Source organism: Choloepus didactylus, chromosome 17 (assembly GCF_015220235.1).
Source record: "Choloepus didactylus isolate mChoDid1 chromosome 17, mChoDid1.pri, whole genome shotgun sequence".
Classification (NCBI taxonomy): domain Eukaryota; kingdom Metazoa; phylum Chordata; class Mammalia; order Pilosa; family Megalonychidae; genus Choloepus; species Choloepus didactylus.
In genome coordinates, this window is record NC_051323.1 from 18,002,356 (window position 1) to 18,137,072 (window position 134,717).

General features: G+C 39.9%; 2 protein-coding genes and 4 pseudogenes across 5 annotated transcripts in view; 1 reads left to right on the top strand and 5 right to left on the bottom strand.

Annotated features, from left to right (window-relative positions):
* Window positions 1-593: 593 nt before the first annotated feature.
* Window positions 594-26,556, bottom strand: LOC119512588 (STAM binding protein). Of its 4 annotated transcripts, none has more exons than XM_037807352.1 (10): window positions 26,486-26,556; window positions 24,425-24,642; window positions 13,613-13,688; window positions 13,238-13,333; window positions 11,753-12,119; window positions 9,275-9,399; window positions 7,717-7,854; window positions 5,186-5,298; window positions 2,942-3,041; window positions 594-1,239 (listed from the first exon to the last, which is right to left on the bottom strand). In XM_037807352.1, exons 2-10 carry the CDS (start codon window positions 24,625-24,627, stop codon window positions 1,183-1,185), a joined length of 1,275 nt encoding a protein of 424 aa, XP_037663280.1. In that variant the 5' UTR covers window positions 24,628-24,642; window positions 26,486-26,556; the 3' UTR covers window positions 594-1,182. The 4 variants fall into 4 exon arrangements, with proteins under 4 accessions (XP_037663280.1, XP_037663278.1, XP_037663279.1 ...); XM_037807350.1 differs by lacking the exon at window positions 26,486-26,556 and adding an exon at window positions 25,611-26,479; XM_037807351.1 differs by lacking the exon at window positions 26,486-26,556 and adding an exon at window positions 26,412-26,476.
* Window positions 26,557-41,063: 14,507 nt separating this feature from the next.
* Window positions 41,064-66,586, bottom strand: LOC119512850 (annotated as a pseudogene).
* A 5,899-nt stretch (window positions 66,587-72,485) lies between these two features.
* Window positions 72,486-134,717, top strand: part of DUSP11 (dual specificity phosphatase 11) — a 227,357-nt gene continuing 165,125 nt past the window's right edge. Inside the window, exon 1 of the mRNA XM_037807412.1 lies at window positions 72,486-72,504. The gene's annotated coding sequence lies outside the window, so the exon portion shown is untranslated. The remainder of the gene's footprint in view (window positions 72,505-134,717) is intronic.
* LOC119512851 lies at window positions 83,502-87,283 on the bottom strand (annotated as a pseudogene).
* On the bottom strand, window positions 102,591-123,139 carry LOC119512852 (annotated as a pseudogene).
* LOC119512853 overlaps window positions 132,933-134,717 on the bottom strand; it is a 3,491-nt pseudogene continuing 1,706 nt past the window's right edge.

Consider the following 134,717-nt stretch of genomic DNA (forward strand, 5'->3'; position numbering starts at 1 on the left):
CAAAATAAGATGTTTATCCTTTATTCTGTTTCGGTATTATCCATTAATATACTCTTAAGAATATTTGCTTTATTGATACTCTTAAATTACAACCATTCTTTGACTCTTTCAGGCTGAAATCTGATGTTCAAAGCTTTTCGTTTTGGTCTTTAGAATGAAAAAATTAAATAAAGTAACCTGCAGATGTATATTAAACTGTTGTTCTTCATTAAAAAATTCATAATAAAGTAAAATAAAATGGAGTAGGGTGGCTCGGGAATGTAATCATGAGTTTGGAGTATAGCCTGGCACTCCAAATAATGGTTATGTTATCCTGAGCTGAAAGCTTTTAGGGCAAAAGGAAGAAGTGAATGGGATGACCCACTTGAGACAGCACCAAGGGAGGAGAGATGGCTTCACACAAGGGAAGATGGCAACGGGCAGAGAAAAAAACGATGAATAATTAAAAGGGAATTTGGACACACCTTCAATGTCAGTTCACCTCAAATTCCCCATTTTGCCCTCACCTTTCCCAAAGCAAGCAGCCCTCTTATTTAACTTAACTGTTAATGTGTTGCTTGATCTCACTGATTACTCTAGAGCACACAAAAACATAAGCTAATTGTTATTTTATTGAAGAGGAAAAATATTCTGAAATATTTGTTAAATAACAATAATTACTGACAAAATATTTTTTCAGGGTTTGCAAGCCTCACCATCTGGTGAGATGTAGTGAGCTGTCAGTACCCCTTACCATAAACCCCAGGAAAATCCAAAAGATTTTCTCTGTAGCTTCCAAATTTCTAAATATATGCCCTTATTTAGTCCAAAAGTAAACAATAAACAAGTTGACAGAGAAATTAGAAGGATAGCTGAGAGGAAAAAATGTTAACAATTGGTGACTCTAGAATGAAGGGTAGATGGGTGTTCATTATACCACTGAATTTTCTTAGTTTTTTTAGATTTGCATTACAGGCAGGCTGAAAAGCTGCTTTAGTGCAATCATTTCTTCCAGACTTGCCTAGAAAATATATTCAATTTTCTTTTCAAACCAGAAATAGAAAATCAGTTCTTTTCCAGGTCATACCCACTTTATCTTCTGTCTAAAAAAGCTTCCCAAGCTTTCTGGAAATTTTAAATTAAGGAGCTACAGTACACTGATATGGTTTTATGGTTCCTGGGAGGTGTTCTGAGTCAAAAATCTCATCGAAGGTCTGTGATGGTTACTGCTCGGTCCACAACAGTCACGTGGCTGCAGCTCTGCGATGGGAGAAAGGGAGAAAGGTAAAGCCCTTGGAATATTCCAAAAAGTCATTTTTAAAAATTCTTTATTTAAATCATCATTCTAGACCAGTGTTTCCCAGTCTGAGAGCTAGACTCCTGAGAAGCCACCAAGTGAATTTAGGGATCTGGGAATCAACACTCCCACCAATCCCTACTTATAGATGGAATAAATGTCTGCCATATATCTTTATTTTTAAAATATATATATATATTTTAGAGTCATTTGTAAAATATACATTTAAAAGAACTACTGAAATTTGCGGTAGTATTCTGATCATTCTATCAATCAACAGATAACAAAATACACTACCATCACATGGGCCATGCTAACTTTTGGCATGCAAAGCGGTCTCTATAGCTGATAACTTGGGCACTAGCATACCGGATTTTTTTTTCTGATTGTACAGCCTATTTCAACATATTGGGACTGAGACATTTATTAAATCCAAAGGCAGACCAATCTATTTTTGAACAGATATCAGAAACTTCTTCCTCATACTGAGCTGTAAACTCATTCCAAGAGGTCTTAGATTTAGTACCTGAAGTCATGGAAAATACATCCACTGCCTTTTTTAATATGATAACTCTTCTAACACTTAGTCAGCTCTCATTTCCCTCCTACGGTTTCTCCTCTAAACATCCCCAGTTCCTTCTGAGTCTCTTTTCCATATTGGCCCATCTTTCTCTGAACTCAAAAGGGATAATAAGGAGGAGGTCTGGCCAGCACATTAGATCTGAGAAGCAGACATAATACATCATTGAAACTACTGATGTTATCATCAACTAAAACTTTTCCGTCAAGGAACAATATATAGGGAAAAAATAAATTCCTAGAAAAGTCACTGAATCCTTCTTATCTAAGCAAAAATCTAGAATCAAATATGCTTAATCTATCGGTTTTCTTTTTAGGTAAAATTCATGTAACAAAAACATTAAACATTTTAAAGGGTACAATTCAGTGGCTTTTAGTACATTTACAATGTACAACCATCATCTCTACATAGTTCCAAAACCTTTTCATCATCTCCAAAAGAAACCCTGTACCAATTAAGCAATAACTCTCCATTCTCCATTCTTCCCAGCTCCTGGCAACCTCGAGCCTGCTTTCTGTCTCTCACCAATTTACCTAATCTGGATGTTTCATAGAAAGGGAATCACACAATAAGTGGTCTTTTGTGTCTGGCTTCTTTCACTTAGCATAATGTTTTCAAAGTTCATTCACACTGTAGTGTATATCAGTATGGCTTTTTTTTTCTCAACATTCAGATCTCCTACTGAAGTACAGGCTTAGCAACTGATGTTGATGAAGAAAGAAACCAAGATTTAACAAGCCACATACCATACTAGGTACTTTCTGCCCATTACTTCTTTAATACTCTCAATAACCCTATAAAATAGATATTATTTTTATTACGCTCATTTTACAGAGGAGAAAATTGAGGCTTGGGGAGGTGAAGTAGTCTGATCAAAGATACACAGACATTAACTACAGAGCTAAGACTGAAATCCATTCTTATCTCATGCTGCTTCCCGTGTATGTCCTTATTGTGGGGATCTGGAATGACAAGTGACAAGGGCTGATGTTCTATAAGGGTCAAAAAGGTTGATGCACTTCATCAGCTCTGACTGTCCTCCCAGCCTGAAGCAAAGCCCCAATTTCATCCACACAGATACATACACAAAACAGAGGTGGATCCTTGCTGTGTGGATGAAATCCTTTCTGGCGACAAGAAGAAATCTCCTCTAGTCCATGGTCTGTTAGTTTAAAGAATCCAGTTCTGAAAGAAGAAAATGCATGTCCAGAGTTAAGTAAAAATGTCCCCTCATCCCTAAAACACACACACACACACACCAAGAAACTGGTTCTGGTCTACAATGCAGAACTCATTTTGAGACAGCTTCAATAGGATGTTAGCTCATAGGTCTCCTTTCTGGTGAATGAATCAGAGTTAGGGAATGACTCATCACTGCCCCCACACTTATTTTGCTGGGAGAATTCATAGTAAATGGTAGGATTTGGAATGAAAAAGAAGTAACTCTGTGAGGTAATCTGTTAGATTTTAAAGTGCTCTTATCTGACATCAGTCTCTTAAAATCCCTATCAATTCAAGCAAAACACTTCAAATTTCTCATGGACTTTTCACAGAAAAGCATAAAGTCATTGCCTGGATGCTGTTTTAGTTTCCTGGGCTGCTCAAGCAAGTACCATGAAATAGGTCACATTAATCAATGGGAATTTATTTGCTTACAGTATTGAGGCTAAAAGAAAGTCCAAATCAAGGCATCATCAAGGCAGTGCTTTCTTCCCAAAGACTAGTATTCTGGGGCTGGCTGCTGGCGATCCTTGGTCTTTAGTTTGTCACAATGGCAAGGCGCAAGGCGGCACCTCCTGGTCTCTCCCTTCTCTTCTGGACTCCACTGATGTTCAGCTTCTTGCTCCTGTGGCTTACCCTCTGTCTGTATGAATTTCATTCTGCTTACAAAGGACTCCAGCATAGGATTAAGGTTCATCCTGATTGGGTTGGGCCACATCTTAAGTTACCTCATCAAAAGGTCCTACCTATAATAGGGGTTTAAGAATATGTTTTCTGGAGTAGACACAACTTTAAACTACCACACCCCACCTTCTGGACCCCAAAAAGACACGTTTTTTATACATGCAAAATACATTCGTTCTGTCATAACATTTCCCAAAGCCTTAAGTCATTTCAGTAACAATGCGAAGTACAAAGTCTCATCACAATGGTTATGGGTATGGTCTGTTCTGGGACACAATTCCCTTCTGAGGATCCATAAAATCTAGAAAAGAACTTATCTGCTTCCAATATAAAATGGAGGGACATATATAGCATAGACACTCCCATTCTAATAGGGAGAAATTGGAAAGAAAACAGGAGTTACGGGTCCCAAACAATTCTGAAACCCAGCAGGGCAAATTCCATTAGATTTCAAGGTCTGAGAGTCATGTACAGACTGATATTTTGTCCTTCAGGCCTGATGGAGTAACAGCCCCACTCCTTCCAAGCACTTGCGCAATGGCCATGCTCTCCCCAACACTGGGGTGAAGGCTCCGCCCTCTCTGAGCACTGGGATGGCAGCCAGGTTCTCTGGAAAGCCTGGGACAAATGCCTCACCATCTCTGAACATTGGGGTGGCAATATTCTCCCTGAATAACAGGTGGAAGGCCCACCCTCTCCACAGGGGCAGACCTGCCCGTTTAACACACATGGGTGGGTCTGCTCCCTTGGCCAGAGTAGATCTCTTTGGTCCAGACCTCAGCTTCCATCATTCTGCCCTTGAAGCCATTCTTCCTTCAGTTTGTCTCTTCTCTGTCCCTTTCAGTCTAGGCTGGCATCATCAAGGTGATGCTTTCTTCCCAAAGACTGTGGTGTTTTGGAGCTAGCTACCTGCAATGCCTTGCCTTAGCTTGTCACATGGTAAGGCACATGGTGGCATATTCTGGTCTCTCCCTTCTCTTCCAGATTCTGTTGATGTTCAGCTTCTTGCTTCCTGTATCTTTTTCTCTCTGTGTCTGAATTTCATTCTGTTAATAAAGGACTCCAGTAATAGGATCAAGATCCATCCTGACAGGGTTGGGCCATATCTTAATTGACGTAACCTCATCAAAAGGTCCTACTTACAACGGATTCACACCTACAGGAATGGACTAAGATCAAGAATGTATTTTCCTGGAGTACATACAGCTTCAAACACCACAGGTATCTTTTTAAACAATTGTAGTAGGCTTATCAATATTTGGGGCTTAATAGGGAACATTTTAAGAGCAAATAAATATAACAACTTATATATTTTATAGAGAACAAAGAGGCAAGGGCCCTTTAACTCCCAAGAAGAGAGACTTTTTTGTCTACCTTCCCTACTACCTCCTTGTAACACTCAGACCCAGGTCCCATGTACTTACTCCTGGAACTTGGGGGAGCAAACAATGGCTACTGACTCTGGCAACATCATCTGGTAGGAGCAGTGAGTATGCAGATCAACACTGGAGAGAAAGGCAGTCTGTGTGGGATGAGTCTGCAAAGACAGAAACAAAGTCAGAGAAGACACAGTGAAGAATGCCCAGTCAAGAAGGGTCCATGAAGGAAGATAGATTCAAACAGCTCTCAATGGCTGGCCATAATCTCCTTCTCAAGTACAAAGCCATATGTAGCCATGAGGAGAATGTCAGAAGTTCATAACTAGCAAAATTCCTTTCCAGTATTTTAAACAAGTGTAGTTTAACATGAAAATGTGAAGAGAGTCATAATTTCTAACTGACCATAAAGACAATTTATCTGGCTCCTCACAAGCTTGCTCTACAAAATGGAGAGTTACCCACTGTGGGGTCAAAGGAACATGCTGCTCAGTGCTTCAAACTGGTAGAAGTCAAGGACTTAACAAACCACAGAGGAATGATTCTTCTTCCTCTCAGAGGTGCTCAAAGGTGAAGGATGAGCCTTCATAGAACACTTCCTCCTCCTTTGGCTTCTGTGCCTTAATGCTACTCGCATCTTTTTACCTGTATCTCTCTGCTTCCTGACTCACTCTCTCTAAGCTCCCCTCTGTAGCTCGTACCCAAGTTGCTTGTGAATTTCTTCTTGCTTTGTACTCTCACTCCCTTCCAAGACTCCCAAGATCAGCTCTATGCAGAGGACTAGATTTCTCTTTCCTACCTTGATCTTGCTCCCAAGTTCCAACCTCACATTTCCAGCTGCCTAAGAACCATCCCCACCAATGTGATACCTCAACCAGTACCTTTGATTTACATGCTCAGAACCGAACACACCATTTGCACTACTTCCAAAGTAAGTCCTCCTCCTCGATTCCCTATTTCTGGATATGTGATGATCACTGCCACCCCCATGAGCCAGGCAAGAACTCTCTGAGTCATCACTGATTCCTCTCTTACTCATTCCCCATATTACCTTCTGAAACCTCTCTCACATTCATCGCCTCCTTCCTGAATGCACTATCACCACCCTAGCTCTTATTGTTACTGGATTTTATCACTATACTAATTTCTTAAATGATCTCCCTGCCTCAACCTACCTTAAAACTGTCATTCTTTAGATTTTCTAATGTATGGCTTTAATCGTATCATTGCTCCATTCAAAAACCTTCAAGAGTTCCCAACTTACCAAAAATGACAACTATTTTGCCTGTCTACCCAAGACCCTCCAGAGCATGGTTTCAGTATATTACAATGTATTGTAAAACTTATCTACCACTGTTTACAAACAGGAACCATAATCTGCAGCAAACTGGACCACTCAATACTTCAGGAACACAGCCTGCGTGTTCCCAATGTTGTGTCTTCAATAGAGAATTCTCCCTTGGTCTACCTCTTCATCTCAAAATCTTGCCGTCCTTTTAAGATCTATCTATATGATTACCCCTTTCATGGACATTTTTAGCACTCCCTTCACACCAGGCAGGACCCCCTCCTCCTCTGAATTCTACAGCACTTTGCACCTTTTGAGGCACTTAGCACATTCTGCCTCATGTTAAGAGTTTTATTACTTGTCTATCTGTCTAACATTCCTTATGAGACTAAAATTACATCTTTCTCAAGTATGTATTCCCTGGAAGATAAGGAACACATTTTCTATCTCGCCATCTACTACAATGGAGGATATACAGCATTAGGCAAATAGGTAACTATTTATGGAATTAAATGGAAGAAAGGACTGAAAGCATACGGAACTGCCTCACAGGCCACTATTTTTCAAAATTCTGAACTACAAGTATTTACGATCTTCCCCAACCCAGAAACAAGCCTGACTTATTTGTCGGTAACTGTTACACAAAATGAAAAGCAGCTTGATCTGTGAGAGTTAGGGATTGAAAAGGAATGGCAAGAAAAACGAATTAATAATTAATCCATATGAAAGGAATTATATTTCACCTGAACATTGCCCAAATGCTACCATATTGTTACCAGAAAGTTACACAAGATATGTAGGCATTTAAAAATCACATGCATTGTGGCCCTTCTGGTGTATATAAAGGTATACGCTACTTTAAGAAAGAAGAAATGCAGGCATCTGAATTAAGTTCCTTGATTCATTTAAAATATTGTAATTTATTTACCTTTTAGGAACTTCATTTGTATAAGGTAGACATAGCCTATACAGTCACAATACCCTCATTCCAGGGCAGCATGCTATCACCATTCTCACAGGGAAACTGGGACTTTAGGGAAACTAGTTTATTTTTATTTTTAAAAATACATTTACAAAATGAAAAAAATTTAAAATCCCTAACTAGTCCACAAAAGTCAACACTGGATTGCAGAAAGACAAGTATGCTAGGGGCTACATCCAAAGGAGAGGAAAATAATAATCTAAGCAACTTGGAAGCAATTTACTTTGCTCAATGAAAGAAACAAGTGGTGTGTTTATAACATCGTGAGGAAAGAGGAGACTAACCCTCAGAGAGCTTGGAATTGCTTACATGAATCCAGCCCAGTGTGATGAGACCCTGCTGATCCTGTATGAGGAAAAGTTCTTCTTCGTTCTCTGTGTTACAATAATCGGAACCAGCACTTTGCTTGGGGATGAGAACGTGGGTAATGGTAAATTCATTCCTCATCTGCCAAAGGAGAAAACAGCTCATCACAATTCCATGTTACTTATGCAACCCTACTACGTCATAACAATGGAAAGTTAAACCTTTATACAAGTGAAGGCCCTTCCCAGCCCAACACAAGGCTCCTTCTTAGAGCTCCCTGAATTCTGACCACAACCTTAGCTTTTTTTTTTAGAGAAGTTGTAGGTTTACAGAAAAATCATACATTGAATTCGGGGTTCACACATAGCACCCTATTATCAATACCTTGCACTGGTGTGGTTACATTTGTTACAACTGATGAAAGCACATTTTTATATTGTATTTTAACTATAGTCTGTGGTTTAACTTACGATTCACTGTTTGTGTTGTGCAGTTCCATGGATTTTTTAAATTTTTATTCTAGTAACATATATATATAACCTAAAATTTCCCCTTTTAATCACATTCAAATATAAAATTCAGTGCTGTTACTTTCACAATGTTGTGCTGCCATCACCACCAACCATTACCAAAACTTTTCCATTGTCTCAAATAGAAACGATGTACAATTTAAGCCTTACTGCCTATTTTCTACCCCGACCCCACCTCCTATATTCTAGATTCTGCCTCTATGAGTTTGTTTATTCCAATTATTTCATATCAGTGAGATCATACAGTATTTGTCCTTCTGTGTCTGTCTTACTTCACTGAGCATGATGCTGAGACATACCCCAGTACTGTCTGATGCCCAGCCTGGGTTAAACACCACAGTCCTGGGGGAGTTTTCTGCTACAGCCAAATGGATGTACTCATGGTTCTTGAGAAGTTTCAAGCCGAGTACCATTTCTCTTCCTTTATTCATGTCTAAAGTCATTTCCCTTTCTATTTCTCTAAGTCCTTCTCATCCTTAAGACTCAGTTTAAATGTATTCCACCTCATTCATTTATTCATACCTCATTCATTTACCAGTTTGTAATGGGTCATATGCCTCAATTTAGTGCTCTTTCCTTCTTCTCAATTCCTTGTGCTCACATTGTACACAGTATTCACTGTGCTCCTTATCTTCTGATGTATATTTCCTATCTCTCCAAAGGGATTGGGTGCTTTTTATGGACACAGACTACATGCCTTACATATTTTAGATTCTGAGTCCCCACATAAAGTAGGTGCTCAAAAAATGATACATAGGTAATAACTTGTATCTGCTCACCAGGTTTAGAATTAGGTATTTCTTACTACCAGCTTTAAAATAATCAATTTGATTCAAGGGAAATTGAAAACTAATCAAATACAGGGTCACCAAATTCAAAGCAACACTGCATTCCCATTATGCAGTGCATAGTTCATACAGCAGAGAGATCAGCACAAAAGATAACTGACCCTGAATATCTTCTCTAAAGGTCAGAGGAAGCCAAGGGGGGGGGAAGAAACAGTCTCAGCTCAGGAGAGAGTTTGTTTTTACCAGTTTTCCACAGAGAATCCCACATGTCTCTACTCCCCGGGCAGTGTTGGCACTGGCTAACTGGAGAAACTGTGGGCAGAGCCTCCTGGGCACCACCACATGGCGCAGTCCATCAATTATAGGAACTGTAATGGAGAGAGAGGGAAAATCTGAGTCCACGGGCTGAGCCTCCCCAAGCAGACCTCAGAATTGATGGCCCTGGGAGAGCAAGGCTAAGTCACTGAGGTCCTCCCAACTTCAGGCAGCAAATGGGGAATCTCTTCCCAATGGCAGAAAAAGAACATTGTAAAATCTTTTCCCCAACTTCTGGCCAGAGCCTTTGGGTGTATTTTACTTCAAGGAAAAGAGCAGGCTTATCTTATCTTATCATTCAAGTTAAGATAAGGGTAAGCTACTACTTTAAAAAAAGTTCTTGAGATATTGAGGAATTCTCTTTCAGAATCTAAAACAAAGGATTTAAAAAATAATCTCCCCATTCAACTGAATTTTCATTTTCATTTTCATTTTAAATCACTTTTTATCTCAGATAAGAATATCAGAGGGCATGATTTTCAAAGAAATACCAAAGACATATCCTTGACAATGGAAAATAATTTGGGTAATTATTTACTTCTGAACTTAGTCATTTAGAAGAAAGTTAAAATGCCAAGAAAACAAACCAAAACAATACAACAAAAACACAGATTACACCCCCACCCTCCAAAAAGCTATAGATGGACAAAGCAGCTCATAAAACCTACTTCTGAACAGACCCCAGTCCCTGAACACCACAAACTGTAAAAGAGCCAGCAGGCCAAAGTTAGGGGGCATTTTTCCAAGTTACATTTCCATACAAAAAACAATAAAAAAAAAACGACAAGGGGTGTTCTGCTCCTGCACATTCAACTGTAAGATCTGAATTCCTGCAGAGGTAACAAAGTCAGACCAAGAGACACGTGGTCACACAGTCCTAGAATTCTGAATGACAGTTTTGTACAGTCCCTTCCTTTCAATTTGATAATCATTTACTGAATGCATACCAGTAGATACTCTGCTCAGCCTGCAGGGAACACAGCTATGAATTTAAGACTCAAGCCCTAACCCACAAGAAGCTAAAGTCTAGTTAGAGACAACTGACTACACTGTCGAGTGAATGATCTGAATTGCGTCAGAGCTAAAAATAGCTCTGGGGGTTAGGAAGAAGGATCAATCTGAGTGAAGGGCAGGGCAACAGGGAAAACTTCAAAAAGCAAGGAAGGCAGAAACAGAGAAGAGATTCTAGGTAGATGGCAAAATGTTAACAAACCTCCTTGGATAAGCTATTTTGGGGAATATTCTGGGAACATGAAACTCCAATTTGACCAGAGCATAAAATATGTGTGAAGGAACAGCAGTGGGAGATAAGTACCTGGGGAAGTGTGGGGGCGCAGAACCTGGGCCCCTCCCCTCTACAGTGATTTCACATAGCTGCCTACTTGACTGGGACAGAGGGACACACGTTAAAAGTCACCAGACCTCCCCAGGAGAGGAAAAAATGTATTGTTAACAAAGCATTGAAACCCCGTTCCCCTGATCACTGTTGATAACAATCTCAACACCCTTGCATCACAAGACCCTGCCAAAACTCTGTTCTCATACCCTCCTTGTCCTAACCCTTATAAACCACCCCCTGGCACTCCCTGCTTTTGCGGAGCACTAACTTCCATCTTTCCAGCCCTCTGCCACCATGGAACCATAACTCCTGTAAGTAAGTCCTATTAAACTCATGTCTAACTCTGTGCCTGGCATGTTCTTGGTCCTAGGGCTAAGCTGGGTTGTGACAGGAAGTGGGGAAAAGTCCTAGGGGCCAGGCTTCATCGTACAGCCCTTCTTCCCATTCTTACGGTGTATTTTAAATGGATCTTCTACAAAACTGACTCCCTTAAACGACTACTTGAAAGTTGATTCCTACATCAAAAAATCTACTCAAATGATCAGGATATACTCATCACTTTGCCCTATTGTTAGTTTCTCAGCTAATCAATCAATGGTGAGAGGAGGAAAGACTGTCAAAAGTTTTTATGGCTAGACTCCTTAAAGATTAGGAATTCTTACAGAACAAGCACAATTCAACAGCCCTGTTTTGCTTTTTAAAAGCCAGTTGTTGAGTCACAAAGTGGTACCATAAATTTTAAAGTTTCCTTCACAAAAGGCTAAGAGGGGTCTCTAATTCACTGAACATATTAAATCTCTGTATAATCCTGAAAAGTAAAGGGTCTGACTCAAGGTTGTAATTAGCTCTTCAGAAAACTGATCTGGCTCCAGGTAAATGATATGGCTCAAGCAAAGGCCACTTTTCCTACTGGCTCTAGATTATAATACAGCCAATGTGGCAGGACACAGTATGGCAACACAGAGCCTAATAAATAGGACCATGGAGGTAATTTTAGGCTGAATCCCCTAGAAGGATACTGTTTGGCTAGAAGTGAGACAGAAGAGGACATCAGCAAATGGACTCACTATTTTCTGAGTTGCTCAGTGCTCCAGGTTTCAAGGATCTGTCCACCATAGGGGGCTTAGCTGGCCTTACACTTGTATTACAGTCTGAGGGCTTTGTGGAAGAGACAGGTGCTGTGGGAAACACATCTAAGGAAGGCTTTTCCAAGTCAGGCACCAGAGGGCCACCTAGGCCAGGATCCACCTTCCCAAACTCCTGTACAATTTTCAGTCGCTCTTTTTCTAGCTCCTGGTTACGGATCATCTCCTCAAAGGCATGGAACTGTTCCTGTTCCAATTGCTGCTGCTTCTGTTGTGCTACCCTTTGTCTTTCCTTTTCCAGCTCTTGCTGGATGGCCATGTTCCGGGCAAACTCCTCTGCTTCCTTCTTCTACAAAGAAAGAAAAGGATTTAGGCTAACACTGGAGTGACTACACACCGCAAGAGAACAGGCTTTCCAACAGGGAAATTTCCTCCAAAACACTTCTACTCTGGACTGATTTCCCAACACAGAATTCACACTTCTCTCAGTGTTTCTGCATCTACATGCTATATAGCCACCACTCCTTTCTACCTTGCCACAAGAATACCTATTCTTCAAGGCCAGTTAAGTCCCAATCCTAATCAGTACCTTTCCCCAATGACTCTAACTAATATATTTTCATCATTACTGAAATCTCAAAGCATCTTACTATTTGTACCCCATAAATTGCATTAATTAGTTTTATTCACTAACAATGCCATGTATACATTCTGTATCTCAAGTAAGATTGTAAGCTGAAACTAAATCCAAATCGACCCCTGCTATTTTGGGGGTCTCAACTGATTTTTATCCCAAAATAAAGCCTCTAATTTTTTTCTGGTTATTAGTTCAATACAGAGTGATATATTAAAAGTAACAAGAAATATCAAGTAATAACCTCTTTGTTAAGGTTCATTCACTCAGTGCATCGAAATATTTGTCTCATAGCTTCTCAATCCTCTGCTGATTTTCAACAAAGTAAGCACACAACTACAAAATAATGTGTAAGTACTTGCAGTGCGTATTCAAATCCAACACAAGCGCACTGATAATGCCCTTGGATTTTGGCCACATGCCTTAACTCTGACTCTTCCCAACAGGCACCATTTGAAAATAGCTTGAAAAAAATCAATTATTATAAACAACTTCAGGTATAACCAAATGTGACTCAAACCCCAAAATTCTCTGACCTAAAAACCTGTTTTGGTGAGAATTTTCATTGTTCTTAGGGTCTCATTTTAGATATAGCAAAAAGGCAAAAAATTTTCTACTCCTCAAGGCATAATCTTGGGCTAGTAGATTCACCTATGTTACAATTCTCAACCTAAACACTTGTGTCTTCTTCTTCTTATTATTTTTTTAATTTCTTGCCCCAAAAAAGTGGAGGTAGTAGGATGATCTTCTGAAATATCACCTTAAAATCACAGGGCAGAGCCTAAATGACCAAATGCTTTCCTTTTCTTTTTTCTTTACTGTTACATACTGACCTTTTCTTCATTATATTCTGTATATTCTTTGGTATATCGTTTTAACAGCTCTGCCTTCAGCTCTTCTGCTCTGGGAAACGCAATCTCCTTTAACTTCTGAAATACAAAACAAAAAATTGGTAATGAGAACAACTGCAGTTAGTTAAATAGAGAAGATAACAAGTCAAGTTGGCAATGCCAACAATGTATCTAAAAATTATTTAAAATACTCTCCACTGTACCATAATTGCTATTTCAGAACTGCTCTGGTGAAGTAACCAGAGATACATCACATAATGCAGGGTTTGGTACTCAAATGCAGGGACTACTATTTTTATACTGAAGTTAGTCTGTGCTGCTTTAAAACTTTTAGATAGACAACAATGACAGACCTACCTTTAATGTGTCTTTCTTTTCAGGAATGACAGCTGTTTTGTAATCTCGATGCTTTGGTAATTTCTCAATAAACAGCCTAAGGGAACATATCAGAATGATTATGATGCAAAGAAAATGCCACAAAAATCCTACAGCAATGCAATTCCCTTTTCCTGCAGCTACCACACAAAGGGTCTCCAAAAGTACAGGGAGGGAGAACAGGCACACCCAGTCAGGCCACACTCCCTACCCATCTCCAACCCTGTAAAGAGCAACAGTATTTCCCTCCCTTCTCCCAAATTAGATGTGTAACAGCAAGCACCAGACTTCTAGACAAAAGATAGTGTACTGGGTTGAAATTCATGTACACATAGAACTTCAGAATGTGACCTTATTTGGAAACAGAGTCTTTGGAGATGTAATTGAGGCTATAACAGATAGTTAACCTGAGGATGTAACAGATTAGGATGGGCCCCAATCTAATGACTGGTGTCTTTATAAGAAGAGAAAGCAGAGACCAGAGATATAGACACACAGGGGTGAAGACCATGTGAAGATGGAGGCAGAGACTGGAGTGATACAGCAAATAAGCCAAAGAATGCCAAGGACTGCAGGCAACCACAAGAAGCTGAAAAAGGCAAAAAACATGTTCTTAATCTTAATTCATTCCTGTGGATGTGAACCCACTGTAAATAGGATCTTTTGATTGATGAGGTGACTTTAGTTAAAGTGTGGCCCAACCCAATCAGAATGGGTCTTAATCCTATTTCTGGAGGCCTTACAGAGAAGGCCCCAGAGGAAGCCACAGGGAAGAAACGGGAAGTCATTGAATCCGGAGGTGAAAGGAGAAGATGCCGCCTTGTGCCCTGACATGTGACAGAAAAGTTAAGGCATGTGACAGAAAAGCCAAGGACCAAGGATCTCCACACAAGCCCCAGAAAGGCACAGCTTTCAGGGAGAAAGCACTGCCTTGCTGATGCTTTGACTTTGGACCTGTCCTAGCCTCAAAACCATGAGAGTAAATTCCCGTTGTTTAAGCCAACCCACTGTATGAAACGAATAGAGAAGGATTCTTTCCTAGAGCCTTCATAAGAAGCATAAACCTACTGACATCTTGATTTCAAACCTCCAGCCTCCAAAACTGTGAGAGAATAAATTTTGGTTGTTTTAAGCCACATAGCTCGTAGCACTTTGTTATGGAAGTAACGGAGAAAAAAATTTTTTAAAGTCTATCCTGTGTCCAAAAGTTTACCTCCAAAGAAAGAGACTCTAGAGCTGTGATTATAAGAGACTTTCATAGCAAAGGGCCTCTGTCACAAACATTTTTCAGAAAACAGTTTGGCAGCGAAGGGTAAGAGGCTAAGAGAAAGCCCATAAAACTCCATTGCTACTCCTAGCCATGTGTGATCTTTAGCCTGGCCTTTCGTTCCCTTTAGTATTCATGTTCCTTTGAAAAAAAGATAATTTTTGCAACATATTAAGCACTGATATGCTTAAACAGCATGAGTTATATGCATGTTACATGTGTTCATTAGAGAAATTTGTTATAATCTTTGATGAAAGAGAGAAATATAAGATGCTAGATTTTCTCTCTCAGTTCTTGCCCTCATCTGTAAAATTCAGTGGGGAAACATAAACTCAATAAATTCATAGACCCTTAATATTAAGAATATTTACTTATGGATAATGAAAACAAATAGGCTAGTCTTTGTAAGATCTCAATCAGGGATATAATTTTATTCCATAATAATAATGGCTAACACTTATTGAGTGCTTACAATGTACCAGGCATGGTTCCAGGCACTTTCTTTAATGTATTAGCTTGTTGATTCCTTACAACAGCAGTGTGAGATAAGTCACTGTAACTATCCCAATTTTACAGACAAGAAAACCGAGGCACAAAGAAGGTGATAACTTGTCATAGCTAGAAAGTGGCAGATTCAGAATTTCAACCCTGGCAGGCCAGACCAGGCTCCAGATTCTCCTCTTTTAACCATTACACCATATTGTCTGGAGTTCCTAGGATCCCCAGAACTGTTGGAGGGGTCTGAACAAAGGTGACTTTGAATAGAATTAAGTTGTAATGAATAGAAACCAAGACCCGAAACAAACAGATTGAGGTTACCTTGCCTACAGCCCTAAATTTCTGAACTGGAGTTAGTTAAACTGACTCTTTTTGTCCATGGGATAGGAGTAAATGCAGAAGGAAGCCTCTCAGTAAGGGGAAAAGAAGACCCCCACCAAAACAAGCCCTCTATAATGGGCCCTCCTCCTTCAGTTCTGTATTAAGCACATGAAAATTTCATTTAAATCCAATTTTTAAGTTCTGTCAGACAGGTATAAATTCTAAAATCAAGATGATTCAAAAAATCTTCCCTTTGTTGTGTTCATAAATAAGATATAAACTTAGTTTCCTCAAGGTCTATATTTAAAACAATTACAGGTTTATATATTCAAACCATAAGGTCCTGAGGATATTAGGATAAATAAGACAAAGCTCTTGTGTTCGGAGACTTACAATTCAGTAGACTTTGGCCCCAAAGACCCAAGTGTTTACTTCCTTTGGCAGACTAAATGTGCTTTGCATAGAAGCTGAACCAGCAAAGCAAGCACCATGTCATTTAAATACCATGTTTATGTTCACTTATGTTCTCATCCTGAAGAACTAGACTATAAACTCCCTGTGGCCAGAGATTTCTGTGTCACATACTCCTAAAGCCATCACAATGCCTTGTATAAAGAAGCACTCAGTAAATGTATGATGAATAAAATGGTCTCAAAGCCTTTGGATGAGTTAAATGAAAAAACAAAAAAAAAAACAAAAAAAACACAACTTCTATACAAGGTGTAAAAAGTATACCCAGTATGCTACCTTTGGGTAAGAAAGGGGAAAAATAATATATATTCATTTTGCTTGTAAGCACATAAAGATACATAGGATGGATATACAGAAACCAACAAAAATAGTGGGCAGGCCACTCAGCAGGTAAACTCACTGCCGCCGCCCTCCCCTCGCCACGGGACATGATTCCTAGGGGTATAAATCCCCATGGCAACATGGGACATGACTTCCAGGGATGAGCTTGGACCTGGCATCATGGGATTGAGAAAATCTTCTTCAACAAAAGGAGGAAGACAGATGACACAAAATAAAGTTTCAGTAGCTGAGAGATTTCAAATGGAGTCAAGAGGTCACTCTGGAGGGTATTCTTATCCCTTTTTAGTTTTTAGTGTGTTGGAATGGCTAGAGAGAAACACCCGAAACTAATGAACTGCAACCCAGTGGCCTTGATTCTTGAAGACAATTGTATAACTGTGTAGCTTACATGGTGTTACTGTGTGATTGTGAAAACCCTGTGGCTCACACTCCCTTTATCCACGGTATGGACAGATGAGTAGAAAAATGGGGACAAAATTAAATGAAAAATAGGGTGGGATGGGGGGGATGAAATGTTCTTTTTTACTTTTATTTTAATTTTTTTTGGAGTAAGGGAAATGTTCAAAAATTGATTCTGGTGATGAATGCACAACTAAATGATGGTACTGTGAAAAACTACACTGTGGATGATTGTAGGATATGTGAATATATTTCAATAAAACTGTATTTTTTAAAATAGTGGGCAGGGGAAACAAAGTGGATCAGACAAGAGTGGGAATGAAACTTTTCACCACGTACCTCTGTATATTATTTAAATTTTGAACTATGTAATGAAATCCACTTTATAAAACTCTCAGATCTGTACAGGGATACCTTCAAGGGTTTCAGTAACTATGATCAATGCGGGACATTTGAATAGAAGAGTCCCTTGAAAAGAGAGATTGGGCAACCCAGTGTCCATATTGGAGGCAGCAGAGCTTAGTGGTTGGGAGGACAGGCTCCAGAGCCACTCTACCTTGGCTCAAATCCTGGCTCTGGCACTTGTGAACTGTGTGATCTCGGATAAGTCACTTCATCTCACCATCATTAAATTTCCTTACATGAACACAAACTACTCCTACCTGATAAGGCTACATCAAGGCTTAAAAAGATAATGTAAATAAAGGGCAAATTACAGTGCCTAGATATAGCTAACATCTGTTATGTACTCATGCGATTGTTTTTACCAACAAACAAACAAAAAAATGTCGGCAAGAACAAGAGATGAAGATGTTAACACCAGAGCTAGTAACTTTCTAGTTCTAGAATAACTGTGACCCAGATGTATACTGTTCTCTGTGGTTATATCTGGTTGCAGCCTAGAGAAAGGAAATGTACCAGAGCAAACAAACATGTACTGGCAAAAACACAACCAAAACAACCCAACAGAACAATGGAAAAAAGAAGAGATAAGCAAAAGAGTAAATACAAAAGGTAAATAAATATATGAAATGGTGCTCAACTTCACTCATAACGAAGGAAATTCAAATTAAGATGAAACGTTATTTTCATCTAATAGATTGGCAAAGGTTTAAAGATTGATTATGCCCAGTATAGAGAAGGGTGTAGGGAAATGGGTGTCCTCATACACTGCTAGCAAGATTATAAATTGATATAACCATTCTCCCTAGAGGAGAGTGGTGAGAGACAATTATTCAAAATTTAAAATATGTATATCTTTTAAATTCACAATTCCACCTCTAGGAATTTATCCTAGAGAACATCACACAATAGTAGAAAGAAATGTATAAGACTATTTGATATAGCCTTGTTCATAATAGTGGGGAAAACTGAAAACCATGTAGATGTCCATTAATAGGGGATTATTTAATAAATTATGGTTCACTAAAATGTGAAAAACAATGTATTCATTCATTCAAAAAATATTTAATGAACATCTACTATGGGTCAGGCTTATTCTAAAATCTGGGGATATAGCAGAGAATGACCAACATACTCTGAACCTCCCTCCCTCCCTCCCCCAAAGAACATACATCACAGTGGAAGGGAAGACAATAAACAAAACAAAAAGAATGTTATAATTAGTGCCAAGGAAAAAAGTCAATAATAGAGAAGGGGGATAGGAAGTGAGGAAGAGGGGTTGAAATTTTAAATAGGGCAGCTAAGGAAGGCATCGCTGAGAAAGTGAGCCATGGAGGTATCTGAATAAGATAGCTCCAAGCAGAAGGAATAGTCCTGAGGCTGAATGAAATGGATTAGTAAGTCCTAATATGGAAAGATAATACTGTTAAGAAAGCAAATTGCAGAACAGAATATAATCCCATGGTCCCATTCATCCTTTAAGAAAAAAAGGACACATCTGTGTGCTTGCATGTGCACAACATAAACATTTTCTTTCTCTTTTTTAAACATTTTCTTGTACACAGTGGTAGATGCGGCTTTTCTTCTCGTTTATATCTCCCTTGTTATACTGTTTGAAAAATTTTAAAACCATGAACAAATATTAATTTTATATGAAAGTAAGTAATTCAAAAAGTCAAGCAGAAATTCAGCAGCATACACACATTTGGGACTCTCATTTTACTCCTTCAAATCTTAAAAATTAATCAGCAAAGTATGCATAATCACAGATGCAAACTCTCTTCAGTTTTTAAGCCCCAATGCCAGTAGCGAACATTATCCACACAGGAGACAGCTCATTTTCAGACAGAGGGTCTGTGTGAAGGCAGGTCCACAAGGCAGACAGGAATTGCCTGAACACTCTGCAACTCCCTTCTATGTAGCCTAGTCTATGACCATAAAAAGCTGTGAAAGAATCCACCGCCTGGTTTATTGTCTGTGCTCATCATGAAACTATGTACTGATTTAATATGCTGAAGATCCTTCTTCTATACTGGGGTCTGCAAAAGGCAAAGCATTCCTACAGTAAAGAAAACCACCGAAGGGGGAAATATGCCTGAGATCATTAAGAAGCCTAAATTGCTCCAGGAAAAAGAACAAACATGCCTTTTTAAACCTGAATTAAAGTATCCACAAAAGGTCTAGAACAACGATTCTCAACAGTGAGGGAGGGAGAGGCATGGTGAAGGAGATGCCTACCATCCCTCAACTTTAAAAACTGCCAAAATGAGTCGCTGTTACTAATAGGAATATATCAAGTAAAATGTGGTAGAAAAGCAAATTGAGAATCACTGTGCTAGTACGTTCTTTTGTAATTCCTGGAGCTTTATCAGTTCACAGAATCAGAATCAGGACCTTGAAGAGATATCGGCAAGAAAAATGAAGATAGCTACATTTATTGGCCCAAGTTAAGCCAACCCAACAAAGCCCCAAATTAAGCCCCAAATCCAACAAATTAAGTAAATGAACTGCTAAATTTCCCTGAACTCAACTCTCTTCCAGCCTAGTTCATCATATCAAACAAGTCCTGTAAGTGGAACATCCTACACAGGGACAGATTCCCTATATCAGTCCTCTCTATTTACACTGCTATTTATGTCACTCAAAGTAACACCAAATCACATTAAAAAAAATTCATTAAGTATATGTGTACTCAATCCTATTCTCTCTTGCCAACTTAAGAAGTTTACTGCTACAGTTAAACTCACTCTCTTCTGTACCACCAGCCTATCCTCCTCTACCCGAACCTTCTCATCAGCCAAAAAATATACTCTAGAATCTTTGAATTTAAAATACATACACACAATCCTTGACCCCCTTCAACCATTTCCCTTTTTATCTACTATTCTTCCTATCTAACCTTCTGCAAAGAGTTGTCTTGGCAAACTACCTTTGGTGGATCAAACCCAGTTGGCCACCTGTTTTCGTAAATAAAGTTTCATTGGAAATAAACAATCAAAACAAAACAACAAAAAAGTTTCCTTGGAGCACAGCCACACCATTCATTTAAGTATCGTCTACGGCTGCTTTCATGCTACAAAGTTAGGTGAGTAGTTGGTACACAGACCAAATGGCCCACAAAGCTGAAAATACTGTCTGGCCCTTTACAGAAAAATCTTGTTGACCTGTGGTCTATACTCATTGTCTCCACTTTCCTACTGTCCATTTCCTTTTCAACCCACTCCAATCTAGTGTCTCCCTAATCCTTCTAGTGATACTGCACACCAAAATCATCAGTGACATCATGTTACCCAACCCTGAGGCTGCTCTTCTATCTGCACCCATTTGACACAGCTGCCACTCTCCTTCCTCAAACTCTGACCTCTTTTGGCTCCCATGACCTTTCTCTTTTCTGGTTTTCCTCCTGTCTCTCAAATCTTCCTTCTAAGTCTCCTTTGCTGGCTCACCCTCCACTAATCCAACCTCAGGGCTCAGTCCTAGGTTCCTGCTCTCTTCACTAGTATCAAGGATTCTTGACCCTTTTGTGTGCCATGAACCCTCCTAGTATTTACTGAAGCCTAAGGACTCCATCTAAGAATAATTTTTTAAGAGATAATATAAAATATAAAGGATTACACAAGAAACCAACTCTACTGAAATGCAGTGTTCAAATCATTGTTTTGAAAAAATTGTGATACTGTTAATATATGTGCTTCATTAACACATTAAATAACAGGATCTAGTCATGGGTTTAATAACTATGTTCTGCAAATCTAAAGTAGAGATAAGTGTACATGATATTTTGCTATATCAGCAACAATTGTAATGTGACATGAAAATCTCTTGATTTCTACTGGTGACAAAGTCACAGATATTACTGTGTGGTTTGAGGCCTACATTTGAAATTGATGGAAAGGCTTAAATTTCAGTTAGACATTATAAAAATAAGAAAAAAATTTTCCCATCCAAGTTCATGGACCCTTGAATTCTATCAAGATATCCTTGTGGGTTCCCCAGAGCCCAGATTAAGAACCTCTGTACTAGAAGGTCTCAGCCTTCCTCAAGGCTTTAGAATCATGCATATGGTTTTTTTTGCTAAGGACTACTGCATTTACATTTCCAACTCAGACCTCTTCAACGAACTCAAAATGGTACATCCAACCTCCTACTTGACATCTTTACTTGGGTATCTCACAGGCAAATCAAACTTATATGACAAAAATCAAAACAACAACAAAACCCTTGAACTCTTGAATCCCCCTACTACCCAACCCCTCTTCAACATCACTCTGCCCATCTCAGTAAATGGAACCTCACTTCCCAAGCAGCTAAAGGCAGAAACTTGGGGTCAACCTCAATACTGTCTTCTTTCCCAACGACCAGCAAGTCCTGTGCTCTCTACTGCAAAGATACCGACTGCATCTGCTGCTTTCCCTGCTACCACACTACCTCAAGCCACTGGCATCTCTCCTGAACTGTTGCACAAGTTACCTAACTAGTCACTGCCTTCTCTCACTCTCAACATCCCCTCCACCATTCACCACACAGCAGCCAGTATTAATATTTTTTTAATGTAGGTCAGATAGGTCACAACCTCACTTTAAACTTTTTAATGGCTTTCTATTGCTCTCAAGATAAAAGGCAAACTCCTTATCGTGGCCTATAAAGTCCCGCATGTTCCAGCCCTGTCTGCCTGTCCAACCACATCTGGAGTCACTCTCCCTCCTCACTTGCTACACTACAAACACCATGATCTTTCAATCCCAGAACACACTATGGTGTTTTCTACCTAAGAGTTTCTGAACATGTGTTTACCTATTTTAAATACCCTGCCCCATGCTCTAGGAAAGACCAACTCTATTGTATCCTTCGACTCTCAGCTTAAATCTTATATTCTCAGACAGACCTTTCCCCAACTACCCTGTTTAATTAGATCCCCTGGTTATTCTGTCACAGCATCCTCTTTGTTTCCTTCACAGTATTTTCCTTATTTTGTAACTCTGTATTCATTTGCTTCTGTGTTTACTGTCTTTTCCTACAACTAGAAAGGAACATCAATAAGGACAAGGGTCACATCCACTTTACTCACTACATGTATCCAGCTAAATAGCGCAGTGCCAAGTATACAGTAGATATACTCAATATATATTTGTTGAAGGAATATGGTGCTAGCCGCCAAGCACTTTTTACATGAAACATAAGGACCCAAAAGGTCCTTCTGAAAACACCCACCTGAGTGAGTTCATGACTCTACTCAATTTTCTCAATTAGTGATTCCCCAAAGGAATCCCCATGGTCTCATTCTGGGGAGAATTATCAACCAAATTACTGGGAATATATAAGAAACTATTTCTACTAGCAGTAGTGTATAAGAAGGGAAGCACAGTAGCCAAAGAAACTTCTCAGGAAAATACATTTTGTGTCGTTCTGAAACTAGGAATGAAAAACTCAGACCAGTGAGAGGCAGAAATATAATTACAATTCTGTGAAACTTTACCAACACTGAGGTCACCTGACAGGGCATGATGGCAATGATTAACTACAAGGTCTCTGAGGAAACAGGAGTTACTTGTAAACTCAAACTACAACAGCAAAAGACTCTTAAATGACAATATGATCCTAGACAGTCCACTCTTCCACTTACTTTTCTATAGAGTAAGGGTTCTCAACCAGAGGTGCAACTTTGATCCACAGAGAACATTAGATAACGTCTGGCACCTAGTAAGTAGAGAGAGACCAGAGATGCTGCTAAATACTCTCCAATGCTCAGGATAGCACACCCCACCCCCCACCCCCCAAGAAAGAATTATCCAGTCAAAATGTCACTGGTGCTGAGGTTGCGAAATCCTGCTTTAGAGTACTACGTAATCAAAAACAATGTGATAATTGATATGCATATATTATCTCTGGAAGGACATAAAAGAAATTAGTAAGAGTGATTATCTCTGGAAAGGGGAACTGAGGGCTTACAGGAAGAGAGGAGTAGTAGAGAAAACTTACTTTTTAACCATGTAGATTCTTTTATACTTTCTGAATTTTGTACCATATGTATATATTACCTACTCTAAAAAATAACAAAAAGTCAGCATGGCTCATGATTGTGATCTCAAAAGACTACCTTAGACTCACAGAACACTACCAAAAGAAAAACAAAAAGAACAGGACCTATGTTGTAGAATGAATTCTGAATTAGGAATCTGAAAACCTGGGTTTTGTCACTCTGAACCATGGAAACTGAGCACATCACTAAACTTCTCTGAGCTTTTTTTCCTGCTGTACAGAATGGCACAATAATGTACTCCAATCGATGCACAGGGAACTGTGAAGAGCAAATGAAATCACGCAGGTGAAATGTCCTATCAACAATTAAGAACAATACAAATAAGTTGTAATTATTTTTTTTTTAAAAGGCCCCTGCCTGTATTATGAAAGAACAAGACCAGAAATTATAACAAAGACTCTTTAACATTATGACCTTCCTAAATTACAAATCATTTCATTGCCACTGGGGTTTTAGGAGTTATGCCCTGTTAATAGTACTGAAATCTTCCATTTATGCTGCCTGCCCTAAGATACTAAGCAACTTAAGGGAAAGGTCTGAATATGACAAGCCACACAAACTGTAGGCAGTTAATAATTAATTTGATGACTTGGGTGATCATGAGAAAGGTTAAGAAGAAAAATTTTCTTCTAAATCACACAATTTACTGCAAAATAAGTAGAGGAAAGGAATTCGAGCTCTGCTAAACCTCAACAATAATCCTCTGCCTGGCTGCCTTCATCGAGAGATGCCAATAAAAACATCCATCAATACTTAACACGCCCAATTAAATCACCAACACTTCTGCCTAAGGCTGGGCCACGTGGGCATAGTCCAAAGAGCTACATCTCTTACTCATGAAATTACTGAGTCATGAAAATAACATCTTCAGTACTCATGTCTTTGAATGGCAAGGACAATCAATACGGAGGAGTTGCCAGCAAAAATGATTAATGCCTGTGATTTCATAAAGTTCTCTAGTTTTAGCAATTCTGAGCAAAATATGTAAGCAGAAGAGCAGAATAAGTAAGGCATCAGTCACTGGGAAAGGAAAAGGAAACTGCAGGTATCTTACGTGATGTACTTGTTATAGAGGATGAAAGCATGTTCAATGTTGCCTTCCTCTGAGTAAACAGATGCCATTCGGATAATCTCAACTCCAGAGCGGAAGTACCGACGGGGTGGAGTATCTTCATTTATCTCCACAGCACTACCCAGCTGGGAGAGAGCCCTCACCCTGTCTTCGGGCGGGAGGCTCACATCTCCATGGTCAGGCATCAGGACCAAGAAGTTCTGAGATACGAAAGAGAAAAGAGATGGCATCAACAACATGGTCCCCATCATCCCAGCACAGCCTAGCACACAGCATGTTTAATGTTTACCTCATAAATCTCTACCTTACAGGTGTACTGTGGGTCATATCAAATAAGATCTTCCCACAAGAAAGCTGAGACCCTAGAGGAAGCTAAAATGACAATGAAAGGAATGGAAGACTCAAAAACCCACAATCTCTGTGACATAATTAGGTGGTACAAGGAATATAACCATAATGGGACACAGGGAGTTCAGTTCTACCTCTTCCTGTTAATCATTCCCTGTCACCAAGTTTCCCTGCTCTTAACACTATAAAAGTGGGGACAGTATCTTATATTTCTCCTTCGGCTGCCCACTTCCCTCCATCCCAGTACCTGGCAGAGTACTCAATGAACTTTCATGAGGATTGTTAACTGACTCCAAATTTGATCATTTTTATTTGAGAGTAACTGACACTTTTTTTGAGGTGTACTTTCTCAAATTAGAGCATAAAGTTAGTTAGGGGAGCTGGTCTAGAAATGAAAGGTCACAATCCCAACTCTGCTTGCTAAACCACTATTTGTCAATAATAACATCACATCATTGCAAGAAATTTAGGTCTTAAAAACAGCCATTTACACAAATCTATCTTCAAAGACTAAGCACTCTTTGAATAACTAAAGAGCACAAGGTAACTTTCAATGAAAAAAAAAAAGCTGGGAGTTTCTCCTACCCGTGTCCCCAAATCTACAATTGAACTTCTAGAATCTTTCTAGATACAGTTGCTATTAGAATCAGACTCCAACATCTAATCAGTTATCATCATTTCCTGTCATCTCAAAAAGGAATCCGGGTATTTGATACACACTGAATTACAGTACACCCTACCCAGTATGCTCTAGAATATAAAAACTACAGCAGAATTGATTATGGAATTCAAGCCCCATCTTGTTTTTCCAATCTTATACCTTACGCCTTCTCAACAGAGATCTTTTGCTTCAGTCAGGATTCTGACCTGCCCAGGAATCCTCACTTCAGTTTCAGCTGCTTTCACTATTTTCTGACCTAACACCTCCCACAGAGATATTCTTCTCTCAGCCAATTCTATCTCCAGCTCTCTGGGATATCTGGGTCCTCCAGGAAGGTTCCCCTCTAAAACACAGTCATTACTAATAGTACAAAAGCTGTGGGGACTATCAGGGACGTAGAGACATTCCATCTCTCACAGAGCCTGACAGGGACTGAAAAAGACGCTAGCGAATCTCAAACCTCCCCAAATTGTCCGATTATAAACCCAGTCCATAAAAGCTAATCGAAGCAGAGAATGCTCGCCGCATCTCAGCGCCTCTCTAGAGGGAATCTTGTGGGTCATGAAAGGAACTCCATCCCGAAGCCAGCAAGCAGTCCTGGGTACCACAGGGTTGAGCAACACCCCGAAGCGATGTGGCATCCGCAAATAAGGGAAGAGGATGGCGTAGGGGACTAAGGAGAAAGAACGAGGAGGCGAAAGGAAGGAGCAGGAATTAGCAGAGGGAGCGTATACAGGTGACGGGGATCCATCCACAACTGCTTGGGGCTCCCTTCCTGAAGGCTCTCAACCCCGGGCATAATCGGCCAAGGTTTTCGCGTCTTTACAGGGCGAAGGGCTGGGAAGCGCAAGGCCCCGCGGGTCAAGCGCCAGCCCACGGGGACCGGAACCGACAGGGGACTCGCCCGCGGCAGGCCGGGCGGGAACGAGGGGCAGGAGAAGGCTGTGGCCCTACACTCACGGCGGCCGCTCCCCAGCAGAATCCCGCCACGCTCAGCGCCCCGGCCTCACCACACACCCAGAACCCTTCCCCACCTTTCCCCGCGGACGACACTCCGAGTTTCCGGAAACGTCACATCCGGGGCCCGCCCCACGCACTCCGGCTCGTCCGTCAATTACCTTCCCCAGACCTAAGGACAAGGGGAGAGGAGCCGGTGGGTGGGGCTGAAGCAGCCCCCTGCAGAAAATCCGACCAGCGAGGAAACAGCACATAAAGGGGCAGCCATCTTGGTAAAGGAAAATGAAGCTGGAGGAAGAAGGAACTCAGGTGTTAAAGGAACCGGTGATTTAAACTTTAAAAACAACATTTATTTTATGAATATTTTCAAGCATACAGAACAATTGGAAGAATTTACAGTGTAAACCTATATGCCTACCACATATTTTCCACCCTTGCCATTTTACTATACTGGCTTTATCACATGTTTATCCTACCACGGATCTACCTTTTCTTTAAAAATGGATTGCAGAGTAAATTGCAGACATCAGTATACCTCCACCTGAGTACTTCAGCACGAATATCATTAACTAGAGTTCACTAATTGCTTGCAGTTTTTTCCTACGAGGTAAAATTTACAATGAAATGGAGGAATCTTGAGTGTACATTCATTGAATGTTTACAGATGCATACCAGGTATTATTACTTTTTGAAATACATTCCTCTTTCTCACCCCCATCCCCAATTAATTGTTTTCAAATTATTTTTACATTGGGTAGGGGTTTCCTGCCAGATAGCCCCTCCATCACACTGGAACAAATCCTGCATTCAAGGAGGACAGTTGCAAACCTGGCTAAACTATCCAGGCTTTGTAAATGGGGAAGAGAAAACCCCTCCTGAGTTTATTCTTTAGCTTGTTGTGTTACTCTCTACTCAAAATTGGTAGTCGGAGGAAATAACTTTTGTTGCCTAGTAACATTAGACAAGCTTTTTTGTATATTTATATTTGTACTAAATATACAAATATAAAAATGTTTTTGCATTGGGAGAGCAAATGAATGTCAACCATGTAGAGTTGAAAAAGGGATGGTATTTGGGAAAAAAACATTAAGCAAACTGGAGTCTATGGTCAACAGTAACATTCTAATATACCTCCATAAATGTAACAAAGGCATGCCAATGCTAAGTGTATATGAGAGGGGGATATAGGGTTGGAACATGGGATTCTGGTAGTGGTGTTATTTTCTGTCCTTGCTATTATGTTGTATTGTATGACATGTTATTTTTCTTTTTATCATATTTTTTATTGTTGCTAAAACAAACAATTTTTCTTGTAGTAATCAATATGTTCAAGTGCTGATTGTGGTGATAAATGTACAACTTTATGTTGATACCATGAATAACTGACTGTGCAGTGTGGATAAATGTATGGTATATGAACATAACTCTATAAAATTGTAGGAAAAATATATATATAGGAGTAAAAGTGTTGGAGAAAACATGGTGAGAGGGATGTACCTATCTACTGTTGATGAGCAGGTAGAATGGTGTAGCCTTTCTGAAGGTCAGTGTGGTGGTTCCACAAAAAGTTAAGTATGTGGGGACCGTAAGGTCCTGCACCCCATTATGGGGTATGTCATTTGCAGATCTGAGAGCAGAGACATGAATGGACATTTGCAAACTGGTGTTCATGGAGGCAGTAATCATATTTGCAGTGGGTGGAGGCGACCTAAGGGTCCATAGACTGAGGAACAGAATGGTGAACTGTGGCATATGCATACAGTGGAACATTGAGCAACTACAAAAAGGAATCTGTGAGACACACAATGAGGTGAATGGATCCTGTACACAGTATTTGAGTGAAGTACGCCAGAAATAAAGGCAAACACTATAATGCCTCACCAATATGGACTAACTACAATGTATGGACTAACTATGATGTATCTTAGAACATAGCCTAACATGGAAATGATTATTGTAATGGTCCCCAGATTGTGAGCTCTTACAGCAGTCAACTCTATTCCTGAATTGTAATGCCTATCTCTGAACTTTGAGATGCTGATCCCTTAGTGTATAACCCGATTGTTCTCTGGAACAATGCGTATCTCTGAGACACCTTAAACTCCGAGCTAGAGCTCAACAGATATGAATGTCAGTATTAACACATACAGCAACTGTTAAAAAAAAAACAGCTGAAAAAGACTCTAGACTTCAGTTAGTGATATGAATGAAGCAGATCTGGTTAAGACTAGGGCAAACCAGGCCAAAGGGCAAAGGTCAAAACTGACTGTGTTTTTTGTTTTTTCTTGTTTGTTTTATTTTATTTTTTTTTGTTAAGTCTTCATTTTATTGAGATATATTCACATACCACACAGTCATACAAAACAAATCGTACATTCGATTGTTCACAGTACCATTACATAGTTGTACATTCATCACCTAAATCAGTCCCTGACACCTTCATTAGCACACACACAAAAATAACAAGAATAATAATTAAAGTGAAAAAGAGCAATTAAAGTAAAAAAGAACACTGGGTACCTTTGTCTGTTTGTTTGTTTGTTTCCTTCCCCTATTTTTCTCCTCATCCATCCATAAACTAGACAAAGGGGAGTGTGGTCCTTTTGGCTTCCCCAATCCCATTGTCACCCCTCATAAGCTACATTTTTATACAATTGTCTTCGAGATTCATGGGTTCTGGGTTGTAGTTTGATAGTTTCAGGTATCCACCACCAGCTACCCCAATTCTTTAGAACCTAAAAAGGGTTGTCTAAATTGTGCATAAGAGTGCCCACCAGACTGACCTCTCGGCTCCTTTTGGAATCTCTCTGCCACTGAAGCTTATTTCATTTCCTTTCACATCCCCCTTTTGGTCAAGAAGATGTGTTCCATCCCACGAGGCCAGGTCTATATTCCTCCCTGGGAGTCATATTCCATGTTGCCAGGGAGATTCATTCCCTTGGGTGTCTGATCCCATGTAGGGGGGAGGGCAGTGATTTCACCTTTCAAGTTGGCTTAGCTAGAGAGAGAGGGCCACTTCTGAGCAACAAAGAGGCATTCGGGAGGAGGCTCTTACGCACGATTATAGGGAGGCCTAGCCTCTCCTTTGCAGCAACAGTCTTCCCAAGGGTAAATCCTGTGGTAGAGGGCTCAACCCATCAAACCACCAGTCCCCTATGTCTGTGGTCATGTTAGCAACCATCGAGGTGGGATAGGCCAATACCCCTGCATTCTCCACAGGCTCCTCAAGGGGGCTCTACATATTTTTTTCCTTGTTTTTTTTTAACTTTTTTTTTTTGAAAATCAACTATATGAAAAATAAAAAAATAAAAAAATAATTAAAAAAAATACAATAAAAGAACATTTCAAAGAGACCATAACAAGGGAGTAAGAAAAAGACAACTAACCTAAGATAACAACTTTACTTCCAACATGTTCCTACTCTACCCCAAGAAAGTTACCTAATAAAGCAACATTTCTGTGAACTTGTTCCTACTATACCCATCAGAAATTAACAGACCATAGTCATTCCTGGGCATTCCCAGAATGTTAAATTTACCCATGATAGCTTATCTGTCCTTCTTCGATTATTGCTCCCCCTTCCTTAATTGCTCTCTATCGCTAGATCCCCTACATTCTACATTATAAACAATTTGTTTTACATTTTTCAAAGTTCACATTAGTGGTAGCATATAATATTTCTCTTTTTGTGCCTGGCATATTTTGCTCAGCATTATGTCTTCAAGGTTCATTCATGTTGTCATATGTTTCATGAGATTGTTCGTCTTACTGCGGTGTAGTATTCCACATTTTAATGTGTATACCACATTTTATTTATCCATTCATCTGCTGAAGGACATTTGGGTTGTTTCCATCTCTTGGCAATTGTGAATAATGCTGCTATGAACATTGGCGTGCAGATATCTGTTCGTGTCACTGCTTTCCGACTTTCCGGGTATATACCGAGAAGTGCAATTGCTGGATCGAACGGTAACTCTTTATCTAGTTTTCTAAGGAACTGCCAGACTGACTTCCAGAGTGGCTGAACCATTATACAGTCCCACCAACAATGAATAAGAGTTCCAATTTTTCCACATCCCCTCCAGCATTTGTAGTTTCCTGTTTGTTTAATGGCAGCCATTCTAATCGGTGTGAGATGGTATCTCATTGTGGTCTTAATTTGCATCTCTCTAATAGCTAGTGAAGCTGAACATTTTTTCATGTGTTTCTTGGCCATTTGTATTTCCTCTTCAGAAAACTGTCTTTTCACATCTTTTGCCCATTTTATAATTGGGCTGTCTGTATTATTGTCATTGAGTTGTAGGATTTCTTTATATATGCAAGATATCAGTCTTTTGTCAGATACATGGTTTCCAAAATTTTTTTCCCATTGAGTTGGCTGCCTCTTTACTTTTTTGAGAAATTCCTTTGAGGTGCAGAAACTTCTAAGCTTGAGGAGTTCCCATTTATCTATTTTTTCTTTTGTTGCTTGTGCTTTGGGTGTAAAGTCTAGGAAGTGGCCGCCTAATACAGGGTCTTGAAGATGTTTTCCTACATTATCTTCTAGGAGTTTTATGGTACTTTCTTTTATATTGAGATCTTTGGTCCATTTTGAGTTAATTTTTGTGTAGGGGGTGAGGTAGGGGTCCTCTTTCATTCTTTTGGATATGGATATCCAACTCTCCCAGACCCATTTGTTGAAAAGACCTATGACCCAGTTCAGTGACTTTGGGGGCCTTATCAAAGATCAGTTGGCCATAGATCTGGGGGTCTATCTCCGAATTCTCAATTTGATTCCATTGATCTATATGTTTAGCTTTGTGCCAGTACCATGATGTTTTGACAACTGTGGCTTTATAATAACCTTCAAAGTCAGGGAGTGTAAGTCCTCCCACTTCGTTTTTCCTTTTTAGAGTGTCTTTAGCAATTCGAGGCATCTTCCCTTTCCAAATAAATTTGATAACTAGCTTTTCCAAGTCTGCAAAGTAGGTTGTTGGAATTTTGATTGGGATTGCATTGAATCTGTAGATGAGTTTGGGTAGAATTGACATCTTAATGACATTTAGTCTTCCTATCCATGAACATGGAATATTTTTCCATCTTTTAAGGTCCCCTTCTATTTCTTTTAGTAGAGTTATGTAGTTTTCTTTGTATAGGTCTTTTACATCTTTGGTTAAGTTTATTCCTAGGTACTTGATTTTTTTAGTTGCTATTGAAAATGGTGTCTTTTTCTTGAGTGGCTCTTCAGTTTGCTCATTTCTGGCATATAGAAACATTACTGACTTACATGCATTAATCTTGTATCCCGCTGCTTTGCTAAATTTGTTTATTAGCTCTAGTAGCTGTATTGTCGATTTCTCAGGGTTTTCCATATATAAGATCATATCATCTGCAAACGATGACAGTTTTACTTCTTCTTTTCCTATTTGGATGCCTTTTATTTCTTTGTCTTGCTGGATTGCCCTGGCTAGCACTTCCAGCACAATGTTGAATAACAGTGGTGATAGCGGGCATCCTTGTCTTGTTCCTGATCTTAGAGGGAAGGCTTTCAGTCTCTCACGATTGAGTACTATGCTGGCTGTGAGTTTTTCATATATGCTCTTTATCATATTGAGGAAGTTTCCTTCAATTCCTACCTTTTGAAGTGTTTTTATCAAAAACGGATGTTGGATTTTGTCAAATGCTTTTTCAGCATCTATTGAGATGATCATTTGATTTTTCCCTTTCAAATTGTTAATGTGTTGTAATACATTGATTGATTTTCTTATGTTGAACCATCCTTGCATGCCTGGAATGAACCCCACTTGGTCATGGGGTATGATTTTTTTAATGTGTCTTTGGATTCGATTTGCAAGTATTTTGTTGAGGATTTTTGCATCTATATTCATTAGGGAGATTGGCCAGTAGTTTTCCTTTTTTGTAGCATCTTTGCCTGGTTTTGGTATTAGATTAATGTTAGCTTCATAAAATGAGTTAGGTAGTGTTCCATTTTCTTCAATGTTTTGGAACAGTTTGAGTAAGATTGGTGTCAGTTCTTTCTGGAAAGTTTGGTGGAATTCCCCTGTGAAGCGATCTGGCCCTGGGCATTTATTTGTGGGAAGATTTTTGATGACTGATTGGATCTCTTTGCTTGTGAACTGTTGGTTGAGGTCTTCTGTTTCTTCTCTGGACAGTGTTGTCCATGTGTTTCCAGAAAATTGTCCATTTCCTCTACATTATCCAGTTTGTTGGCATACAGTTGTTCATAGTATCCTCTTATAATTTTTTTAATTTCTTTGGGATCTGCAGTTATGTCACCTTTTTCATTCATTATTTTGTTTATATGAGTCTTCTCTCTTTTTGATTTTGTCAGTCTAGCTAGGGGCTTGTCAATCTTGTTGATCTTCTCAAAGAACCAACTTTTGGTGATATTTATCCTCTCCATTGTTTTTTTATTCTCTATGTCATTTATTTCTGCTTTAATCCTTGTTATTTCTTTTCTTCTACTTGGTTTAGGATTGCTTTGCTGTTCATTTTCTAGCTTCTTCAGTTGATCCATTAGTTCTTTGATTTTGGCCCTTTCTTCCTTTTCAATATATGCATTTAGTGGTATAAATTTCCCCCTCACTACTGCTTTTGCTGCATCCCATAGGTTTTGGTATGTTGTGTTCTCATTTTCATTTGTCTCTATATATTTAGCAATTTCTCTTGCTATTTCTGCTTTAACCCACTGATTGTTTAGGAGTGTGTTGTTTAACCTCCAGGTATTTGTGAATTTTCAAAGGCTCTGATAGTTATTGACTTCTAATTGTATTCCATTGTGGTCAGAGAATGTGCTTTGAATAAGTTCAATCTTTTTAAATTTATTGAGGCTTGTTTTATGTCCCAGCATATCATCTATTCTGGAGAAAGTTCTGTGAGCACTAGAGAAGTATGTGTATCCTGGTGATTTGGGATGTAATGTTCTATATATGTCTGTTAAATCTAATTCATTTATCAGATTGTTTAGGTTTTCAATTTCCTTATTGGTCTTCTGTCTGGTTGATCTATCTATAGGACAGAGTGATGTGTTGAAGTCTCCCACAATTATTGTGGAAACATCAGTTGCTTCCTTTAGTTTTGCCAGTGTTTCTCTCATGTATTTTGTGGCACCTTGATTGGGTGCATAGACATTTATGATTGTTATTTCTTCTTGTTGGATAGCCCCTTTTATTAGTATGTAGTGGCCTTCTTTGTCTCTCAAAACATCCTTGCATTTAAAGTCTATTTTATCTGAGATTAAAATTGCTACATCTGCTTTCTTTTGGCTGTAGCTGGCATGAAATATTTTTTTCCATCCTTTCACTTTCAGTTTCTTTGTGTCCCTGTGTCTGAGATGAGTCTCTTGTATGCAACATATTGATGGTTCATTTTTTTTAATCCATTCTGGCAAGCTACATCTTTTAATTGGGGAGTTTAATCTATTTACATTCAATGTTATAACTGTGAAGGCATTTCTTGAATCAGCCATCTTATCCTTTGGTTTATGTTTGTCATATATATTTTCCCCTCCCTCCATTAATATCCTTTAAAGTACCCATACCGAATCTCTTTAGTACCTAACCTTTCTCCAAGTCTCTCTCTCCTTTTTTGTTTCTCTGTCTGTAGGGCTCCCTTTAGTATCTCCAGTAGGGCAGGTCTCTTGTTAGCAAATTCTCTCAGCATTTGTTTGTCTGTGAAAAATTTAAGCTCTCCCTGAAATTTGAAGGAGAGCTTTGCTGGATAAAGTATTCTTGGTTGGAAATTTTTCTCACTCAGAATTTTAAATATATCGTGCCACTGCCTTCTTGCCTCCATGGTGGCTACTGAGTAGTCACTACTTAGGCTTATGCTGTTTCCTTTGTATGTGGTGAATTGCTTTTCTCTTGCTGCTCTCAGAACTTGCTCCTTCTCCTCCGTGTTTGACAATGTGATCAGAATATGTCTCAGAGTGGGTTTATTTGGATTTATTCTATTTGGAGTTCGCTGGGCATTTATGATTTGTGTATTTATGGTGTTTAGAAGATTTGGGAAGTTTTCCCCAACAATTTCTTTGAATATTCTTCCTAGATCTTTACCCTTTTCTCCCGCTTCTGGAACACCAATGAGTCTTATATTTGGACATTTTATATTATCTATCATATCCCTGAGGTCAATTTCAATTTTTTCAATTCTTTCCCCATTCTTTCTTTTGTGCTTTCATTTTCCATTCTGTCGTCTTCCAGGTTACTGATTCATTGTTCAGCTTCCTCTAGTCTTGTACTATGAGTATCCAGAATCTTTTTAATTTGGTCAACAGTTTCTTTAATTTCCATAAGATCATCCATTTTTTTATTTAGTCTTGCAATGTCTTCTTTCTGCTCTTCTAGGGCCTTCTTGATATCCTTTGTATCCCGTACTATGGTCTCATTGTTCATCTTTAGTTCTTTGAGTAGCTGCTCTAGGTGCTGTGTCTCTTCTGATCTTTGATTTGGGTGTTTGGGCTTTGGTTATTCATATCGTCTGGTTTTTTCATATGCTTTATAATTTTCTGTTGTTTTTGGCCTCTTGGCATTTGCTGAACTTGATAGGGTTCATTTAGGATTTGCAGACCAATTGAAGTCCTTATTTCTAATTTATCAGATCTGCAGCTTCATGGAGTACACTTTCTCTAACTAACCAGCAGATGGCGTCCACGAGCCACCTGTTCTCCACAAGCCAGTTCTCCCCTGCTTTGCCTTTTTGGTGAGTGGGGGAGTGAGTCTTCTGTCCAATTGGTGTACCAAGCTTGCGTGTGTAGTTGGTGTTGCCTGCCCTGTATATGGGGCGTGTTTCTGGGCAGTCAGGGAGGGGGGTGGCTCTAACAATCAAATCTCCCTGGTGATCCTGGAGTTTTAAAGCTGCTGCAATAGTCTAATCCTTCAGTTCAGTCCTGCCACAGTTTGTCTCTGCCACTGACCCGCAAGTCCTTGGTATTGGCTTATGGCTCCTGAGACTTGCGAGTGGGTCCCTCTTCCAGGCTGTGCACCCCCTGGTCCTCTGTTGAGGGATGACTGTCCTGTGTCACAGGTGAGTGCCGTCCCCCCAGGGCAGTTCTGGGCTGCTGGGCTGTGTAGGGAGGCTCCCAGTCTGCTGAAATGATGGCTGAATGGGGCTTTGTTAATTCACACTGCTCCACCTTCCCAACTCTGGGACAACCAGCTGAGGGTGCAGGGAAGGCTAATGTCCACACCCAGTTTTGTGGTGTGTGTGTTTTATTTGAAGCACTTCCGTCACACTGGGTTGTCTGGGGCAGCTCTGGGCTATGGGGCTGGCGATGGCCAGGAGTGTTTCCTGTCCACCAGGATGATGGCTGTGAGCGGACACCCCCCTTTTCTTGGGAAGTTGTGGTGTTTAGTGAATTTTCTCAGCCACTGGATTATTGCCTTTTGTCTCAGAGCTCTCTTAGTTCTGCTCTTGTCTTGACCTGCCCAAATTGCAAGTCTTTGAGGCTTTCTGTATTGGGCTTCTTAGAGTAATTGTTTTAGAAACAGAAAAAAAAAAAAGATACAAAAAAAAAATGCCCTCCTTGCAGATCTAATAGGTTATTGAAATGCTAAGAGACAAAGCAATTAGGGCCACTAAGGAAAGATCCAGGGGGCAGAGAGATCGGTTTTTCTTTGGGATTTGCATATGAGCCTGAAGGCCTGAGCTCTGCCCTTCCCCTTTCTATGTTCACCAGAACTCCAAAAATCCTCTGCTTTTATTTTGGAGTGTTTCTTGCTGTTTTTTGCTATGCCTGTCTCCTCTCTGCTGGGCTGACTGCTCTCAGATTCTCTGGTGTCTGGTCTCAGTCTATCTATGGTTGGAGTTTGGATCAGTAGAATGAATTTCCGATAAGGGCTGCCACTGCAGTTCTCCCTTCTCCTATCCAGCGCTGACGGCCCCTCCTCCCATGGGACTGAGCCTGGCGGGGAGGGGCGCGGGTCCCCTGGCCATAAGAACTTACAGATTTCGCTGATCTCAGCAGTTTGACGTGTTCATTAGTGTTGTATGAAGTATGCCCAAAGTCAAATTGTTCTGTGGTGTCCAGTCCACGCAGTTCCTGGCTTTCTACCTACTTTCCTGGAGGAGTAACTAAAACATACAGCTCACCAATCCACCGTCTTGCCCCACCTCCTGACTGTGTTTTAAAACTTCAACTTCTATGTGAGACCAAAGGAAGAGATGTCTATTTGTGCAGGATCTATATTTTCTAAATAGTATAACTCTACAGTTTGTTCAAACACCACAATTACATGGAACTTTGAATAGGAAGTGAGATACGGTAGGTTAGTATAGGTTAGAGTGAAAGAGTGGTACATCCCAAAGTAATTTGGGCAGAGAATAAAAAATATATTTACAGCCTCTCCCCCAACCCCCACCTGAGGAGCTGGGGGAAGGTCCAGAAGTGTTGGATTTCCTCATCTGGACTGGTGTTGATGTTGTCACAAACACTGGGACTGGCAGTTTGATGTGCTGAGTCCTCTATCATGGGACTTGCCCTTATGAAGCTCGTTACCGCAAAGGAGAGGCTAAACTTGCATATAATTGTGCCCAAGAGTCTCCCCCTGAGTACCTCTTTGTTGTTCAGATGTGGCCCTCTCTCTCTCTCTCTAACTGAGCCACCTCTGCAGGTGAACTCACTGCCCTCCTCCCTACATGGGACCCGACTCCCAGGGATGTAAATCTCCCTGGCAACGCAGCATATGACTCCCGGGGATGAATCTGGACCTGGCATCATGGGATTGAGAATATCTTTTTGACCAAAAGGGGGATGCAAAATGAGATGAAATACTTTCAGTGGCTGAGAGATTTCAAATGGAGTCGAGAGGTCACTCTGATGGACATTCTTATGCACTATATAGATAACATCTCTTAGGTTTTAATGTATTGGAATAGCTAGAAGTAAACACCTGAAACTACCAAATTCCAACCAGTAGTCCGGACTCCTGAAGATGATTATATAATAATGTAGATTACAAGGGTTGACAGTGTTATTGTGAAAAGCTTGTGGATGACACACCCTTTATATAGTGTATGGATGGATGAGTAGAAAAATGGGGACAAAAACTAAATGACAAACAGGGTGGGATGGGGGGAATTGTTTGGGTGTTCTTTTTTTACTTTTATTTTTTATTCTTATTCTGATTCTTTCTGATGTAAGGAAAATGTTCAGAAATAGATTGTGGTGATGAATGCGTAACTATATGATTGTACTGTGAACAGTTGATTGTATACCATGGATGATTGTATGGTATGTGAATATATTTCAATAAAACTGAATTTAAAAAAATGCCAGGAAACCAACAAAATTTATTGAAAATGAGTGTTTAGTCTGGATGGGTCACTGTGCAAAGCAATAGGGATATAAAGACCTGTGTGACACAATTTCTGCCCCTGAGGCCAGCACAAGGTGCTTATACACAGCAAATACACAGTGGCATCTTCTGTATGCAGATGTGTGTATGTACAAATATGTATACAGCATCTTTCCAAAATGGTCCTCTAACCTGCTAGTCATTCTCTTAGGAAACTATAAATCACCATTCTGAGACTTCATGCTTTGGTTCCAACATTTAACTCTCAGAGGACAACTGTTTCCAAGTTTTTTGCAGGAAGCCTACCTGTAGATTTGTTAGTGTGATGACCTATCCTTCAAAGTCTAGTTTAAGGCCCCACCCAGCTCGTGTTACCTCCTCAGTCAAACCAGTGTCCATATCTCTCATTTCTCCCAACTCCTTTTGCTTATATTTCCCGAGGATTTCCCTGAAGTGAAATCAGGATTCTTGGTGGTCACCAGATTTGCAGACTTATGGCTGAAAGCAATCATTGGATCCTTTCTCCCCAAAAGCACAAATAAGCATGCCAGGGCTAAGGCCCACATGGACATTCTTGGATCCTCTGTAGAGCACTCTAGGAAGACAGGTGTACAAGGCACTCAACCATGTTTTCAGAACTGTATGTCTCCACTGACTGTTTCCTTTCAGAATGTGAGCATGGGTTGGGGGGCTGGACATATGGAAAGTGATGCACTGGAGAGAGGCTATACAGCATGGGGGGTCTGGGCAGGAGACAACATGGAACAAAATCTAATCGATTCAATTACTATCATGGTATATTTTTATTAAGAATCGACTATATTCTAAGTTCTGTTCTAAGTGTTAGAGAGACAGCTGTGAACAAATCCAGCAGTTGGATGCAGTTATTGGGAAAGCAAAGGCAGAAACAAGAACTTTTGGGGTGGGGAGCAGGAGCATATGTTCCCATAGAACATGGTCGCCAAAATAGCTCTCTTTTGCAATGTTTAACTTAACAGAGTTTACTGACAAATATGTCATATGTTAAGACTGAGAAGCACGTAAAAGAGGAGACTGCATAATCACAAACAACGACCACCGGGCATGCAGTCTCAGCCTGTTAGAAAGTAAACAAGCCCAGGGGCTGACAGGTCTCAAGATAATTGTTACGATTTTATAGAAAGCAGCAGCCTGTCCCATTAGAGAGGAGATACCTAAGAGATAAGCTGAGTTTTTGGCCTCTGCTGCACGTGCATTAGCATTCTTGCTTGACTTTATGTGGAAAACAAACAAGCAGGAAAACCCCTGCCAAAAGTGAACATCTGATATTCCTCCTATCCAATGTAACTGGAAAAGTTGAAAAGTGGACGACTTTGTCCATGCAATCAGTCAGTTAATGCTACAAATTTTCTGCCACATTCATGGCATAACTGAGTAGAATATTTTCCCAACCCCTGGTCCAAAGATTGGAGACTGGGCATGGGAGGTGTTCTGTTAGCAAGCAGGTATCAGCAGCAATCCTGATGAAGTAAGGCCAGGCCAGAAGTTAGGTCCTCTGTCCTTCTGATGCCCACACTGGGCATGGACATTTTCCCCATGTATAGTAGCCTCCATCTGGCCCCTACATTACTGTCAAGTCTCTCACACTCCCACATTCACATTCCTATCTGTTCTTTCCTGGGCAGCAGCAAGATACGTCTAGAAGACTAAATTCTTTTTTTTTTTTTAATCTTCATTTTATTGAGATATATTCACATACCACGCAGTCATACAAAACAAATTGTACATTCGATTGTTCACAGTACCATTACATAGTTGTACATTCATCACCTAAATCAATCCCTGACACCTTCATTAGCACACAAAAAAATAACAAGAATAATAATTAAAGTGAAAAAGAGCAATTGAAGTAAAAAAGAACACTGGGTACCTTTGTCTGTTTGTTTGTTTCCTTCCCCTATTTTTCTACTCATCCATCCATAGACTAGACAAAGTGGAGTGTGGTCCTTATGGCTTTCCCAATCCCATTGTCACCCCACATAAGCTACATTTTTATACAATTGTCTTCGAGATTCATGGGTTCTGGGTTGTAGTTTGATAGTTTCAGGTATCTACCACCAGCTACCCCAATTCTTTAGAACCTAAAAAGGGTTGTCTAAAGTGTGCATAAGAGTGCCCACCAGAGTGACCTCTCGGCTCCTTTTGGAATCTCTCTGCCACTGAAGCTTATTTCATTTCCTTTCACATGCCCCTTTTGGTCAAGAATAGAAGACTAAATTCTTAACTTGATATGTAGCATCATAGTACAGAGAACACAGACCCAGAGAAGCATTGAAGGGGAGCTAAAAATCAAGGAAGTCTCCAGGCACATGTCACTTGTCTATTTAGTTTGTTTGAAGACTGCTGTCTCCTGTTGCCAAGAAAAATGATTTGTTGGGAAAATGAGTTCTTACACATATTTGGAAAGATCCTTAATGAGTGTGGTTAGAATTAGTCCTTAGATGTGTGAATGAGGGGTCAATTTTTAGATATATTTTTTTCCTTTGTTACCTGCTAGTTAATAGTGAGACACATAATTTATTTCCTAAATGAAGTAGTGGATCCTAAGGGCCAGTGTATAGGTATTGAAAAAAAATGGTGATTTTTATTCCAGATCCTGTTCTTATAAGTGGGCCTCATGCTGCTGAAGTTCACTTGACTAGAACCCGAAACCTATCTGCTGCCCTCAGTATTTCTCGGAACCTTTGTCACTCTTATGGTGGCTTCCCTTATATTCTATGGATTCATTTTCCCCAGCTATAATAACGCAGGTCTGAGGCAACCCAAACTGCTGGAGGTGTGTCCTGAATCCTCTCATTTCTAAAATACTCATCTGGTAGACAATGAGATGATAAGACCAGCCTCCATGAGAGATTTTTTATATTTACCCTGGTCAATCCTCACTCATCTTCTGCAATCTTCAACTTTATCCAAATTTTCTTCTTTTAACCTATCCTCAGATCCTGCTTCTTACCTCTGCCATTTCACCCACCCCCACTTCTTTTTATAAGACCATACAATTTCTTCCCTTTTTCCAGACCAGGTCCCCTACTATTTCCTCAATTCTTATCCCATTTCCCCCAATCTCCCATCTAGCTTTTCCTCCCTTCTTTCTAATGCACCCACAATCCCAACCCAACCAAAGGAAAACACCAGTTAAGAGCATCTCAAAACTCGAAAGGCCTCTTTATTACTCATCTATTAATACTATTATATTCTTTGTTCAATTTTATTAAGTTTTAAAAATATATCAATAAATAGGGAAATCTGTGTCTCTCTATCTATCTACAGGGAAAAACAGCTGATACACAAGCTGGTACACCAAAAATCCTAGTAGCTCCTATTATATTGTATAGTCGTAGTATTGAGCAATTTCCATATCTTTCTCTCTCTCAATGAAAAACTGTGCTTTCTCCAAAGAAGTGTATTTGGCAGCATTCTCGCACTCGTTTTGAGCCTTCCTCTTCATGGCCTCACACTCCGGACTCTGCTCTTTTGCGATGGGCTTTGACATCACCGGCTCAGGAACATTGGGCTTCCTCCACGGAATTGGTTGAGAGGAGAAGTCTTAGAGTAGAAACTGGTTTTGAGACTTGGGTGGTGACTGGAGTTTGGTCCCAGCAGTGGGAACAGGGTCCTGTTGGAAAGAAGTGCAAGAAGATGTTTTGTAGGGTGCAGGCCTCGAAGCAGCAGACCAAGGAACACTAGGCTGGTTAGGGTTGTTCAAACCTGGCCGGGTTGGGTTGGTTGAAATTGGCTGAGCTGGTGAGGCAGAGCCTGCCCGGGATGCACTGACAGGAGTTGGCTGTGATGGATTGATGGCAGTAGGTTGTGCTGAACTGGTAGAAACAGGCTGGGCATGGTGAGCTACAGAAAGCCGACGTGAGGCCAGAGACTGTGGCCTCCGAGGAACAGGTCGAGTTGGAGGCTTGTCTATGGTCAGAAAAGGCAAAGGTACCAACTTGACCTTCCCAGGAGGTGGCCGCTCGTATTGGGATGGAGAGGAACACTCTTTCTCAGCACTGCCTTCTGCTTTCTGGGCTTTGACTTGAGTTTTCTCAGGAACTTTTCCCTCATGTGGTTTGATAGCTGGGGGTGGCCGGTGGTCTTTGGTGTTGAGTGTCCCAGGGTCTGGGAAGAAGGAAATCTAGTTTTCTTATGACTCTTCTTCCCCAGTGCATGAAACAGTTGCAGAGATTCCAGCATGTGCATGCCCAGGCAGCTTCAAGACTTTTTAAAGTTCTCTTGGCTAAGCTCAGGTTGATTTTTCTTCCGCTTCATCTTGGAAACGGTTGGTTTTTTTTCTCCCTTAACTTTATTGACTGAATGCTTACTCTCTTCAGCCTTCTTGGAGTTAGTTTCTCTGGACATTTTGGTCTTTTGCTGCCAATGGCCCTTAGTTTTGCTGATTCTGCCGGATGTCATTTTGTGAGGTTTGCTGTTAGAAGTCTTGGCAGTAAGAGCCTTGTCACTGGCTGCAGCATTGCAAAGAAACACTTCTTCCTCTAACAGGCATTCTGGGTTCTTTGGCTGGATTTTGGCCTTGGGAGCACCACTGATAGGGACAGACCCTTTGTGTTTGTTCTTCTTGGGTTGCTCAGAGGGACCATTTATCATGCTTGACTTTTCCTGCACTTGATTTGCTTTGATGGCTTTTGTATCTTTGGCTTTGGTTGCCTTGGGACCTTTAGATTGATCAAGGTCTTTCAAAGAATTCAAGATCTGGGGGAGGTGAACAGTCTCCACCAGTGTAGCAGTATCTGCAAGACCAGTGCTAGACTCCATCCCATTATCAAATGTCTCTTGGTCCTCAAGATGCATGCTGTGCTTTCTCAGACTAGCATTTTCAGAACAAGACTGCACCTCTGGGCTGAGGGGATCAATGCAGGCTAGAAGCTGATGAATATCGGGGCTTTCTAAAGGGAGGAGTGGAGGATCTTGGTTTTCTATTGTGATCTGCTAGGCATCCAGAGGCTTTGAAAGCTTGGTTTTAATCTCACCCAAATTCTTATTCTCTGTTTGTTCCTGGCTTGGAGCTGGAGGCAACACAAGGAGATTACCAGAATTCTGGACTGGAGCTGTCACTGAAATGTCTCCAAGCTCAGATGGTGGGTTACTTTCAAGTATCTGGATATTTCTGCTACTGCAGGACTTGGAGATTCTGGAGTTTGTGGCAGGCAAAATGTCTGACTTGGAAGTTGTAATCCCAGGGAAGTCTCCATCCTCAAGTAAGTTTCCATTACTACAAAGGAATCAAAGAAGTCAGGTCCTGGTAATTGCGACGCTCCCCCTAGACACCAACAACCGGCAAGGCATTTCTACAAGCTTATTTTAAGCACCATGGACAGGACCATGCATTAGTAAGTAGGCTGTTCTGGTTTTGATGAGTGATCATTTGATGTCATTGCTTCATGGCTTTCTGTGTATATCATAGGATCATTATAAGTCAAATAAATAGTGGGAATGTGATTGAAAAATTATGAAATATTTTATAAAGCCTAGCGTCCTCTTATAGGGACCTTTCAATTGTCTCCACTCTTCTAAGAATAACAACACTTCACCCCATGGACTAGGAGACGGAGTGGAGCTCTTTCTCCTAGAATGTATAGCAAGGACAGATTTTGAGCCTGCTTGCTTTGGACAGTATCTCCGAACACAAGATCTTAAATCCTGGTGTACATTAAGGAAGTGACGGAAAGTTAAAATGACACAATGGCTGTAAGTTTTCTGAAATGCCTTCTCAAAGAGACTAAAGTGATGGATCATGAAAGGGAGTTAATTATAGTGTGGTGATGCAAGGGGCATGATCATCTAGAGAAGTGAAAAATGTAGTATCCCTCAGCATGGTCTTGAGTTTCTGTAACACGTAGCATAAGAGGCCATTACAGTGTGCCACCTATGTTAGGTGTTCTTTAGGTACACAGAGTCTGAAAACATTGGAGAGCACTTAGCCAGGGTAGCAGTTAAAGTCTCAGGCTTTAAATTCTACATGGATGTGGGCTCCATTTTCCTGCTGCAGATCTGACCTCCCTGCTGAATGCTGAGCTTATTCCTCTCCCTCCTTGCTCATTGTACTCACCTTAGAAATTTGCTTCTGTGATGGGTTGAGCAGACATAGAGAAATAAATTCCGGAGGTTGAGGCAGGTGGTAGGTCATTTGTGGGTTGAACCTCCTTTAGCACTATCACCTTTTTTTGTTGAGAGGCAGAAGCTCTGCCTCCTGTGTATGACACAGAGCCATAGGTCTGCAGGCAGGAGCCAAGCTCTCCAGAGAGTAGGGTCCCCAGTGTGCCTTGATTATGGTAGTATATCTGGCTCCCTTCCTGGTAGGGAAGTGACAGGGCATTTGCTTGATTTAGAATCTGAGATGGTATTCCCTGAAGAAGGCTGGCAGACAGTGATGGATGTAGAGGGATCATGGTATTGGTGTCTGAAATGTTATCATATTTGGCTGATATAGGCATGGAAGAAACAGCCGTGAGAGTGACAGTGAAGTCACTGAGGGAAGATGACTTCTTTTCAGTGCTTCCTGTGTTCTTCCATTCAAAGATACCTGGATAGGAAGCAGCTAAAGTGGAGATCTGGCTCTGTCCAGAAACTCCAGACAGCATGGTTGTGCTAGAATGTTGGTTAAAGTAGGCACTAGCCACGAGTGGTTGGGAAGAGGTGCCAGAGGCTGATGGCAGTAGCCATGCCGAGCTGACGGCTGGTGCAGAGACCCTGGAGAAGTTGCAGACACTTCCTGTTGGGGGAGCTGCGTTGCTCACCACAGGAAGAGAGAGCTGCAGAGAATTTGGAGTTCCAAGCAAAGATGGTTTTTGGAAATCTTCTGTAAGAAAAAAGAAGGAGATGAAAAATCACTGAGATTGATAAACTTTCATTGTATTTGAGGAACAATAATCTTAAGGTTGAAATCAGAAAGCCTCTTAAACCAGTACTCATTGAGATACCAAATATCAAACTGTTTATGATGGTAGTAAGTACTGGAGCAGTTGGGTACTTTTCTGTATTACCTGCCTGTGCCCCCAACTTGGGCCCAGCCTTGCAGAAGATCCAAGTAGTCTGGTTCATACATTGTTCTCTGGCTAGAAGTAATCTCCCTGCCTTTTCTTCCCCTTGAGCCTGCATCAATGTTGACCCATACACTGTTTCCTGGATTTGAAGTTCTCTAGAACTAGAAAGTCATCAGAGAACTTCTGTCTTAACATTTATTTTATGAGTGAGGAAACTGAGAGACACTGAGGTGGGATGACTTGTTCAAGTTCTCCTGTATGTTTGCAGCATTACGAGATTATAGGACCTAGCCATCATGACTGCCTTAACGGACTCTTTCTCTGAGCAGTACACTGTCAGAAACTGGGAGAGACAGAGCTTCTAACAAAGGCATGCTTTGGGTTCATTTGCAAAGAGTACAACTCTTGCCATTGTAATCTTCCATGTCTCGTTTTGCTTGTGCAATTTACATGACATTTCCTAGAATTCATAAATAACCCAGTCTAGTTGGTAAACTCTTTTCAGGTTTCCCTTCTGCTTCTGAGTCAAAATGACTACCTGAAAGGGAGTGTCTCAAAAATGTTTTTTGAAAGAAAAAAGTTATTTAATCTCTTTGAGCTTCTGGTTCCTCATCTATTAAGTGGTTATAATAGTAATAATAACAATTCATGAATGATTAAAGGTGATATATTATGTATGATTTACATGGAGGAAGATAAAATAAGTTCTGGAAAGATAGACATGACATATTAATAATGAAAACCATGTCACAGAACTAAAAAGAAATACATAGATATTAATGAAAACTGAGGTATGTAGCAAGGATCAAAACATAATAAATTTACCAATAATGAATTTCTTTACCATATATGCAATATTATGAAAATGAACATTACTACTGTACTCTGTTTTAGTGATTACTGTCAAGCCAGAGCAGCCTACCACAGAAGACGATTCTGAATGAATTTCTAATTAGTACATACAAAGAAAAATACAAATTGCAAAATGAAGTAAATTTGAATGTATAGGTAGCCACAGTCTATGTAGACAAATATTTTAGTAAAAACAGGTACAAAATAGAGAGCAAAATGACAAATGTCAAGGAATTCCATTATCATGCTCATACATGTTTCTCTGACAATCACTTGCCAAGCTAGTAAAAAGGATATTCATCCTAAAAGAAATTGATATTTCAATTTAATATAGGCACATAACAAGCAGAAGAGGGCACTTAATAATTATCTTGTAGGTTTTTCTGTTCACCCATGAAACCTAGATTATAATCATCTTCAACATCCAGGAAAATGTTATACCCAAATCCTAAAAAACAATCATTACTGCTAGACCTATTTTTTTTTTTTTTTTGAATTTCAATGTAAGGAAAGCCCAAAAACCTCCATGAAATTGCTTTAGATAAATGTGGAATTAAAAACCTGGGGGCTTGACTTTTTCTTCTTAGGTAGTTAAGGTCTAAAAACCTGATGACTGTTGGCAAGTACGCTCTCCATTTAATTACTGTAAAAATGAAAAGTAATCTTTAACTGGGAATTTGTCCTGATGTGAATGAGTAGGCATCACTTTTTTCAACTTAATTTTATTTTTAAAAGGTAAAACATCATTATTGTTTGAAAATCAAAATCAAATTAGAAACATGCACTGTAAACTGTTCTCTGCACCTCTCCTTAGATAACCATTTTGTCAGTTTCTTTTTTATACCCAGCATCATTTCTAAAACATACTTCCAAAGTGTTTATATTGAAATCTGTCAAGTGCCATCTGTGTTCAAAGAGGCCATTAAAAATAACTGATTTTTTAAAAAGTCAAGAAAAAACTGAGTGTGGTTATTCTGATAAGCTACTTTTTCTGGTGATAATTAAGCATTTGTTGAAAACAACTTCACTTTTCTCAGCTCTGAGTAGATTTCACTTATGCTTTCTGCTTCAGTGTTAAATCTTTGGTCCTCCTTCAACATTCCACCCTAACTACCTTTTTTCCTTGAGAACTGGCAAAACATTCTCTATCTCCTTCATTCTTGCATTTTCATCTCCCTCTTGATTTCTGTTGTCTTGTGCTTGATGAAAACAGTCTTGAACCAACAGGGACTGGCATATCTGCCTCCTTAGAGCCCAGTTCTGTCTATTCTCTCTCCCTGTTTTCACTTTTCACCTGGTTCAGATGGGAAACTCCACAACATGTGAATGTTACTTTTGGAAATAGCACAAATTTGAAATTCTACACTTGGAATATTAGTAGAGACCATGCGAGATGAAACAGCTTTCCTCAGTATAAATTGCCAATTTTCAACATCGCTTAGGTCTTCTGTTTCTGTTGAAACACTCTTTCATTTCGTTTTCTATTTGTGTGCCCTTTAAATCTCAATATTAGAAAATGAAGGGACCAAAGAGATCAACCAATCTAATATCTTAAAATAACACACAAGGACATGGATTCCGAGATTCAATTACTTGTACAAAACTACATGGCTAGTAAATGTCAAATCCAAACTGAAATTACATCTCCAGATTTCCAGTTCAATATTTCCTCCCAGTATTCCACACTATTTTCTCTCTACTATTAAATTTAGGGGAAAGTAAATCTGATGGAAAAACATTTTAAACAGTTTCTTTCCTTACCTGACATGGTCAGAGAAGAGGAAACACCACTGTGGTGACAAGGGTTGAAGAGACGATGCTAGACGGGGAATGACTGGCTGAAGCCAAAGAGAGCACGTGTCCAGTAGGAAGGGCACTGGCCACTGGTCACGTGCGATGATCTGAATTTATTTACAGACATCTCCATGGAAACCCCAAGATTCTACCAGATGGTGGGGGGTTTGGTGGGAGAATGAGGTCACAAGCAGGCAATTTAAAGGTATATGATAGCCAATAGGGAGTTCAAATCCCCTGCAAGAAGATGGGATTGGGTGGAGGGTAGGAGAGCTTTAACAGCACCTCCATGGCTGAGCCGGGTGCAGGTGAAATCCAACAAGACAAAATGGCTTTCCCAGTTTTCCCCAGGTTCTTAGGCTAGGAAAATCAGCTCAATATTTCTTGTAAATGTTCATTAATATAGTTAGCCAGTGGTTAATTACATTTTATATATAGTTCAATAGTTATTCTTAGGGAGGAAAAAGGGGGGCAGCTTAGGTAGAGCAATAATAATAATTCTGAAACCATATCAGTCTGTCTGACAAATGAACTTACTGCAGATTTTAAAGACCAAAGGAGGGGATTACAAGGCTTTTTTTGAAATGGGTTGATGAGTGCAGTGAAGTTTGGTGAGTGTATCCTGCCGGGAATAATGTGGTCCCAGGTTCTTCTCTGCCGGTATCTTCTTGGATCCCCCCATCCTTTAGCTGGGTTGGGCTGGGCCGGCTTGGACTTCCATCTCTCTTCTGCCTTCCTTTTATTTCCCTTCATCTTTAGGCATTGTTTCTGAGGCAAGCCTTGATCTTGCATTCTTATGTTCAAGGACGTTATTACTTCATATTAATTTCCAGCAGCAGGGGTCTTCATCGAAAGCTTGGTGCTTTACTAAATGGATTCTCCCCATGAGAAGCAGACACCAGAGAGCTAGGAGAAAGATGACTGCAAATCCTCCCTCTTCTGGCCTTTGGTCGCCATTCTTTTATCTGTGATTTTCTAACTCTGGCTCCTGGGATCAGCCAGGCATCCTTCCGTCCCATCTTTTATACAACAGAGGCATTTGGGGTACTTTTCCCATCCTTTCTTATAAATGTTCCCGGTGTGGCAGTTACTGTAGCCTCCTCCCTCTTACAAAGAGCTACCATGGAATGTTAGGCCTCTAGGATTCTCTGTCTGCTGTACTTGGGTGTAAGGCCAGGCAACATGAAGAGGAGAAGAGAAAGAAGAGAACATTAGTGGGAAATAGGGACCCAGCAAGGTGAAGAGGCACAGGAGAAAAGTATTCACAGGGGTTTGCTTGTTTCTGTAAAAAACAAATCTACATACTTCACCCTCGTGGTGTAAATGTTCCACTATTTTTCTGTTAACAGAACTTAGACAAACCAGTATTTTTTTAAATAAATTTCTTCATTGTGAACTTTGCCATATATACATAACAGTGATAACTTTCAAAATACGATTTAACAGTAGTTAGAAAACAAACTTCAAAGAATGTCATGGGTCACCATTCCACAAGTTCAGCTGTTTCCAGTATTGTAAAATATAGCATACGTACAGAAAGGTGTTAACTTTCAATGTATAACTCAACAAGCAGTTATATAGGTAATTTCAAAAACTGGTATGGGTTACAGTTCCACAGTTTCAGTTCTTTCCTTATTATGCAACACAGGTTATATACAGAAAGGTTGAAGACTTTGAAAGCACGAGTAGCTAGAGTGCAAATTTCAAAGGATGTTATAGGCTGCAGTTCCACCATGTCATTTCCCTTCTTCCAGCTATTCCAACACCCCAGCATCTAAATATATGTGTATATAATTTTATAAAGTTTCAGTATTCATAGACCTTTGTTAAATCTTATCTTGTTTGTTGCTACCCCTTCCTCTCACTTAATCTCTTTCTCCGTCTTCAGAGGTGTCTAGGCAGTGAGCCCAGTAATTTGTTCATATTGAAAAGGGCTGTTGACAATATGGGGAAGGAGGCTGTGCCAGTTTGAATATATTGTGTCCCCCAAACGCCATTATCTTTGATGTAATCTTGTGTGGGCAGATGTTATCAGTGTTGATTAGATTATAATTCTTTGAGCATTTCTTTGGAATGTGCCCCACGCAGCTGTGGGTGATGACTCTGATTGGATAATTTCCATGGAAGTGTTGTCCCGCCCATTCGGGGTGGGTCTAAGTTGATCAGTGGAGCCATATAAATGAGCTGACATAACAGAAGGAACTCAGTGCAGCTGTGAGTGATGTTTTGAAGAGGAGCTACAGCCAAGAGAGACACTTTGAAGAATGCACAGAAGCTACAGATGAGAGACAGTTTGAAGACGGCAGTCGAAAGCAGACTCTTGCTCCAGAGAAGCTAAGAGAGGACAAATGCCCCAAGAGCAATCGAGAGTGACATTCTGAAGAGGAGCTGCAGCCTAGAGAGGAATGTTCTGGGAGAAAGCTATTTTGAAACCAGAACTTGTAGCAGACACCAGCCACGTGCCTTCCCAGTTAACAGAGTTTTTCTGGATGCCATTGGCCATCCTCCAGTGAAGGTACCCAATTGCTGATGTGTTACCTTGGACACTTTATGTCCTTAAGACTGTTAACTGTGTAACCAAATAAACCCCCTTGTATAAAAGCCAATCCATCTCTGGTGTTTTGCATTCTGGCAGCATTAGTAAACTAGAACAGGGGCTGCATCTGGTTGCTGTTCCTTTTTTTTTTATGATTTTTTTTATTGTAGAACATAACATATATACATAAAGGTGATAACTTTCCAAGTGCAACTTAACAAGTAGTTAGAGAGCAAATTTCAAAGAATATTATAGGTTACAATTCCACAGTTTCATTTATTTCCTTAATATGAACTATAACATACATACAGAAAAAGGTAATATCTTTCAAAGTATGATTTAACTAGTAGATATATAGGATATTTCTAAAGTGTTTATGAGTTATAGTACCATACTTTCAGTCATTTCCTTATGGTGAAATCTAACATATATACACAAAGGTATAGGTTTCAAATTACAATTTAACAAGTAGCTATAGAACAATTTTCAAGTGATGCTATGGGTTACAGTTCCACCATTTCAGTTCTTTCCTTCTAGCTATTCTAATACCCTGGCAACCAAGGAAAAGATAATTATATAAAAATTCAATATTCATAATCCTTTGTTAAATTCCATCTTGTGTGTTGCTACTCCTTCCTGTAGTTTAATCACTTTTCTGATCTTCAGGGATGTGTAGGCAGTGACCACCATAAGCTGTTTATGTTGAAAAGGGGTGTCAACTTTATGAGCAAAGGGGACATATCTAGTTGATGTTCTTTAAGAGGCTACTGCCTCTGGCAAACCAATATTTTTAAATTTAGCTAGTTTGGCAACTGCCATGGATTCTGTGAACTAAAAAGAATACTCAAATGTATTTTTCTCATTTTGTTTTATGTCACATTATCTCCTTTATGTCATTCCTTGGTATGTTTGTAGGATATATAAAATGATTTTAAATGCTCTTGTCAACTCTGTGTTCATCTATATGTTTTTCCTTTGTCAATGTATTTTTTGTTAATTTTTACTGTGATAACATATATAACAAAAAGTTTCCCATTTTAACCACTTTCAAGTATACAATTCAGTGATATTAATTGTATTCATGATGTGTGCTCCCAACATCATATGCCTATAACAAAATTTTCCCAGAAATTCTATACCCATTAAACATAACTCCACGTTTCACAGTCCCCGGCCCCTGGTCATCAGTAATCTATTTTCTATCTCTATAAATTTGCATATTCTAATTATTTCATAGAAGTGATCTAATACAATATCTGTCCTTGTGTGTGGCAGATTTCACTTAGTATCATGGCTTCAAGGTTCATGCATTTTGTAGTATGTATCACAACTTCATCCCTTTTCACAGCTGAAGAATATGCCATTGTATGTATATACCACATTTTGTTCATACACTCTTCTGTGGATAGGGACTTGGGTTGCTTCCACTTTTGGCTAATGTGAATAATGCCACTCTGAACATTAGTTTACAAATATCTGTTTGAGTATCTACTTTTTTTTCCCTTTTTTTAAATTTTGAAATAAATTCAAAGTTATAGGAACAGTTGCAAAAACAATACTAACCCCATACACAGAATTCCATCATACCCTGACCCATCTCCCCCTTTAGCCCAATCCGCCAACTTTAACATGCTGTCACATCACTATTTCTTTCCCTCCTTATCTATCATCCATCATCTATTGCTCTGTCTTCTGAACATATGAGAGCTAGCTGCACACACCCTTGAACAAACACTATAATTCACGTATACACTTCCCATGAATAAGAGCATTCTTTTATGCGATCCCATTAAGTGCAGCTAAGAAGTACAAGAGATTCAACAATGATACAAAACTTACATTCTATACTTCCTTTTCCTTATGTCTCAACTGTGTCCCTTTGAGCCCCCTGTCCTCCATCCCCCAATCCCATCCAGGCTCATCCTTGGCAATCAATTGTCATCTATTTAGACTGTCTTTTTTTTTTTTTTTTTTCCCAATTGTGGAAACATATATACAACCTAAATCTTCCCATTCCACCCCCTCCCCAGCCTTCCATTAGTGGGATTAATGACATTTAGAATGTTGTAATGCTCTTTACCACCATCCATTACTAGAAATTTCCCTTCTCCTCAAACCCGTGACCCTACACTCATTTCTTAACTCCCCATTGCCCCTTCCCCCATTTCTCTTAACCCATACTCTACTTTTCATCTCTATGGTTATATTCTCTGATAATTTCTTTGTGTTTACTGTGGGGCTTAAAATTAACCTCTTAAATCCATAACAATCTTGTTTTTCTTTGATACCACCTTCATTTCAATAGGACACATAAACTATGTTCCTATACTCCTCCAGTCCCCCACCTTTATATAGTTGTCTAAAATTACATATTTTATGTTGAGTTCCAAACCACTGATTTGTCATTAGAATTTGTGTATTTAATATCATGTAGTAAGTAAATAGTGGAGTTACAGTTCAAAAATTATTGACTTCTATTTGTATTCCATTGTGGTTGGAGAACGTGTTTGAGTATATTCAATTTTTTTTTTTTTTTTTAATTTACTGTGGCTTCTTTTATGTCCCAGCTTATGGACCCTTCTGGAGAAAGATCCATGATCACTAGGGAAAAATGAGTGTCCTGGTGATTTGGGATGTAAGGTATATATATGTCTGTTAAAATTCTCTATATCTCTTTCTCCTTTTTTTGTTTCTCTGTCGGTAGGGCTCTCTTTAGTATCTGAAGTAGGGCAGGTCTTTTATTGGCAAACTCTCTCAGCATTTTTTTGTCTGTGAAAAATTTAAGCTCTCCCTCAAATTTGAAGGAGAGTTTTGCTGGATAAAGTATTCTTGGATGGAAATTTTACTCTCTCAGAATTTTAAATATGTCATGCCACTGACTTCTCGCCTCCATGGTTGCCACTGAGTAGTCACAACTTAGTCTTATGTTGTTTCCTTTGTATGTGGTGAATTGCATTCCTCTTGCTGCTTTCAGAACTTGCTCCTTCTCTTCAGTTTTTGAGAGTCTGATCAGAATATGTCTTAGAGTGGGTTTATTTGGATTTATTCTATTTGGAGTTCACTGGGCATTCATGCTTTGTGTATTTATATTGTGTATAAGGTTGGGGAAGTTTTCCCCAACCATTTCTTTGAATACTCTTTCTAGACCTTTACCCTTCTCTTCTCCTTCTGGGACACCAATGAGTCTTAAGTTTGGACGTTTTATTTTATCTCTCATATCCCTGAGATCCATTTCAATTTTTTTTTGATTTTTTTCTCCATTCCGTAACAGTGCACATGCACCAAAGTGTGCGACACAGAGAGTTCTAAACTTTCTAAAACCTTTACATCTGAACTACCCAAACTACAAATTCAAGCATAGAGCAAGCAACGATATCAATTTCTGAATCAGAATATACTGAATGTCATGCATTGCCTGGAAATGTACAAAATAGTAGGTCATTTGAAAATGCCTGAGTATAAATTTTACCTCATAATTACCTCTCTATCTGGGCAGCATTTATTTGGCCACCACTGCTTAATAAAACCCAGAAGTGCTACCTTTTTTGGCAACAATATAGGTTTTCCTCAATAATTGAAATCACTAAGAGTTTGGGGATATAATTGGAAATGAAACAGGCATGTCTCTGAAGAAGGTATGTATGTGGGGGCCAAGACAAAAAGGAAATAGGGCATAATTATGAATTTTATGCCCTCCTGTTGGGATTCCCAGAAACTTTGGAATAAGTGTACAATGCATCAACCAAATATGAGGCTTATTTCTGAACCCTCATTTCTATTCCATTAGTCTATTTATGTGTCCATGTGGCAGCACCATACTGTTTTAGTTACTCTAACTTTGTAATAAGTTTTGAAATTGGGACATGTTAGTCCTCCAACTTTGTTCTTCTTTTTCAAGATGGCTTTGGCTATTTAGGGCCCCTCTTCCTTCCATATGAATTTGGTGATTGTCCTTTCCATTTTTGCAATAATTTGTATTTTATGTGTGCAAGTCCTTTACATCTTTGGTTAAATTGATTCCCAGATATTTTATTTGTTTTGTTGCTATTGTGAAAAGAGTTGTTCTCTGGATTTTCTTTTTGGATTGTTCATTGCTGGTGTGTAGAAATACCACTCTTTTTGTGTGTTGATCTTGTATCCCACCACTTTGCTGAGTTTATTTGTTAGATCCATTAGCTCTCTTGTAGATTATTTGTGAGTTTATATATGTAGGATCATGTCATCTGATAACTTTACTTCTTCCCTTCCAGTTTGGCTGACTTCTATTTCTTTTTTTTTTTTCCTCCTCATTGCTCTGGCTAGAACTTCCAGTAAAATGTTGAAGATCAGTGGTAAAACTGAGAACCCTTGACTTCTTCCTGTTCTTAGGCAGATAGCTTTCAGTCTTTCACCATTAAGTATGCTAGTTAGCTGTGGTTTATCAATGTATTTTTTTAAGGAATCCAACATTGTAAAACATGTTGCATGTTTTTTTCCTGATGATTGTTTATTATGAAGCATCTTGAACTAACTTGACATGAAAGATTTTTTGGAAAGGCTTTTAAAGGTATCTGTGAAAAAGGAATTTTGGTGAGTTACACAGTGTACCCAGGTATAAGGAACAGGTGTGCAGTCAGCCCTACTTGGCCTGCCTTGCCTTTGTCTTTATTCCCTTCATTACTGCTTTTCTGACTCATTTCTCTTATGACTGTCATAAGTAAGCTAGGGCTGGGTTGCTAATGATTTCTACATGGAACTGGCTATTTTTGGGGGAAGAAATCTATGGATCTAATCATTTTTCTTCATGGTAAGGTTATAGAAATACCTAGATTTCTCTGGGAACTTTTCTAGTGCTGTTGAGTAGCTGATGTTCATACAAGATGCCAGAGCCCACAAGACGATAAGTTCATGGATCGGACCTGTAAAGACAATTATTTTATGTGTAGGCCTATTTTTCCTCTCTTCTGATGATGCTTCTATGATCATGAGACATGATTTGTTTTAGGAATGGGGAGTTACGTTAATCTGGGAAGAAATTCTGAAAAGTATTGCCTTGACCTCCGCTTTATACCTTGGGTGGCTTACTTCCATGATACCAGTAAGTACTGTGAGATTAACAACATATACTAAATTTCTACAAGGCGTACCTGTATCTGTCTCTGTTTTTTTTTCCATTTTTCCACAGAAATCAAGGGAAACCAGAGCTAACACAGGTTAGGACAGGTGGTGTAACATTGTGGCGAAGGGTAGAACTAATTCTGGCAGCAGTAAAATCTTTACCTACTAACATTTTTTTTAATCTTCATTTTATTGAGATATATTCACATACCACGCAGTCATACAAAACAAATCGCACTTTCGATTGTTCACAGTACCATTACATAGTTGTACATTCATCACCTAAATCAATCCCTGACACCTTCATTAGCACACACACAAAAATAACAAGAATAATAATTAAAGTGAAAAAGAGCAACTGAAGTAAAAAAGAACACTGGGTACCTTTGTCTGTTTGTTTGTTTCCTTCCCCTATTTTTCTACTCATCCATCCATAAACTAGACAAAGTGGAGTGTGGTCCTTATGGCTTTCCCAATCCCATTGTCAACCCTCATAAGCTACATTTTTATACAATTGTCTTTGAGATTCATGGGTTCTGGGTTGTAGTTTGATAGTTTAAGGTATCCACCACCAGCTACCCCAATTCTTTAGAACCTAAAAAGGGTTGGCTAAAGTGTGCGTAAGAGTGCCCACCAGAGTGACCTCTTGGCTCCTTTTGGAATCTCTCTGCTACTGAAGCTTATTTCATTTCCTTTCACATCCCCCTTTTGGTCAAGAAGATGTTCTCCGTCCCACGATGCCGGGTCTACATTCCTCCCCGGGAGTCATATTTCACGTTGCCAGGGAGATTCACTCCCGTGGGTGTCTGATCCCACGTAGGGGGGAGGGCAGTGATTTCACCTTTCAAGTTGGCTTAGCTAGAGAGAGAGGGCCACATCTGAGCAACAAAGAGGCATTCGGGAGGAGGCTCTTAGGCACAACCATAGGGAGACCTAGCCTATCCTTTGCAGCAACTGTCTTCCCAAGGGTAAAACCTATGGTAGAGGGCTCAACCCATCAAACCACCAGTCCCCTATATCTGTGGTCAGGTTAGCAACCATCGAGGTGGGGTAGGCCAATACCCCTGCATTCTCCACAGGCTCCTCAAGGGGGCACTACATCTTTTTTTCCTTGTTTTTCTTTTTTTTTTTTTAACTTTCCCTTCTTTTTTTTTTTTTTTTTTTTTTAAGTATAAAGTTTAAGATTTATTAGAGGAAGAAAGCAGGTGGGAGCCAGCAGAAAAGAAGAAAATGATAATGGCTCCTGCTCTCTATCTGAGAGCAGCATTTTTTTTTTGTTTTTTTTTTAATCATCATTTTATTGAGATCTATTCACATACCACGCAGTCATACAAAACAAATTGTACTTTCGATTGTTTACAGTACCATTACATAGTTGTACATTCATCACCTAAATCAATCCCTGACACCTTCATTAGCACACACACAAAAATAATAAGAATAATAATTAGAGTGAAAAAGAGCAATTGAAGTAAAAAAGAACACTGGGTACCTTTGTCTGTTTGTTTCCTTCCCCTACTTTTCTACACATCCATCCATAAACTAGACAAAGTGGAGTTTGGTCCTTATGGCTTTCCCAATCCCATTGTCACCTCTCATAAGCTACATTTTTATACAACTGTCTTCGAGATTCATGGGTTCTGGGTTGTAGTTTGATAGTTTAAGGTATCCACCACCAGCTACCCCAATTCTTTAGAACCTAAAAAGGGTTGTCTAAAGTGTGCGTAAGAGTGCCCACCAGAGTGGTCTCTCGGCTCGTTTTGGAATCTCTCTGCCACTGAAGCTTATTTCATTTCCTTTCATATCCCCCTTTTGGTCAAGAAGATGTTCTCCGTCCCACGATGCCGGGTCTACATTCCTCCCCGGGAGTCATATTCCACGTTGCCAGGGAGATTCACTCCCCTGGGTGTCTGATCCCACGTAGGGGGGAGGGCAGTGATTTCACCTTTCAAGTTGGCTTAGCTAGAGAGAGAGGGCCACATCTGAGCAACAAAGAGGCATTCGGGAGGAGGCTCTTAGGCACAACCATAGGGAGACCTAGCCTATCCTTTGCAGCAACCGTCTTCCCAAGGGTAAAACCTATGGTAGAGGGCTCAACCCATCAAACCACCAGTCCCCTATATCTGTGGTCAGGTTAGCAACCATCGAGGTGGGGTAGGCCAATACCCCTGCATTCTCCACAGGCTCCTCAAGGGGGCTCTACATCTTTTTTTCCTTGTTTTTCTTTTTTTTTTAACTTTCCCTTCTTTTTTAAATCAACTGTATGAAAAAAAAGTTAAAAAGAAAACAAACATACAATAAAAGAACATTTCAAAGAGACCATAACAAGGGAGTAAAAGACAACTAACCTAAGATAACTGCTTAACTTCCAACATGTTCCTACTTTACCCCAAGAAAGTTACCTAATATAGCAACATTTCTGTGAACTTGTTCCTACTATATCCATCAGAAATTAACACACCATAGTCATTCCTGGGCATCCCCAGAACGTTAAATAGCTTATCTGTTCTTGGATTATTGTTCCCCCTTCCTTAATTGCTCTCTATTGCTAGTTCCCCTACATTCTACATTATAAACCATTTGTTTTACATTTTTCAAAGTTCACATTAGTGGTAGCATATAATATTTCTCCTTTTGTGCCTGGCTTATTTTGCTCAGCATTATGTCTTCAAGGTTCATCCATGTTGTCATATGTTTCACGAGATTGTTCCTTCTTACAGCCGTGTAGTATTCCATCGTGTGTATATACCACATTTTATTTATCCACTCATCTGTTGAAGGACATTTGGGTTGTTTCCATCTCTTGGCAATTGTGAATAATGCTGCTATGAACATTGGCGTGCAGATATCTGTTCGTGTCACTGCTTTCCGACCTTCCGGGTATATACCGAGAAGTGCAATCGCTGGATCGAATGGTAACTCTATCTAGTTTTCTAAGGAACTGCCAGACTGACTTCCAGAGTGGCTGAACCATTATGCAGTCCCACCAACAATGAATGAGAGTTCCAATTTCTCCACATCCCCTCCAGCATTTGTAGTTTCCTGTTTGTTTAATGGCAGCCATTCTAATCGGTGTTAGATGGTATCTCATTGTGGTCTTAATTTGCATCTCTCTAATAGCTAGTGAAGCTGAACATTTTTTCATGTGTTTCTTGGCCATTTGTATTTCCTCTTCAGAGAACTGTCTTTTCATATCTTTTGCCCATTTTATAATTGGGGTGTCTGTACTATTGTCATTGAGTTGTAGGATTTCTTTATATATGCAAGATATCAGTCTTTTGTCAGATACATGATTTCCAAAACTTTTTTTCCCATTGAGTTGGCTGCCTCTTTACCTTTTTGAGAAATTCCTTTGAGGTGCAGAAACTTCTAAGCTTGAGGAGTTCCCATTTATCTATTTTGTCTTTTGTTGCCTGTGCTTTGGGTGTAAAGTCTAGGAAGTGGCCGCCTAATACAAGGTCTTGAAGATGTTTTCCTACATTATCTTCTAGGAGTTTTATGGTACTTTCTTTTATATTGAGATCTTTGGTCCATTTTGAGTTAATTTTTGTGTAGAGGGTGAGGTAGGGGTCCTCTTTCATTCTTTTGGATATGGATATCCAACTCTCCCAGCCCCATTTTTGAAAAGACCATTATGACTCAGTTCAGTGACTCTGGGGGCCTTATCAAAGATCAGTCGGTCATAGATCTGAGGGTCTATCTCCGAATTCTCAATTTGATTCCATTGATCTATATGTCTATCTTTGTGCCAGTACCATGCTGTTTTGACAACTGTGGCTTTATAATAACCTTCAAAGTCAGGGACTGTAAGTCCTCCCACTTCGTTTTTCTTTTTTAGAGTGTCTTTAGCAATTCGAGGCATCTTCCCTTTCCAAATAAATTTGATAACTAGCTTTTCCAAGTCTGCAAAGTAGGTTGTTGGAATTTTGATTGGGATTGCATTGAATCTGTAGATGAGTTTGGGTAGAATTGACATCTTAATGACATTTAGCCTTCCTATCCATGAACATGGAATATTTTTCCATCTTTTAAGGTCTCCTTCTATTTCTTTTAGTAGAGTTATGTAGTTTTCTTTGTATAGGTCTTTTACATCTTTGGTTAAGTTGATTCCTAGGTACTTGATTTTTTTAGTTGCTATTGAAAATGGTATCTTTTTCTTGAGTGTCTCGTCACTTTGTTCATTTCTAGCATATAGAAACATTACTGACTTATGTGCATTAACCTTGTATCCCGCTACTTTGCTAAATTTGTTTATTAGCTCTAGTAGCTGAATCGTCGATTTCTCAGGGTTTTCTAGATATAAGATCATATCATCTGCAAACAATGACAGTTTTACTTCTTCTTTTCCAATTTGGATGCCTTTTATTTCTTTGTCTTGCCGGATTGTCCTGGCTAGCACTTCCAGCACAATGTTGAATAACAGTGGTGACAGCGGGCATCCTTGTCTTGTTCCTGATCTTAGAGGGAAGGCTTTCAGTCTCTCACCATTGAGTACTATGCTGGCTGTGGGTTTTTCATATATGCTCTTTATCATGTTGAGGAAATTTCCTTCAATTCCTACCTTTTGAAGTGTTTTTATCAAAAACGGATGTTGGATTTTGTCAAATGCTTTTTCAGCATCTATTGAAATGATCAATTGATTTTTCCCTTTTGACTTGTTAATGTGTTGTAATACATTGATTGATTTTCTTATGTTAAACCATCGTTGCATGCCTGGAATGAACCCCACTTGGTCATGGTATATGATTTTTTTAATGTGTCTTTGGATTTGATTTGCAAGTATTTTGTTGAGGATTTTTGCATCTATATTCATTAGGGAGATTGGCCGGTAGTTTTCCTTTTTTGTAGCATCTTTGCCTGGTTTTGGTATTAGATTGATGTTAGCTTCATAAAATGAGTTAGGTAGTGTTCCATTTTCTTCAATGCTTTGAAAGAGTTTGAGTAAAATTGGTGTCAGTTCTTTCTGGAAAGTTTGGTAGAATTCCCCTGTGAAGCCATCTGGCCCTGGGCATTTATTTGTGGGAAGATTTTTGATGACTGATTGGATCTCTTTGCTTGTGATGGGTTGGTTGAGGTCTTCTATTTCTTCTCTGGTCAGTCTAGGTTGTTCATATGTTTCCAGGAAATTGTCCATTTCCTCTACATTATCCAGTTTGTTGCCATACAGTTGTTCATAGTATCCTCTTATAATTTTTTTAATTTCTTCAGGATCTGCAGTTATGTCACCTTTCTCATTCATTATTTTGTTTATATGGGTCTTCTCTCTTTTTTATTTTGTCAGTCTAGCTAGGGGCTTGTCAATCTTGTTGATCTTCTCAAAGAACCAACTTTTGATGATATTTATCCTCTCCATTGTTTTTTTGTTCTCTATGTCATTTATTTCTGCTTTAATCCTTGTTATTTCTTTTCTTGTACTTGGTTTAGGATTGGTTTGCTGTTCATTTTCTAGCTTCTTCAGTTGATCCATTAGTTCTTTGATTTTGGCTCTTTCTTCCTTTTTAATATATGCGTTTAGTGCTATAAATTTCCCCCTTAGCACTGCTTTTGCTGAATCCCATAGGTTTTGGTATGTTGTGTTCTCATTTTCATTCGTCTCTATATATTTAGCAATTTCTCTTGCTATTTCTTCGTTAACCCACTGATTGTTTAGGAGTGTGTTGTTTAACCTCCAGGTATTTGTGAATTTTCAAAGTCTCTGATGGTTATTGACTTCTAATTGTATTCCATTGTGGTCAGAGAATGTGCTGTGAATAAGTTCAATCTTTTTAAATTTATTGAGGCTTGTTTTATGTCCCAGCATATGATCTATTCTGGAGAAAGTTCCATGAGCACTAGAAAAGTATGTGTATCCTGGTGATTTGGGATGTAATGTCCTGTATATGTCTGTTAAATCTAATTCATTTATCAGATTGTTTAGGTTTTCAATTTCCTTATTGGTCTTCTGTCTGGTTGATCTATCTATAGGAGAGAGTGATGTGTTGAAGTCTCCCACAATTATTGTGGAAACATCAATTGCTTCCTTTAGTTTTGCCAGTGTTTCTCTCATGTATTTTGTGGCACCTTGATTGGGTGCATAGACATTTACGATTGTTATTTCTTCTTGTTGAATTTCCCCTTTTATTAGTATGTAGTGGCCTTCTTTGTCTCTCAAAACATCCCTGCCTTTAAAGTCTATTTTATCTGAGATTAATATTGCTATACCTGCTTTCTTTTGGCTGTAGGTTGCATGAAATATTTTTTTCCATCCTTTCACTTTCAGTTTCTTTGTGTCCCTGTGTCTAAGATGAGTCTCTTGTATGCAACATATTGATGGTTCATTTTTTTTGATCCATTCTGCAAATCTATATCTTTTAATTGGGGAGTTTAAACCATTTACATTCAACGTTATAACCGTGAAGGTTTTTCTTGAATCAGCCATCTTATCCTTTGGTTTATGTTTGTCATACTTTTCCCCTCTCTCTATTAATATCCTTTATTGTACCCATACCGAATCTCTTTAGTACTGAACCTTTCTGCAAGTCTCTCTGTCCTTTCTTTGTTTCTCTGTCTGTAGGGCTCCCTTTGGTATCTCCAGTAGGGCAGGTCTCTTGTTAGCAAATTCTCTCAGCATTTGTTTGGCTGTGAAAAATTTAAGCTCAGCCTTAAATTTGAAGGAGAGCTTTGCTGGATAAAGTATTCTTGGCTGGAAATTTTTTTCACTCAGAATTTTAAATATATCGTGCCACTGCCTTCTCGCCTCTATGGTGGCTGCTGAGTAGTCACTACTTAGTCTTATGCTGTTTCCTTTGTTTGTGGTGAATTGCTTTTCTCTTGCTGCTTTCAGAACTTGCTCCTTCTCTTCCGTGTTTGACAGTGTGATCAGAATATGTCTCGGAGTGGGTTTATTTGGATTTATTCTATTTGGAGTTCACTGAGCATTTATGATTTGTGTATTTATGTTGTTTAGAAGATTTGGGAAGTTTTCCCCAACAATTTCTTTGAATACTGTTCCTAGACCTTTACCCTTTTCTTCCCCTTCTGGAACACCAATGAGTCTTATATTCGGATGTTTCATATTATCTATCATATCCCTGAGGTCCATTTCGATTTTTTCAATTTTTTTCCCCATTCTTTCTTTTATGCTTTCATTTTCCATTCTGTCATCTTCCAGGTCACTGATTCGTTGTTCAACTTCCTCTAGTCTTGTACTATGAGTGTCCAGAATCTTTTTAATTTGGTCAACAGTTTCTTTAATTTCCATAAGATCATCCATTTTTTTATTTAGTCTTGCAATGTCTTCTTTCTGCTCTTCTAGGATCTTCTTGATATCCTTTGTATCCCGTACTATGGTCTCATTGTTCATCTTTAGTTCTTTGAGTAGCTGCTCTAGGTGCTGTGTCTCTACTGATCTTTTGATTTGGGTTCTTGGGCTTGGGTTATCCATATCGTCTGTTTTTTTCATATGCTTTATAATTTTCTGTTGTTTTTGGCCTCTTGGCATTTGCTGAACTTGATAGGGTTCTTTTAGGATCTGTAGACCAATTGAAGTCCTTATCTCTAATTTATCAGATCTACAGCTTTGTGGAGTACACTTTCTCTAACTAACCAGCAGGTGGCGTCCATGAGCCACCTGTTCTCCACAAGCCAGTTCTCCCCTGCTTAGCCTTTTTGGTGAGTGGGGGAGTGAGTCTTGTGTGGTCCAATTGGTGTACCAAGCTTGTGTGTGTAATTGGTGTTGCCTGCCCTGTATATGGGGCGTGTTTCTGGGCAGTCAGGGAGGGGGAGGTGGCTCTAATAATCAAATCTCCCTGGTGATCCTAGAGTTTTAAAGCTGCTGCAATAGTCTAATCCTTCAGTTCAGTCCTGCCACAGTTTGTCTCTGCCACTGACCCACAAATCCTTGGTATTGGCTTATAGCTCCTGAGACTTGCAAGTGGGCCCCTCTTCCAGGCCGTGCACCCCTTGGTCCTCTGTTGAGGGATGACTGTGCTATGTCACAGGTGAGTGCCATCCCCCCAGGGCAGTTCTGGGCTGCTGGGCTGTGTAGGGAGGCTCCCAGTCTGCTGAAATGATGGCTGAATGGGGCTTTGTTAATTCACACTGCTCCACCTTCCCAACTCTGGGACAATCAGCTGAGTTTGCAGGGAGGCTAATGTCCACACCCAGTTTTGTGGTGTGTGCTTGTTACTTGAAGCGCTTTCGTCACACTGGGTTGTCTGGGGCAGCTCTGGGCTATGGGGCTGGCGACGAGCAGGAGTGTTTCCTGTCCACCAGGATGATGGCTGTGAGCAGACACCCCCCTTTTCTTGGGAAGTTGTGGTGTTTAGTGAATTTTCTCAGCCACTGGATTATTGCCTTTTGTCTCAGAGCTCTCTTAGTTCTGCTCTTGTCTTGACCTGCCCAAATTGCAAGTCTTTGAAGCTTTCTGTATTGGGCTTCTTAGAGTAATTGTTTTAGAAAAAGAAAAAAGGATTAAAAAAAAAGGGCCCTCCTCAGAGATCTAATGGGTTATTGAAATGCTAAGAGACAAAGCAATTAGGGCCATTAAGGAAAGGTCCACAGGGCAGAGAGATCAGCTTTTCTTTGGGGTTTGCATATGAGCCTCAGGGCCTGAGCTCTGCCCTTCCCCTTTGTATGTTCACCAGAACTCCAAAAATCCTCCGCTTTTATTTTGGAGTTTTTCGTGTTGTTTTTTTCTATGCCTGTCTCCTCTCTGCTGGGCTGGCTGCTCTCAGATTCTCTGGTGTCTGGTCTCAGTCTATCTATGGTTGGAGTTTGGATTAGTAGAATGAGTTTCCGATAAGGGCTGCCACTGCCGTTCTCCCTTCTCCTTCCGGGAGCTGACAGCCCCTCCTCCCACGGGACTGAGCCTGGCAGGGGTTTGCGGGTCTCCTGGCCACAAAAAACTTACAGATTTCGCTGATCTCAGCAGTTCCACGTTTTCATGAGTGTTGTATGAAGTATGCCCAAAGTCAGATTGCTGTGTGGTGTCTAGTCCACGCAGTTCCTGGCTTTCTACCTACTTTCCTGGAGGAGTAACTAAAACATACAGCTCACCAGTCCGCCATCTTGCCCCCCCCTCTTCCCTATTAACATTTTAAGTTCCAACACACAATTCTTTTTAAGCAAGCCCTTAATATCATTGTTTGTCTTCATGTTCCCAGCCCCTATTATGATTTTTCTCTCCATAGATCCAGTCATTTCACTCTAGCTTACAGGCGCAGCATCATCCTAACCTCTAAAATAAATCTTAAATGTAGGAGGAAGAACCTAAAGAACATTAGTCCAACGCTCTGAAACAGCATCAAGTCCTACCCTGACCTAAAGTCTTAGTTCTTTTAGTTAGGGGGCTTTCTTGTCCCTGAGACCCAGGGCCTGCATTTTGTACCCCTTAGGATACTTAGACTTGTCTTGGTTTAACATAACCAGTCCTTCTACCCCAAGGCTCTTCATTGTTCTCCCATTGTCATTTTTTGCTTTTATTAGAGTGGAGTCCCTCAGACCTCCTACGTGGTACCTGGGGCCCTGGGGCAAGACACAAGTAGATTTTGTTGGTTTCAGGGATTTAGTTTTTGGTGCTCCAAATAGCCCTTGCTCCTATATTTTCCATTTCACCATATTATATCCTTATGAAGGAGTTCTTCTACCTCCAGTTGGACTCACTCCCATTCAAAGACCTACTTTGCCAGTTCCCAAAGTTTCTGGAAATCCTGTGTTGTCTAGGTCTGTTCTTTCTTGTGCCAACTATAACTAAGTTTGTTCCCATGCACAGCCTGTGTCTTTCAGCAATTTGGAAGGTCAACACAGCTTTTCTAATTTCTGATAGATTTATATCATATTTTGTATATTGTCATATCTACAGATGTACGATTTGCACTTTTTCTGGTCACTATACACCTATCGGAGATTTCTTCTGTAAATTCTGAAGGAGTACTTTATGATTTTGCACCAAATTTGAATATGCCTAATTTTAAGTTTGCAAACTAAGCTGTGCTAACATCTGTCTTTTTTTATTTACAACTAGCAATTTACTAACATTTACCCATTCTTAATTATGTGCTGATTTTCATAATTGTAAATGCTTGTTGATTTAAAGTTGGTTGTAATACATCTGTCCTAGGAATATTATAGCTGGTGACCATTCATTCATTCATTCATTCAATAACTGTGATCTTTATGAGCTTCAGTTTACCCACCTCTAAAATGGTAATGAAAATTACTAACTGTATTACATAAGGTATTTTCAGAAATTAGGAACTGAAAATTGAAAAGAATTAGAAACAGGTTAAGTGTCATAATAATCTACAATTTAAACTGGAATTTAGTTTCAGAACTGTTATGAACAGGAAATGCTGACTTTTCCTGTTCCACTTGTCACAGGATTTTGAGTTTTTCTAACGAGTACAAATCCCTGTGTCTGAAAAGGTGTGGAAATCTTGGGTTTGAGCGCCACTTATGTCTGTCATTTTTTTGATATTTGTTAAAATGTGAATTCATGCACTAGACTGCTAGTGTGATACCTGGCATATGCAGGAACCTGATAAAAATTTGACTGTCGTTGGGAATGTAGAGGGATACAATCTTTTTTTGTATGGTAATTAAGCAGTATCTTTCAAATTTTTAAGTATACATATCTTTCATTTCAGCAAATCTACATCTATGAATTCATATATAACCGGGTGCATGAATAAGGATGTTCACCTTGCAGTATTTTCTGCCACAGAGGTAAAAAACCTGAAAACAAATCTCCATCGATACTGGGGTGATTAAGTAGATTATGATATTTTGAACTATAGTAGTTATAATAAATGGAATGCTTATGTGTCCATTAAGAAAAGTAGAATGGATGCACGTATGAGTTGACTGGGAAAATTTATGTCCAAATTACACTGTAGAACATGTACTGTAAGCTATCTGGCTAAAAATAGAGTTGACATACACTTTATAATAAATATTTATATACACTAAATACACAATTTTGTGTATGTAAGCAGGTGGAAAATATCTGGAAGAACGCACAAGTGACTAGGGTAAATGGGACTTAACTTTTCATTCCATGCCCTGGACTATTTGAATTCTAAAGGACACATGCACCAACCCGTCACCCTGTACAAACAGCCGCCAGCTCAGGCCGGAACTGCAGCCACCCAGGTCCCCTTTACTAATCAAGCACCTCAGGAAGCCGACGTTGCGACGCCATCGCGCGCCGCACAAGAGCGCAAGCGCAGGAGCCGGGATCCTGGGCGCTGCGTGGGTTGGTGCCCAGACGCTTCCGGTGCAGGAGCTGGTTCTCTCGGCGGGCGAGGGCCTGGCCGCTTTAGCAGTGTTGGCGTTGGGTGGGAGGCAGCTCCGGGACCACGTGAGCCACTGGCATCGTGCCCGCCGTGGCTGTCCCCAGGGAGGCGACTTTTCTAGAGGTTTCTCAGCCAGAGGGAGGGCAGAAACCATATTTCCGAAAGGTAATCTACCGCGGCCGCTGCGCTCGGCGCTCCGCTCCCGCAGCTCCTGATCCTGTGGTCGCCGCCTCCCTCGCCGCCGCGCGTGCTTGCGGGGTCTGCGCCTTCCTCGGAGGCATTGGCCCCCTCCTTCCCCCATGGTGTCTGTGGTGTTCCTTGGTTTCTCCCCATCTTTTTAAAAGCGAGGCTCTGGCCATGGCTCCTTGGATGAAATTCGGAGGAACTGCTTTAAGATGGGAATGGCAGTGCTGCAGACGGCCCTTAAGTAGATGGAGCTTCCACATTTCCTCAGGTTATTTTGGCACAGGAAATGTGAGTAATGAAAACTTAAGTTTGTGTGAAATAACCCAACAGTGCCGCCTCCAGATCTGACAGCGAAAGTAGGTTTCGCTTATTTCCGGGAATCGCAAAGGGCGCTCAGCTATTTCCTGAGAATTCTCTTCTAAGAGCTTTGAGAGTTTGCTCAGATGTGCGGTGAATTTCTTTTACTCCTGAGACCTTCCTCTCCATCTCATACCTCATTAAGTGCCCTTCATTTTCTCTCCTGAATGTCTTTTGAGTCTGTCAGCTTTTCTCCATGTACTCATCACCACCCTGGTACAGGTCTCATCTAACCCATTGCTGTTGGGTCCTAATAGTGTCCATATGTCCATTCCTGTTTCCTTCCAATCCATTCTTCACCCAAGAGCCCAAGACATCTTTTTAAAAGGCAAACTGGAACATTGCTCATAAACAGCCTACCATTGTTTTGAGAATGAAAACGAACTCGTTACAGTGCCCTGTAATAGAAGGCTCTTGTACTACTTTTGCCCTCTTTTTCTTTGCTTCTGATCTACTCACTCAGGGTTTTGCACAGGCTGTTCCTTCTTCCTGAAGTGGTCTTCATACTTCACATCTTCCTTTTGCCTGGTTAACTAACTCATCCTGCAGAAGCTTGCTTAAATTTAACATTTCATTATTATTTGCATTATTAGGATAAGTTCACAATCCCTTTTCTCTTGAAGGTCCTTTCTGATTGAATGTGATGACATCAGTTGGTTGGAGGAAAAGTATAAAGTATTAAGTGAAAGAATTGAACCAACTAATGCAGTCATTATGTTTAAATGGCATCTTAGTGTTCAGCGCTGGGCTGGGTCTTATCAGGGATAAATAAGTTGGCCATCTGGTTTTATGTATTCTTATTTGTGGATCGCTTTGCAGTGTTTTGTTGCCTTGTATCTTTTTAAGATAGGAAAAAGGCGGAAGGGAAGGGTTGGTTGTTTTTTGTTTTGTTTTGTTCTTTGTTTTGTTTTGTTTTAGCTTTGTATTCTGAAATAACTCCAAACTTAGAGGAAAGTTGCAAAAATAATTCAAGAACAATACATAGAACCCTCACAGAGATACCCTGATTTATCAACACTTAGCATTATTACGTTTATTATATCTCTATCTGTCTGTCTGTCTGTCTCCCTGCCTCCCTGCCTATCTGTCTATTATCTAAACATTTGAATAGGTTGCATACATCATGCTTCTCTAACACTTAACACTTCCATATATATTTAAGCGGTGTTAATTACATTAACAGTTTTGTGCTACCATCACCATCATTCATTACCAAAATGTAAGTCACCCCAAATATAACTTATAAAAAGAAGGTACCAATTAACCTTTTGTTGAAGATAGAATATGTTTAAATGTTATAATGCTATACATATAGTCTTTTATACATCCCCCAAATGATCTTTAATGCCCTTTTGCAGTCAGCCCCCATTCCTACTCCCAGCTCCAGGCAGCCACTTACCTACTTTCTGTCTCTATAGATTTGCTTTTCTGTCAACTACTGACTCTCACTGGCAGAGTGATTGTGACCTCTAGGCTCTTTTTTACCTTCTTGTAAAACGACATGGTAATCATTGTCTATGAGCTTATTACTCCAACTGGAGTTTCAGTGCCAAGAGACCTGGGGCAGTGTGTGACCGTTTTGTTAGCTTGGGGGCTTAGCAGAACCCCTGCATGTGGTGGGGGTTCTGTGAATGACTGAACACAGACAAGATTTAAGTTTATCACTTTATCAGGGGCATACTTCTCTTTTAGAATAACACAAGCCAACATTTACTAAGGATTTGCTTTGTACCAGATGCTCTGCTAAGTGTTTCTATTAGTATTGAAACCACAGTCCTTAATTAACCTTCAATCCAAGGGCAGAAGTAGTTCCTTTTATTATTGGCATTTACAGATGAGGAGAACATGACTAAGAGAGGCTAAGAACTCATGATCAAAAAAAAAAAAAAAAAGGAAAAAAAGAACTCATGATGGGGCAGGACCTAAAACATGATTCTTTTAAACCTAGAAATGCATCCCCTTTACTGTGAAACTGCAGTGCCCCCCAGTTGTTGATATTGTGTCCAAAAGAAGCTTTCCTAATGGTTGGAATATCAGTAGGTTTGTGCCCCTTAGGTTTTTTTTTATTTTTTTAATTCAGTTTTATTGAGATATATTCACATACGATGCAACCATCCATGGTATACAATCAGCTGTTCATAGTACCGTCATATAGTTTAACTGTACATTCATCACCCCAATCTATTTTTGAACATTTTCCTTACACCAGAAAGAATCAGAATAAGAATAAAAAAGTAAGAAAGAACACCCAAATCATCCCCCTCATCCCACCCTATTTTTCATTTTAGTTTTTGTCCTCATTTTTCTACTCATCCATCCATACACTGGATAAGGGGAGTGCGATCCACAAGGTTTTCACAATCACACTGTCACCCCTTGTAATCTACATTCTTACACAATCGTCTTCAAGAGTCAAGGCTCCTGGGTTGGAGTTTGGTATTTTCAAGTATTTACTTCTAACTATTCCAATACATTAAAACCTGAGAAGTGTTATCTATATAGTGTGTAAGAGTGTCCACCAGAGTGACCTTTCAACTCTATTTGAAGTCTCTCAGCCACTGAGGCTTTATTTCGTTTCATTTTGCATCCCCCTTTTGGTCAAGAAGATGTTCTCATTCGGGGTGGGTTGTTTTGCAGCAATATGCAAAGCAGAGAGAAAAGAGGCCGTCCTGTGTGGGTTATGATTCCCATTTTCAAGAAACTTCTATTCTGTGCAGGGAAACATACAATTTGGCTAACATAAAATATACCTAGTAGGTAGAGAATCTATCTCCCAGTTGTACAATGGATGCCTGGGACTCATTTCATTGCTTTCAAAGTTCCTTTGAAAAAGGTAAGCAAAAGTTAATTCAGTATTTTTTCAGAAATCTGAGTTCACCATATCAAACAGTGGTTCTCAACCCTGTCACACTCCATTTACCCTTTTTAGAACAAATACTTTGTATTGTTCCTTTTACTCTCCTGAAATGAAATTTCTAGTTATATATAACCTGTTACACAAAAATTTAAAAATTCAATGTACAACTCTATAATATAAAGAATAAATAAGTAATTTATAATAAGGTTATATGTATTTTGTTCACGATCGATTATACCAGAAGGCATAAGGCTATAGTCAGTTTTTTGTAGCGTGAATACAAGAACTGCAATATAGAAGCATTACGTTGCTTTAGTGACAGGGTTTCCCATAACAGTGAACAACTTTCAGTAGACTTCCAAACAAAACAGAGTACACTCTTCACTTGGTTGATGTGGTGATTACTGTTCTGGAAAATCCAATGTATATTAAAACTATAAAAAAAACTTTATGCTTATTTATGAAGCAGAGTTAGATTCTAAGGCTTTGGTAATTATAAGTATGTAGTTTTTGACCTATAAGAGTGTTGGACAAGAAATTTAAAGGTCATTCAGAATGTGGGACACATTTCATTTTGCAGGACTGTTCTGGATTTGCCAGAACATCTAGCATCTATGATCCCTCTCAACTAAATGCTGTTAACACCCTTTTCTTCCCATTGTCACAACCAAACAACAACAACAAAAAAGCCCTGAAATTGTGCTTTTGTTTGAACTCAGGAAGGAATAGATGGGGAAAGCATCTAACAGATGTAAAAAAGGTGAAAAGGTAAAGTGAAGACATGTAATGTCTTTTGGATTCCATGCCTTGTTAAATTCGCCTACTATAGCTTGGATTAATGTCAGGAAAAGCCTTCTTTGAATATATTGAGAACTTATTTCATTTGTGACTCATAAATCAGGGTTCTTTTTGATCGGATGTGCCAGCTCTTCTGCATCTCTGGACTTAAAAATTAGTCATTTCACTGAGATAAACACGTGGTTCTTATTTCCATCCATGCACCCCAACACCAGCATAGTGTTTGACATTTAAAAGATAGTACTCTTATTCCACTTTTTTCCTGAAAATCAATTTCTTAGTATCATCTAACATCCATCAGTGTTGGATCTTCAGTTGTCCCCTAAATGTTATAAAAAATTGTTTTAAGCATTTGAATGAGATTCAAATAATGCTCACATTTTGCATTGGTTGTTAGGTTTACTAAGTCTTATTTGTTTTTCAGTTTTTATTTTTACTGTGGTAATGTACATATAAAATTTCTCATTTTAACAACTTTCAAATATACAGTCAATGGGTTAATAGTAAATGTTATGTAATGTATAGGCACCCCTCTATGTTTCTTTAACTTTCTTTTTTCCCATGAATTTTAATCTTTAAAAATCCTGGTAGTTTGTCCTATCTAAAGTTTGATGTTTGCATCCCCATGTGTTTAACATAATCTTAGTTCTTTTATTTTCCATAAATTGGTAGTTGGATTTAGAGACTTAATTTTTTTTTCTTTTAGCAAGATAGTTTCATAAATGAGGATGTGGCCTTCCATCAGGAAGCATAGAATGTCTGGTTTTCTTTTTGTGATGTTAGCAGTCATTGATGATTCTGCCTAAATTATTCATTCATTAGAAGCCACCAAAAATGATGAATTCTGAAATTCTTTTTGTTATTAGCTGGGAATACTTCTAAAAAGAGAAGCTTCCCCTCATCAATCATTTGGTTACCCAGTTATGCAGTTTGTATAAGAAGAGCATAATTCTTTCCTATTATAACAGTTTTCAAAACATTGGCTTGGTTACTAATATCCTCCCTTTTTTAAAGATAAAATTTTTTTGTGTATTTTTAGTATCAATATGAACATGGATTTAAAATTACTTGATGTTTCATCCATTGCAGTTATTATTCTTATTCTTTTGGGTGCAAATAGCCCTTTTTTGGCAGTGGGAATGTCTCAGTTTTGTTCCCAAGTCCTTTTGACATGACTAATAATCTTTGATCACTTTTTTTTTTGCTATTTCTATGAAAATAATTCCAGGCTCATCTTGTCCATTTCCTGCCTCAGACTGAAATCAACCATATCTCCAAGGAGCTCTGATTCCTTTTAGTAGGAAGGATTTTAGAGGTTACTGTCTGAGTGATAGAAGAGTGCATTGCTACTTGGCTGACATTGTTTGTAGGCCTTTTCAGTGGACAGAACTAGGAGTGTTTATTTTTTAAATATCAAATACATTGTGGGTTCATTCTGATACTTTCCATTTAAATTCACAACTACAAGATTTCGCTTAACCTTTTCTGTCTTATAGTCATATCTGTTTTCTCACCTAAGAATACTAGTTCTTAACAGTGCCTGGTATCTCTCTCTCACATTCAAATCCAGTTCTTCTTCTCTTCTATTATTCTACTAAACAGCTGCTTTGAAGGCACTGGCCCTTGACATTTAAGCTATTAGACTGAACTGTTTATATGGTTTTTCATTATATATGCATTATTCACATGGGCTTTACTTTCAGAGTTGTAGGCCTTTTGACTATTCTGCAGGTTTAATCAAAATCAAGTGATACTTTGTGGTTGAAAATGGCTCTTTGAACAGAATTGCTAGCATACCAATTTATTATAGTCTTTTGGTTTATACTCTGGCTCTAATTCATCTTTATTTTTCCCCTACAAATGAAATAATAGACTTTTTTTTAATGGTTTTGCTTTATGGATTTACCAGAAGAATTCCTTATTTCAAAATTTTACAGTTGGGCATAGGGTGCCTGATGATGACACTGTTTTACAATTCAAATGTGCTGTTAATGGGTTTTTGAGAGAAAATAAAGATAATGGTGAGTTTTTTCTTCTTCTTGAACTTTGGTATGCTTTTGAATGGGTTGAGTTCTGATGGCTGTGACATTAAGCCTGTTGTGTTTGACAATGTTCAGGTGAAATTGTGATGGTACTAGGAGAGAAGGAGTTTTCCTATTGACGGTCACATGTAAACAGTTCAATTTATTTTGAAAAGTAGTTTTAGTGAGAAATGTGAACTGAACTAGCTTACAAACTTTTTAATGATTTTGAATGGGAAATACATAATAAAATATTATTTTGTTTTATTTATTCAGATGTCAGAGATGGGAGAAAGGATTTAAAAATCTCAAGGTCTTAGTGTTGCATAAAGAGGCAAAAGCAAGGAGTGAGACAGGCCCCCAGAAGGAAAACAAAAAGAGCGGACAGTGGAGTGGCAGCCTCATCCTATGTATTTAAGACATTTCCTTCAAGTTTCCACTTTGAGAACAAGTGAGGAAGGACGTGTCCCCTTTTATTTTTATTCTTCATGCAGAAAGAATTTAAGTCAAAGAGTGGTGATTTCTTGTTCCTTTAAGATCTGCCTTACTCTCTTGGAAATAGATCTTAATAGCTTCTGGATTTTAAGGATCCATTTGCCTTTTTCTGGCATCTAACTACCAGAAAGAAGATGATATTTCCCCTTGAAGACTGGAAACTTTATCTTTGGAAAGCCACTGAGCCATAGGACAAAGCATTCATTTTGCTGTTTCTGAATTTAGCTTGAGGAGTATACACTTTATTAAAAGATATAAGAGGTAGTAAATACCCCCCCATATGACAGGGAGGTGGAAAGAAAATAGAGATGGGGGTGGGAAGGTATGGGGTGGGAGGTGAGAGAGAGAGAGACTGGATCGCTGGGTTTTAGGATAAATTTTCAAACTGTAAACTGATTGCTTAACATAGGCATTAGTTTTTAAATATCTTAAACCTGTTCCAGATCATCTCCTGTACTATAACTTTAAAACTTGAGAGGCTGAGTATGATGCTTAGGTTCGTGTGCCCCCTTGGCCAGGTGATGGTGTCCAGGTGTCTGGTCAACAAGCACTGGCCTACCCCTTACTGCAAGTACATTTGTGGCTGGTTAGTAAATCAGAAGGCTGGTTTATTAAATCATCAGGCAGTTGGCTGCAGCTATACCTGATTACAACAACGAAGGGCATGTCTTCTACAGTGCGAGAATTCAATCAGCTGGATTTAATCCAATCTGTTGAAGATTTTTAAGCGAGACAGATAGATGACCTTCACTTCTTCCTCTTCAGTTAGCCAGTGAGGTGTTTCCTGAGGAGTTCATCGAACATCTGCTTGGAGTTGCCAGTTCACTTCCTGAGGAGTTCATCGAACACCTTCATTGGACTTGCCAGTTTGCTGCCTGCCCTATGGAATTTGCACTCGTGCATAGCCACAGTTGGGTAAGACGCTTTTATAAAATCTTATATTCGTAGATATCTCTTGTTGATTTTCCCTAGAGAACCCTAAGTAATACACTAGGGCTTTGCCTGTGATAACCACCTCCTCTGTAGAGGAGGTAAATTATCTTATTTGTTAGCTATACTCACAGAAATGCCACCTCTTATGATGTTAGGGAGTGGCTGCCAGCCTACTTAACTGCTTCCAGGTTCCTTTGTATGAAGTTCTTAGACAGTGTCCCATGTATTCTGGGAGACTAGAAGTTTATTACGAGTACATGAGAACAGATTTCTGAGTCTTATTTGTTCACATATTATACCAAGTGTAGTCATTTAGGTAGTCTGAACCCTTTCTTGGTCTTCTGCCTGAGTTGTGCAGTCTTAGTTGTGTCTTTAGTGCTCCCTACTACAGCAGTCTTAGGACTTTGCTTATGGCCAGTTTGGGTTATCCCTGCTATCAGCCCTTCGCACAGGTACGGCTCACTGATGAAGAGAAGGATAGTACTCTGTCCACTCCCTGGAGCTGGTAGAGACTCAGAAAATAGATTGATTCAGTTAAACACTTACTGTGCCAGTTTGAATGTATTACATCCCCCCAAACGCCATTATCTTTGATGGAATCTTGTGTGGGCAGATGTATCAGTGTTGATTAGACTGTAATTCTTTGAGTGTTTCCATGGAGATGCGACCCACCCAACTGTGGGTGATGACTGTGACTGGATAATTTATGGAGGTGTGGCCCTGCCCATGCAGCATGGGCCTTGATTAGTTTACTAGAGCACTGTAAGCTCAGACAGAAGGAGCACGCTTGCTACAGCCAAGAGGGACACTTTGAAGAATCTACAGGAGCTGAGAGAGGAACTGCAGTTTACAGAGACATTTTGGAGATGCCTTTGAAAGCAGACTTTTGCTCTGGAGAAGCTAAGAGAGGACAAATGCCCCAAGAGAAACTGAGAGTGACATTCTGGAGAGAAGCTGAGCCTAGAGAGGAACATCCTGGGAGGAAGCCATTTTGAAACAGAACTTTGGAGCAGACGACAGCCACATGCCTTCCCCGCTGACAGATGTTTTCCAGATGCCATTGGCCATCCTCCAGTGAAGGTACCCGATTTTTGATGATTTACCTTGAACACTTTATGGCCTTACGACTGTAACTTTGTAACCAATAAACCCCCTTTATACAAACTGATCCATTTCTGGTGTTTTGCATTCTGGCAGCATTAGCAAACTGGAACACTTACTGATAACCTTTTAGGTTTATTGTTAGGGCAGGCAGATCCAGAAGTGACTAGTAGTCTTTGTTCCTTAGAAACTCACAGTTAAGACAGTGGGTTAATTATAATAAAAGAATAAATTCATTGCAGTGGGAATGTAGAAGAGAGACTGGGGAAGCCCTCAGTGAGAGGACAGCATTTGATTGGGGCTGAAGGGGAAGAAGACTTTGCCAGAATGAGGCAGGGGCAGCCCGGGTATTGGGAGTGGGTTCTACAAAAGGCACAGGAGTTGAGTGGATGCCGCGGAGAGGGTGGTCTCAGGTCTGATGAGAGGGTAGTGAGAAGGGGTTTGGAATTCTCATGTTTATTTTCAGCAGATACTTATTTAACACCTTCTATGTGGAAGGCACTATTCTAGGAACTGGAAATGGAAACAAGTCCTGGCCCTTTTAGCGGTTGAGGGGAAGGAGAATAAATAAACAGTGACTATATGGAACGTTTGATGGTGATAAGTGCTCTAGAGAAGAAAAGCAGGATAATGGGGCTAGGGAATGCGATGGGTGGTCAGAGAAAGCCTCTCTATTCAGATGTCATTTGAGCAGAGCCTTAAAGGAAGTGAGGAAGCAAGCCATTGGGTATCTGGGGGAAGAGTGTTCTAAGGCCGAGCAACGGTAGTTGCAAAGTCCCTGGAGGTTGACTGCTCAGCTTGTTTGAGGAATAGCAAGGAGGCCATGTGGCTGGAGTGGAGTGAGTGAGTGAGGGTCAGAGCAGTAGGAGAAGGGATCAGGGAATATGGGGGTGGGGGGAAGGGTGTGGATCCTATAGGACTTTGTAAATCATAGTTAGGGTCATGATGGATTTACAGTTCAGTTGGAAAGAAAGATTGATAGCAGGTTATAAAGTGTTCTAAAACTGCCATGTTGAGAAGTTTGGGCTTTATTCTATGCCAAATGAAGATTTTTAAGATAGGTGTACAGGGCGCTCTACCATGTTTTTAAAACTCTGTCTCTACTGACTCTTTCCCTTCAGAATGTGAACATTGGTTGAGGGTTGGACATACAGAAACTGATGTCTATACAGCAGAGGGAGTCTATACAGCAGAGGTGGGGCCCCGATAGGAGGCAGCATGGGACAAAATCCAATGCATTCAATTACTAACATGGTTTGTAATTACTGAGCATCTTTCGTATACTATGTTCTGTTCTAAGTGTTAGGGATACAGCAGTGAACAAATCCAGCAGGTGAATGCTGTTTTTGTGGAAGCAGAGGCAGAAACATAATTCTAGGGGTGGAGAGCAGGAGTATCTCTTCCTGTTGAACACAATCCCCAAAATAGCTCTCTTTTGTGATGTGTAACTTAAGAGTTTACTGACAAACATGTCATATGTTAAGACTGAGAAGCGTATCAAGGAGGGGATTGCATGATTGCAAACAAGACCACCGGGAATGCAGACTGGGCCTGTTAGAAAGTAAACAAGCCCAGGAGCTGGAGGGTCTCAAGATAATGGTTAAGAGGGTGTAGAAACCAGGAGCAAGTCCTGTTTAGAGAGGAATCTCCTAAGAGAATAGCTTAGTTTTTGGCCTCTGCTGCAAGTGGGTTAGCGTTCTTGCTTGACATTATGTGGAACAGAAACAACAAGCTGGAAAACCCCAACCCAAAGTGAACATATGATATTCCTCATATCCTGCGTAACTGGAGAACTTGATAGGTGGACAAGTTATGTTCTGTGGATTCATCTTCTGCAGCTAAAGTAATGCAGGTCTGGGATAACCCAAATTTTTGGAGATGTGTCTTGAATGTTGTCTTTCCTAAAACAATCATATGGTAGACAACGAGACAATAAGACCAGCCTCCATGAGAGACTTTTTGTATTTGTATGGTCAGCTCTGAGTCATCTTCTGCCATCTTCAACTTTATCCAAATTTTCTTCTTTTACCCCTAACCTAAGACCCTGCTTCTTAATATCTGCCATTTCCCACACCCCTGCTTCTTTTCTTAAGTCCATACAATTTCTTTCCCTTTGGCCTTCATATTTCTGGACAAAGTCTCTTACTATTGCCTGTGTTCTTATCTTCTTTTCCCTAATCTACCTTCCAACTTTCCCTCCCTTCTTTTTTTTTTTTGCCACATACCATGCATACCATGCAGTCATACAAAGCGTACAATCAGTTGTTCACAATACCATTAGGTAGTTGTGCATTCATCACCAAAATTAATATGTGAACATTTTCATTGCCACACACACAAAAATAATAAGAATAAAAATTAAAGTGAAAAAAAAAAAAAACAGTTAAAGTGAAAAAGAACACTGGATGCCCTTTTTTTTGGCCCACTTTTTTCTGCTCTTCCATCCATACACTGGACAAAGGGAAGTCTGTTCCGTATGGCTTTCCCAATCACATTGTCACCTCCCCATAAGCTGCATTTTTATACAGTCATCTTCAAGATTCAAGGGTTCTGGGTTGTAGTTTGATAGTTTCAGGTATTTACTGCTACCTATTCCAATTCATCAGAACCTAATGAGGTTTATCTATATTGTGGGTAAAAATGCCCACCAGAGTGAGCTCTTGGCTCCTTTTGGAATCTCTCTGCCACTGAAGCTTATTTCGTTTCCTTTCAGAGCCCCCTTTTGGTCAAGAAGATGTTCTCCATCCCATGATGCTGGGTCTTGATTCCTTCCTGGGAGTCACATTCCACATTGCCTGAGAGATTTACACCCCTGGGCGTCAGATGCCAGGTAGGGGGGAGGGCATTGATTTCACCTGCTAAGTTGTCTTAGCTAGAGAGAGAGGGCCACATCTGAGCAACAAAGAGGTATTCAGGAGGAGACACTTAGGTACAATTAAAAGCAGGCCTAGCCTCTCTTTTGCAGTAACAGTCTTCCCAATGGCAAGTCCCGTGATAGAGGACTCAGCCCATTAAACCGCCAGTCCCCAATATCTGTGAGCACGTCAGCAACCACTGAAGTGGGGAAGCCCAACACCTGGTGCCTCCTCCCATAGAGAGAAAATCAGTTATAAACACTATAATGTTTATAAGCTTGAATCTGCCTTTATTACAAAGCTTCAGTTCTTACCTCATGCTCGTACCTGACATTCCTCTTCCTCTGCATCTCTGAGTATTTGTTTAGCTCACTCTGGTGTATAGGTCTTTTACATCTTCAGTTAAGTTTATTCCTAGGTACTTGATTTTTTTAGCGGCTGTTGAAAATGCTATCTTTTTCTTGAGTGTCTCGTCACTTTGTTCATTTCTAGCATATAGAAACATTACTGACTTATGTGTATTAATCTTGTATCCTGCTACTTTGCTAAATGTGTTTATTAGCTCTAGTAGCTGTATCGTCGATGTCTCAGGGTTTTCTCAGATATTAGATCATATCATCTGCAAACAATGACAGTTTTACTTCTTCCTTTACCATTTGGATACCTTTTATTTCTTTGTCTTGCAGGATTGTCCTGGCTAGCACTTCCAGCACAATGTTAAATAACAGTGGTGACAGTGGGCATCCTTGTCTTGTTCCTGATCTTAGAGGGAAGGCTTTCAGTCTCTCACCATTGAGTACTATGCTGGCTGTGGGTTTTTCATATATGCTCTTTATCATATTGAGGAAGTTTCCTTCAATTCCTACCTTTTGAAGTGTTTTTATCAAAAAGGGGTGTTGGATTTTGTCGAATGCTTTTTCAGCATCTATTGAGATGATCATTTGATTTCTCTGCTCTGATTTGTTAATCTGTTGTAATACACTGATTGATTTTCTTCTGTTGAACGATCCTCACATGCCTGGAATGAACCCCACTTGGCCATGGTGTATGATTTTTTTAATGTGTCTTTGGGTTTGATTTTCAAGTATTTTGTTGAGAATTTTTGCTTCTATATTCATTAGGGAGATTGCCCTATAGTTTTCCTTTTTTGTGGCATCTTTGCCTGGTTTTGGTATTAGATTGATGTTAGTTTTTTAAATTTTTTAGGTAGTGTTCCATTTCCTTCGATGTTTTGAAAGAGTTTAAGTAAGATTGGTGTCGGTTCTTTTTGGAAAGTTTGGTAGAATTCCCCTGTGAAGTCATCTGGCCCTGGGCATTAATTTGTGGGAAATTTTTTGATGACTGATTGGCTCACTTTTCTTGTGATTGATTGATTGAGGTCTTCTATTTCTTCTCTGGTCAGTCTAGGTTGTTCATATTTTCTAGTAAATTGTCCATTTTCTCTGTATTATCCAGTTTGTTGGCATACAGTTGTTCACAGTATCCTCTTATAACTTTTAAATTACTTTGGGATCCAGAATAATGTCACCTTTCTCATTCATTATTTTGTTTATCTGGGTCTTCTCTCTTTTTGATTTTGTCAGACTAGCTAGGGAGTTGTCAATCTTGTTGATCTCCTTAAAGAACCAACTTTTGGTGTTATTTATTCTCTCTGTTGGGTTTTTCTTCTCTATGTCAGTTATTTGTGCTTTAATCCTTGTTCTTTCTTTTCTGCTAGTTGGTTTAGGATTGGTTTGCTGTTCATTTTCTAGCTTCTTCAGTTGCTCCATTAGTTCTTTCAGTTTATCTCTTTCTTCCTTTTTGATGTATGTGTTTAGTGCTGTGAATTCCCCCGTCAGTACCGCTTTTGCTGCATCCCATAGGTTTTGATATGTTGTATTCTATTTTTCAGTTGTTTCTATATATTTAGCTGTTTCTCTTGCTGTTTCTTCTTTAACCCACTGATTGTTTAGGAGTGTTTTGTTTAACCTCCAGGTATTTGTGAATTTTCTAAGTCTCTGATGGTCATTGACTTCTAATTGTATTCCATTGTGGTCAGAGAATGTGCTTTGAATAATTTAAATCTTTTTAAATTTATTGAGGCTTGTTTTATGTCCAGTGTATGATCTATTCTGGAGAAAGTTCCACGAGCACTAGAGAAGAATGTGTATCCTGGCGATTTGGGATGTATTGTTCTATATATGTCTGTTAAATCCAATTCATTTATCAGATTGTTTAGGTTTTCACTTTCCTTATTGGTCCTCTGTCTGGTTGATCTATCTGTAGGAGAGGGTGATGTGTTGAAATCTCCCACAATTATTGTGGAAACATCAGTTGCTTCCTTTAGTTTTGCCAGTGTTTGTCTCATGTATTTTGTGGCACCTTGATTGGGTGCATAAACATTTATGATTGTTTTTCTTCTTGTTGAATTGCCCGTTTTATCTGTATTTAGTGGCCTTTGTCACTCATAACATCCTTGCATTTACAGTCTTTTTTTCTGAGATTATTATTGCTATTCCTGCTTTCTTTTGGCTGTAGCTTGCATGAAATATTTTTTTCCATTTGTTCACTTTCAGTTTCTTTGCGTTTGAAAAGATGTGTCCCTTGTATGCAACATATTGATGGTTCATATTTTTTGATGCGTTCTGTCAATCTGCATCTTTTCATTGGGAAGTATAATCCATTTACATTCAACGTTATTACTGTGAAGGCATTTGTTGAATCACCCATCCTGTCCTTTTGTCTGTGTTTCTCAGATATATTTTTCCCTCTCTCTCAATGTCCTTTATCATACCCATACTGAATCTCTTTAGTACTGAACCTTTGTCCATCCCTCTCTCCTTTCTTTGTTTCCATGTCGGTATGGCTCCCTTTAGTATCTCAAGTGGGGCAGGTCTTTTGTTTGCAAATTCTCTCAGCATTTGTTTGTCTGTGAAAAATTTAAGCTCTCCCACGAATTTTAAGGAGAGCTTTGCTGGATAAAGAACTCTTGGTCAGCAATTTTTCTCTATCAGAATTTTAAATATGTCATGCCACTGCCTTCTCACCTCCATGGTGGCCACTGAGTAGTCACTACTTAGTCTTGCGCTGTTTCCTTTGTAAGTGGTGAATTGCTTTTTTCTTGCTGCTTTCAGAACTTGCTCCTTCTCTTCAGTATTTGAGAATCTGATGAGAATGTCTCGGAGTGGGTTTATTCAGATTTATTGTATTTGGACTTTGCTGGGCATTTATGCTTTGTGTATTTATGTTGTGTAGAAGGTTTGGGAAGTTTTCCACAACAATTCCTTTGAATACTCTTCCTAGACTTTTACCCATCTCTTCTGCTTCTGGAATACCAGTGACTCTTGTATTTGGAGGCTTTGTATTATCTGTCATATCCCTGAGGTCCATTTCAGTTTTTTCAAATTTTTTCCCTATTCTTTCTTTTGTTTTTTCATTTTCCATTTTGTCATCATCGAGGTCACTGATTCGCCATTCAACTTCCTCTAGTTGTACTATGAGTATCCAGAATCTTTTTTGTTTGGTCACCAGTTTCTTTTATTTCCATATGATCGGCTATTTTTTTTATTTAGTCTTGCAATTTCTTCTTTATGCTCTTCTGGGGTCTTCTTCATGTCCTTTATATCCCGTGCCATGCTCTCGTTGTTTATCTTCAGTTCTTTGAGTAATTGCTGCAAGTACTGTGTCTCCTCTGACCTGGTGATTTGGGTGTTTGGGTTTGGGTTATCCATATCGCCTCATTTTTTTCATATGCTCTAAAATTTTTTTGTTGTTTTTGACCTCTTGGCATTTGCTTAACTTGATAGGGTTCTTTTAGGATATGTAGGCTGATTCAAACACTTCTCTCTTTTAGCAGATCTCCGGCTCGGTGGAATACACTTTCTCTGACCATCTGGCAGCATCCGCGAGCCACCTATTCCCCCCTAGCCATTTCTCCCCAACTTTGTCTTTTTGCTGACTGGTTGTCTGAGTCTTGTGGGTTCCAATTGGTGCACCAAGTTTGCATGTGTAGTTGGTGCTGCCCGCCCTGAATATAGGGCATGTGTCAGAACGGTTAAGGAGGGAGGGCGGCTTAATAACCAGATCTCCCAGGTATTCCCAGAGATTTAAAGCTGTTGCAATAGCCTAATCCTTCAGTTCACTCTCACCACAGTTTGTCTCTGCCCTGACCCACAATTCCTTAGTATTGGTGTAGGGTCCCTGGGACTTGGAAGTGAGTTCCTCTTCCAAGCCGTGCCCTCCTAGGGTCTCTGCTGAGGGAAGACTGTCCTACATCATAGGTCAGCGCCATACCCCAAGGGCCTCTGGGCTGTGTACGGGCATTTGCAGCCTGCTGCAAGGATGTCTGAGTGGTGTGTGTTAATTTCCCCCTTTTCACACTGCTCTGCCTTCCCAGCTCCGGGACAGTTAGGTGTGGGTGCCAGAAGACTATTGTCTATGCCACATATTGTTGCCTGTGTGTGTGTTCCTGGAAACGCTTCCCATCCACTGAGTTGTTTGGCTCAGCTCTGGGCTTTGGTGTTGGTGCCAGGCAGGAGCGTTCCCAGCCCACTGGGAAGATGGCTGTAAGGGGACACCACCCTTTTCTTGGGAAGTTATGATGTTTAGCGCATTTTCTCAGCCACTAGATTTATTTCTTTGTCGGTCAGAGCTATCTTAGCTCTGCTCTTGCCTTGGCCTAAATTGCAAGTGTTTTTGGCTTTCTGTAGTGGGCTTCTTTGATTGTTTTAAAGAAACAGAAAAAAAAAAAAAAAACCGAAAAAGAAAAAGAAGGGCCCTTCTTGCAGATGTAATGGGCTATTGAAATGCTAAGAGACAAGGAGTTTAGGGCCCTTAAGGAACAGTCAAGAAAGCAGAGAAACCAGGTTTTGAGACAAGGGGCCTCACCCTCTGGATTTGCATATGCACCTGATACTGTTTGAGCCCTACCCTTCTCCATATTTTATTCACCTGAACTCCAAAAAGTCTGTGTTTTTATTTTTGGTTTTTTTTTTTTTTTTGCTGTTTATCGTAGCTCTGTCTCCTCTCCCCCGGTCTGACTGCTCCCAGATTCTCCGGTGTCTGGTCGTAGTCTATCTGTGTTTGGAGTTTTTTATCACCGGTCCGAGTTTTCATTGAGAGCTGCAACTGTACTCCTCCCTTCTGGTTCCGAGCAGTGATGGCCCCTCCTTTTACGGGACTGTGCCTGGTAGGGAGGGGCATGCGTCCCCTGACCACGAGAACTTACAGATTTCCCTGATCTCAGCTGTTCCATGCATTCGTGAGTGTTGTATGAAGTATGCCCAAAGTCAAATTGCTCTGTGGTGTCCAGTCAGCGCAGTTCCTTGCTTTCTACCTACTGCCTTGGAGGAAAAACTAAAACCCAGACTTCACCAGTTGGCCATCTTGTCCAGCCGACCCTTTTCTTCTTTCTAATGCACCTGAGTCCCACCCCTACCAAAGGAAAATACGTTAACAGAATTGTAAAGCTCAGAAGATCTCTTTATTACACATCTATTAGAGCTATTACATTTCTTTATTAAATTTTATTAAATTTTAAAAATATATCAATAAATATGGAAATCGGTATCTATCTATCTATAGGGAAAAATAGCTGGTATACAGCTGGTACACCAAAAATCCTAGTAGCTTCTATTATATTGTGTAGCTATAATATTGAGCAATTTCCGTATCTTTCTCTCTCTCAATGAAAAACTGCACTTTCCCCAAAGATGTGTATTTGGCAGCATTCTCACGCTCCTGCTGAGCCTTCCTCTTCACGGCCTCATGCTCTGGTCTCTGCTCTTTTGTGATGGGCTTTGACATCACCGGTTCAGGAACATTGGGCTTCCTCCATGGATTTGGTTGAGAGGAGAAGTCTTGAAGTAGAAACTGGTTTTGAGGCTTGGGTTGGGACTGGAGCTTGGTTTCAGCAGTGGGAACGGGGTCCCATTGGAAAGAAGTGCAAGAGGATGTTTTGTAGGGTGCAGGCCTCAAAGCAGCAGACAGAAGAGCACTAGGCTGTAAGGGTTGTTTAAACCTGGCTGGTTTGGGTTGGTCGAAATTGGCTGAGCTGGTGGGGCAGAGCCTGCCCAGGATGCTTTGGCAGGAGTTGGCTGCGATGTATTGACGGCAGTAGGTTGCACTGAACTAGTGGAACCAGGGCAGGCAGGGTGAGCCGCAGAAGGCTGACGTGAGTCCAGAGACTGTGGCTTCCGAGGAACAGGTCAAGTTGGAGGCTTGTCTATGGTCAGAAAAGCAAAGGTACCAACTTGACCTTCCCAGGAGGTGGCCGCTCGTATTGGGATGAGAGGAACACTCTTTCTCAGCACTGCCTTCTGCTTTCTGGGCTTTGAGTTTTCTCAGGACCTTTTCCTGCACGTGGAATATACAGCCATGGTTTGATAGCTGGGGGTGGCTTGTGGTCTTTGGTGTTATTTGAGTGTCCCAGGGTCTGGGAAGAAGGAAATCTAGTTTTCTTATGACTCTTCTTCCCCAGTGCATGAAACAGTTGCAGAGATTCCAGCATCTGCATGCCCAGGCAGCTTTGAGGCTTTTTAAAGTTCTCTTGGCTAAGCTCAGATTCATTTTTCTTCCGCTTCATTTTCGGAATGGTTGGCTTTTCTTCTCCCTTAACTTTACTCATTGACTGCTTACTCTCTTCAGCCTTCTTGGAGTTGTTTTCTTTGGACCTTTGGTCTTTTCCTGCCCATGGCCCTTAGTTTTGCTGACTCTGCTGGATGCCATTTTTTGAGGTTTGCTGTTATAAGTCTTGGCAGTAAGAGCCTTGTCACTGGCTGTAGCATTGCAAATAACCACTTCTTGCTCTAACAGGCACTCTTGGTTCTTTGGCTGGATTTTGGTCTTGGGACCACCTCTGATAGGCTCGGAGGCTTTGTGCTTGTTCTTCCTGGTTTGCTCAGAGTGACCCTTTATCACGCTTGACTTTTCCTCCTGGTGATTTCTTTTGATGACTTTTGTATCTTTGGCTTTGGTTACCTTGGGACCTTTAGATTTATCAAGGTCCTTCAAAGAATTGAAGACCTGGGGGAGGTGAACGTACTCCACCAGTGTAGCAATATCTGCGAGACCACTGCTAGACTCCATCCCATTTTCAAATGTCCCTTGGTCCTCAAGACCCATGCTGTGCTTTCCCAGATCGGCATTTTCAGAATGAGACGACTCCTCTTAGCCGAGGGATTCAGTGCAGGCTAGAAAGTGGTGAGTATTGGGGCTTTCTAAAGGGAGGAGTGAAGAGCCTTGGTTTTCTATTGTGATCTGGTAGGCTTCCAGAGGCTTTGAAAGCCTAGTTTTAGTCTCATAGAAATTCTTATTCTATGTTTGTTCCTGGCTTAGAGCTGGAGGAAGTGCAAGGAGATTACCAGAATTCTGGACTGGAACTCTCATTGAAGTGTTTCCAAGCTCAGATGGTGGGTTACTGTCAAGTATCTGGATATTTCTGCCACTGCAGGTCTTGGAGAATTCTGGACTTTGTGGCAGACATAATGTCTGACTTGGAAGTTGCAATCTCAGGGAAGTCTCCATCCCCAGTGAAGTTTCCATCACTACAAAGGAATCAAGGAAGAAGTTAAGTCCTGGTAAGTGTGATGCTCTCCCTAGACAGCAACAACCATCAAGGCATTTCTACAAGCTTATCTTAAGGACCATGGACAGGACCAGGCGTTAGTAAATAGGAGGCTGCTGTTGTTTTCCCGAGTTATCATTTGAGGTCATTGCTTCTTGGCTTTCTTTGTATATCATAGGATCATTATAAGTGACGTAAATAGTGTGACCGTGGTTTAAAATTTTTTAAATGTTTTATAAAGTCTAGCATCGTCATGTGGGATCCTTTCAATTCTCTGTATGCTGATAAGGATAAGAACACTTCACCCCATGGAATAGAGAGGGAGTAGAGCTCTTTCTCAAAGAATGAGTAAGCAAGGACAGGATCTCCGAACCCAAGATCTTAAATCCTGGTATACATTAAAGAAGTGAGGGAAAGTTAAAATGACGCAACTGCAGGCAGTGTTCTGAAATGCCTTCCCAAAGAGACTAAAGTGATGGATCACGAAAGGGAGTTAATTGTAGCATGGCAATGCAGGGGGTGTAATCATCTAGAGTAGTGAAAAATGTATTATCACTCAGCATGCTCTTGGGTTTCTCTTACACGTAGTATAAGAGGCCATAACAGTGTGCCAACTATATTATGTGTTCTTTATGGACACAGTGTATGAAAACATTGGAGAGCTCTTAGCGCGGGTGGTGGTTAATGTCTTGGGGCTTAAATTTTAGCTGGCTGTGAGCTCACCACTTTTCCTGCTGCAGATTTGACCTCCCTGCTGAATGGTGAGCTTATTCCTTTCCCTTCTTGCTTATTGTAATCACCTTGAAAATTTTCTTACGCATTGGGTTGAGCAGACACTGAGTAGTAAATTCTGGAGGTCGTGGCTAGTGGTAGGCCGTTTGTGGGTTAAACCTCCTTGAGCACCATCATCATTTCTTTTTGAGAGACAGAAGCCCTGCCTCCTATGTACGACACAGAGCCATAGGACTGCAGGCAGCTTCCAACTCTCCAGAGAGTAGAGATCCCAGTGTGCCTTGATTATTGTAGTATATCTAGCTCCCTTCCTGGAAGGGAAGTGACAGGCTGTTTCCTTGATTTGGAATCTGAGATGGTGTTTCCTGAACAAGGCTGGTAGACTGTGATGGACACAGAGAGATCACGGTATTGGTGTCTGAAATTTTATCATATTGGGCTGACATAGGCATGGAAGGAACAGCCATGTCCTGGTCAATGACAGTGACATTGAAGTCAACAAGGAAAGATGATTTCTTTTCATTGCTTCCTGTGATCTCTCATTCTAAAATGCCTGGATAGGAAGCAGCTGAAGTGGAGATCTGGCTCTGTCCAGAAACTCCAAACAACATAATCATGCTAGAATGTTGGTAAAGGTACGCACTACTGACAAGTGGTTGGAAACAGGTGCCAGAGCTGATGGCAGTAGCCATGCCTAGCTAATGGCTGGTGCAGAGATCCTGGAGAAGTTGCAGGCACTTCCTATTAAGGGATCTGCATTGCTCACCACAGAAAGAGCGGCAGAGAATTTGGAGTTCCAAGCAAAGACGGTTTTTGGAAATTTTCTGTAGAAAACAAGAAGGTGGTAAAAAATCACTGAGATAAACTTTCACTATATTTGAGGTACAATAATGTTAAGGTTGCAGTCAGGAAACCTCTGATACCAGTACTCATTGAGATACCAAATATCAAACTGTTGATGATGGTTGAAAGTGCTGGAGCAGTTGGGTACTATTCTGTATTACCTACCTGTGCTCCCAACTTGGGCCCAGATGTGCAGAAGATCCAAGTAGTCTGGTTTGTACGTTGTTTTCTGGCTAGAAGTAATCTCCCTGTCTTTATCTTCTCCTTGAGCCTGCATCAGTGTTGAGCCATACACTCTTTTCTGGATTTGAAGCTTTCTAGAACTAGCAAGTTCTCAGAGAACTTCTGTCTTAACACTTACTTTATGAGTGAGGAAACAGAGAAAGCGAGGCGGGATGACTTGTTAAGTTCTCCTGTATGTTTACATCTTTACCAGGTTATAGGACCTAGGTATCCTGAGTCCCTTGATAGAGTCATTCTCTGAGCAGTACACTGTCAGAAAGTGGGAGACAGAGCTTTTAACAATGGCATGCTTTGGGTTCATTTGAAAACAGTATAGCTCTTGCCATTGTAATCTTTTGCATATCATTTGCTTCTCTAATGTAAGATTTCCTAAATTTCATAAATATTGAAGTGCAGTTGCTAAACCATTTTCAGGGTTGCTTTCTGCTTCTAAGTCAGAATGAGTATCTGAAAGGGACTTTCTTAAAAAATATTTTTTTGAAGGCAAAAACTTACTTAACACACAGTCATTTTCAAGCTTTACCCTTTGGACCGATTTGCCCTAGTCCTAACCAGATCTGTTTCATTCATATCTCTAATTGAAGTCTGGAATCTTTTTCCGCTTTTTTTTTGTTTTGTTTTGTTTTGTTTTGTAAACAGTTGCTGTATGTGTTAATACTGACTGTTAAAACTTCAGCATTCATGTGAGACCAAGGGGAAGAAATGTTTATTTGGTGTAGGATTTATATTTCCTAAACAGTATAACTTCTACAGTCAGTTTGTTCAAACACCACAATTACATGGAACCTTGTATAGTAAGTGAGATATGGTAGGTCTGTGTAGGTTAGAGTGAAATAGCAACACATCCCGAAGTAATTTGGGCAGAGAATAAAAATACATATTTGGGGCCCCACTGAGGAGCTGGGGGAGGATGCAGAGGTGTTGGACTTCCTCATCTGGATCGTTGCTGATGTTCTCACAAACATTGTGGACTGATGCCTTGACATGCTGAGCCCTCTGTCTTGGGGCTTGCCCCTATGAAGCTTGTTACTCCAAAGGAGATGCTATACCTGCTTACAACTGTGCCTAAGAGTCATCCCCTGAGTGCCTCTTTGTTGCTCAGATGTGGCCCTCTCTAACTAAGCCACCTTGGCAGGTGATCTCACTGCCTTCCCCCCTACGTGGGACCTGACTTCCAGGGGAGTAAATCTCCCTGGCAATTCAGGATATGACTCCTGGGAATGAATCTGGACCCAGCATCGTGCGATTGAGAACATCTTGACCAAAAGGGGATGTGAAATTTAACGAAATAAAGCTTCAGTGGCTGAGAGATTTCAAATGGAGTCAAGAGGTCACTCCGGTGGACATTCTTACGCATTGTATAGATGACTCTTAGGTTTTAATGTATTGGTGTAGCTAGAAGTAAATACTTGAAACCTACCAAACTCCAACCCAGTAGTCTTGACTCTTGAAGATGATTGTATAACAATGCTGATTACAAGGGGTGATAGTGTGATTGTGAAAGCCTTGTGGATCGCAGTCCCTTTATCCAGTATATGGATGGATGAGTAGAAAAATGGGAACAAAAAGTAAATGAAAATTAGGGTGGGATGAGGGGGATGATTTGGGTGTTCTTTTTTATTTTTATTTTTTAGTCTCATTTTGATTCTTTCTGGTGTAAGGAAAATGTTCAAAAGTAGATTGGGGTGATGAATGTACAACTATAAGATGGTACTGTGAACAGTTGATTGTACACCATGGATGATTGTATGGTATGTGAATATATCTCAATAAAACTGATCTGAAAAAAAAACATACTTCTAAAATGTTTATATTGAAAACTGTCAAGTGCCATCAGTGTTCAAAGACGCAATAAAACAGCTGATTTTTTAAAAGTAAAAAAAAAAATGGTTATTTTGATAAGCTACTTTTTCTAGAAATTATCTAAGTATTTGCTGAAAACAACTTCATTATTCTCTGCTCTGAGTAGTTTTCATTTGCGCTTTCTGCTTCAATTTTAAATATTTGGTCCTCCTTCAACATTCCACTCTAATTACCTTTTTTTTTAATTATTATTCATTTTATTGAGATATATTCACATACCACGCAGTCATACAAAACAAATCGTACATTTGATTGTTCACAGTACCGTTACATAGTTGTACATTCATTACCAAAATCAATCCCCGACACCCTCATTACCACACACACAAAAATAGCCAGAATAATAATTAAAGTGAAAAGGAGCAACTAAAGTAAAAAAGAACAGTGGGTGCCCTTGTCTGTTTGTTTGTTTCCTTCCCCCACCTTTCCACTCATCCATCCACAAACTAGACAAATGGGACTGTCGTCCCTATGGCCCCCCCCAATCCCACTGTCCCCCCTCCTAAGCCACATTTTTATACAATTGTCTTCAAGATTCATGTGTTCTGGATTGTAGTTTGATAGTTTCAGGTATCCACCACCAGCTACCCCAATTCATTAGAACCTAAAAAGGGTTGTCTATATTGTGCGTAAGAGTGCCCACCAGAGTGACCTCTCGGCTCTTCTGGAATCTCTCTGCAACTGAAGCTTATTTCATTTCCTTTCACATCCCCCTTTTGGTCAAGAAGATGTTCTCCATCCCATGATGCCAGGTCTACATTCCTCCCCAGGAGTCGTATTCCACGTTGCCAGGGAGATCCACTACCCTGGGTGTCTGGTCCCATGTAGGGGGGAGGGCAGTGATTTCACCTGTGAAGTTGGCTTAGGTAGAGAGAGAAGGCCACATCTGAGCAACAAAGAGGCATTCAGCAGGAGGCTCTTAGGCACAATTATAGGGAGGCCTAGCCTCTCCTTTGCATCAACAGTCTTCCCAAGGGCAAATTCCGTGGTAGAGGGCTCAATCTATCAAACCACCAGTCCCCTATGTCTGTGGGCCTGTTAGCAACCATCGAGGTAGGGCAGGCCAATACCCCTGCATTCTCCACCAGCTCCTCAAGGGGGTTCTGCATATTTTTCCCCCCCCTTTTTTTTTAAACTTTTTTTTTTCCTAAATCAACTGTATGGAAAATAAAAAAAACATACAATAAAAGAACATTTCAAGGAGACCATAACAAGGGAATAAGACACCTAACCTAAGATAACTAGTTTACTTCCAACTCCCTCAAATTTGAAGGAGAGCTTTGCTGAATAAAGTATTCGTGGTTGGAAATTTTTCTCTCTCAGAATTTTAAATATGTCATGCCAGTGCCTTCTCGCCTCCGTGGTGGCTGCTGAGTAGTCACAACTTAGTCTTATGTTGTTTCCTTTGTATGTCGTGAATTGCTTTTCTCTTGCTGGTTTCAGAACTTGCTCCTTCTCTTCAGTATTTGAGAGTCTGATCAGAATATGTCTCGGAGTAGGTTTATTTAGATTTATTCTATTTGGAGTTCACTGGGCATTTATGCTTTGTGTATTTATATTTTGGAGAAGGCTTGGGAAGTTTTTCGCAACAATTTCTCTGAATACTCTTTCTAGACCTTTGCCCTTCTCTTCCCCTTCTGAGACACCAATGAGTCTTAAGTTTGGACATTTCATTTTATCTATCATATCCCTGAGATCCATTTCGATTTTTTCAATTTTTTTCTCCATTCTTTCTTTTGTTCTTTCATTTTCTGTTCTGTGGACTTGTAGGACACTGAGACGTTGTTCAGCTTTCTCTAATCTTTTATTGTGAATATCCAGAGTCTTTTTAATTTGGCGAACAGTTTCTTTTATTTCCATAAGGTCTTCTATTTTTTTATTTACTCTTGCAATGTCTTCTTTATGCTCTTCTAGGGTCTTCTTTATGTCACTTATATCCTGGGCCATGGTCTTCTTGATGTCCTTTAAATCCTTTGCCATGTTTTCGTTCCTCGATTGTAGTTCTTTGATTAATCGTGTAAGGTACTGTGTCTCTTCCAATATCTTGATTTGGGCCCTCCTCAGAGATCTAATGGGTTATTGAAATGCTAAGAGACAAAGCAACCAGGGCCATTAAGGAAAGGTCCACAGGGCAGAGAGATCAGCTTTTCTTCGGGATTTGCATATGCACCTCAAGGCCTGAGCTCCGCCCTTCCCCTTTCTGTGTTCACCAGAACTCCAAAAATCCTTCGCTTTTATTTTGGAGTTTTTTGTGATATTTTTTTTTTTTCTATGCCTGTCTCCTCTCTGCTGGGCTGGCAGCTCTCAGATTCTCTGGTGTCTGGTCTCAGTCTATCTATGGTTGGAATTTGGATCAGTAGAATGAGTTTCCGAGAAGGGCTACCACTGCAGTTCTCCCTTCTCCTTCCCGGAGCTGGCAGCCCCTCCTCCCACGGGACTGAGCCTGGCAGGGAGGGGCGCGGGTCCCCTGGCCGCAAAAACTTACAGATTTCGCTGATCTCAGCAGTTCGAAATTTTCATGAGTGGTGTATGAAGTATGCCCAAAGACAGATTGCTCTGTGGTGTCCAGTCCACGCAGTTCCTGGCTTTTTACCTACTTTCCTGGAGGAGTAACTAAAACTTACAGCTCACCAGTCTGCCATCTTGCCCCGCCTCTTAAAATGCATTTTTACAATTTGTTTTCCACTCTGATTAGATTCAAAGGCACTAATGACTCCATTTTCAATGATCAAGATGGCACTGACAGTCCATGGTATGAGTTGGAAGTGGAGATATGCAAAATATCACTGTTTGATTCTCCTAATCATACTCTTGTAGGAAGCAAGGCTCTGAGTGACAGTGTTTTTGACACCTTATCAGACTCTTGTAGAGTTAAGAGGTGTAATGATGTTGGCTGGTTACTCTTGGGTATGCTGGATAAAGTTAGAAAGGGATGAGCTAAAGGCTTCAGATTTGAAACTTAAGTGGCATATGACAGATGTAAAAGTTTCTGTGCCAAAAGAAAATCTTATTTCCTGTGGCCGCAGACTGAGATTACTGAAAACCAGACCCAGAGTCTCATTGTGCAAGTCGCAGATTTAGAACATAAAGTAAAATCTCAACGTCTCGGGGTGTCTGCTGTTAAAATAAAGGCATTGATTGTAAAAGAATGGGATCCTGAAACTTGGAATGGGGACGCAGGAATTGATAATAATGGCAGTGAGTATATTGGAACCCTGGACTCTGCTGAGTCACTGTTAGATACATCCGTAGTGGGCTATCCAGAGGAAAAAGTGCCCCCACCTCCAGTCGGCCCTGAGAAGACAGCTACCCAACCTCTTGGGGCATCTCGGGGAGTTCCTTACAATCAGTTGACTGAGGAAGAAAAAACTTGGGCCTGGTTTACAGATGGTTCTGCACAATGTGCAGGCACCACCTGAAAGTGGACAGCTGCAGCACTGCAGCCCCTTTCTGGGATGTCCTTGAAGGACAGTGGTGAGGGGAAATCCTTCCAGTGGGCGGAACTTCAAGCAGTGCACCTGGTTGTTCACGTTGGAAGGAGGACTGGCCAGAGGTGCATTTGTATACTGATTCGTGGGCTGTTGCTAACGGTTTGGCTGGATGGTCAGGGACTTGGAAGGAACATGATTGAAAAATTGTTGACAGGGAAGTCTGGGAAAGAGGTATGTGGATAGACCTTTCTGAGTGGGCAAAAAAGATGAAGATATTTGTGTCCCATGTGAATGCTCACCAGAGGGTGACTTCAGCAGAGGAAGATTTTAATAATCAAGTGGATAAGATGACCCGTTTGGTGGATGCCAATCAGCCTCTTTCCCCAGCCACTCCTGTCATTGCCCAATGGGCTGATGAACAAAGTGGTCATGGTGGTAGGGATGGAGGTTATGCATGGGCTCAGCAACATGGACTTCCAGTCACCAAGGCTGACCTTGCCACAGCCCCTGCTGAGTCCCCAATCTGCCAGCAGCAGAAACCGACACTCAGTCCCCAATATGGCATCATTCCCCGAGGTGGTCACCCTGCTACCTGGTGGCAGGTTGATTACATTGGACCACTTCCATTATGGAAAGGGCAATGATTTGTTCTCACTGGAATAGACACATACTCTGGATATGGGTTTGCCTTCCCTGCACGCGATGCTTCTGCCAAAACTACCATCTGTGGACTTACAGAATGCCTTATCCAGTGCCATGGTATTCCACACGTCATTGCTTCTGACCAAGGAACCCACTTCGCAGCAAACGAACGGAGGGAATGTGCACATGCTCATGGAATTCTCTGGTCTTACCATGTTCCCTGTCATCCAGAGGCAGCTGGGTTGATACAACAGTGGAATAGCCTGTTGAAGACTCAACTACGGTGCCAACTAGGTGGCAGTACCTTGCAGGGCTGGGGCAGTGTTCTCCAGGAGGCTGTGTATGCTTTGAATCCATGTCCACTCTATGGTGCTGTTTCTCCCATACCCAGGATTCATGGGTCCAGAAATTAAAGGGTAGAAACAGGAGTTGCACCACTCACCATCACTCCTAGTGATCCACTAGGAACATTTTTGCTTCCTGTCCCTGCAAGCTGAAGCTTTGCTGGTCTACAAGTCATACGTCTGAAAGGAGGAGTGCTTCCACCAAGAAACACAATAATAATTTTGTTTAACTGGAAGTTAAAATTGCCTCGTGGTCACTTTGGGCTTCTCATGACTCTGAATCAACAGGCAAGGAAGGGGATTACTGTACTGGCTGGGGTGATTGATCCTGACTATCAAGGGGAAAGCACTGCAAGTAAACTGTGGAGGTAAAGAAGAGTTTTCCTGGAACAGAGGAGATCCCCGAGGGCATCTCTTAGTACTACCATGCCCTGTGATTAAAGTTAAAGGAAAACTGAAACAGCCCAATCCAGGCAGGACTACCAATGGCCAAGAAACTTCAGGAATGAAGGTTTGGGTCACCCCACCAGGCAAAGAACCATGGCCAGCTGAAGTGCTTGCTGAGGGTAAAGGGAACATGGAATGTTTAGTGGAAGAAAGTAGTGATAAATATGAACTATGACCATGTGACCAGTTACAGAAATGAGGACTACGATGGCATGAACATTTCCTCTTTGTTTTGTTATGAGTGTGTTTGTATTTGTCTGTAAAGCAAATATCTTTGCTTTCTTCTCTATCTTATCCCCTTGTCATATGACATAATCTTTATTGTTCATTTTGCAGTATTTAAGTTAAAGGAAATCAATTTGAAGACAATGTCACCCAAGGACTTGGACCCTATTCTGGAGAAATTTAGTGTGTTTCCAGTTGTACGTAGGACAGCAGAGTATTATTAGGCAAAATATATGTCTGTTACTGTACTCTACTTAGAGATAAAGTATGGTTTAATGTGGTGTTTATAACTGCCAAGTTGAGAAGGGGTTGACTGTGATGGTTAGGTTTATTTGTCCAGTTGGCCAGGTGATGGTGTCCAGGTATCTGGTCAACAAGCACTGGCCTAACCGTTACTGCAAGGATATTTATAGCTGGTTAATAAACCAGAAGGCTGGTTTATTAAATCATCAGTCAATTGGCTGCAGCTGTGACTAATTATGTCAATGATGGACATGTCTTCTGCAATGATTTAATCCAATCAGTTGAAGACTTTTAAGCAAGAGAGATGGAGGACATTCACTTCTTCTTCGGCTAACCAGGAAATCGTTTCCTGAGGAGTTCACTGAAGTTGCCAGTTCGTTTCTTGAGGAATTCATCCAACGTCTTCATTGGAGTTGCCAGTTTGCTGCCAGTCCTATGGAATTTGGACTCATGCATATCCACAGTTGCATGAGACACTTTTATAAAATCTTACATTTGTAGATATCTCTTAGTGATCCTGTTTCCCTGGAGAACCCTGACTAGTACACCGAGATTCTGGAAAGATCCGTCGTCTTCCCTATGCACTCCTGCTAGTCCAACAATTACTTTCCCTAGACCTAAGGACTGTGGGAGAAGAGCAGGTGGATGGGGCCAAAACTGCACCTGTGGAAAATCCAGCCAATGAGGAGAAAGCACATAAAGGGGCAGCAATGTTAGTAAAGGAAAGTGAACCCAGAGGAAAGAGGAACTCATTTGTAAACAGCATCGTGATTTTAACTTAAAAAAAATTATTTTATGAATATTTTCAAATATAGAGAAAAATTGGAAGAATTTGACAGTGAAAACCCATATACCTACCACATAGTTTCCACCCTTGCCATTTCACTATACTTCCTTTATCATGTATCTATCCATCCATGGATCCATCTTTTCTTTAAAAATGCATTTCAAAGTAAACTGTAGGCATCGGTTTTCTTGTTCTTTTTTGCTTTTATTTTTTATTCTTATTTTCACTTTTTCTGGTACAAGGAAAATCTTAATGGGTTTTGAGAGAAAATATAGATGATGGTGAGTTTTTTCTTTTTCTTGAACTTTGGTATGCATTTTGAATGGGGTTCGGAGTTCTGATAGCTCTAACATTAAGCCTGTTGTGTTTGACAATGTTAGGGCGAAATTTTCCAGTGGTACTAGAAAGGTAAGAAGTTTTTCTATGACGTTCACAAGTAAATTCAGTTTAGTTTGAAACATGGTTTTACAGAGAAATATGAACTGAACCAGCTTACTAGCTTCTTTTTAAAAAATTTGAATGGGAGTTTTGTAATAAAAACAAAAATGTTCTTTTATTGATTAAGACGTCTTGTTCCTTTAAGATCTGCCTTATTCTTTTGAAATAAATCTTAATACCTTCTGGATTTTAAGGCTCTATTTGCTTTTTTTGGCATCTAGCTACCAGAAAGAATATGATATTTGCCATGTATGAAGACAGGAAACCTTTTCTCTTTGGAAAGCTCGTGAGCCATAGGAAAAAGCATTCATTTTGCCCTCCTTCTAAATTTAGCTTGAGGAATATACACTTTATTAAAAAATCTAACAGTTAGTAAATACTCCTTTTTCCCCCTATATAACAGGGAGGTGGAGAGAAAATAGACATGGGGTGGGAAGGTATGGGGTGGAAGGTGAGCAAGACTGGATCACTGGGTTCTAAGATAAATTTTCAAACTGTAACCTGATTGCTTAATGTACGCATTAGTTTTTTTATTATTATTCATTTTATTGAGGTATGTTCTCATGACATGCAGTCATATAAAACAAAGCTTTTGCCCATTTTATAATTGGGCTGTCTGTACTATTGTCATTGAGTTGTAGGATTTCTTTATATATGCAAGATATCGCTCTTTTGTCAGATACATGGTTTCCAAAAATTTTTTCCCATTGAGTTGGCTGCCTCTTTACCTTTTTGAGAAATTCCTTTGAGGTACAGAAACTTCTAAGCTTGAGGAGTTCTCATTTATCTATTTTTTCTTTTGTTGCTTGTGCTTTTGGTGTAAAGTCTAGGAAGTGTCTGCCTAATACAAGGTCTTGAAGATGTTTTCCTACATTATCTTCTAGGAGTTTTATGGTACTTTCTTTTATATTGAGATCTTTGGTCCATTTTGAGTTAATTTTTGTGTAGAGTGTGAGGTAGGGGTCCTCTTTCATTCTTTTGGATATGGATATCCAACTCTCCCAGCCCCGTTTGTTGAAAAGACCATTATGACTCAGTTCAGTGACTTTGGGGGCCTTATCAAAGATCAGTCGGCCATAGATCTGGGGGTCTATCTCCGAATTCTTAATTTGATTCCATTGATCTATATGTGTAGCTTTGTGCCAGTACGATGCTGTTTTGACAACTGTGGCTTTATTAGTAACCTTCAAAGTCAGGGAGTGTAAGTCCTCCCACGTCATTTTTCATTTTTAGAGTGTCTTTAGCAATTTGAGGCATCTTCCCTTTCCAAATAAATTTGATAACTAGCTTTTCCAAGTCTGCAAAGTAGGTTGTTGGAATTTTGATTGGGATTGCATTAAATCTGTAGATGAGTTTGGGTAGAATTGACATCTTAATGACATTTAGCCTTCCTATCTATGAACATGGGATATTTTTCCATCTTTTAAGGTCTCCTTTTATTTCTTTTAGTAGAGTTATGTAGTTTTCTTTGTATAGGTCTTTTACATCTTTGGTTAAGTTTATTCCTATGTACTTGATTTTTTAGTTGCTATTGAAAATGGTATCTTTTTCTTGAGTGTCTCTTCAGTTTGTTCATTTCTCGCATATGGAAACATTACTGACTTATGTGCATTAATCATGTATCCTGCTACTTTGCTAAATTTATTAGCTGTAGTAGCTGTGTCGTCAATTTCTCAGGGTTTTCCAGATATAAGATCATATCATCTGCAAACAATGACAGTTTCACTTCTTCTTTTACAATTTGGATGCCTTTTATTTCTTTGTCTTGCCTGATTGCCATGGCTAGCACTTCCAGCACAATGTTGAATAACAGTGGTGACAGCGGGCATCCTTGTCTTGTTCCTGATCTTAGAGGGAAGGCTTTCAGTCTCTCACCATTGAGTACTATGCTGGCTGTGGGTTTTTCATATATGCTCTTTGTCATATTGAGGAAGTTTCCTTCAATTCCTAGCTTTTGAAGTGTTTTTATCAAAAAGGATGTTGGATTTTCTCAAATGCTTTTTCAGCATCTATTGAGATGATCATTTGATTTTTCCCTTTTGAATTTTTAATGTGTTGTAATACATTGATTTTCTTATGTTGAACCATCCTTGCATGCCTGGAATGAACCCCACTTGGTCATGGGGTATGAGTTTTTTAATGTGTCTTTGGATTCGATTTGCAAGTATTTTGTTGAGGATTTTTGCATCTGTATTCATTCGGGAGATTGGTTGGTAGTTTTCCTTTTTTGTAACATCTTGCCTGGTTTTGGTATTAGATTGATGTTAGCTTCATAAAATGAGTTAGGTAGTGTTCCATTTTCTTCAATGTTTTGAAAGAGTTTGAGTAAGATTGGTGTCTGTTCTTTCTGGAAAGTTCGGTAGAATTCCCCTGTGAAGCGATCTGGCCCTGGGCATTTATTTGTGGGAAGAATTTTGATGACTGATTGGATCTCTTTGCTTGTGATGGGTTGGTTGAGGTCTTCTATTTCTTCTCTGGTCAGTGTAGGTTGTTCATATGTTTCCGGGAAATTGTCCATTTCCTCTACATTATGCAGTTTGTTGCCATACAGTTGTTCATGGTATCCTCTTATATTTTTTTAATTTTTTGGGATCTGCAGTTATGTCGCCTTTCTCATTCATTATTTTGTATATATGGGTCTTCTCTCTTTTTTATTTTGTCAGTCTAGCTAGGGACTTGTCAATGTTGTTGATCTTCTCAAAGAACCAACTTTTGGTGATATGTATCCTCTCTATTGTTTTTTTTGTTCTCTATGTCATTTATTTCTGCTTTAATCCTTGTTATTTCTCTTCTGCTTGGTTTAGGATTGGTTTGCTGTTCATTTTCTAGCTTCTTCAGTTGATCCGTTAGTTGTTTGATTTTGGCTCTTTCTTCCTTTTTAATATATGCATTTAGTGCCATAAATTTCCCCCTCAGTACCGCTTTTGCTGCATCCCATAGATTTTGGTATGTTGTGTTCTCATTTTCATTCGTCTCTATATATTTAGCAATTTCTCTTGCTGTTTCTTCTTTAACCCACTGATTGTTTAGGAGTGTGTTGTTTAACTTCCAGGTATTTGTGAATTTTCTAAGTCTCTGATGGTTATTGACTTCTAATTGTATTCCATTGTGGTCCGAAAATGTGCTTTGAATAATTTCAATCTTTTTGAATTTATTGAGCCTTATTTTATGTCCCAGCATATGATCTATTCTGGAGAAAGTTCTGTGAGCACTAGAGAAGTATGTGTATCCTGGTGATTTGGGATGTAATGTTCTACATATGTCTGTTAAATCTAATTCATTCATCAGATTGTTAGGTTTTCAATTTCCTTATTGGTCTTCTGTCTGGTTGATCTATCTATAGGAGAGAGTGATGTGTTGAAGTCTCCCAGAATTATTGTGGAAACATCAATTGCTTCCTTTAGTTTTTCCAGTGTTTGTCTCATGTATTTCGTGGCACCTTGATTGGGTGCATAATCATTTATGATTGTTATTTCTTCTTGTTGAATAGCCCCTTTTATTAGTATGTGGTGGCCTTCTTTGTCTCTCAAAACATCCCTGCCTTTAAAGTCTATTTTATCTGAGATTAATATTGCTACACCTGCTTTCTTTTGGCTGTAGCTTGCATGAAATATTTTTTTCCATCCTTTCACTTTCAATTTCTTTGTGTCCCTGTGTCTAAGATGAGTCTCTTGTATGCAACATATTGATGGTTCATTTTTTTTAATCCATTCTGTGCACACACAAAAATAATAAGAATAAAAATTAATGTGAAAAAGAACAATTAAAGTAAAAAAGAACACTGCGTATCTTTTTTTTTTTCTTCCCCCATTTTTCTACTCATCCATCGATAAATGAGACAAAGGGGAGTGTGGTCCATATGGCTTTCCCAATCACATTGTTACCCTTCATAAGCTACCTTTTTATTCAATCGTCTTCAAGATTCTTGGATTCTGGGTTGTATTTTGATAGTTTCAGGCATTACTAGTAGCTACCCCAATTCTTTAGAACCTAAAAAGGGTTGTCTATATTGTGTGTAAGAGTGCCCACCCCAGTGATCTCTCGGCTCCTTTTGGAATCTCTCTGCCACTGAAGCTTATTTCATTTCTTTTCATATCCCCCTTTCGGTCAAGAGATGTTCTCCATCCCATGAAGGTGTTAGTTTTTAAATATCTTAAACCCTATTCCCAGATCTTCCCTTTAAACTTTAAAACTTAAGAGACTAGGCTTTGCCTGTGATAACCACGGTGACTAGAGAGGAGGTAAATTATCTTATTTGCGTGAGCTATAGTCCCAGATACCACGTATTATTATGTTAGGGTGCACCTGCCAGCCTACTTAACTACTTCCCGGTTCCTTCATGTGAAACTCTTGGACAGTGTCCAGTCTTTTCTGGGAGGGCTAGATGTTCCTTAAGAGTACATGAGAACACATTTCTAAATCTTTGTTGTTCACATAGTGTGCAAAGTATACTCAGTTAGGTAGTCTGAAGCATTCTTGGTCTTCTGCCTGAGTTGTGGAGACTTAGTTGCATCTTTCAGTGCTCCTTACTACAGCAGTCTTGGGACTTTGCTTATGGTCAGTTTTGGTTATCCCTGCTACAAGCTCTTCCCACAGGTATCAGGCTCACTGATGAAGAGAAGGATACTACACTGTCCACTCCCTGGAGCTGGTAGAGACTCAAAAAAGAAATTGATTCAGTAAACACTTACTGAGAGCCTTTTAGATTTATTGTTAGGGCATGTGGATCCAGAGGTGACTAGCAGTCTTTGTTCCTTCGAAACTCACAGTTGGGAGAACCTAAGATGTTGGCTAGGAGAGACAAGGCAAAAAAACACCTCCATGAAAAATACTAGATAAAAGCCAGAAAGTGACCCAGAACACCAACTGCAGCGATGCACCAGCTAGACAAGGTCTCCTAAATCCACAGGGACCATGCACTTGGTGAAATCAGGAGTCTGTGTGAGTAAACCTGCTGAATATCCAGCAGCCGTGCTGCGGTGTGGGGAACCCGTGCGTTGGTGTTTGGAGGCAGACTAGTTCTTTTTAAAAAAAAACACCCAAAAGCGGCTGCAGATAAGGCAGTAAGAACCACACGGTGAACTGTGGCAGGAACGGGCCGTATGAACGCCTCAACGTCTTGCATGGATGATAGCCATTCGGACACCCACTGCTAATCATCTCGGAGCGAGGAACGCAGTGGTGAGCCGAAAGGGGAAAATAACTGCGCCCCTTGCAGCCATCTTATGGGCCAGCTGGGAACGCTCCTGCCCAGCACCGGAGCCACAGCCCAGAGCTGCGCCAAAAAACCCAGTGTGACGGGAAGTGTTTCCAGCATCACACGCACATGCCACAATATCGTGCATGGATAATAGCCTTTCACGTACACACAGCTAATTGTCCCAGAGCTGGGAAGGTGGAGCTGTGTGAAAAGGGGGAAGTTAACATGCCCCATTCAGCCGTCCTTACAGCAGGCTGGGAATTCACCTACATGGCCCGGCAGCCCAGAACTTCCCTTGAGGGATGGCGAGCACTTGTGATGTAGCACAACCTTCCCTCAGCAGAGGCCCAAGAAGGGCACAGCTTGGAAGAGGGACCCACTCAGAAATTCCAGGGACTATATGCCAATGCCAAAGAATTGTGGGTCAGTAGCAGAGACAATCTGTGCCAAGACTGAAATGAAGGTTTTGACTCTTTCAACAGCACTAAATCTCCAGGAACACCTGGGAGGTTTGATTATTAAAGCTGCCCTCCCTCCCTAACCGCTCAGACACATGCCCCACATTCAGGGCAGACAGCACCAACAACACACCCAAAGTTGCACAAATTGGACCCCACAAGAATTAGACCCACACACACCACAAAGACAAAGTTGAGGAGAACTGACTTGAGGGAATCCAACTGCTGGTTAGAGAAAGTTTACTCCACCAAGCCGGGAAGCTGGCTGTAAAGGGACACCCCCCTTTTCTTGGGAAGTTATGGTGTTTAGTGAATTTTCTCTGTCACTAGACTTATTGCTTTATCTGTTAGAGCTATCTTAACTCTGTTGTTCCCTGGGCCCACATTGGAAGTCTTTCGGGCTTTCTGTAATGGGCTTCTTAGGGCACTTGTTTTAAAAAAAGAGAAAAAAAGAAGGAAAAGAAAAAGAAGGGTTCCCCTTGCATACGTACTGGGCTACTGAAATGCTTAGAGGGAAGGAGTTTTAGGCCATTGAGGAACAGTCAAGAAAGCAGAGGAACCAGCTTTTCAGACAAGGGGCCTCACCCTCTGGATTTGCATATGCGCCTGATTCTGTTTGAGCACTGCCCTTCTCCGTATTATGTTCACCCAAACTCAACAAAGTCTCTGTTTTTATTTTTGGGTTTTTTTTTTTTTAATTGCTGTTTTTGCTAGCCCCATCTCCTGTCCGCCAGGCTGACTGCTCCCAGATTCTCTGGTGTCTGGTGTCAGTCTATCTGTGTTTGGAGTTTTTGATCAGCAGTCTGAGTTTTCAATCAGAGCTGCAACTGTAGTTCTCCCTCCTGGTTCCCAGCACCGATGGTCCCTAGTCCCGTGGGACTGTGCCTGGCAGGGAGGGACATGGGTCCCCTGACCACACGAAGTTACAGATTTTGCTGATCTCAGCTGTTCCACACGTTCGTGAGTCTTGTATGAAGTATGCCCCAAATCAGATTGCTCGGCGGTGTCTGATTCACGCAGTTCCTGGCTTTCTACCTACTCCCCTGCAGGAGAAACTAAAACCCACACGTCAACACTCTGCCATCTTGCCCGGCCGACCCCGCCCTTCTTTCTGATGCACGTTGAGTCCCAACCCTACCAAAAGAAAACACGTTAACAGGATTTTAAAACTCGGAAGACCTCTTATTACACATCTATTAAAACTATTATATTACTTTATTAAATTTTATTAAGTTTTAAAAATATATCAATAATTAGGGAACTCTGTATCTATCTATCTATAGGGAACAATAGCTGGTATACAGCTGGTACACCAAAAATCCTAGTAACTCCGATTATATTGGGTAGCCGTAGTATTCAGCAATTTCCATATCTTTCTCTCTTTGAACGAAAAACTGCACTTTCCCCAAAGATGTGTATTTGGCAGCATTCTCACGCTCCTGTTGAGCCTTCCTCTTCATGGCCTCACGCTCTGGTCTCTGCTCTTCTGTGATGGGCTTTGACATCACCGGCTCAGGAACATTGGGCTTTCTCCACGGAATTGGTTGAGAGGCGAAGTCTTGGAGTAGAAACTGGTTTTGAGGCTTGGGTGGGGAATGGAGTTTGTTCCCAGCAGTGGGAACAGGGTCCCGTTGGAAAGAAGTGCAAGAGGATGTTTTGTAGGGTGCAGGCCTGGAAGCAGCACACGGAGGAACACTAGGTCGGGAAGGGTTGTTTAAACCTGGCCGGGTTGGGTTGGTCAAAATTGGCCGAGCTGGTCTGGCAGAGCCTGCCCAGGATGCATTGGCAGGAGTTGGCCACGATGGATTGACGGCAGTAGGTTGTGCTGAACTGGTAGAAACAGGGCGGGCGTGGTGAGCTACAGAAAGCCGACGTGAGGCCAGAGACTGTGGCCTCCGAGGAACAGGTCGAGTTGGAGGCTTGTCTATGGTCAGAAAAGGCAAAGGTACCAACTTGACCTTCCCAGGTGGCGGCCGCTCGTATTGGGATGGAGAGGAACACTCTTTCTCAGCACTGCCTTCTGCTTTCTGGGCTTTGACTTGAGTTTTCTCCGGACCTTTTCCGTCACGTGGAGTATCCAGCCCTGGTTTGGTAGCTGGGGGTCGTCGGTGGTCCTTGGTGTTGTTTGAGTGTCCCAGGGTCTGTAAAGTAGGAAGTCCCCTTTTCTTATCAATCTTCTTCCCCAGTGCATGAAAAACCTGCACAGATTCCAGCATGTGCATGTCCAGGGCACTTCTTGGCTTTTTAAAGCTCTCTTGAATAAATTCAGGTTGATTTTTCTTCCTCTTTCTCTTGGGAATGGTTGGCTTTTCTTCCCCCTTAACTTTGTTGCCTGTCTGCTTACTTTCTTCAGGTTTCTTGGAGTTGTTTTGTCTGGACCTTTTGGTCTTTTCCTGCCCATGGCCCTGAGTTTTGCTTTTTTTGCTGGATGCTGTTTTCTGAGGTTTCCTGTTAGAAACCTTGGCAGTAAGAGCCTTGTCACTGGCTGCAGCATTGCAGACAACCGCTTCTTTCTCTAACAGGCACTCGGGGTTCTTTGGCTGGATTTTGGCCTTCGGAGCTCCACTGATAGGGTCAAAGGCTTTGTGTTTGTTCTTCCTGATTTGCTCAGAGGGACCCTTTATCACACTTGACTTTTCCTGCACCTGATTTGCTTTGATGGTGTTGGTATCTTTGGCTTTCATTGCCTTGGGACCTTTAGACTGATCAAGGTCCTTCAACGAATTGAAGAGCTGGGGGAGGTGAACATCCTCCACCACTGTAGCAATATCTGCAAGACCACTGCTAGACTCCATCCCATTTTCAAATGTCCCTTGGTCCTCAAGAACCATGCTGTTCTTTCCAAGATTAGCTTTTTCAGAACACGTCTGCTCCTCTTGGCCGAGGGGATAAATGCAGGCCAGTAGCTGGTGAATATCAGGGATTTGTATGGGGAGGAGTGGAGAATCTTGATTTTCTATTGTGACCTGGTAGGCCTCCAGAGGCTTTGAAAGCTTGGTTTTAATCTCATCCAGTTCTGTTTTTTCCTGGCTTGTAGCTGGAGGCAGTGCAAGGAGATTACCAGAATTGTTGACGGGAACTCTCATTGAAATGTCTTCAAGTTCAGATTGTGGGTTAGTCTCAAATATCTGGATATTTCTGCTGCTGCAGGACTTGGAGAATTCTGGAGTTTTTGACAGACAAAATGTCTGACTTGGAAGTTGTAATCCCAGGGAAGTCTCCATCCTCAGGGAAGTTTCCATCACTACAAAGGAATCGAGGAAAAAGTCAGGTCCTGGTAAGTGAGATGCTCCCTGTAGGCACCAACAACAGGCAAGGAATTTCTACAACTCATCATAAGCACCATGGACAGGACCATGGATTTGTAAATAGGGGGCTGCTGTTCTGGTTTTGATGAGTGATTATTTGATTTCATTGCTTCTTGGCTTTCTTTGTATAGCATAGGATTGTTATAAGTCAAATAAAGAAAGTGAATGTGATTGCAAAATTATGAAATGTTTTATAAAGCCTAGCATCCTCATGTAGGGTTGTTTCAATTCTCTCCACCTTTCACCCCGTGGAATAGGTGAGGGAGTGGAAGTCTTTCTCCAAGAATGTAAAAGCAAGGACAGATTTTGAGCCTGCTTTCTTTGGGTGGGATCTCTGAACATAAGATCTTTAATCCTGGTGTACATTAAGGAAGTGAGGGAAAGTTAAAATGACACAGTTGCAGTATGAGTTCTGAAATGCTTTCCGAAGGAGACTAAAGTGAAGGATGATAAAACGGAGTTAATTATAGCACAGTGATGCAAGGGATGTGATGATCTAGAGCAGTGAAAAATGTAGTATCCCTCAGCATGGTCTTGGGTTTCTCTTAAGCATAAAAGGCCATTACAGTGTGCCACCTATGTTAGGTATTCTTTATGTACACAGAGTCTGAAAGCATTAGAGAGCACTTAGCGAGAGTAGCAGCTAAAGTCTCAGGGCTTCAATTCTACCTGGGTGTGGGCTCACCACTTTCCTGCTGCAGATTTGACCTCCCTGCTGAATGCTGAGCTTATTCCTCTCCCTTCTTGCCCATTGTACTCACCTTGAAAATCTGCTTCTGTGATGGGTTGAGCAGACACAGAGTAATAAATTCCGGAGGTCGTGGCTAGTGGTAGGCCATTTGTGGGTTGAACCTCCTTGAGCGCCAGCACCATTTCTTGTTGAGAGGCAGACGCCCTGCCTCCTGTGTATGACATGGAGCCATAGGACTGCAGGCAGGAGCCATGGTCTCCAGCAAGTAGGGGCCCCAGTGTGCCTTGATTGTAGTAATATATCTGGCTCCCTTCCTGGTATGGAAGTGACAGGCTATTTCCTGGATTTGGATTCTGAGATGCTGTTCCCTGAACTAGGCTGGCAGACAGTGATGGATGCAGAGGGACCCTGGTATTGTTGTCTGAAGTTTGATCATATGGGGTTGACATAGGCATGGAAGAAGCAGCTGTGTCCTGATCAATGACAGTGACAGAGATGTCAGCAAGAGAAGATGACTTCTTTTCATTGCTTCCCGTGATGTCCCATTCAAGAATACCTGGATAGGAAGCAGCTGAAGTGGAGATCTGGCTCTGGCTGGAAACTCCAGACAGCATGGTTGTGCTAGAATGTTGGTAAAGGTAGGCTCTGCCCACGAGTGGTTGGGAAGAGGTGCCAGAGGCTGATGGCAGTAGCCATGCCGAGCTGACGGCTGGTGCAGGAACCCTAGGGAAGTTGTAGTCACTTCCTGTTAGGGGAGCTGCATTGCTCACCGCTGGAAGAGAGAGCTGCAGAAAATGTGGAGTTCCAAGGAAAGATGGATTTTGGAAATTTTCTGTAGGACACAAGAAAGTGATGAAAATTCACTCAGACTGATATATTTTCAGTGTATTTGAGGACCAATTATCTTAAGGTTGCCATCAGGAAACCTCTAATACCAGTATTCATTGAGATACCAAATATCAAACTTTTATAATGGTTGAAGTGCTGGAGCAGTTGGGTACTATTCTGTATTACCTACCTCTGCTCCCAACGTGGGCCTAGATGTGCAGAAGATCCAAGTAGTCTGCTTCATACACTGTTCTCTAGGCTAGAAGCAGCAACCTTCTCCCTGCCTTGTCTTCCCCTTGAGCCTGCATCACTCTGGACAATACACTATTTCCTGGATTTGAAGCTCTCTAGAACTGAAAGTCCTCAGAGAACTTCTGTCTTAACACTTATTTTATGAGTGAGGAACTTGAGACTCAGTGATGTGGGATGATGTGTTCAAGTTCTCCTGTATGTTTGCAGCGTTACCAGGTTATAGGGCCTAGGTATCCTGACTCCCTTGCCAGAGTCTTTGCTCTGAGCAGTACACTGTGAGAAACTGGGAGAGACAGAGCTTTTAACAAAGGCATGCTTTGGGTTCATTTGAATACAGTACAGCTCTTGCCATTGTAATCTTCCGAGTCTCATTTTGCTTGTGCAGTTTATATGACATTTCCTAGAATTCGTGAATAACCCAGTCCAGTTGGTAAACCCTTTTCAGGTTTGCCTTCTGCTTCTAATTCAAAATGACTACCTGAAAGGGAGTGTCTCAAAAATGTTTTTTCAAAGAAAAAAGTTATTTAATCTGTTTGAGCTTTTGGTTCCTCATCCATAAAGTGATTATAATAGTAATAATAACAATTCATGAATGATTAAAGGTGATGTATCATGTATGATGTAAATGGAGGAAGATACAATAAGTTCTAGAAAGATAGACGTAACATACTAATGATGAAAACCATGTCACAGAACTAAAAAGAAATATATAGATGTTAGTGAAACCTGAGGTACGTAGCAAGCATCAAAACATAATAAATTTTCAAATAAGGAATTTCATTACATTGCTACTCTACTCTGTTTTAGTGTATACTATTAATCCAAAGCAGCCTACCATAGAAGATGATTTGTATGAATTTCTAACTAGTACATACAAAGAAAAATATATTAATAAAAATTGCCCAGCAAGCAGCAAAATGAAGTAAATGAAAATGTATAGGTAGCCGCAGGCTATGTAGACAGATATTTCAGTAAAAACAGGTACAAAGCAGAGAGCAAAATAACAAATGTTCAAGGAATTCCATTATCTTGCTCATTCATGTCTCTGACAATCACTTGCCAAGCAAGTAAAAAAGATATTCATCCTAAAAGAAATTGATATTTCAATTTAACGTAGCCACATAACAAGCAGAAGAGAACACTTAACAAGTATCTTGAAGGTTTTTATGTTCATCCATGAAACCTAGATTATAATCATCTTCAGTATCCAGGAAAATGTTATACCCAAAGCCTAAAAAAGAATCATCACCGCTAGAATCTAAATTTTCCTTTTAATTTTAATGTAGGGAAAGCCCAAAAACCTCCATAAAATTGTTTTAGATAAATGTGGAATTAGAGACCTGGTGGATTCACTTTTTCTTCTTTGGTAGTTAAGGTCTAAGAACATGATGACAGTTGGCAAGTATGCTCTCCATTTAGTAACTTTAAAAATGAAAAGTATCCTTTCACTGAGAATTTGTCCTGATGTGAATGAGTAGACATCACCTTTTAAACTTTATTTTTAAAGGTAAAATGTCTGTTGTTAAAAAATCGGAATGAAATAAAAAGTATACACTGAAAACTGTTCTCTCCACCTCTCCTTAGATAACTATTTTATCAGTTTCTTGTTTATAGGTAGCATCATTTCTAAAGCATACTTCTAAAATGTTTTATTGGAAATTGTCAAGTGCCATGTATGTTCTAAGAGGCAATAAAAAATAACCAATTTTTTAAAAAAGTTAAAAAAAGTAAGTGTGGTTATTCTGATAAGCTATTTTCTCTGGAGGTTATCTAAGCATTTGCTGAGAGCAGCTTCATTTTTCTCTGCTCTGAGTAGATTTCACTTATGGTTCCTGCTTGAATTTTAAATCCTTGGTTCTCCTTCAACATTCCACCCTAACTACCTTTTTTTCCTTGAGAACCCACCACACACTTTCCATCTCCTGCATTCTCACATTTTCTTCTCCCTCTTGACTTCTGCTTGATAAAAACAGTCCTGAACGAACAGGGATTGGCATATCTGCCTCCTTAGATCCCAGTTCTCGCTATTCTCTCTCTTTTCTCCTGGCCTAGATGAGAAACTCCAAAACATGTGAATGTTACTTTTTGAAACAGCACAAATTTGAAATTCTACAGTTGGAATATTAGTAGAGACCGTGCGAGATGAAACAGCTTTCTTCAGTATAAATTGCCAATTTTCCACGTCGCTTAGGTCTTCTATTTCTGTTCAAGCACTTTTAAGAAGTCTATGATTTCATTTTGTTTGTGTGCCCTTTAAAACCCAATATTAGAAAAAGAAAGGACCAATGAGATCAACCAATCTAATAATCCAATATAGCAGACAAGGACATGGATTCTGAGATTCAATGACTTGTACAAAACTACGTGGCTAGTAAATGTCAAATCCAAACTGAAATTAGGTCTACCGATTTCCAGTTCAATATTTCCTCCCAGTATTCCACACTATTTTCTCTCTACTATTAAATTTAGGGGAAAATAAATCTGATGGAAAAACATTTTAAACAGTTTCTTTCCTTACCTGACATGGTCAGAGAAGAGGAAACACCACTGTGGTGACAAGGGTTGAAGAGACGATGCTAGACGGGGAATGACTGGCTGAAGCCAAAGAGAGCACGTGTCCAGTAGGAAGGGCACTGGCCACTGGTCACGTGCGATGATCTGAATTTATTTACAGACATCTCCATGGAAACCCCAAGATTCTACCAGATGGTGGGGGGTTTGGTGGGTGAATGAGGTCACAAACAGGCAATTTAAAGGTATATGATAGCCAATAGGGAGTTCAAATCCCCTGGAAGATGGGATTGGGTGGAGGGTAGGAGAGCTTTAACAGCACCTCCATGGCCGAGCCGTGAGCAGGTGAAATCCAACAAGAGAAATGTGGTTTTCCCACTTTTCCCTCAAGCTCTTAGTCTAGGAAATCAGCTCAACATTTCTTGTAAATGTTCATTAATATAATTAGCCAGTGGTTAATTACATTTTATATATTTATATATTTATATATTTATATAGTTATCCTTAGTGAGGAAAAAAAGGGACGGCTTAGGTAGAGCAATAAAAATAATTGTGAAACCACATCAGTCCATCTGAGTAGTGAACTTACCGCAGATTTTAAAGACCAAAGGAGAGGATTACAGAGGTTTTTTTGAAATGTGTTGATGAGTGCGGAGACGTTTGTTGATTGCATCTTGCAGGGAATAATGTGGTCCCAGGTTCTTCTCTGTCGGTATCTTGTTGGATCCCCCCATCCTTTAGCTGGGTTGGGCTGGGCAGGCTTGGACTTCCATCTCTCTTCTGCCTTCCTTTTATTTCCCTTCGTCTTTAGGCATTGTTTCTGAGGTAAGCCTTGATCTTGCATTCTTATGTTCAAGGACGTTACTTCATGTTAATTTCCAGCAGCAGGGGTCTTCATGGAAAGCTTGATGCTTTACTAAATGGATTCTCCCCATGAGCAGTAGACACCAGAGAGCTAGCAGAAACAGATGACTGCAAATCCTCCCTCTCGTGGCCTTTGTTCACCATTCTTTTGTCTTTGATTTTCTACCTCTGGCTCCTGAGATCAGGCAGGCATCCTTCTGTCCCAGTGTTTTATGAAACAGAGGGATTTCAGATACTTTTCCCATCCTTCCTTATAAATGTTCCCGGTGTGGCAGTTACTGTAGCCTCCTCCCCCTTACAAACAGCCACCATGGAATGTTAGGCCTCTAGGATTCTCTCTCTGCCATAGTTGGGTTCAAGGCCAGGCAACATGAAGAGGAGAAGAGAAAGAAGAGGACATTAGCAGAGAATAGAGACCAGGCAAGTTGAAGGGGCATAGGAAAAAAGTATTCACAGGGGTTTACTTGTTTCTCTAAGAAAATGCCCACTTTGCCCTCATGGTGTAAATGTTCCACTATTTTTGTATTAACAGAACTTAGACAAACCAGTAGTTTTTAAAATAAATTTCTTTATTGTGAACTTTGCCATATATACATAACAGTGATAACTTTCAAAGTACGATTTAGCATTAGTTAAGAGAACAAAGTTCAAAGAATGTCATGGGTCACCATTCCACAAGTTCAACTGTTTCCAGTATTGTAAAATATAGCATACGTACAGGAAGGTGTTAACTTTCAACGTATAACTCAACAAGCAGGTATATAGGTAATTTCAAAAATGTTATGGGTTACAGTTCCAGTTTCAGTTCTTTCCTTATTACGCAACATAGGGTATATACAGAAAGGTGAAGACTTTGAAAGCACAAGTAGCTGGAGCTCAAATTTCAAAGGATGTTACAGGCTGCAGTTCCACCATGTCATTTCCCCCCTTCCAGCTATTCCAACACCCCAGCATCTAAATATATATGTATATAATTTTATAAAGTTTCAGTATTCATAGATCTTTGTTAAATGTTATCTTGTTTGTTGCTACCCCTTCCTCTCACTTAAACTCTTTCTCCGTCTTCAGAGGTGTCTAGGCAGTGAGCCCAGTAATTTGTTCATATTGAAAAGGGCTGTTGACAGTATGGGGAAGGCGGCTGCATCTGATTGTTGTTCCTTTTTTATCATATTTTTTTATTTTAGAATTTAACATATATACATAAAAGTGATAACTTTCCAAGTGCAACTTAAAATGTAGAGAGCAAATTTCAAAGAATATTGTAGGTTAAAATTCCACAGTTTCAGGTATTTCCTTAATATGAAATATAACATACATACAAAAAAAGGTAATATCTTTCAAAGTATGATTTAACTAGTAGATTTACAGGATATTTCCAAAGTTGTTATGAGTTATAATACCATACTTTCAGTCAGTTCCTTATTGTGAAAGCTAACATATATACACAAAGGTAAAGCTTTCAAATTATAATTTAAGAAGTAGCTACAGAACAAATTTCAAAGGATGCTATGGGTTACAGTTCCACCATTTCAATTCTTTCCTTCTAGCTATTCTAATACCCTAGTAACTAAGGAAAAGATAATTATATAAAAATTGAGTATTCATAATCCTTTCTTAAATTCCATGTTGTGTGGAACGCCTTCCTCTAGTTTAATCGCTTTTCTGATCGTCAGGGATGTCTAGGCAGTGACCACCATAACGTATTCATGTTGAAAAGGGGTGTGAACTTTATGAGCAAAGGGGACATATCTAGTTGATGTTCTTTAAGAGGCTATTGCCTCTGGCAAACCAGTATTTTTTAATTTACCTAGATAGTTTGGCAACTGCCGTGAATTCTGTGCACTAAAAAGATTACTCTTCAATGTATTTTTCTCATTTTGTTTTATGTTACATTATCTACTTTGTATCATTCCTTGGTATGTTTGTAGGATATATAAAATGATTTTAAATGCTCTTGTCATCTCGGTGTTCATCTATGTGTTTTTTCTTTGTCAATGTATTTTTTGTTAATTTTTACTGTGATAAGATGTATACAACATAAAATTTCCCATTTTATCCACGTTCAAGTATACAATTCAGTGGTATTAATTATATTCACAATGTGTGCTCCCAATATCATATGCCTATACAAAACTTTTCCAGAAATTCTATACCCGTTAAACATAACTCCACATGTCATAGTCCCCGGCCCGGCAATCAGTAATCTATTTTCTGTCTCTATAAATTTGCATATTCTAATTATTTCATAGACGTGATCTAATACAATATCTGTCCTTGTGTGTGGCTGATTTCACTGAGTATCATGTCTTCAAGGTTCATGCATTTTGTAATATGTATTAGAACTTCATCCCTTTTCACAGCTGAAGACTGTGCCATTGTGTGTATATACCACATATTGTTCATACAGTTTTCTGTGGATGGGGATTTGGGTTGCTCCCACTTTTGGCTATGTGAATAATGCCACTCTGATCAGTAGTTTACAAATATCTGTTTGAGTATCTACTTTTAAATGCTCTGAGTATATGCCTAGAATTGGAATTTCTGGCTGATTCGATGATTCTTTGCTTAACTTTCTGAGGAACTGCCAAATTGTTTTCCACAGTGGCTGCCCCATTTTGACATTTCTACAATATGCAGGGGTTCCTATGTGTCTGAAACCTTGCCAACACCTATATTTTTCTTTCTTGTTTGAAATAGTAGCCATTCTAGTGGGTTTGAAATGGTGTCTTGTTGTTTTGATTTGCATTTCCCTAATGGCTAATGATGCTGAGCATATTTCACTTGCCTTGTGGCCCTTTCTGTATCTTCTTTTTTCACCTGCTTTGTGGCCTTTTGTATATCTTCTTTGGAGAAAAGTCTGTTTAAGTCCTCTGACGATTTTTAAATGTTCTTTTGTTGTGTGATTGGGAAAGCCTTGTGGATCACACTCCCTTTAACCACTGTATGGATGCATGAGTACAAAAATGGGGAAAAAAACTGGGTGAAAAATAGGGTGGCAGGGGCTATGATTTGGGTGTTGTTTTTAACTTTTATTTTTTATTATTTTTCCTTTTTCTGGTATTAGGAAACTGTTCAAAAAATAGATTGGGTTGATGAATGCACAACTGTGTGATGGTACTGTGAACAGCTGATTTTACACCACTGATGATTGTATGATACATCAGTATAGTTCTGTAAAACTGAATTAAAAAAAAAACAAAACTAGAGAAAGCTAATAAAGAAAAAAACAAACAGGAGAACCAGAAAAGGGAAAAAAGGAGGGGAATAAAACAAAACTAGGGGTTTAAGAAAGAAAAAATAGAAGCATGTCAACAGGTCAAACCACGTAAACTTCAGTTTTCTTTGCAACATAAATAAGTTTTTTAAACATGTGATTACTTCCTCAGTAAGGAGCTATTATTCACAGATCTGAAAGTGATTTTCGCAACCCATCAAACTTTGAAGAAGCAATCATTCGACAACCTACACCATCATCAAAACAAAAAAACAATGGTGTTATATAAGATGTCTGCCAAGGACCCAGGCAAGCAAACAAAATGCTGTTGACTTGTAATTTGCCTTATCCTAGAGCATCCATCAGAGTGTAAAATTAAAAAAAAAAAAAAAAAAAAAGGCTGTTGGCACCTAGTAAATTTTTAAAATGACAAAACACCAATATTCTCTGTAGTAAATTAAACCATTCTTCTTTGATTTTGTACATAGTCGCTGGATTGGTAGAAGGATAGAACTAGGAGAATTCATGCAACTTATATTGGTGGCTGTTTCCATTGTTGCCATCTTTAGGTGTAACTCTGGCTTACTTTCCAAAATATTTAGTACAGTACCTAGTAAGCAAGTCCACCAAATCCAACACTTAGTTCAATAACAGTGACATATTTTTCTCCATCACTGTTTTGCCTTGCTGAACCTGGAGTTAAGGGATAGGACAGGCCATGAAATTGAGGCTGGCATGTAACAGTGCACAAGCACCAGAGTGTGCTACACAGAGAGTTCTAAACTTTCTAAGCCCTTACATCTGAACTACCCAAACTGCAAATTCAATCACACAGCAAGCAATGATATCAATTTCTGAATCAGAATACACTGAATATCATGTATTGCCTGGAGAATCTACAGAATACTAGGTCATTTAAAAATGCCTGAGTATGAATTTTACCTCATAATTACCTCTCTACCTGGGCAGCATTTATTTGGCCGCCACTGCTTAATATAACCCAGAGGTGCTACCTTTTTTGGCAACAATATAGGTTTTCCTCAATAATTGAAATCACTTTGAGTTTGGGGACATAATTGGAAGCGAAACAGGCATGTCTCTGAAGAAGTTATGTATGTGGGGACCAAGACAAAAAGGAAATAGGGCATAATTATAAATTTTATGCCCCCCTGTTGGGATTCTCAGAAACTTTGGAATAAGTGTACAATGCATCAGCCAAATATGAAGCTTTATTTCTGAACCCTCGTTTCTATTCTATTAGTTTATTGGTCTGTCCATGTGCCAGCACCTCACTGTTTTAGTTACTGTAAGTTTGTAATAAGTTTTGAAATTGGATCATGTTAGTCCTCCAACTTTGTTCTTTTTCAAGATGGTTTTGGCTTTTTAGGGCCCCTTTTCCTTCCATATGAATTTGGTGATTGTCTTTTCCATTTTTGCAATAATATGTATTCTACGTGTGCAAGTCCTTTACATCTTTAGTTAAATTGATTCCCAGATATTGTATTTGTTTTGTTGCTATTGTGAAAAGAATTGGTTTCTTGGTTTTCTTTTTTAGATTGTTCATTGCTGGCGTGTAGAAATACCACTTTTTTTGTATGTTGATCTTGTATCCCACCGCTTTGCTGAATTTATCTGTTAGGTCTAGTAGGTTTCTTGTAGATTCTTTGTGATTTTATATATGTAGGATCATGTCATCTGTGAATAGGTATTTTACTTCTTCCCTTCCAGTTTCAATGACATTCCTTCCTTCCTTCCTTCCTTCCTTCCTTCCCTTCCCTTCCTTCGTTCCTTCGTTCCTTCCAGTAAAATGTTGAAGATCAGTGGTGAAACTGGGAATCCTTGACTTCTTCCTGTTCTTACACAGTAAGCTTTTAGTCTTTTGCCATTAAGTATGCTGTCAGCTATGGTTTATCAATGTATTTCCTTAAGGAATCCAACTTTGTAAAACATATTGCATGTCCTTTTTTCCTGATGATTGTTTATTTTGAAACATCTTGAACTAACTTGGGAAGACGGTTGCTGCAAAGGAGAGGCTAGGCCTCCCTATAATTGTGCCTAAGAGCCTCCTCCCGAATGCCTCTTTGTTGCTCAGATGTGGCCCTCTCTCTCTAGCTAAGCCAACTTGAAAGGTGAAATCACTGCCCTCCCCCCTACGTGGGATCAGACACCCAGGGGAGTGAATCTCCCTGGCAACGTGGAATATGACTCCCGGGGAGGAATGTAGACCTGGCATCGTGGAACGGAGAACATCTTCTTGACCAAAAGGGGGATGTGAAAGGAAATGAAATAAGCTTCAGTGGCAGAGAGATTCCAAAAGGAGCCGAGAGGTCACTCTGGTGGGCACTCTTACGCACAATTTAGACAACCCTTTTTAGGTTCTAAAGAATTGGGGTAGCTGGTGGTGGATACCTGAAACTATCAAACTACAACCCAGAACCCATGAATCTCGAAGACAATTGTATAAAAATGTAGCTTATGAGGGGTGACAGTGGGATTGGGAAAACCATAAGGACCACACTCCACTTTGTCTAGTTTATGGATGGATGAGTAGAAAAATAGGGGAAGGAAACAAACAGACAAAGGTACCCAGTGTTCTTTTTTACTTCAATTGCTCTTTTTCACTTTAATTATTATTCTTATTATTTTTGTGTGTGTGCTAATGAAGGTGTCAGGGATTGATTTAGGTGATGAATGTACAACTACGTAATGGTACTGTGAACAATCGAATGTACGATTTGTTTTGTATGACTGCATGGTATGTGAATATATCTCAATAAAATGAAGATTAAAAAAAAAAAGAAAAGCTTTCAAAGGATTCTATGAAAAAGGGAATTTTGGAGAGTTGTACAGTGTACCCAGGTATAAGGAACACGTGTGCAGTCAGCCCTACTTGGCCTGCCTTGCCTTTGTCTTTGTTCCCATCATTAGTGCTTTTCTGACTCACTTTTCTTATGACTGTCATAAAGTGAGCTACGGCTGGGCTGCTAATGATTTCTGTGTGGAATTGGCTACTTTGGGGGAAGAAATCATTAGATCTAATCATTTTTCTTTATGGTAAGCTTATGGAATTACTTAGATGTTTCTGGGGACTTTTCTAGTGCTGTTGAGTAGGTGATGTTCATACAAGATACCAGAGCCCCCTAGAAGATAGTCTCATGGATGGGACCTGTAAAGAAAATTAGTTTATGTGTAGGCCAGTTTTTCCTCTCTTCTGGTGATGCTTCTATGATCATGAGACATGATTTGTTTAAGGAATGGGGGTGATGTTTATCTGGGAAGAAGTTTTGAAAAGTCTTGTCTTGAGCTCAGCTTCGTACCTCAGGTGGCTTATTTCCATGATTCCGGTAAGTACTGTGAGATTAACAACATATACTAAATATCTGCAAGGCATACCTGTATCTGTTTTTTTTTTTTCTTCCTTTTTTCCTTGGAAATCAAGGGAAACCAGAGGTAACACAGGTTAGCACAGGTGGTGTAACATTGTGAGGAAGGGTAGAACCAGTTCTGGCTGGAGTAAAATCTTTACCCATTAACATTCTAAGTTCCAACACTCAATTCTACTTAAGCAAGCCCTTAATATTATGTATCTTCTCGTTCCCAGCTCTATAATGATTTTTCTCTCCCTAGTTCCAGCCCCAGCATCATCTTAACCTCTAAAATAAATGTTAAATGTAGGAGGAAGAACCTAAAGAACATTAGTCTAATACTCTGAAACTCAGCATCCAGTCTACCCTGACCTACAGTCTCTGTTCTTCTAGTTAGGGGGCTTTCTTAAAGTCCCTGAGACTCAGGGCCTGCATTTTATACCTGTTCAGACACTGAGACTTGTCTTGGTGTGACATAACCAGCCCCTCTACCCCAAGGCTCCTTATTGTTCTCCCATTGTCATTTTTTGCTTTTATTAGAGTGGAGTCCCTCAAACCTCCTCCATGGTACCTGGGGCCCTGGGGCCAGACACCAGTAGATACTGTTGGTGTCAGCAATTTAGTTTTTGGTGCTCCAAATAGCCTTTGCTCCTGTATTTTCCATTTCATCATATTATATCCTTATGAAGGAGTTCTTCTACCTCCAGATGGACTCACTCCCCTGGAAAGGCCTACTTTGCCAGTTCCCAAACTTTATGGAAATCTGTGTTGTCTAGGTCTGGTCTTTCTTGAGTCAACTATAACTGAGTTTGTTCCCATGCACAGCGTGTATCTTTCAGCAATTTGGAAGGTCAACATAGCTTTTCTAATTTCTGATAGATTTATATCGTATTTTGTATATTGTCATATCTGTAGTCATTGTACCATTTGCACTTTGTTGGCTACTATACACCTTTCAGACATTTCTTCTGTAAATTCTGAAAGAGTATTTTATGATTTAGCACCAAATTTGAATGTGCCTAATTTTAAGTTTGCAAACTAAGCTGTGCTAACATCTTTTTTTTTTTTTTTACAAATAGCAATTTACTAATATTGATCAATTCTCAATTATGTGCTAATTTTCATAATTGTAAATGCTTGTGGATTTAAAGTTGATGGTAATGCATCTGTCCTAGAAATGTTGCAGCTAATGACCATTCATACATTCATTCATTTATTCAGTAACTCTGATCTTCATTAGCTTCGGTTTACCTCTAAAATTGTAATGGAAATTACTAACCAAATACATAAAGTATTTTCAGAAATTTGTTACTAAAAATTGAAAAGAATTAGAAGAGGATAAGGGACATCATAATCTATAATTTAATCTGGAATTTAATTTCAGAACTGTTGTATGAAATGCTGACTTTTGCTGTTCTACTTGTCACAGAATTCTGAGTTTTTCTATTGATCACAAATCTGAGTCTGAAAAGGTGTGGAAAGGGTTTGAGCACCACTCATCTCTGTCATTTTTTGATGTTTGGTAAAATGTGAATACAGGCCCTATGTTGCTAGTGTGATACTTGGCATATGCAGGAACCTAACAAAAGTTTTACTGTGGTTGGGAATGTAGAGGGATACAATGTTTTTTGTATGGTTTTTAGGCAGTATCTTCCAAATTTTTAGCTTACATATCTTTCTTTTCAGCAAATCTGCATCTAGTAATTCACATATAACTGGGTGTATGAATAACGATGTTCACATCGCAGTATTGTCTGTCACAGAGGGAAAAAACCTGAAAACAAGAGTCCAGCAATATTGGGGTGATTAAGTAGATTATGGTATTTTGAATTTGGTAGTTGTAATTATTGGAATGCTTATGTGTCCATTAAGAAGAATAGAATGCATATATGTATAACTTGGGAAAATTTATGTCCAAATTACACTGTAGAACATGTACAATAAGCTATTTGGATAAAAATAGAGACATACACATTAAAATAAATATTTATATACAGTAAATACAGAATTTTGTGCATGTAAGCACGTGGACAATATCTGGAAGAACGCACAAAGAACTAGGGGAAGTGGGACTTAGCTTTTCCTTCCATGTCCTGGACTTTTTGAATTCTAAAGGACACATGCACCAACCCATCACCCTGCTCAGGGCAGAACGGCAGCCCCCCAGGTCCTGTTCACTAATCAAGCCCCTCAGGAAGCCGACATGCTGACGCCATCGCGCCGCACGAGGGCGCACGCGCAGGAGCCGGGATCCTGGGCGCTGCGTGGGTTGGTGCCCAGACGCTTCCGGTGCAGGAGCTGGTTCTCTCGGCGGGCGAGGGCCTGGCCGCTTTAGCAGTGTTGGCCTTGGGTGGGAGGCAGCTCGGGGCCTACGCGAGCCACTGGCATCATTCCCGCAGCGGCTGTCCCCAGGGAGGCGACTTTTCTAGAGGTTTCTCAGCCAGAGGGAGGGCAGAAACCACATTTTCGAAAGGTAACCTACCTTGACCTCTGGGCTCGGCGCTCAGCTCCCGCAGCTCCTGGTCCTGTGGTCTCCGCCTCTCACTCGTCTCCGCGCGCTCCAGGGTCTGCGCCTTGCCCAGAGGAATTGGCCCCCTCACTCCACCTTCCAAGGTGTCTGTGGTGTTCTGTGATTTCTCCCCATCTTTTTAAAAACGAGGCTCTGACCATTGCTCTTAGGGTGAAACTCGGAGGAACTGCTTTCACATGGGAATGTCAGTGCTGCAGTCAGCCCTTAAATGGATGGACCCCCTCAGAATTCCTCAGGTTATTTTGCCACAGCTAAGTTTGTGTGAAATAACCCAACAGTGCTGCCCCAGGTCTCAGAGGAACTCAGTTTGGATCATTTCTGCAAATCACAATTGGTGCTCTGTTATTTCCTTTTTCTTTTTTATTAAATTCATAGTTATTGAGATATATTCACGTACCATGCAGTCATACAAAACAAAGCATACATTCAGTTGTTTACAGTACCATCATATAGTTGTGCATCCATCAGCAAAATTAATTTTTGACATATTCATTACCACACACAGATAGAATAAGAGTAAAATTTAAAGTGAAACAGAAAAATTAAAGTAAAAAAGTACACTGGGTGCCTGTCTTTTTTTTTTTTCTTCCCCCATTTTTCTACTCATCCATCCATAAACGAGACAAATGGGAGTGTGGTCCATACGGCTTTCCCAGTCACATTGTCACCCCTCATAAGCTACATTTTTATACAATCGTCTTCAAGATTCATGGGTTCTGGATTGTGGTTTGATAGTTTCAGGAATTTACTGCTAGCTATTCTAATTCATTAGAACCTAAAAAGGCTTGTCTATATTGTGCAAAAGAGTGCCCACCAGAGTGACCTCTCGGCTCCTTTTGGAATCTTTCTGCCACTTAAACTTGTTTCATTTTCTTTCACATCCCCCTTTTGGTCAAGAAGATGTTCTCCATCCCACGATGCCAGGTCTACATTCTTCCCCGGGAGTCATATTCCACGTTGCCAGGGAGATTCACTCCCCTGGGTGTCTGATCCCACGTAGGGGGGAGGGCAGTGATTTCACCTTTCAAGTTGGCTTAGCTAGAGAGAGAGGGCCACATCTGAGCAACAAAGAGGCATTCGGGAGGAGGCTCTTAGGCACAATTATAGGGAGGCCTAGCCTCTCCTTTGCAGCAACCGTCTTCCCAAGGGTAAAACCTACTGTAGAGGGCTCAACCCATCAAACCACCAGTTCCCTATGTCTGTGGTCATGTTAGCAACCATCGAGGTGGGGCAGGCCAATACCCCTGCATTCTCCACAGGCTCCTCAAGGGGGCACTACATATTTTTTTCCTTGTTTTTTTTTGTTGTTGTTTGTTTTTTAACCTTTTTTTTCCTTTTTAAATCAACTGTATGGAAAAACAAAAATTAAAAAAAAACAAAAAAAAAACAAAAAAGAAAAACATACAATAAAAGAACATTTCAAAGAGACCATAACAAGGGAGTAAGAAAAAGACAACTAACCTAAGGTAACTGCTTTATTTCCCACCTGTTCCTACTTTACCCCAAGAAAGTTACATAATATAGCAACATTTCTGTGAACTTGCTCCTACTACATCCATCAGAAATTAATATGGTGTGTGAATGTAATTCAATACAACTGAATTTAATAAAAAAAAAGCAAAAAAAATTTTTAAAAACCATACAATAAAATAAAACATTTCCAACAAACCATAAGAAGGGAGTCCAACATATTCCTACTCTGCCCCAACAAAACAACCTAATATAGCCACACTTCTGTGAACTTGTTCCTACCATAGCCAGCAGAAATTAAGAGACTATAGTCATTCCTGGGCATTCTCAAAACATTAAATTTACCCACAATAGCTTATCTGTTCTTATTGGGTTATCTTTCCTCCTTCATTAATTGCTCTCTCTCGCTAGTTCCCCTACATTCTACATTATAAACCATTTATTTTAGGAGTGTGTTGTTTAACCTCCAGGTGTTTGTGAATTTTCTAAGTCACTGATGGTTATTGACTTCTAATTGTATTCCATTGTTGTCAGAGAATGTGCTCTGAATAATTTCAATTTTTTTTTAAATTTATTGAGGCTTGTTTTATGTCCCAGCATATTGTCTATTCTGGAGAAAGTTCCATAATCACTAAAGAAGAAGTGTATCCTCGTGATTTGGGATGTAATGTTCTATGTGTGTCTGTTAAATCCAGTTCATTTATCCAATTCTTTAGGTTTTCAGTTTCCTTATTGGTCTTCTGTCTGGTTGATCTGTCTATAGGAGCGAGTGATGTGTTGAAATCTCCCACAGTTATCGTGGAAACATCCATTGCTTCCTTCAGTTTTGCCAGTGTTTGTCTCATGTATTTTGTGGCACCATGATTGGGTGCATAAATATTTATGATTGTTATTTCTTCTTGTTGTATTGCTCCTTTTATTAGTATGTAGTGGCCTTCTTTGTTTCTCATAACGTCCATGCATTTAAAGTCTGCTTTATCTGAGATGACTATCGCTACTCCTGCTTTGTTTTAGGTGTAGCTTGCATGAAATATTTTTTCCATCCTTTCACTTTCAATTTCTTTGTGTCCCTGTGTCTAAAATGAGTCTCTTGTATACAGCATACTGATGGCTCATATTGTTTGATCCATTCTACCAATCTGTATCTTTTAATTGGGGGGTTTATCCATTTATATTCAGTGTTATTACTGTGAAGGCATTTCTTGAATCAGCCATCCTATCCTTTGGTTTATGTTTGTCAGATATATTTTTTCCCTCTCTCTCTTATTTGTCCTTTAATGAACCAATATTGAATCTCTTTAGTACTGATCCTTTCTCCATATTTCTCTCTGCTTTCTTTGTTTCTCTGTCGGTAGGCCTCCCTTTAGTATCTGAAGTAGGGCAGATCTTTTATTAGCAAAATCTCTCAGCGTTTGTTTGTCTGTGAAAAATTTAAGCTCTCCCTCAAATTTGAAGGACAGCTTTGCTGGATAAGGTATTCTTGGTTGGAAATTTTTCTCTCCCAGGATTTTAAATATGTCATGCCACTGCCTTCTCGCCTCCATGGTGGCTGCTGAGTAGTCACTACTTATTCTTATGTTGTTTCCTTTGTATGTGCTCAATTGCTTTTGTCTTGCTTTCAGAACTTGCTCCTTCTCGGTATTTGACAGTGTGATCAGAATATGTCTTGGAGTGGGTTTATTTGGATTTATTCTATTTGGAGTTCACTGGGCATTTATGCTTTGTGTATTTATATTGTGTAGAAGGTTTGGGAAGTTTTCCCCAACAATTTCTTTGAATACTCTTCATAGACCTTTACCCTTCTCTTCTCCTGGGACACCAATGAGTCTTATATTTGGACGTTTTATTTTATCTATCATCTCTCTGAGGTCCATTTTGATTTTTCAGTTTTTTTTCCCATGCTTTCTTTTGTTCTTTCATTTTCCATTCTGTGGCCCTTGAGGTCACTGATTCATTATTCAGCTTCCTCTAGTCTTGTACTATGAGTATCCAGAATCTTTTTAATTTGTTCAGCAGTTTCTTTATTTCCATAGGATCATCTATTTTTTTATTTACTCTTGCAATTTCATTTTTATGCTCTTCTAGGGTCTTCTTCATGTCCTTTATATCCTGTGCCATGTTCTTGTTGATTGTCTTCAGTTCTTTGAGTAATTTCTTCAAGTACTGTGTCTCCTCTGATCTTTTGATTTGAGTATTTGGGTTTGGGTTATCCATATCATCTGGTTTTTTCATATGCTTTAAAATTTTCTGTTGTTTTTGGCCTCTTGGCATTTGCTTTACTTGATAGGGTTCTTTTGGGATATGTAGGATTATTCAAAGACTAAGCTCTAATTTGTGAGATCTACAGCTTCGTGGAGTACACTCTCTAAGTAACCAGCAGATGGCATCCGCAAGTCACCTATTCCCCTCAAGTCAGTTCTCTCCAGCTTTGTCTTTGTGGTGTTTGGGGGTCTGATTCTTGTGGGGTTCCAATTGGTGCACCAAGTTTGCTTGTGTTGTTGGTGCTGTCCCCACTAAATGTGGGGTGTGTTTCTGAGCGATTAGGGAGGGAGGGCAGCTTTAATAATCAAACCTCCCAGGTGTTCCTGGAGATTTAATTCTGTTGAAAGAGTCAAAACCTTCATTTCAGTCTCACCACAGATTGTCTCTGCCACTGACCCCCAATTCCTTGGCCGTGGCGTATGGTCTCTGGTATTTCCGAGTGGGACCCTCTTCCAAGCTGTGCCCTTCTAAGGCCTCTGCCCAGGGACGGTTGTTCTACGTCACAAGTGTGCGCCATCCCTCAAGGGAAATTCTGAGCTGCCGGGCCACGTAAGGGTGTTCCCAGCCTGCTGTAAGGATGGCTGTATGGGGCGTGTTAATTTCCCCTTTTTCGCACAGCTCTGCCTTCCCAGCTCCGGGGCAATTAGCTGTGGGTGGGTGAAAGGCTATTGTCCATGCCTGATGTTGTGGCGTGTGCACGTTTTACTGGAAACAATTCTGTCGCGCTGGGTAGTTTGGTGCAGCTCTGGGCTGTGGCTCTGCCACTGGGCAGGAGCGTTCCCAGCCCACCAGGAAGATGGCTGCAAGGGGCGTGGTTGTTTTCCCCTTTTGGCTCACCTCTGCCTGCCTGGCTCTGAGACAATTAGCAGCGGGTGCGCGAAAGGCTGTCTTCCACGCCAGATGTTGAGGCGTTCACACAGCCCGTTCCTGCCACGCTTCACTGTGCGGTTCTCGCTGCCATATCTGCAGCCACTTTTGGGTTTTTTAAAAAAGATCTAGTGCGCCTCCAAACGCCAACCCACGGTTTCTCCACACCATGGGTGCCAGAGATTCAGCAGGCTTACTCAGTCATTTCAGAACGCAGACTCCCTGTTTCACCAATTGCACGGTCTCTGTGGATTTAGCAGACCTTTTCCATCTGGTGCATCGCTGGAACTGGTGTTCTGGGTCACTTTCTGGTTTTTACCTAGTGTTTTTCACGGAGATGTTTTTTTGCCCTGTCTCTCCTAGCTGCCATCTTAGGATCTCTCTCTGTTATTTCCTAAGAGTTCTGTTTTAAGAGCTTTGAGACTTTGCTCATATGTACAGTGAATTCCTTTTAGTTCTGAGACCTTCCTCTCCATCTCATCCCTCACTAAGTCCCCTTCATTTCCTGTCCTGAATGTCTTTTGAGGCTCTCAACTTTTCTCCGTGTACTCATCAGCACCCTGGTACAGGTCTTGTCTAACACATTGGTGTTGAGTCCTAATAGTGTCTCTGTGTCCACTCTTGTTTCCTTCCAATCCATTCTTCACCCAAGGGCCCAAGAAATCTTTTTAAAAGGTAAACTGGAACATTGCTCATAAACAGCCTACCATTGTTTTGAGAATAAAAGCAAACTCCTTGCAGTGCCCTGTAATAGAACGCTCTTGTACTACTTTTGCCATCTTTTTCTTTGCTTCTGATATACTCACTCAGCACAGGCTGTTCTTTCTTCTTGAAGTGCTCTTCATACTTCACACCTTACTTTTGCCTAGTTAACTCTAACTCATCCTGCAGAAGCCTGCTCAAATTTTCCATTTCATTTATTACTTGCATTATTAGGTGACATTCACAAGCCCTTTTCTATTGAATGTTCCTTACTGATTGTATGTGATGGCATCACTTGGTTGGAGGAAAAATGTAAACTATGAAGAGAAAGAATTGAACAGACTGTTCCAGTCAGCATGTTTAAAGGGCACCTTAGTGTTCAGTACTGAGTTGGATGTTATCAGGAATAAAGAAGTTCTGGCCATCTGGTTTTATATATTCTTTTTTTTTGGATTCTTTTGCACTGTTTTGTTTCCCTATATCTTTTAACATAGGAAACAGGAAGAAGGGAAGGGTGGGTTGTTTTGCAGCAATATACAAAGCAGAGAGAAAAGGGGCCATCCTGTGTGGGTTATGATTCCCATTTTCAAGGAACTTTTATTCTGTACTGGAATACATACAATTTGGGTAACATAAAATATACTTCATAGATGGAAAAACTATCTCCCGTTGGACAACAGATGCCTGGGACTCATTTCATTGCTTTCAAAGTTCGTTTGAAAAAGGCAAGCAAAAGTTCATTCAGTATTCTTTCAGAAATCTGAGTTCACCATGTCAAACAGTGGTTCACAACTGTTGCACTCCATTTCCCCTTTTTATAACCAATACTTTGTATTGTTCCTTTTCCTTTCCTGAGATGAAATTCATAGTAATATATAACATATTCTACACAAAAATTGTAAAATTCAATGTACCACTCTATAATGTAAAGAATAAATTAAAGTAATTTATAAGAAGATAATATGTATTTTGTTCAGGCATGATTATACCACAAGACATAATGAAATAGTCAGTTTTTTGTACCACCAATGCAAGAGCTACAATATAGAAGGGTTATATTGCTTTATTTACAGGGTTTCCCATAACAGTGAACAACTTTCAGTAGACCTCCAAGCAAAACAAAGTATAGTCTTTACTGTGTTCACAAGGTGATTGCTATTTTGGAAAATTCAATGTATATTAAAAGTATAAAAAATATTTTGTGCTTATTTATGAAATAGATTCTAAGGCTTCGATAATTATAAATACGTAATTTTTCACCCGTAAGAGTATTGGACAGGAAACTTAAAGGTCATTCAGATGTGAGACATATTTCATTTTTGAAGACTGTTGTGTAGTTGCCAGAACATCTAGCATCTATGATCCTACTCAACCAAATGCCATTAATACCCTTTCCTTCCCATTGTCATAACCAAAAAGAAAAGAAAAGAAAAGCATTGAAGATTGAGCTTTTGTTTGAGATAGGGAAGGAAAAGATGGGGAAAGCATCTAACAGATGTAAAAAAAAAAAAAAAAAGGTGAAAAGGTAAAGTGAAGACAGGTATTGTCTTTTGGATTCCATGTCTCATTGAATTTGCCCAGTGTAGCTTGGATTAATGTCAGGAAAAGCCCTCTCTGAATGTATTGAGAATTTATTTCATTTGTGACTCATAAGTCAGGGTTCTTTTTCACTTGAAATGCCAGCTCTTCTGCATCTCTGAATTAAACATTAATCATTTTATTGAGATAAACACATGGTTCTTATTTGCATCCACACACCCCAACATCCAGCATAGTGTTTGACATATAATACTTAACTCTTTGTTGAAAGAATGAACTGTCTCTCCATCCACATTGGCAATTTCTGGGCATTTTCTCCTATATTCACGCCTCTCTCTGTGTGGTTGTCCTAACTCCTCAAGTCCCTCTTCTGTGGCCTCTAAAAGGGGGTTCCTGAGCTTTCAGAAGGCGCCCTGCCCAGCCTGTTTGCCTGAAAGTACATCAGCAAGAGGAGAGAAACCAGGAAGACCTTCCTCAGTTCCTTTACCTCTACACAACCACAGATCTTTCTTGTTTATCGTCATTGTTAAAGGCCTCTTCTGGCTCTCTAGACTCTAGTTATTTAATTCGGTGTCAGGATTGTTTAAGGTTTTATGAAGATATACAGCTGCCCCCAGTACTGTCCCTGTTCATGCAGTAGAGTTAGGGAGATGAAATAGTTGTTTGGCAGAGAAGCGTGGGACTGGTTTCCTTTATGTCATGAAAGTCACCCTAGGAAACTCAGCCTCACTACCTGACAGTTACCCTGGAATATACAATAGGATGTGGTAAATATCAAATAAATGCCATGGCAAGAAGTACCATAGGAAATTCAAAAGAAGGGGAAATTACTCCAAACAGGTAATCGAGGAGCGCTTCCTAGAATGTTTGTGACTTAAATTAGGAATATAAGCTTAGTTATTGTTCAGACAGACGAAGATGGTAATTCATTCATCAACACCAAGTCTTTGCAAGACAGTGACTGCAGAAATTGTATACCTTGTTGTAATTAATCTACTCCTCAAAGATTTTCTTCCAGTATTAGTTGGAAGAGTCAACATTATAAATCCACCAAATCTTCCTAAGTTAATTTATAAATTTAACATTATCTTAATGATAGGAATTTTCTGAGTTGAGTGATTCTAAAACTCCTTTGGAAAAATAAACATAAATAAGCAGGAAAATTCTGAAAAAGAAAAATACTAAGGTATTTTCCTTCAGATATTAAACCATGTTAGAAGGGTGTTAGTAGTAATTAAATAGCAAAAACAGAATAGTGGAACAGAAAGCAAAGCATAGAAATAGGCCAAAATACATAAATGAGTTGAGCAATAAAAGTAATTTCTCATTTACGTAGGCATTCAAGAAGTATTTACGTGTTGTAAATATGAGCAGGCACTCCACCTGGAACTGGGGATACACTGGTGTACAAAATAAATATAGTCCTGGCTTTCTTGTCGTCCTTCTTGGAAACCAGCCTGAAATAAGTAAACACAGAAATACACATATAGAGTAGAGTTTATTTTCCTCTCTGTGATCTCTCTGGAAGAAAAGATTGTAATATACTTGTAAGTTCCAGAAGAGTGGAAACTTTTCTTTGCATCTCATAAGTTAATATTACAGGGCTTCAATAAATGCATAGTATACTCTAAGACTTTAAGCACACCATTTGCTCTTTCTTGTTTCATTCTCTCTGTCAGAGTTTTGAAGGGAATCTTGCTCCAGAAGAATGTTTTTCCTGTTTGGATCCTTTTAACAAAGTCTGACAACTAAATGAAGAACTTGGATTGATGATTGATTTAACTTATACATAAAATCAATTATAAACCAAAGGTAAGTGAAACTCATAATTTAAAAGAACTAGAACAATAGCTAACTTTCTTGAAAGTGAACCTTCTTCATTCTTATGCTGTAATAATTCTTGCTAATTCAGTAGGTGTCTTTGTATGCTAATGTGAAGCCCAGCTTTCCTGGATAAAAGTTTAAATGGGGAAGTAAGTAGTTTCCTTAGTTACACATTTGTAATTGCTGTCTCAAGATGAGATTGTAGACCTGGATTGAGGTGTAGTGTAATATTTGGCACTAGGCTCTGTATAATGGGTAAGAAATTCAATAAACTTCCATGTTATATGTTTTGGAAATAAAGTAAACTCTTAGTAATAATAGTAGTGGCCTGAAAGGCAAGAAAGGCATATTCATTATGGCTTGAGCACTTATTTAAATAGTTGCGTGAGCATAGATAAACATAATGGTAAAAGACATTTATTCACAAGTTTTATGCTTTCTTATCCTAATATCTTTTGATATATATTCTGTTGACCCATGCATGTGGCATATCAGTGGGAAAGAATTATCCTTCTTCAAAACCATTCCTTTGGAAACAGTAGGTCTAACATTTGTTAATACTTGTATAGCTGCTGGCCCTGTAAAAAGCACTTTCCCACTCTTTAACTTAATTAATGTTAATTTTCACAATACCCTGTGCTAATGGAATAGCAGAAGTACCAATACCTCCTCTTGAATACTAACTCCGTGGGAAGCTCAGGTGATAGAACATTACAATTAATAAATAATTTTCAGATGATGAAACTGAAGTGTAGACAAGGGAGAATTGAAACTTGAATCTGGTTCTTCTTGTTTTTAAACTGTTGTTGCATATTTTAAAACTATACAGAAATAGGCCTGATACTTGTGGGTGCTCATTCCACACCCGTAAACTCATCATCCAGCTTCATTATTTATCAATTGATTGCAGTCTTGTTTCAGCCTATCCCTACTTCTTTCACACCATTCCACACATAATTTCCTCTGTACGTAAAATTATGGACTTTTATTCCACTTTTGTTCTTTAATATCAATTCCTTAGTATCATCTACCATCCAGTCAGTGTTCAGATATTCAGTTGTCTCCTAAATGTTGTAAAAAATTGTTTTAAGCATTTGAATGAGATTCAAATAAAGCTTTCATTTTGCCATTTGTTGTTAGGTTTCCTAAGTCTTATTTGTTTTTGGTTTTTAGTTTTTTCTGTGGTAATGTACATAAAACATAAAGTTTCTTATTTTAGCAACTTTCAAATATACAGTCCAATGGGTTAATAGTAAATGTTATATAATGTATAGGCACTCCTCTATTTTTCTTAATTACTTTCTTTTTTTCCCTTGAATTTTAATCTTTAAAAATCCAGGTAGTTTGTCCTATCTAAAGTTTGTTGATTGCATCCCCATGTGTTATAATATAATTCTTAGTCCTTTTATTTTCTGTAAATTGGTAGTTGGATTTAGAGGCTTTTTTTTTTTTTTTTTTTTTTTTGCTATTTTTATGAAAACAGTGTTCCAGGGTCATCTTGTCCATTTTCTGCCTTAGACCTGAAATCAACCATGTCTCCAAGGAGTTTTGATTCCTTTTAGTAGGAATGATTTTAGACATTACCGTCTGAGTGCTGGAAGATTGCATTGCTACTTTGCTGATAGTGTTTCTAGGCCTTTTCAGTAGACAGAGCTAGGAAATGTTTGTTTTTTAAATATCAAATATATTGCAGTTTCATTCTGATACTTTCCATTTAAATTCAGAAGTACAAGATTTTCACTTATCCTTTTTTGTCTTATAGCCATATCTATTCTCTCACCCTAAGAGTGGTGTTCTTAACAGTGCCTGGTATTCTCTCTCTCACAATTCAAGTCCAGTTCTTCTGACTCTATTCTGTTATTCTACTTAAATCACAGATGCTTTATGAAGACACTGTTCCTTGATATGTAGACTATTAGACTGAACTATTTATACAGATTTTCATTATACATGCATTCATTCACATGGGCTTTGCTTTCAGAGTTGTAGGCCTTTTGACTATTGTGCAATTTTAATGAAAATCAAGTAATACTTTGTGGTTGAAAATGGCTCTTTGATCAGAATTGCTAGCATACCAACTTTATTGTAGTCTTTTGGTTTATTCTCTGGCTCTAATTCATCTTTATTTTTCCCCTACAAATGAAATAATACACATTTGTTATGGTTTTGCTTTATAGGATTTACCAGAAATGATTCCATATTTCAAAAATTTTACAGTTGGGCATAGGGTGCCTGATGATGACACTATTTTAGAATTCAAATGTGCTGTTAATGAGTTTTGAGAGAAAATAAAGATAATGGTGAGTTTTTTCTTTTTCTTGAACTTTTGTATGCATTTTGAATGGGGTTGGGAGTGTTGATATCTCTGATATTAAGCCTGTTATGTTTGACAATGTTCAGGTGAAATTGTCCACTGATACAAGAAGGTAAGGAGTTCTCCTACTGATGGTCACAAGTAAACAGTTCAGTTTAGTTTGAAACATAGTTTTAGTGAGAAATGTGAACTGAACTAGCTTACTAAATTCTTTTTAAAGACGTCAAATGGGAAATATGTAATAAAAATATTCTTTTGTTTTATTCATTCAGATGTCAGAGATCAGCAAAAGGATTAAAAAATCTCAGGGTCTTAGAGTTGCCTAAAGAGGCAGAAGGAAGGAGTGAGACAGGCCCCTAGAAGCAAAACAAAAAGAATGGATGGTGGAGTTGTAGCCTCATCATATGTATTTAAGATATTTCCTTTGAGTTTCCACTTTGAGAACAACTGATGGAGGACGCTGTCCCCTTTTATTTTTGTTCTTCATACAGAAAGAATTTAAGTCAAAGACTGGTGTTTTCTTATTCCTTTAAGATCTGCCTTATTCTGCTGAAAATAGATCTTTATATCTTCTAGATTTTAAGGATCCAGTTGCCTTTTTCTGGCCTTTAACTACCAGAAAGAAGATGGTATTTGCTATACTTGAAGACTGGAAACCTTTTATCTTTGGAAAGCCACTGAGCCATAGAACAAAGCATTCATTTTGCCCTCCTTCTAAATTTAGCTTGTGGAGTATACACTTGATTAAAAAATGTAACAGGTAGTAAATACTCTTTTTGTTTCCTCCCCTTATGACAGGGAGGTACAGAGAAAATAGAGATGGGGGAGGGAAGGTATGGGGTGGGAGGTGAGAGAGAGAGAAACTGGATCACTGGGTTCTAAGATAGATTTTCAAACTGCAACTGGATTGCTTAATGTAGGCATTAGTTTTTAAATATCTTAAACCCTGTTCCCAGGTTGTCCCCTGTACTATAACTCTAAAACTTGAGAGGCTAGGTGTGATGATTAGTTTCATGTATCAACTTGGCCAGGTGATGGTTCCCAGGTAGTCTGGTCAACAAGCATTGGCCAAACCATTACGGCAAGGACATTTGTGGCTGGTTAATAAACCAGAAAACTTTTATTAAATCATCAGTCAATTCGCTGCAGCTGTGACTGATTACATCAACAAAGGGCGTGTCTTACACAATGAGAGAATTCAATGAACTGGATTTAATCCAATCAGTTGAAGACTTTTCAAACAAACAGATAGAAGACTTCACTTCTTCAGCTAGCCAGCGAAGCATTTCTTGAGTTCATGGAACACCCTCATCGGAGTTGCCAATTTGCTGGCTGAGGAGTTCATTCAACACCTTCATTGGACTTGCCAGTTTGCTGCCTGCCCTATGGAATTTGGACTTTTGCATCCCCACGGTTGTGTGAAACACTTTTTGAAAATCTTTTATTTAGATATCTCTTGTTGATTCTGTTTCCCTAGAGAACCCTAACTAATACAAGAGGGTATAGAAAGCAGGAGCCAGTCCTGTTAGACAGGAGATTCCTAAGGGATAGGCTGAGTTTTTGGCCTTTACTGCATTCTTGCCTGACTTTATGTGTAACAGAAACAACAAGCAGAAAAACCCTCCCCAAAAGTGCACGTCTGATATTCCTCATATCCTCCGTAAATGTAGAACTTGAAAAGTAGACAACTTTGTGCATGCGGTGCTACCAAATTTCTGCCACATTCTTGGCATAACTGAGTAGAATATTTTCCCAATCCCTGCTCCAAAGATTGGAGGCTGGGCATGGGAGATGTTCTGTCAGCAAGCATCGGAAGCTCTCCTGGTGGACCAAGGCCAGGCCAGAAATGAGGTGCTCTGTCTTTCAGATGCCCACACCTGACATGGACACTTTCCCTGTGTATAGAAGCCTCCATCTGACCGCTTACATACTTCACTGTCAGTCTCCTGCATTCCTGCAATCACATTCCTATCTTTCTTTCCTGGGCAGCAGCAAGATATTTCTAGAAGACTAAATTCTCAATTTGATATGTAGCATCCTGGTACAGAGAACACAGACCAAAGAACCCTTCAAGGGGAGCTAAAATCAAAGAAGGCTCCAGGCAGATGTCATTTTTCTACTTAGCTTGTTTGAAGACTGCTGTCTCTCATTGCCAAGAAAAATGATTCATTAGGAAAATGAGTTCTTACACATACTTGAAAAGATCCTTAATATGTGTGGTTAGAATTCATGCTTACATGTGTGCATGAGTGGTCAATAATATTTTAGATATACTTTCTTCGTTACCTGCTATTTAATTGTGAGTTATGTAATTTATTTTGCAACTGAAGTAGTGCCTAGTGTAGAGGTGTTGAGTAGATGGTGATTTTTTTTCTAGCTCCTGTCTTTATAGGTGGGCCTCATGTTGCTGAAGTTCACTTGGCTAGAACCCAACACCTCTCTGCTGCCCTCAGTGTATCTCTGAACCCTTGTCATTCTAGTGGTGATTTCCCTTATGTTCTGTGGATTCATCTTCTGCAGCTATAATAATGCAGGTCTGAGGCAAACCAAACTTTTGGAGATGTGTCTTGAATCCTCTCTTTTCTAATATACTCATCTGATAGACCACGAGATGATAAGACCAGCCTCCATGAGAGACTTTTTGTATTTATCCTGTGATCCCTGACTGATCCTCTGCCGTCTTCAATTTTATCCACATTTTCTTCTTTCATCCCTAACCTCAAACCCTACTTCCTACCTCTCCCATTTCCCCGACCCCAGATTCTTTATATAAGTCCATACAATTTCTTCCCTTTTGGCCTTCATATTTCTGCACCAAGTCCCTTACTGTTTCCTCAGTTCTCATCCTCTTTTCCCCAGTCTCCTATCCAACTTTCCCTCCCTTCTTTCTAATGCACCCTCCATCCCAGACCCACCAAAGAACACCAGTTAACAGCATCTCAAAACTCAAAAGGACTCTTTATTACTCATCTCGTAATATTATTGTATTTCTTTGTTAAATGTTAAGTTTTAAAAATATATCAGTATAGAAATCTGTATCTAACTATAGGGAAAAATAGCTGGTACACAAGCTGCTACATCAAAAATTCTAGTAGGTCTTACTATATTGTGTAGCCATAGTATCGAGCAGTTTCTGTATCTTTCTCTCTCAATGAAAAACTATACTTTCCCCAAAGACGTGTATTTGCCAGCATTCTCAAGCTCTGTTGAGCCTCCTTCTTCATGGCTTCATGCTCTGGTCTCTGCTCTTTTGTGATGGGCTTTGACATCACCAGCTCAGGAACATTGGGCTTCCTCCATGGAATTGTTTGAAAGCAGAAGTCTTGGGGTAGAAACTGGTTTTGAGGCTTGGGTGGGGAATGGAGCTTGGTCCCACCAGTGGGAACAGGTTCCCATTGGAAAGAAGTGCAAGAGGATGTTTTGTAGGGTGCAGGCCTCGAAGCAGCAGACTGAGAAACATGAGGCTGAGTAGGGTTGATTAAACCTGGCTGGTTTGGGTTGGTCAAAATTGGTCAAGCTGGTGTGGCAGAGCCTGCCCAGGACGCTTTGGCAGGAGTTGGCCAGGTTGCATTGATGGCAGTAGGTTGCACTGAACTAGTGGAACCAGGCCAGGCAGGGTGAGCCACAGAAGTCCAAGGTGAGGCCAGAGACTGTGTCCTCCGAGGAACAGGTCGAGTTGGAGGCTTGTCTATGGTCAGAAAAGGCAAAGGTACCAACTTGACCTTCCCAGGAGGTGGCCGCTCATATTGGGATGGAGAGGAACACTCTTTCTCAGCACTGCTTTCTGCTTTCTGGGCTTTGACTGAGTTTTCTCAGGACCTTTTCCCTCACATGGTTTGATAGCTGGGAGTGGCTGGTGGTCTTTGGTGTTATTTGAGTGTCCCAGGGTCTGGGAAGAAGGAAATCTAGTTTTCTTATCAGTCTTCTTCCCCAGTGCATGAAAAACCTGCACAGGCTCCAGCATGTGCATGCCCAAGCCACTTCGAGGCTTTTTAAAATTCTCTTGGCTAAGCCCAGGTTGATTTTTCTTCCACTTCATTTTGGGAATGGTTGGCTTTTCTTCTCCCTTGGTTTTATTGACTGACTGCTTACTCTTTTCAGCCTTCTTGCAGTTGTTTTCTCTGGAACTTTTGGTCTCTTCCTGCCCATGGCCCTTAGTTTTGCTGACTCTGCTGGATGCTATTTTTTTGTGGTTTGCTGTTACAAGTCTTGGCAGTAAGAGCCTTGTCACGGCTGTAGCATTGCAAATAACCACTTCTTGCTCTAACAGGCACTCTTGGTTCTTTGGCTGGATTTTGCCTGTGGGAGCACCACTGATAGGCTCAGAGGCTTTGTGCTTGTTCTTCCTGGTTTGCTCAGAGGGACCCTTTATCACACTTGACTTTTCCTGCACTTGATTGCTTTGATGGCTTTTTGTATCTTGGCCTTGGGACCTTTAGATTGATCAGGGTCCTTCAAAGAATCGAAGAGCTGGGGGGAGGTGAACATCCTCCACCAGTGTAGCAATATCTGCGAGACCACTGCTAGACTCCATCCCATTTTCAGATGTCCCTTGGTCCTCAAGACCCTTTCTGTTCTTCCCCACATCAGAATTTTCAGAACAAGGCTCCTCCTCTTGGCCGAGGGGTTCAGTGCAGGCCAGAAGCTGGTGAATATTGGGGCTTTCTAAAGGGAGGAATGGAGGTTCTTGGTTTTGTTTTGTGATCTGGTAGGCATCCAGAGGCTTTGAAAGCTTGATATTAATCTCATCGAAATTCTTATTCTATGTTTGTTGCTGGCTTGGAGCTGGAGGTAGTGCAAGGAGATTACCAGAATTCTGGACTGGAGCTGTCATTGAAATGTCTCCAAG

Bases quoted from the DNA above. Each gene is read 5' to 3' on its own strand.
- LOC119512588 (XM_037807352.1), bottom strand. From the start codon at position 24,627: ATGCCTGACCATGGAGATGTGAGCCTCCCGCCCGAAGACAGGGTGAGG. The intron at 13,689-24,424 runs GTAAGATACCTG...ATGTTCCCTTAG, and splicing joins CTCTATAACAAGTACATCAC to GCTGTTTATTGAGAAATTAC. The intron at 3,042-5,185 runs GTAAGTACATGG...TTCTTCTTTCAG, and splicing joins TGCTCCCCCAAGTTCCAGGA to AACTGGATTCTTTAAACTAA.